We start from the raw sequence: 144179 nt of genomic DNA, 5'->3' as shown, positions 1-144179 counted from the left end.
AGGAGGCCTATGGAAAGGTGCCACAGTAGAAACCACAAGACACTTCAGAAGACTACATTGGTTTTACAATTTACTGCAACTTTTCACAACACTGTAAATGGGGACAATCAATCGCACTTTTTCAGCAGAGTGAAGACCAATCTTCTTGCTTCTTATAGTACATCTTTACACATGGGGCATGCGAGAAAAAAAATTCCATGCACGGCTGCTCCACTTCAACGCTGCTACATCGTCAGTTCCTGTAAAGAAAAAAGAATATGAACTAAACAACAAAGCTAATTACCTTGCTATGCCATAGCCAATGTACCCATTTGCTCTGCAACGAGCTTGGACCAACTTAGCTTTCAATTTAAAAATGCACAAGTAGCACTTCCACTTTATTCCAAAGCCTGCCATATTGGCAAGAGTTGGGGCTGTGCTTTGAGCTGCGATTAAGCACTGTTATAACATTCAGAGATGTATATTGCCTCTCAGATGACCTTGACCCCAAATGCACACTAGATTCAGCAAAGGCTGGTCCAGCACTTTGTAAGAAAGTTTTAGCAGAGCTGTACGGCCAATACGGTAGCGCGTTGCCATTGCTACTGTTACGGTGCTTGCCCAGCCACGTTTACTGCACTGTTGTAGGTAGCGCATTTGCAGCACAAGAGTGCTAAATCTCTCGAATGACTATATTCACAATAAAATTAATCTATTTAGCTACAAATAAATAACCCTTGCCAGACTCCATAACCTTTCCAAGGCAAACCTGAAATGCTAAGTGGGACTAATTTTGGATATGAGAAAAACATTACACTTCATTAAAATGAAGTATTAGACACATGCATTTGCATGTGGAGCTTAAAAGGAAGCTATATTTTTCCAGCAGAAAACTTGCAAGAAAACTACACTTTGTTGTAGATCATTTGATTACAATGAGATTCAACTATTGAACTTATTAATGACTACCATAAAAAAAAGTAAAGGCGATACTTTTGAGAAATAACTTCTATCCAGAATGCACTACCATAGAATATCCTGTCCTGTCACATGTCACCTTGTACAGTCCTACTGCTCTCATTCTGTGCAAAAAAAAAAAAGCTTGATATCAAAAGTAACCCACTCACCATGATTGCATTGACAATGTCATTGTTGTTGTTCTTGAGTGCCCTGACTGCTTTCACACGCGACACATTGGCTTGTGACATGACAAGTTCAATGTCCTTGCTTTCCACGCCTGCCTCATCCACCTGGGGAAAAAAAAAATGCAGATTATGTGTCAGCAATGATATATACTAATTGCAACAACCATGCACACATCTACTACCGTATTTATTCGAATCTAGGCCGATAGTTTTTTCAAAAAAACGAGATGTAGAACTTTATGTCGGCTTAGATTCGAGGATTTCGTTTCGAGGTTTCGTATTCGTAAAATACGAATAAATGTAGCACGCAGGTGGCGCCCCCACAAAACGCCAACGAAAGACAGCACTGTAGCCGTTGCTATCCGTAGCCGTTGCTATCCGTAGCCGATACTGATCAAAGCACACATGAGCACTGGCTGCCATTTTGGCCTTGTTCTGTTCTCGTGCGGTGGCATGAGCACATTCGCAGCAGTGAAGTTTTCGTGCGTAGTTTTTATCACCAACACCATGGCACCAAACAGGCGGTGCCATTATAGTGCCGCCTTCAAGCGGAAAGTTATAGTCGCTGCAGAGCAGTCGTCAAATCTTCAAGCCGGGCGGGACTTCGGCGTGGATGAGAAGAATGTTCGCCGTTGGAGGGGGCAGCGTAACGAAATTTTTGCTTGCGCGGCAACGAGAACGGCTTTCACGGGCCCCAAGAAAGGCCGCCATCCAGAAGTGGAGGTAGCTCTGGCCGAGTTTGTGGAGACGCAGAGGTCAGCGGCACTTCCAGTGACCACGGAAGTGCTGCAAGCCAAAGCAAGAGAGCTGGCGAGAGAGCGAGGCGTCCCCCGGGAACTGTTCAAAGCCAGCCGGGGCTGGTTGCAGAAGTTCACGAAGCGCTTTGGCTTCAGCCTCCGACGTCGCACGTCCATTTGTCAAAAGCTGCCGGGCGACTTCGAAGAGAAGCTGATCCCATTTCAGCGATTCGTAATAAGGAAGAGGATGGAGCACGGCTCCGCCGTAGGACAAATGGGAAACGCTGACCAGACGCCGGTATGCTTTGACATGCCAGTGGCGTGCACCGTGAACGAAAAAGGTGCCAAGGAAGTGAAAGTGCGCTCGGCCGGATACGAAAAGCAGCGCATGACTGTAATGCTGGCCTGCACGGCGGATGGCCACAAGCTGCCGGCGTATATAATTTTTAAGAGGAAGACTCTACCAGCTCGGGAAGTGTTTCCAAGAAATGTGATCGTCCGCGCCAACGAAAATGGATGGATGGCGAGCGATATGGTTGAGCAGTGAATCAGAATGGTTTGGCAGCGGCGTCCAGGGGCCCTCTTGGCCAAACGTTCCCTCCTCGTCCTGGACTCTTACCGTGGACACCTCACTGACGGCGTAAAAGCTGCGCTTTCCGAAGCCGGTACCGACGTCTCCATCATACCCGGCGGCATGCCAGGCCAGCTGCAGCCTCTTGATGTGTGCCTCAATAAGCCTTTCAAGGATCGGCTGCGCAAGTACTACGTGGACTGGCTTAGTGAAGAGCGGCGCGAGCTTACACCAACAGGCCGAATAAAGCGCGCCTCACTGGGAGTTGTAGCCACTTGGATAGCTGCAGCCTGGGATGACATCCCAGAAAGCTTGGTTGCATGCTCATTCCGCAAGTGCTGCATCTCTAATGCACTTGATGGCAGTAAAGATAGTGCACTGTTCGAGGAGGCCAGCGATAAAGAAGTCAGCGATGATGACGACGAATGAGCGGGGGCTGATCCCGGGCTGGCGTTGCATATGTCTCCTCGCCCAACGCCGCCTCTCCTCCTCCTCTTCTCTCAAAGCTCCTTTGGCAGCTTTTTTTTTTTCAACGGTCCAGCATGCAGGCACGATGCTTCCCGCTGTGTCTCACTCGAGTTCCTCTCTCTACACCAAGTCGCCTATGCGCAGACACATGGTGCAGTCGTTTCACGCCACGCACTTTCACGTGCGCGGCAACGTAAGAACAGTCGTGTCGCGTCATAAAAATAATTGTGATAATGAGGTATAAACAGTTGTTTTTTCGGCCGGCCTACAATCGAGGTAAGTTTTTTTTTTTTTCTGTGGCCTTCAACTTTCGGGTCTCGGCTTAGAATCGTGGCCGGCCTAGATTCCAGTAAATACGGTACTTGCTCTAACAATGAACTTAAGAGCAAAGTTACTATACAGTTAAAGCTCGAAGAACTTCAGTGTAACGAAACCCTCAATGTAACTAGGTATTTCTTTTTCATAGCTTCACGTCCATAGAACACCATGCATTTTTAGATTTAATTTAGCAAAGTAGATTTCGTTGCTGGCTAGAAACGAGCGGAGCGCTTGTTGAAGTGCGCATTGGAGTGTTTACGTAATATGGGTGCCACCAGGTTTTCACATACAGAGCACATAGGCAGATGCAAATACGATGACGATCACAGCGGTGAGTACACTTTCTACCAAGCCATCTGGGGTAGTACGGGCGAGGCTGCAATGAGCACCTGCATAGCCCTGGCAGCATGCCAGGTCAGCCCGCAGCTCTGGCTATCTTGCCAAAAATTCGGCGCACGCTGCCGGTTATCAAAAGCAGCACGCTGCATTTATAGCATTTGCAGATTTCCAAAGCTTGGTAAAAACTCGAAAGGTCAATCCCACCTCAGAACCTCAATTCGCACTCAGACGATGCATGTATGTGCAAAAAAACACACTTGCGCTTACGAAGGACAACATGCGGAGCAGGGTGGGCCCCGATTTCATATTCACTGGTTGGTGATTGGAGGACCCTCTTCTCGCTCTTGTCGACAAGGAGAAGGAAAGGAGAGCAAAGGGGAGTGCGGACAGCATGGCCCGCCACGGGGCCACTGCCACGAGGCCGCAGCAGTGGCAACGGCAAAACACGCCGTGTCGGCGATGTGCTCTGGGCACTTGCAATAGGATGACGACGACAGCAAAACCGAAACTCAAGGAGGGTGCGTTGTCCCCGTCACCCATGAAGCATTGTTGATGGCAAAGGACAGAACTGAAGGACCACTTTAGTAGTAAATGAAGGTTTTCCATGAGAGTTATCTGCAGTGCGTTTTTTGTGCTCAGCATGCAAGATGAATTTTGATGCAGCAAAATTTAAATATTACGAAGTAAACTGTGCAGTATACCACCTTCGTTAAATCGAGGCTCAACTGTACTCAAAGCAAAACACTGTCAATGAACACATAACAAATTTTTTGGCCACCAAAAACTCAAGCAAGCTACTGTAATTATGAGCCTTCTTGGCACCCTAAGCTATTACAGTGCTGCACAGGTAGCACACGATCAAAATCCTGGCTTGCTGCGCAACTTCCTGCAGCGAAGTATACAGGTATGAAATGTCATTAGGCTGCCCTAATAACGCTTCTTTCAGCTATGGCGAGAACAGATTCCAGATGGCTCAATTTATGAGTCAGCTCACAGGTGTGTCAGTAGTATAAGGTGTGCAGCACACACTTCAAAGCCAATAAAATCTTAAGCATTCAGTGTGATCACGGAAAATAATGAGTACATAAATATAATCTTGTAACACACCTCCTCCTCTTCCTCGGACTCCTCTTCAATGGGTTGAGACACTGCAGCCTGTGCCGGTTCACCCATCGCTGCACCTGCGTCTGGTGCCTTGAACTTCTCGGCAGCAGCCATCTGAGCCTGCTGACTGAGGTCCTCAATCTGCAAGGAAAAAAGGCAAATAAGTATATTAGACTGTACCTGTCAGTCACACGTGCCCAGTTATTCAAATAATAGACGAGAGAGTTCAGCGAAAAACCCGCCCTTCCATCAACATCTGCAAACCAGACACTAGCAGCACAGGAGACTGCTTCCAAATGTTACGTCCGTTAAGAGTTTGCAGTACTGAAGCCACATGCAACAACAGACCTATTTACGGCCACTGTCGTGGGTGAGTGCTGGTGTACCCTGTATGCAAGGATGAACACAGGAAAGAACTAGATGCAGGACAGCACGGAAGTGAACTGGTGGGATGGAAGGGAGGCACGTGTTTTGGAGTTGAGTGCTGTCATCCCCAGAGTGAGACATATTTGAAACTTCCTTATTCCACTCACCATGCTTCTCTGCTTTCTGTCCTCAGTTTTTTTTCAAGTGTAATGGTCAATGCGGACTAGTACGCCACAGAGCACCTTGCTATCCCAAAAATCTGAATGAATCACTGCCTTCAATGTGCTGGGTTACACATTCCTTGGCACAATACACTGCAGGTGAATAACATATTATGTGGCTTTAAAATAAAGGAGCCTTTAGCTCTACAGCAGACACAACTACATTCCTCTGTTTAGAAGAAAATGTCATACGTAAGCCTAATGAACGCCAACTCAGTGATGAACTGCTCTTCCTAGTTCCAGACGCACACTAAAATTGGGTAAATGTGGACGTTTAGGGCACAATGGCAGTATTTGCATGAAAATGGCCAATGGTAGGCAAATTCTAGACTGAAGCAACTAGGTGCTTAAAGGCATCTACAGACAAAAATGCCTATTATAGGCCCAACAAATGAGTACAAATGGCACAAATATTTTTCCTCCCACCTAATCCAAAACATTTGCCGGTATCTACACTGTGCACTCAAGGTTACCTAAGAGAGTTCAATTTTTGGCATTTCCTTTCCATGAACACATCACCAGCCATCTCTTATCTAGAGCTATTGAAGACAGCTTTATGATTTCCACTTTTTTTTCCTGTACAAAGCACAGAAACATGTTGCCATGGCAGCAATGCTACCAATTTCCAGGTTGCAGCAGTTTCACGCATGGTTCGAGGGCCTGCAAAGACCTTTGCACGATTAGCTTGTCACACCTCTGGGTGAGCCAGTGACTCAAACAACTTTGACAACAAAAATCGGTCTTGGTGGAGTCACCGCTCAGGTTGTCTTATTTGATACGTCTTGCCACTCGGTCGCCTGAATGGGAGTTGTGCATGCTGACAGCTGGCATTTCAACATCAGTTTTAATTAACTATTCAGCACAGGTGACAACAAACCTTGCATCAGCATTACTTGAAACAGCTCTTGTTCAAACAAATTGGTGGCAACAAGTATTCAACTTTGACTGCAAAATGGAATTGAAACCGAAACCTGACAAACTTGGCACCATGTAGGCCAGTCTAATTGCAGAGAGACAGTTATGGATGCATCGCCCCATAGCTTTGCCTTCAGTGTGAAGAAAAGCTGTCACAGTAAGCATATCAAGACATTGCTCACCTCAAGAGATGTTTATGCTGTCAATGAATTAAAAGGAATTCCTGGAGGTCTCTCAAAGGTGCGGCCAGGTATAACTTGTCTCATGTAGCACACGCTATGTACACCGTGACTGCTTTGCTCAAGAAGTTATGAAAGAGCTCTTTCAATACGTTAGCTGCCAATTAAAAAGAAGCACTACAATCTCAAACTAAAAAATTGAGAAATATATGGGCATCTATAAAGGTGGTTACTACGGCTGCCTCTGCTGCACCTAATAAATTACACTCTTTAACTTCAGTGTTCAAACAGGGTGTGCCCAAAAAGCTAGCACCACTGCACATACATTAAATGCCAAATTTATTGCAAGTGAAGTACAAAAAGAAATATTACTATTAAAAAATGGTTCCTGAAAAACAGCCTATAACTTCACACTAAAATGACGTACTAAGATGACGTACCAACATTTACATGGCTGACTGACAAGTTTCTACAAAGCTATTCCAAGCATGCACCCATTTTTTTTTCTTTCTTTTTGCATTAATAAGCATTACGATTCACAAGCTAGCAGCACCACTGCAAAACATACCTTGGCCTCGCCGAAGACAATGTAAGTGTCCGAAGCGGGGCTCTTGTACACATCTGGTTTCGTGATGACGAAGAGGATATTCTTGGACTTCCGAATCGTAACCCGGCAGACCCCCTGCACCTGCTTCAGGCCAAGCTTGGACATCAGCTTGCGCGCCTTCTTTTCACTCCGGCTCTGCTTGGCCTTGCTGACCAGCTCCTCCGTGATGCCTGCAGCCTGTGCAATCTGCCAGAGAGAACAACAGGCTACAAATGTAAGGCACAGCATCTGAATGAAGTAAACAAGGTGAAAGAGGAAAGCACACACACAAAGAACTCACATTTACCGTATAAATGCATGAAAGGGCCGCACCCCCTTTCCCGAAAGGAAACATTAAAAAATAGTGCAGCATAGACTGCTTATAATGCACACTACGGGAGTCTGGAAAATCCGCATTATAAGCAGTCCTGCACTGTAACCAAAACGTAGCTTTTCCATGAATTAGCGGTTTTCAGAATGGCCAGCTTACCTTTCAAAGTGCACCTGACAACGCATCCGACGTACAACACTGCAATCACAGGCAAAAAAAGAAGTTTATTCGACTTTTAGCGTCGTAGTGAATGAAAGAACGATGTTATTTTAGTCTGGCACTGCGGCTGAACTGCATTGGAAATGACTTCAGCTTCAAAAACAGTGAGGCGCTTCAGCGCTTGCTCGCTAAGGTTTCTCCAAGCGCAGTAGAGGCAGTTTGTTGAAACAGTCGAAACTTGCACGAAACTTCTGCTGCACTTTCACTCACTTCGTCGGGCTCATCCTTGGATAGAGGCTCATCGCGACAGCGCACCGCTGCCATATGTCCATCGGTGGTGGCTACTTCATACACAATGCCATCGATGTCGGCAAAACGCTGAATACAACTGTTCAATGGGTTGAAACGATCAAGCCCCAAAACGTTTGCAAGGCACGTGGCCTTGGCTTGCAATATCCAGCTACTCAAAGGCACGCTCTGGGCGCGGACCTCACGAAACCGTTCGAACAAAGCGGCGACATCTTTGTAATTTGACGCACGAATCTGCTTCCTTGCAAGCGACACGGAGTCTTCCTGCATCTGTTGTCACAACTTGCTGCTGTTCTTCCAAATGGTGGAAACAGTAGCATCGGCGACACTGTACTTTTTTGCCACCGTAGCCTTTTTCAAACCGCTCTCAACATCCCTGACAATGCTCTGCTTGGTTTAAAGAGCTTGCCGTTTCCTGGTTTTCAGAGGACCAGACACCATCGGAGCTGAAGACAGCTGAGGATGGTAGACTTGCTCACATTGTCAGCTGACATGCCCACGTTGTAAACTTTCCGCTACACGCAATGACACATCTCGCTCACGGGCTCGGGAGTGACAAGATGCTGCTGCACGTGCGCGTGGTACGTGCAGCGCTTGCACCGTCATGTTGCCGTGCCGCCGCGGCCGCTGCTCCAGCACACTCGTTTGGCCGTGTCATCAGGTGCTTTCAAGTTTTGTCCAATCAGAGTGCCCAATGGAGTCCCAACACCAGCTTGGAGTCCGATTACTCAGCGAGTGACAACTAAACGTAGAGTAAATGCAGCTCATTCCCTCATTGGTGTGTGTTTACTTTTAACTTTTTTTTTTTCACACATCGCGTATATGGGCTGCACCCCAAAAACTGGCCCTCAAATCTGGAAAAAAAGTGCGGCCCTAACACTTCACATCACTTCAGCATTAGTTAGCACACTGTAAAAAGATATCAATGCAGACTATCTGAAGTCAGTCTATATCAGTATTGAGTGACTAGCCTGTCCTAATGACTAAAAGGCATCACATTACATAGCCTAGTAAGTGCAGCTTGCAAGCATCGGCGCCACCTGTCCATCCTGTCTAGCTCATGAATTGTCAAGAGAAAGTGTGTTCAATGCTTATATCTGCTTATATTCTCACTGCCAATGTGAATACAGATAAGAAAAACGCCCAGTGCCATTTCATAACAGAGCTTCAAATGTGGCACTGTAAGCCATGCACATGGGCCTGCCTAGTCAAATAACGACGACTGTGCTGTCCCGAGTTCGTTTTCGAATTTCCGCCAGGCGCCGGCTTCATCTGCGAACACTGGACTCCTCTCTTCTTCCCTCTGTTTCTTCCTACTCCCCGTGCGCCTTCACTCTCGCCTGCGTTCTTTCTCCCTCTTAAGTGCTCCCTCTCCTGGAGTTTTCATGTCAGGGGACTCGTAACTCATTCGTTGTTTCAACCGCGCTGCACGACTGTGGCAGCAACGCGTTTTTACAAGTTTGTAAATGCAAGATAAAGTTTTAATTTTCCTTGTGTTTGCGACCTGTTAACTATCTGAGGAGTGGCCGCAGCCCAAACGCGTGCCACGGAATCAGAACAGTAAAAACGCGATGAACGTCGAGTCGGTGTCTCACGCGCTCTTCGAAAGCACCTAGGCTTTGGCGGCTCCGCTGGCTGGCTCCGCTCTTCAGAAGTTCCGTTTTCCCATCGCAGCCATGGACGGAATGGCGTCGCAAGACCGCAAGTCGCCCGCCGCTCAAGTGAGTCGGGAACAATCTCATCTCGCGTGCTCTGAGAAAATGGCAAGCTCTGTGCAGTCACGGCATTCGTCGCGCTCAGCCCGTTCGGAGCGTTCGACCGTCTCGACGACGCCAAGCATGCTCGCCGCCAGAACAAGAGCGGAGGCCGCCGCGGCGCGACTACAGGCTTCTCTTACAAAGAAAGAAGCCACGGTGAAACTGGAAAAGGCCAAAGTGGAAGAACAAAAAAGAAATGCAGCTGCGGAAATCGAACGCAAGAAAGTGGAGCTGGACACTGAGTTACATGTGATGCAGTTGGAAAGAGAAGCGGCCGCCGCGGAAGCACAAGAGGAGATCCTGGAGGCTGCCATAGATCAGCACGGCAGGGAGCATCACATCTGTCGGACTGTCTCCGAGGCATCCGAAGACCGCGCTCAACGTACATTTGACTACGTGCTTGACCAGGCTCACGTGCGACTCAGCCCGTGCCAGCAATCGCAGCAGCATGACGGCGGAGAGCATTGCGTCTTTCAGAACGTGGATGAAGCACCTGAAGAACACGCTCCATGTACACCAAGCGCTCGCATCCAAGGGATCGCGCAGAACATTGCTCGTCAGCAGAGAGATGAAGCGAACGCCCCCGAACTGTCCGCCATGGCAAAGTATCTGACTCGACGCGACCTTGTGAGTACCTCACTTACGAAGTTCGACGACTGCCCTGAAAACTACCGGTCGTGGAAAGCTGCGTTCAAGGGAATGACACGGACTCTCGAAGTCACGGCAAGCGAAGAACTTGACCTTCTTGTGAAATGGCTCGGGATCGAGTCGTCAAGCTATTCAAAGCGGCTGCGTTCCGTGCACGTCGACAACCCCGAGGCCGGGTTAAAGGTAGTTTGGGAAAGACTTGAGGAATGCTATGGTCGCCCGGAAATTGTAGAAGAGGCCATCTTCTTTAGAATTTCAAGTTTCCTGAGACTGTCCGAGAAAGACACCCAGAAACAGAGAGCTGGGAGACCTGCTTCTTGAAGTTGAGGCTGCAAAATGTGACCCTCACCTGACTGGGCTTTCTTATCTAGACACCACAAGAGGGGTAAACCCCATTGTAGAAAAGCTGCCCCAGCGCTTGCAAGACACATAGATCACGAAAGGCTCGAAATACAAACAAAATCATCAGGTCACCTTTCCCCCTTTCTCGTTCTTTGCCAGCTTTATCAGGGACCAAGCGAAAACGAGAAACGATCCTAGCTTCAAACTCAACTCCGCAAGTAGCCCCCCTTCAAGGCTCCCAAGAGCAGACAGATGGGCAACGAATGACAGCACGAGAAGAACGCCCATCTCAGTGCAACTGACGGACGTGGAGGCCAGCACTGACCATCTGGCCTCAAACGCACCAAAGAAGTGGCATGATACAGCCAAGTATTGTCCTCTGCACAGGAAACCTCACCCCCTCCGGAAGTGCCACGCCTTCAGAGAAAAACCGCTGGATGAACGAAAATCTCTGCTGAAAAATTATGGGATATGCTTCAGGTGCTGCGCTTCCACAGACCACTTTGCAAGAGACTGCAAAACAGTTCTCAAATGTGACGATTGTGGTAGCGATAGGCATGCCACAGCACTTCATGCCGGAAATGTCAGCCATCAGTCTCCTGTAGCTCATAACGGCTCTGAAGATGCAAGTCTAGACCAAGATTCCGCACTTGAAGTGTCATCTAAGTGTACAGAGGTCTGCGGTCAAAGCAGCGGTGGCAAATCCTGCTCTAAGGTCTGCTTGGTGAAAGTCAGTCATCCGACTAAGCCTCACAACACTGAAAAAATGTATGCCATCTTAGACGACCAGAGCAACAGGTCCCTTGCAAGAACAGTTCTTCAACATTTTCAGGCTCAATGGTAACAGTTCCCCATACACACTAAGGACATGTGCTGGAACTACAGAGGCGACAGGAAGAAGGGCATCCGGGTTTCTCATTGAAGACATTCATGGCTCCGAGAAGCTACCCTTGCGAACACTCATCGGGTGCAACAAGATGCCTAACAGGAAGGAGATTCCAACACCGGAAGTGGCATCGCATCACCCTCATCTCAGAGCTGTAGCTAAATTCATTCCTCGTTAGGACCCGGAGGCCAAGATTCTACTTCTCCTCGGGAGAGACATCCTCAGAGTACACAAGGTGCGACAACAGCGCAACGGACCGGCTGATGCTCATTTGCTCAGAGACTGAATCTGGGATGGGTCATCGTAGGGAATGTCTGCATAAGTCGAAGTCGCACACCGAACTATGTCAGCAACCTCAAAACAAACGTAATTGAGAATGGACGTCCCTCCCTTTTCGAGCCATGTCAGTCATTTTCTGGTCAAGGAGAAGCTCGCTGGCACGCAAGGGTCGACACACTGGTTCCAACCAGCTCAGCACGCTGCTAGGAAAGACAGCTATGATGATGGGATTGCTGAAACGCTGTTCCAGACAACGGAGGATGACAACAGACCTTCCCTTTCTGTTGAGGACAGGAAGTTCTTGAAGCTGATGGACAACAAGTTCTCAAGGGACGAATCCAACAGTTGGGTAGCGCCTCTTCCCTTTCGTTCTCTAAGACCTTGGCTTCCAAATAACAAATGCTTGGCCGAGTCACGCCTCACTGCTGTCCAACGGACCTTGAAGAGAAAGCCAGAACTCAGGTAACAATTCGCGAGCTTCATGGACAAGATGTTCAAGAACGGCCATGCCGAGGAAGCTCCACCGGTTCGAGAAGGAGAAGAATGTTGGTACCTCCCCATCTTCGGCGTTTGCCACCCACGAAAGCCCAGGGAAACACAAGTCGTGTTTGACTCCAGTGCACAGTTTAAGGGCGTGTCTCTAAACAGTGTGCTGCTTACCAGTCCAGACTTGATCAACAGCCTGCTTGGAGTGCTCATCCGATTCCGAAAGGAACCTGTGGCCATAACTGTGGACATTAAGCATATGTTCTACTGCTTCCTGGAACGAGACGACCACCGAAACTATCTAAGATTTCTGTGGTTCCGCAACAACGACATCTACAGTGACGTGGTGGAGTATCGAATGAAGGTACATGTGTTTGGAAACAGCCCTTCACCTGCAGTAGCAACGTACGGGCTGCGGAGAACAGCACGAGAAGGAGAGGAAGAATTTGGCAGCGACGTCAGGCAGTTCATCGAGAGGGATTTCTATGTTGACGATGGGTTGAAGTCTCTCCCCAAAGACAAGGACGCCATCAGCCTAATACGCCGCACGCAACAGATGTTGGCCGCATCAAACCTTAAGCTCCACAAGATAGCCTCTAACTCCCCTACAGTGTTGGAAGCATTTCCAGAAGAAGACCGTGCCAAGGATTTGAAGGATCTTGACTTGTGTAATGGCTCACAGCCGATCCAACGCAGTCTGGGAGTTTCTTGAAATCTGAAGAAGGATGTCTTCACATTTACGACTCCAATCCAAGAAAAGCCATTCACTAGGTGTGGTGTCTTGTCAGTGGTGAATAGCCTGTACGATCCACTTGGGTTTGTTGCTCCAGTGATCATTCAAGGGAAGTCCCTCCTCCGAGAGCTAGTCGCTGATACATGCGACTGGGACTGCCCACTTCCTGACGACAAGAGAGCCGCCTGGGAGACATGGAAAGACTCCTTGCAAGTACTCGAGCAGCTGGACATACCTTGCACCTATGCCCCTGCCTCACTCACTACTGCAGAGTGCAAGGAACTGCACATATTCTCTGACGCATCAACCAAAGCTGAGGCTGCAGCGGCTTACCTCAGAGTGACATATCCAGATGGTGCGTGTCATGTCGGGTTCGTCATAGGAAAGGCTAAGCTAGCACCGCATCCAGAACACACCATCCCAAGGCTTGAACTGTGCGGCGCTGTGTTGGCAGTGGAGCTAGTAGAGCTTATCAGTCGTGAAATAGATATGGAAGTTGATGCTGTAAACTTCTGTACTGACAGCAAAATCGTCCTAGGCTATATACATAACGAGACGTGAAGGTTTTTTGTGTATGTCAGCAACAGGGTGGAACGCATCAAGAGCTCTACACAACCAGAGCAATGGCACTATGTTCCTTCTGACATGAACCCTGCGGATCTCGGAACCAGGTCTGTGCCAGCAGCCCAAATGGCAGGATCGACCTGGCTGACAGGCCCCGACTTTCTGTATCGTCAAGATCACTGCTCGCAGGTATTGAAGGGCAAGTTCGACTTGGTCGATGCGGATTCCGACACGGAGGTGCGGCCCCAGGCAAATGTTCTCGCAACCAGTGTAGACGTGAAACAACTCGGCAGCAAGCGGTTCGAGCGCTTCTCAAGTTGGATTAGGCTGACTCGCGCAGTTGCAATGCTCATACGGCTAGTGGACAAAATTCAGGGCACTTTCGAAAACGTGTCAAACTCCCCGCATAACAGCTCATCTCACCAACTGCGACCTTCTGCAGAACACCTAGCCCGAGCAAAGGCAGTCATTATTCTATCTGTCCAGAAGGAAGCCTTTTCAGAGGAGTTGAAAAGCTTGCAACGAGGAAAGCGACTACCGAAGTCAAGCCCTCTGTGGAGACTGGATCCATGGGTTCATTCCGACAGCCTTTTGAGAATTGGTGGCCGACTAGGCAGAGCCAACCATTTCGACCAGCATGAGCAGAAGCCCATCATCATGCCAGGGCGACACCATGTCACCACCCTGATTGTGCGGCATTATAACGAACAGGTCAAACATCAAGGACGCCATTTCACTGAGGGAGCAGTCAGGGCAGCTGGGTTCTGGATCGTCGGAGCTAAGCGTAGCATCGCCTCATGCATACACAGCTGTGTTACGTGTTGCAAGCTCAGAGGAAGGCAGCTACAGCAGAAGATGGCAGACCTGCCCGCAGAAAGACTAAGCACCGAGCCATCTTTCACTTATGTCGGACTAGATGTATTTGGCCCGTGGCAAGTCGCGTCTCGTCGCACCAGAGGCGGTGAGGCCAACAGCAAACGGTGGGCCGTACTTTTCACTTGCATGAGTATCCGCGCTGTTCATATCGAAGTAATCGAGAGCATGGATACCTCAAGTTTTATTAATGCACTCCGGAGATTCTTTGCCATAAGGGGCCCGGCAAAGCAACTGAGGTCTGATTGCGGGACAAATTTTGTTGAAGCATGCTCCAAACTAAATGTGAGCACCAGTGGCCCAGACCACGAGAAGCTAGGTACATTCCTGTCAGACCATGGATGCACTTGGGCATTCAATTCCCCTCATGCTTCTCACATGGGAGGAGTGTGGGAAAGAATGATAGGAATCACACGGCGAATTTTGGACTCCATGCTTCTTGAGAGTACCTCTCGTCGCCTTATTCACGAAGTCATGGTAACCCTCTTGGCAGAAATCTCAGGGATCATAAATTCGCGTCCCCTCGTTCCTGTCTCAACGGACCCCAAGTGCTGGGAAGTGCTAACTCCTGCAACGCTTCTGACGCAGAAGGTCGGCGGCAACACAGTGGCACCAGTCTTAAATGACAAAGATATATATCGGCGACAGTGGCGGCAGGTTCAGTGGCTGGCCGACACCTTTTGGTGCCGCTGGCGACGCGAGTTCCTTACCACCCTGCAGAGTCGTCATAAGTGGCAGGGCCCAAATCGAAGTCTCAAGGCAGGTGACCTCGTCCTCCTGAGAGACAGCCAAGTTCATCGCAATGAGTGGCCTATGGAACTCATTGTGAATGCTATCACGAGTGCGGACGGCAAGGTGCGAAAGGTCGAGATCAAGACGGCAACACGGGGAGTGTGCAAGACGTTTCTCCGTCCTGTGACTGAGACAGTCCTGCTTATTCCTCGTGAGGACTAAAAACATGATATAGTGGTTATATGTATAACCAGACGGGGAGTGTGCTGTCCCGAGTTCGTTTTCGAATTTCCCGCCCAGGCGCCGGCTTCATCTGCGAACACTGGACTCCTCTCTTCTTCCGTCTGTTTCTTCCTTCTCCCCGTGCGCCTTCACACTCGCCTGCGTTCTTTCTCCCTCTTAAGTGCTCCCTCTCCCGGAGTTTTTATGCCAGGGGACTCGTAACTCATTCGTTGTTTCAACCGCGCTGCACGACTGTGGCAGCACCGCGTTTTTACAAGTTTGTAAATGCAAGATAAAGTTTTAATTTTCCTTGTGTTTGCGACCTGTTAACTATCTAAGGAGTGGCCGCAGCCCCAACGCGTGCCACGGAATCAGAACAATGACTAAGATTGGCACAGGGCAAACAAGCACCCAAATTATGCTGTTGCAAACCATCCATCCAACACCTTTCCAAGTCTAGCACACAAAAGAGTCTAAACATTGTAAAAAGGATGCAAGGTAATAAAATGACCCGTCACCAATCAAAATGCTAATACAGGTCGTCACCTAACTGCACCCTATCAAAAAAGGCTCATTTAAGCTGCTCAAATTTGTCCCATGGAACCGACACTGACAGCAAAGGAATGCCTACCACAATTAGCGCTACATGCACAATACCGCAGTGTTGGCTTCTAGTGAAAACAGAAATTTGTTCCCCCCACCTGGCTTTGTCCAGTGGTTTTTCCGAGATCATCTTCAAGTTCTGGCGCTGTGTCATCACTGCCGGAGTCTGTGTCACTGGCTGAAAATGCAAGTTGCTCATTGATTAAGGTGAAAAAAAAAATGCTGTAACAGTATAATCTAGCTAACAATGAACGTAAATACTGCAGAAGCAACCACATTATGACTAGCATAGTCATCGAAAGTACGACTCGAGTTGTGCAAAGATTACATAAGAGACCTGGTTGGGTAGTCTTTCGGTCTGGCGTACACAATTTCCACAATCCTGATAAGTGGGCAAGCTCACACAAACTAAGTGAAAACAAACTCGTTAGTGAGAACATACGCTTTAGTCAGACGCCGCAACGCCACAGGGTTAACGTATCCCTCATTCCTCTTCCTAATTCATGGAAGTCCGTGCTTAGAGGCACCATTAGGATCACATGAAATGGAACATCATAACCCTTTATGAGTCCATAACCAGAATATCTTAGCAACAAGAGGTAAAAAACTGTCGCAATACTCCGGGGAAAGGGCTATGATCGGTCACAATGACACACCCACTGCAGTAACTGTTGGAACGGTGTCAGCTGGACGCGGATGTGGCCTTCATTCAAAGTGCTTTCGGCCTTGACGCTGCTGAAACGTGTGCCCCCGTAGATGCGAGAGGAAGCAGCCCCAGTTGGGCTTACTGTGGGAACTGCGTTACTTGACACCACGTTGGGCTGAGGAAAACGTGCGAGGGCCGGGATTCGCTGGGCTAGAATAAAGCTGTCCGGTTGGCGTCTCAACGCTCTCGTTTTCCTCAACCTAACAGTAACGCAATAGATCGAATGCACTCACCATCTTCTACGGTCACTTTGTCCTCAACTTTGGGCTCCCGCTTCGAAGAATCCTGGGTGCTGATCTCAGGCATGGTTTTTCTTTAAAGCTGTGTGAAGAAATTCCGTAGAGTAAATATACGCTGCAAAAAAGCTCCAATATGTTTACGCGCGTAAAAAAAAAAAAACAGGCACAATGCATCAGCGACGTCACAGAAATTCTTGGCTGCGTTTAAACCGGTAGCGTGGTAGTCAAAAAGGGCCGGGAACGGTAATTCGCAACGCCGAAGCGATTCCTCTAGACATGTTTTAAAGCGCTCCTGTGAGGAAGCACAAAATAAAAGCGGTATTCCTGTGACGATATTGTTTGTTCTGTGACGACCAAGGGAAATGCGTTCCAAGTGGCCGGCGACGCCTAGGATGCGCGATGCATATACTGCGGCTAGTGAAGAAGCCATTAAAAACTATACCCTTCATGAAAGGGCAACATGGCCAAAACAGTCGAAAACTAATTACGTCACGTATAACAGTTCGCTCAATCACTGATGAAAACGGATAAAAATTACTCGCCTGCAACCGAATTCAATGAGAGCAGCACGCGCACAAAAATAACGCACTGGAAGGACCTCTGCCCTCTGCTGAGCGAAACAGACAGCTATCAGTCAGTTTATCACAAGTTTCCTTTCCTGGTCACAATTATTTACAAAAGCATGTATTAGATACTATATGTTGTACAAATTTGTGTTGCTTAGGAATTATTTATTCAAAAATTATAAACTAAATTTCACAAAATTGGCGCTTTCATCGCTAGCGATGCAGTCAGGAGTTAGGCGCTAGCAGTGTCGTCAGCGCTGCAAAATGAGCGCAAATTTTTAACTTCTGTTTCGACCATGTTTTGACAAAATGTGTGCGTAATTTTGTTATTTTGTTACTATTCTTTTGACTATCGGGGCATTACTACGTTGGGTAAATTTGTAGGCGTGCCGATCGGCACGTCTCAAAGCGTAGTTCCGCACGCCTCCGCGCGCACGGATGTGGGTCGTCTGCTCTCGTTTCGATTGCATTCGACTTTTCGCTCATTTTGGCTCACAACGTTACTTTTTGTGTTTACTACCGCGAGGCACGACGGCTGAAGCACGTACTGGCTACTTGGCAATGAAATGCTAAAGGTACGAGACAACAGCTACTTTATTTTCGTCTGTTTCCGTTAGCTATAGCGGAACGAAGTTCGCAACAGGCCAGTGCTTTATAGTAAACTTGAAAAGAATCTTATAGCCAGCTTACAATCAACGAGGAAGAGCCTTAAATTCTCGTTTCTTTTGTGCCGCGGTATCCGGGATAGTTTAGGAGAAGCGGGTTTTCCTCCACCAGGCTGACAGATAGGAAGGTACCGCACTCCGCCGTGTGCATGAATTCCCCTTCAGTAACAGCTCATCGAACGGGGCTACGCATTTGTTACTCAAGGTAATGCTTTTATCCTATAAAAACCATTTTCTGCGTAGCATGTTACGTAGCCCAAACGTTATTGGCTGAGTGCGCATACGCCATGTTTACAAACAATTAAATGGGGTTTACGGCAGGCAGATACAGCTGGGGGCGAAAAGTAGGCCTAGTTCCCATGGCGGCCTAAGGTAAAAAAAAAATTGTCCTAATACGGCCATTTTTACCTTGCCAGTGTAAAAGAAGTGTAGCTCCGCCCACCTACACGAATGCGCTTCTGTTACGCGTAGTGTAGCACGAGAACTACACTTTCTGCACCGCTTTCTTTTGAAGTGTAGGCTAGCAGACGAAAAAAGAAGGCGCGCATTTCAAACACCATTTTCTGACGGTAAATGCGGCAAGCGGCTGCAGCGCAGCCTTGCAAGACCGTGAAGTTCGTCTGTCTGGACGAAGGCAGCATCATACATTTACATACATGGTCATCGGCGTGTCTATGTACGTTAGTGCGAAGCTCACGCTTACAATATCGCCTTCCACGTCTGTGTATTACTACGGCGGCGTCTCAAAGCGGTCGGTCAGCCCGCTGACTGAATAGCGTGCTTTAACAGGACGAACACAGGAAACTAGGAGAAGACGAAAGTTCTACTGCAGCATATATCTTCTACTATGGGTTCTTTTCTGTGTATTCAATCCAGGCAAGCTGCTGCTTCTGTGTGTGTGAACCCTATTGCTACCACAATCTGCCGTTCTCGTGCATTGTCTTTTTACATGAAACGAAGGCTAGTGCCAAGGGAAATTCAACAGCTCTTTGGGGCTCTTCAGCCCTCCTGGGGCCATTTCAGGAGGATCTGCAAGGTTCTCAAGTCTGAAACGTGGAGACAAGTGCGATACCACTACGCTTGGCTTCGCATCCTGCTGTATGAAAGAAACGACAACTTTCTGGCCGACTCCCTCTTCAAAGGGTACAAGAGGTTCGCAGCTGAAGCCACCGAGTTCCTGTGGCAGACAACGATACTTGCGCTTCCACCTAAATAACTTCCCCAGTAAGTGCGTGAACACTGTCACAACACTCGGCGAAGTTGATCTGCCTAACGATGTCAAGTCCACCTTGGAAAAAGGTCCCAAGCACTGCTTTGAACCTCGAACAAACCGGTCAGCCCTAGTAGCCATGGTACGAAAAGTAGGACACCACGTCAAGGACAAGGATCGTGCCATTGGAGAAGGATTTGAATGCCTCCAAAGGGCATTAAGGTCGCTGTCAACCAGGTGGCCACCGCCCAAAAGGACTGCTGAGTTCATGAAAGCGTCCGACTACGCGGTACTGAAAAATTGCGCTTCTTTCGTCTTCTTCAAGTTAGCTGTGTTCGTCCTGTTAGCGCACGCTATTCAATTAAAATGTACCACCTAGCCCGCCAGAAAGTCCCGCTGACTGAGAGCCGAGGAACAGCCATCGAAAGTCGCACTCCATATGCCGCGGAACGCCGGTTTCAACGCGGCGCAGAACGCTGTTCCCATAGTCTCGACAGAAGCATAGATGCTTTGTGCTTCGCACGAGGAGCTCGTCGTCGACCGTCCATCCGACGTTGAGCTTTATGGGGTCACTCTGCGTCCAGCCGGCCGGGAAGGCGAGCTTCCGTGCCAGCTCCATGCAGGCGTTATTCAAGTACGCAACACGTTTTCCCAACCCGTGACGCAGAGTCGCAGCCACGGCAGGGCACGCTAGGAGATAGTTCATTGTCCTAACGCGAGGCAAAGCACACTGCGGAAGAATGGCCTATCCGATAAAATAGACGTTCGGTAGCTCACCAAGTCGGTTTCAGTCGTTGGGGGTCGGCGGGCAGCAGAGGGTCCCTCGGGGCAGTCAGGTGCAGGCTTCCCCGCCGCGAGCTCCTCTTGTTATACCCCTCGGGAATTGCACTCACGGGCTCAGCAATGCACCTCTTCCCTAAGTCGCCAGTGCGCTGTCGTGACGTCACGTCAAGGTTGGGGAATGAGCATTGTCGCAGGTGTGCCTTCTCTTTTCCAGCCGAAAGGTCTCGTTGCCAGACGACACTCTCGCATTGTTTGTGGAAGCGAAAAGAGTCAAGTTCCCCCTTCTGAGTAAACTCGGGAATGTCGCCAGTTCACTTCAAGATGGCCCCGAGAGATGCTACAGCATAGAAAATTCGTTGGAGGCACTTATAGATACCTCTTAACTGCGGGAAGGCGAAAGCCGTTTGCGACTCACTGCATTGCTTTGTATTTGCCGCGCTTGAATTCATTTCGCGACAGAGGAGGAGAGCAGCTGGCGCGAGCGTGGCGCCACGTCACTTACGTGGCGATGTAACGGGCGGACGGTCACCGCGAGTATGAGCCGTTAAAGGATGTCGCCTTAAAAGGGGATTGCAGTCAACCTTCTGTAGCACTGCAGTAGATGCTAGGCAGCAAAAAGCAAGTTTATGGTCTATAGGGGTTTAACGTCCCAAAGAACTCAGGCTATGAGAGACGCCGTAGTAAAGGGCTCCGGAAATTTCAACCACCTGGGGTTCTTTAACGTGCACTGACATCGCACAGTACACGGGCATCTAAAATTTCGCCTCCCTCGAAATTCGAATGCCCGGCCGGGATCGAACCCGCGTCTTTCGGGCCAGCAGCCGAGCGCCATAACCACCTCGCCACCGCGGCGGCGCTGCAAAAAGAAGGAAATTGGCCTTTGTTCCTGTGCCCTCAATAGTGAGCTACCTCATACTAAACTTTCTAAAATTTCGTGCTGAACAACACCGCATGGGTAGGGCATGTAATGGGAAGGCAAGATAGCGATTGTCGTCAAATGACAAGATAACATTAATGGCTCCTTTCAGCGGCCTGGGGTCCACATTGCATATCACTTCGCCGACACGGACGCTGTCGGACAAGGCACACAAGGCCTCCCTTAAATCAGGTCGAACGATCGTGCCTCAGTGGACCTGGAAGAGCCGCCTAGCTGGCTCCCCTATCTGAATGCATGTGTGCTCCTCCCATACTTTTGATGTTTTGGAAGGTGGGGTCGTGCAGGGGTATATATGGTGGCCAGGTGTTTTGTGGCGCAAGCATGCTTACATTTTTCTTTTCGGCACTATTTCTATGCAATAAAGAAAAAAAGTGCCTCTGTGGCCGAGGGGTTAGCGTGCCTGATTCAGGTTTCAAGCGGCATAGGTTCAATTCCAATCTCCCCCAATTGTCTTTTCTGTGCAATTAATTTACAATATTGCATGCCATAATGACGTGTGGTATGTTGCGACCTTATATTCAAAACTTATGTGATGTTTTGAATGCATTTCAAATACACCGTTCCATGTGTGACGTCACTACCATTTCGACCAATCCGCTTTTTCTCTCACGGCGCCGGGACTGCCGGGTTCTCCCCTGAACGGAAGCGCCTCCCAGGCTGTGGACGTGTGTCGCAGAGGCGGATCAGCCTCTCAGCTTTTGCGAAGCGTCGGCTGGTAGAGCGACCGCCCGACCGTGACTGCGCAGAGCGCGGCTGAAGAAGTACTTTCCCTGAGTCGCAACTTGGTTTACAGACGTATTCCAGAAAAAATATTCTCTTGAATTTACACTCCTGCGGAAAGTTTTGAGGTTTATATTTGAATAAAGTTTTGAGGTTTATATTTGAATGAGTTTTGTACGCTTCGTGATTTTCACTCATTGCTGTTGCTTTTGAAGATGTTTCCGGGTTGTGTTGTGTTTTTCTTTGCAAAGAAAACGAGCTCTGAAGCAGCCGTGCTTGGTGAGCTGTAATCTCACCCGCGTGATTATCTTGCTATGTTTTGTCCCTTTCTTTCATGGCACATTTACGGCAGGTATCGTGTCTTTTGCTACGACGAACGAAAGGAAGACCACATGGGTTACTGTGGTAATTGCGAATAGAAATTAGCTTGGGGCAAGATTCAAACCCTCTGTCTAACCTCTTGGGTGATTCATCCTTGCCCGGGTGACGTCCGAGATTGTTTCCGTATTTCCGACCTATCGCAGACCAATCATAATTTTCCTTTTTCTTGAGACAAACGCTCTGAAGAGGTCCGAACACCTGAAGCTTGCATCGGGTACACACTTCGTGCTCGTTCAGGAAAGATTGGCGTAAGTTCAGGCTTTACTTAGAGGGATCTCTGGAGTATAATCAGAATTGCTTTGGTTTTAGTCTGGTGAGACGAGTAGGTTTCAGACGTCACTTGCTTTTGTTGTGTGTGGCTTGGCGTTTGTTGTCCCGTTTGGATCGTCTTCCAGAGAAAATCCCAGAGCTGGACGACAGCCAATGAGGAGAGGCCTGGAAGCCTGCTGATTGAGGGCATCCTTGAGCGACATCCCTCCGGACAGCGGATGCAGCCCCTGCTCATCATCGGGATCTCCTTCTCCCAGCGGGCCAGTGTGTTACGTTTCACCTTCGTCGTGTGGGAAAACTGGCTACGATGCAGAGGACTCTCCCACGGGCTGCCGTTGAGAAAGTGGAGGGGACGCGGCATCTTCCATCGCAATGCTTCCAATCGCAAGATTGGAAGATTGGAAGATCGCAAGATCTTCCAATCGCAAGATCGTGCTCGCCTTTATGGTGTCTATATAAACCTTGGGTGCACCTTTCCATTCCTGGAATTGCGGAGAAAGCTGGTGTATCGCTGTCTGATCTCAAACAGATCAAGTTGAACTATCTGCATTCTAACAGTCACCGCATTCATGTCTACACAGGTGGCTCAGTCAACTCAACCAGTTCCGCGGGGTCTGTGGTGATCCAGGCGAGATCCATCTTGATGAAGGTGAAGACAACCTACCATACTTTCTCAAGAGGTGCAGAACTAGCTGTCCTTCAGGCTGCAGTTGAGTTCATCAGCCAAGAACCTCCATATGAATGGTCAGTTTCCACTTGTTCCAAAGCAGCCCTTCAAGGCCTGCAAGCTCCTCCACTCCTTTCAAAGGGCTGGGGAAGGCCAACGAGCGGGTACTCCTGCGCCTGCTCACTAACACGATGCTGTGCCCGGCAACTCTAAAGCATTTCAATCCTCAATTCGACGGGCGGTGCTCACACTGTGGGGAGGTGTCGGACACCTACCACATGGTGTGGGCCTGCCAGCAGAACCCATCCCTACCCCCTATCCCAAACCCCACCCGAGAGGACTGGGAGGCGACCCTGTCCGGCTGCTGCACCCTCCAGGCCTAAAGAGCCTTAACGCAGCGTGCCCGGGCTGCGGCAACCGCCAATGGGGTGCCTGACTAGGCATCCCCACCTAGTGGTTGTAAGGGCGTGACCCTTCAGGTCACGGACCCCAACACCTCTCTCTATAATTAATAAATGTTTTTACCACCACCACCACCACCTCTACGCCGCGGGTCGCATGATAACTGATTGCAGAGAATCGCGAGGTGTACCACTGCGCCATATCGAAAGGTCATGACATCATTATTCAATGGCTGCCAGGACATTGCGGTACCAAAGGAAAAAAACCACGTGGACGAGGCTGCCCGACCTGCTCACAGTGACGGACTTCAAGTCCCTATTCCTATATCAAGTGTTGACGCAGCGAGTGAGCTATGCGGGTTGGAGCTGGAGCTCACACTTTGTGCGTGGAACACTTGCCAGTTTTTCAACCGTCGCCTCAGGGCATTGGACCCTGTACTGCGCCTTCGTTTTCCCCATAATATACCACATCGCGATGCAGCACTGCTTTGCCATCTATGGCTCGTTGTTGAATTTACAAAGTAATACACGTTCCGGGTTGGGATGGTCGACAGCCCTGCTTGTTAAAGATGCGGCTGCGAAAGAAAGTGCTACTTCTCCTATATGAGTACCCTGCTTTGGCGACCGAAAGACGTACGCTGCGTCGTGCTCTGAACCACTCGAGCCTCGCCCTTTAACAGAAGTTATGTCCTGGGACCATGGCCACAGCATTCGACTGCCGTCAACGCCTACAAGGCACTGTTATGCTTCCTGAAAGCGACTGGCAGGAGGGACCAATTGTAACTGTGCTCCTCGCCCCTCTTCCCTTTCCCTTTTCAATTCCCTCATCCGTCCTCCCCGCCCCAGTGCAGGGTAGCCAAAAGGAAGACCCTTTTGGTTAACATCCCCGCCTTCCCTCTTATTCTTTCTTTCGTTCTTTCTCTCTCTCTCTGAGGTTCCCGGTTGCTCTTCCCTGCCAACTTCCCGCGGCCAATCATTTATTGAGCTGTCACATGCAACGGCGGGCAGTTTGCCCACAGTCCGGTGGGCAAGTTGTGATGACGTCACAAGGTCACGCGACCTAGGTTCACCCACCTCCTGCCACCTAGGGAGGGCATCTAGGTGACAGGGGCCACCTAGGGAAGGTTGCCTACAACCCGGTGGGCACACAGCAGAGAGACCATACAGACAACGGCTAAGGGACTGAGTGGAAGCTCTTTTGCAGCGCACAAAAAAAAGAAGACAGACGCCACGTCCTCCACTCCTCTCTTGCTATAGGCGACCATTTATTTACGATGGGATTCCAGGAGGCGTTGGCATCCTTTGCCGAAACAAATAACTTTTTCAATTAATATGTAGCCAAACATAAATGCGCAACATGAGTATAAATATAGAAGCTATCCCTGGCAGAGTGGAAGCATGCTAGGATTACATTTATTCCTAAGCTAGGGAAGACTTTCTGCATTGAGAATCTGCGTCCCATCTCGCTCACGTCCTGCGTGGGCAAATTGATAGAGTATGTGGTCCTCAACAGGATTCAGGGTTATGCGGAGGACGAAGAGTTGATGCCTACAATAATTATTGGCTCCAAGGCCAGTCTGTCAACGCAGAATGTCATGATACAGCTGAAAAATGGCCTGGCTGATCCTGGGTATAGCACGGGAACCAAGTCTACTTGGGCCTCGACTTAGCAAAGGTATTTGACAATGTGGCCCATGAGGCATTATTCAGGAACCTATCGGGCATAGAACCAGTGGATAGAACCTTCCGGTAGATCAGACCATTTCTGGATGGTAGGACTGCGGAGATTACAGTCGGAGAAGTGAAATCGGATCCCTTCCCGTTGGGGGCAGGGGGACACCGCAGGGGTTGATTTTATCGCCATTCCTATTAAGCCTCGCCTTGATCAAGATACCGCCGAGGCTGGAAAGGATATCGGGACTGAAACAGATTTTATGCGGACGACGTTACTCTATGGGTCACTATGGGTGGCGATGGACAACTGGAGGATACGCTACAGCAGGCAGCGGATATTGTGAAGAAGCTAGCAGGGGAGCAGGATTTTCGGGCTCTCAGCCCAAATCCGAGCTTTTTATGTTTAGGATAAACCAAGAAGGACGTTCATGCGAGGCACTATGTGCCGCCACTCCCGCTAGAAGTGAAGGGGTGGGGGGGGGGGGGGGGGGGGGGGGTGCCGGTCACTGGGGTCTGCATCTGCACTGACAGGTAGAATAGGGTGGTATTGGGAACGCTTAAGAATACGATCAACGCTGCAGTGAAGCTAATCGGGAGGATCACCAATCGTAAGAGTGGAAAGAAGGAAAAGGATTCGTGTCAGCTGGTACAGGTCATTGTACTTAGTCGAATAGTTTGTGCGACAGCTTATATGAAGATGGACGCGGCGGAGAAATGCAAGGTGGAGGCTGCACGATTGGGCAGGCGTGTAAGGCGGCCCTTAATTGGGCTGCCTAACGATGCATTTACTGAAGGGTCGCTGGGATTAGGGGTGCACAACACCCTGGAAGAACTACGGAAGGTGCACATGGTGATGCAGCTCGGTAGGCTTTCGCAAACGAAAGCAGGAAGGGACTTATTGGAGAGGATCGACATTTGGGCTGAGGCTCCAGCCGGGGACGTGAAAATTCATTTGTGGTGGGAAAATTACAAGGGCTTGTACATAAAGCCTTTGCCCAAGAATATGCATTCGGTATACATCATGAGGACCGCAGGAAGGCGAGAGCCAGAATTTTACATGCTACGTACGGGAAGTACAACGGGGCAGTCTACGTAGACGTCTCAGAGTACAAAGACAACGGGACGCATTTACAATTGCGGTGGTCGACGGGCGGGGACGCTCGGTCGCCTCTGGATCAGCCAAAACCTGTGCCTCCGAAACTGCAGAGGAGGCGGCGATAGCGCTAGCTATACCTAATACTAAAGCTAACCAGATTTTCAGCCATTCAAAAACAACCATCCGAAATTTGGCGAAGGGCAGAATATCTGTCACAGCTGCACGGTTGTTGAATCGGACCACACGAAGAGGAACTCGAGAAATGGAAATTTTCTAGGTACCCGCAGTGTTTGGAACCCTGGGAACGAGGCGGCCCACATGAATGCTCGAGCTTTCGTCAGCTGAGCGGTGAACCGGCCGTTCCTGCCAGGTCGACGAGAGATGGGATGGTGACCTTTCACGACATTGCAAGCCGTTATAAACTGGAGTGGAGGATTTATCCGCACGCGGACAAGCAGTTGTTCAAGGCGCAGGAATGTGTCTGGAGAAGATTGCAGACTAGATGTTTCCCAATCCATACGTGTTCAGTAAAATATACCCGCAGGAGATTAAGCCGGAGTGCAAATGGTTCTAGGTGCAATCTGTGATCACATCTTATGGGAGTGCAGCTTAGCGCCGCCGCCGGCGGATATTATGTGTTATCCTTCTCTTGAGCAGTGGGAGGCCGTGTTGGCTTCAAAGCCGGTCGTCCGGACCAAGGCCGTGGAGTGGGCCATCAGATCGGCGTCAGTTATATGAGTTGGTGGCCATCTAACAGGGAATCGTTTGCACGTGCTGTTGGACGAAATAAAGTTATTCCATCCATCCATATAATACATCTTAGAAAGTAGTGAAGCGGGAGCCATCCAGCCCTTCGGAACAAATGGCCGGCGTGTCGGGGCGCAGTATTACACGTCCGCAGCCGTGATGCGCTGTAAACGAGTTCATTTTGGCAACTTTTCTGAACCACATTCCACTCACTAAAAATTTTTCCCGCCAATAATTTAGCAAAAAACTGGACGTCTCAAAATCACTGTCTAATTATTGGCAAAATTCTATAAAATAAATGTCACTGTCATCAGAACTTCCTAGCTGTCAGCAACTAGAAACGGAAAATGCGGTGGCGACAATCGTAGGTAAGTTATAGCCGCTGTCCTCGCACTTCACGGTTGACTTCTTCAGCGGGGGCAAGAAAGGAAAGGAAGCATCGAGGTACACTCCTACTAACCGCCTACTGAGTTTCAGTTTATGGAAAGGGCCCTACACGGGAGGTTGGAGTCCTGACGTCGCCCGTATCACTTCGACCCCCCCCCACCCCCCCCCCCCTTCCTCCCGGCCCGAACGTCCATATGCATAGCTCCACTATAGCCGCGTTTACTTGAATGCGACAGAAGTTAGTCCCCTTTTTGAGGGAAAGTGCAAAAAAGTCTAGGAACAGAGTAGAGGACGAGTGAAGCCTTTCCTTCTCAAAACCTGCTCTTTCCCCCAAAAAGGGGACTGGAGTCGACTTCTGAACCCGCCGCGGTGGCTCAGTGGTTAGGCCGCTCGGCTACTGATCCGGAGTTCCCGGGTTCGAACCCGACCGCGGTGGCTGCGTTTTTATGGAGGCAAAACGCTAAGGCGCCCGTGTGCTGTGCGATGTCAGTGCACGTTAAAGATCCCCAGGTGGTCGAAATTATTCCGGAGCCCTCCACTACGGCACCTCTTTCACTCCCTCCTTTATCCCTTCCCTTACGACGCGGTTCAGGTGTCCAACGATATATGAGACAGATACTACGCCATTTCCTTTCCCCAGAAAACGAATTATTATTATTATTAGTCGACTTCTGTCGCATTCATGTAAGCGCGGCTTGTATGGCTGCACCCAAAACCTATGTAAAATTAACCATATGCTGGCCGAGCTGGTATGATCACCTCGACAGAGCTGAGAGAAAGTGGGGCGGTGCCCACTGCTGATGGTTACGATAACCCACCGTGCGCGCTGCCGAACTTAACACTTATTGGCGCCGACATCTCGAAGCTGTTGAATGCCCCGCCAGAAGCGTTGTTTCGACAAGTAGTTAAATTTTTATGGTTAGAAAGTTACGCTGCAGAGGGTAAACACATGGCAGTTTATTTTTATTCCTTTTCTGTTTACCTGTGCATTTATAAAGCTCCTCTCCTCTTAGCAACATCTCTGCAACCTCAAACGCCGTCATGCACAGCTCTGAACGTCAGATTCTGTGTTCACCGAGTGAACTATGCGATGCTGCAAGAAAAAAAAAAGGGTGGGGGGATGTTTGAGTCTTGGAGGCAATACGGCAGACCCTCGAGTTATTTTAGGAAAGGTTATCCCTCTGGAACAGCCATATTAGTGTGTGTTTTATTTAACCCTATAAGTTACTGCTGCGGTCTGTGTCACGAGAGAGGAGCCCGATGTAGACCGCTGAGCCGCATTCGTGCCGTGGTAAATTTATCGCCCGCGAAATATTCTTACACTACGACGTTACCAGAAATCGCGAAATATTGAGCTCGCGAAAAATAAAGAGTTCATAGTATACAGGTGTGCAGGCCATTACTAGTTCAAAAGCGTGAATAGCTGGGAGAGTTAACTCGCCCAGCAATTCACGCAATTCACGCATGTTTTAGCAAAAAGTTATTACTAGTTCATAAGTTCGACTTGTTCATGTGATCGAAAATAACACACGCAATGAAACCAGTTCATGGTGGCAGAGCTCGCGTACATGTGTGCTTATCATGCATATTTCATGCATTCCACAACTCTCAAACTGACAAACACTGGAGCAGAAATCAGCTTACGCGTATAATCATAGCGAATGGCCTAATAGTGTTTCGTAATTTTTGGCTCCTCCAGAAAGTCCACTAAAGCCTGTATTCCGTGTGATTGCAATGCAGTTGTTGGCCAAGATTCCCAATATTTCCTGACGTCATTGCTTAATAATATGTAAGATTGTGTTCACTATCTTAAAAATATGTATTTTTTTAAAGATCAGCCGTGCACTTCTATCATGCGAAGTTCATCATGGTATATCAGAGTATCCCGAGAAATTCTGGCGTTTGGTCTCTCCAACCTCGAGGATCAATAATGAGTTTGAAATCAATGGTGTTCTGGTCAGTGATGCACAAACAGTATCTAATGTATTCAATGAGCATTTTAAGTCCATATTTACTGATGACAATAATATCTTTCCAAAATTTTAAGCTTCACTGCCGCCTCTGGATGACCTTGTAATTAGTGAGCATGGAATTTTAAACTTGTTACTTAGCCTTGATATAAAAAAATCACGTGGACCAGAGAACATACCTAATGCCTTTTTGAAAAGACATGCACAATTGACATCTAAATATTTGTTTGTTTTATTTACAAGATCCTTAAATGAAGGTCAAATTCCGAGAGACTGGGGGACTGCTAGAGTGAAACCGCTTCATAAAAGTGGAGACAAGCGATTGATCAAGAACTACCGCCCTATTTCACTCACATCGACTGCTTGTAAACTACTTGAACACATAATTCACAATCACATATCAAACTTTCTCGACGCTAATAATTTTTTTACTAAGTGTCAGCATGGATTCAGGAGGGGTTACTCAACTTGTACGCAGCTAGTTGAAACTATACATGATTTTGCCTCGTCAATTAACAATGGAACGCAGATTGATGCCGCATTTATGGACTTCTCGAAAGCTTTTGATAAGGTTACTCACGAAAAGTTACTTTATAAATTAGACACAGTACTTCATAGCTAACAACTAGTAATATTGATTTCAGCCTCTCTCTCAAACAGAGAACAATTCGCTGTTTTTAATTATCAACCTTCTGGCAGGCTTACAGTTCACTCTGGCGTCCCTCAGGGCTCTGTTCTTAGGCCTCTGTTGTTTTTAATATATACTAAGGATATTGTCGCTAACATTCCTGTAAAAATTAGACTTAACGCTGATGATTGTGTTATTTACACAGAAGTAAGAAATGCCTCCAATCAGCTATTACTTAATAATGCGTTGCAAACAGTTTTCGCATGGTGTGAAGGATGGCAAATGTCCATTAACTTTGAAAAAACTGTACTAATGAGAATCACTCACAAAAAGAAAGTCTTACCCTTCGATTATTGTATTAACGGCATGACACTGACAGAAGTAACAGAATATAAATATCTAGGGCTCTGGGTCACTAACACTCTTAGCTGGAATAAACATATTGACTTCATAACGTGTAACGCTTTTCGTAAATTGTTTTTCTTGAGACGGGCATTGCGGTTGTCTACCCCATCTGTTCGCCTACTTGCTTACAAATGTATTGTTCTGCCTACCTTAGATTATGCTGCTATCATTTGGGACCCATTCACCCAAACTAATATGAATAAAATAGAGAAGGTTCAAAAGAGGGCGGCACGCTACATATATAACAATTACCGACGTACGTCAGTAACACATCTTTTAATCCAAGCTGGCCTTCCGACAATAACTGAGCGAAATCGTTGTGCACGACTTAAATTTATGTATCACTTAATCAAAAGACACTGCAGAACAGAACTCATCGATCTGCTTGTTTTTTCGTCCGGATATGCGACGCGACAACGACACCAGCTAACTTTAACTCCTTTTCGCGTTCGAAATAACTGCTTTAAATACTCATTCTTTCCACGAACTATTTCCGATTGGAATAACCTCACTAACAATGAAGTGCTACAGCCGTCACTGACATTGTTCTCGCAACATATCACCTAGTTTTATTGCATTTGCTATTTCACTGTTCTGTTGTATAATGTTTAATTGTTGTATTCGCAATGGTGCAGAAGAGCTTCAACTTGCACTGTTATTTCTGTTTACCTTTGCCTGTTTTGTTAAACTGCCTAGTTTGTATCCCCACCTTGCTAAAATCCCAACTACGTGATTGCAGTATCAATAAATAAATAAATAAATAAATAAATAAATAAATAAATAAATAAATAAATAAATAAATGAGGCAGAAGTGTGCGGTCTCGTGGTTGCTGCGCGCGGTAGAGCTGTCCCTATGGCTGGGAAATTTTTCTGGGAGCTTTCTGAGCGTTTTAGTACCAGCTTGGCGCTTACACGAATGAATGCAAAGCGTTTTTGACCGTTACACCGCGTCTTACCTGTAAAACACTTTCACTGGTCGGTGCCCCGGCCGCTGCGGTGGCTCAGTGGCTATGGTGCTCGACTGCTGACCCGAAAGGCGCGGGCTCGATCCCGGCCGCGAGGTCGAATTTCGAGAGAGGCGAAATGATAGAGGCCCGTGTACTGTGCGATGTCAGTGCACGTTAAAGAGCCCCAGGTGGTCGAAATATCCGCAGCCCTTCGCTACGGCGTCCCTCATAGCCATGAGTCGCTTCGGGACGGTAAACCCCCACAAACCAATCCAAACATTTACTGGTCGCATCTTCTGTTTGGTATTAGAGAGCAGACATGAAGTTCTTGATGATTCGATGTTTAGGTCACGACTTTTTCACGCAGCGAGGAATGCGCTTATCTGATCCGCCAAGTAGTACTGCGCTCAGCCTTCGTTTGTGAAGAGCTGATGATGAAAGATTATGATGATTTGATTGTTTTATGGCGCAAGGACAGTTTGGCTAAGGGCGTTATGGGTTTGGCCAGCCCGAGGTGAAGTCAAATATACAGTTTGCCAAGTATTTACCCCCCCCCCCCCTTCTTGAATCAGAGCACCTGTCGAGGTGACCGCTTGCTCCAGCTCCACGTGATCACTCGCTCCAGGTCGGCCAGGGAGCGGGCGGAGTCACGGTGCTGTGTGGGCCCCAGCAGTTCTTCATGGGGAGCAGAACCACGAAGAGGTCAGTCCTTCAATGCGCCTTGCAGAAGGTGGATTCAGCCGGAGTGAGTCACAGCTCAAAATGTTTTGCTTCAACCGCAATAACATGCTAATATTTAAACCAGTGAAACCTAATAGTAGCCACCAGACTAGTGGCTAAGCGCGTTCGACTGCGTGCCATTGCATGGGAGGCTGCGTGCTGCTATCTTGGTGGGTGCCCATAAAACGATTGCCAGGTTGTGACGACGTCACATCCGGACGCGGGGAGACACCTTCCGGATTCAAGCACGGGGGCCGATGGGATTGCGTAATTAGGCCCAGGTTGGTGGCCTTATATACAAAGGTGAGGGCTGGAACCCGGTCCAGTGGCCTGGTCAAATTGGCAGACTAATCTGGTTACATGTCTGCTCGTGTTGGCCAGTATGCGTATATGCCCTGTGCTTATACATGCCGGTCTCTGCTACAGTGTTAACACTGGCGTCGCTTCCAAAGAAACGGCTGAGACCGAGCCGCTGGGCTCACCCTGTGCATTCACAGACTTCCCACAGGTCTGTCACTGTCCAAGTGAAGAGCTTGGGTGCCTTCCTTCGGAATTAATGGCAGACACTCTCGGAAAGAGAGACTTTCGGGAGTCTCTGGTGAACCTCTGCCAGACTGATTGGACACACCTCTGCATAGAAATATACAGTAAAGCCGAGAGGGCGGGAACCACGCGTCCCATTTTGTGGCATCGAGGAATGCGATTGCGGAGTCCACTAAGGACCGTATTTTATGTTTTAACGCGATAGCGTTAACGGCCCCGTAGGTAACGTTAAAGGTAACGTTAAAGGCGTAGGGTGGCACGGGCGGTCACCCACGGAGAAGCAACCTAAGTCTCGTGACCTTTGGGGGTCATCACAACCTACCCAACGGATTGCGAGAAAACTAACCACACCGACAGGTGGCAGTTAAATTAATGGTTGATTGCGAGAGGTTGCTCGGTAAGAGCAACTTGGGTCGCAAAGTGGCAGCACCTGCCATCGCAGGGCAATGGCGCATCCATTAACCGCTACTCCATTGCGCAAGGAGTGGTATCAAGACTCCCAGGGTATATGTATATAAAGTTGAGAGTGGCCAATTCCGCATAAATGGGCATTAACTCATTAATGCTATCGCGGGCCTTCTTTACGGACTTCACAAACCTGGCGCCCAGCTGCGCTCCATCTTCGACTCCACCACCTCACCGCTTCAGGCCCACTCCGGCTTACCTCCGTCGAGTCCTCTTCCCCGTGACAGGAACACGTCAAGGCACGTGGGCAACTCCATCCACTTCGTCGAGCGCCTTTCGTACTCACAACTGGAATCGGACGAGTGTACGCCCTTTACCAGCGTTCCTGCGCCGTCTCTGCAGCGAAACAAGCCGTCCCCGAGGCGGACGCTAACCTCGGCGCTAGGACAAGCCTGAGCTCGGAAGAACTCTGCCGGCTCTTGCAGTTTTGCCTGAATAGCATAGCTTTCTTCTTTAAACTGGAATTCTACAAACAAGCCAGCGGCACTGCCATGTGCGCCACGATCTCAGTGACGTCGGCAAAATTGACGATGGAGGCCACTCAACGTAAAACACTGCAGTCATTTCAAGAGAAACAAAGTTTTCAGTCGCTATATTGACGACTGTTTGTGCATCCTAAAGATATCAGAGGCGGAAAACTTCCTTGCACATCTGAACTCCATCGAGCCCTCTATCCAGTTCACAATGGAACGAGAAAAGAACAACGCTTTGCCGCTCCTTGACGTCGTTATAAGAAGACAAGGGTGGTATGATCTCCGTTGCTTCGAAGTCTCGTTGCAATACGCATGCGTACGGCAGAAATAGGCTCCTTGGAAGCGAAAACAACGACGTCAAGTTATTGGGTGCAGCTGCAGACTGCAGAACAAACAGCTGATCGCGCTCGCAACCGTATCGGCGACGAGAACGCGAGCGTGTGCCTTAGTCTTATCACTCTAAACAAGCCTATATGGGAGTAAGAAATTATTAAGCTTCACTCCCTTTTATGGGCAGGGCTTATGCTGCCAAAGTTCCGGAGTACATTTCGGTCACTAAATACACGGAAAGCTTACTCTTGGCAACGGAGGTTCGCTCCCACCCCGAAGCATAGTAACTTGACGGATTTAGCATTTGGGAGGATGCTTTTAAATGCGGCACCAGAGGTCTTGATGTTAGTAAATAGAGGAGACTGAAACCTCAGTTAAAACCTCGGCAACTGCCAGAACTTCGCATTTTTTGAAGATGGAATTTGTTTCCGTGGACAACCGTAAGCATTCCGAATTTTAGTGATGGAAATCAGCCCCGAAGTTTGGGCGGCATACCCTCTCCTTGGAAGAGATTGCGCTAGAGGACAGCCTACTCTCTCTCTCTCTCTCTCTGATCGTTTCGTGTTTAGAGTGTACAGTCACTAGAATTGGTCTGCTCGTTCAGAACCGCAACGCGGTCTATTCGTGTGGCGGCGTTCATAATGTCCATACAAACGAGCGCCTAGAATGGCTCAGCTAGCTCCAGCAAACTTCCTTCATGCATCAGTATCGGATGCCATGACTAATAACTCTCGCTCCTCTCATCAGCTGAGATTCGAGGATAGTGCGCTGACCGTCATCGTCATCAGCAGAAGCGTAACTTTGCATATTACATGACGGTCACAGCTTACATACTGACTTCGTGCTGCGTGCCCCCCAGTGGAGACTACTGAGGTGTCTTTCGACAGCTACATAGTTTAACTCATAGAGTTGTAGCTCCGCCGCTAGCGCATCGGTGTTTCGCATTAATATTCGTTGTTTTTAAATGAATATTCGCGCAAGTAGCGAAAAGCCATGCGAGTACTCGATTCGTGTTCGATTCTTTCACTATTCGGTTTGTATTTGATTTGGTTTTTAAGTACACTATTCGGGTCCTATTCGGAAAAGAAAATAGAATATTAGCACACGATTCGGTTTGAAAAAAGTACTATTCGCGCAGCCTTGCTGTGTGGCAGTCTTTACACAACAGTTGCTACGCGTTCTGTACACCTGTGCACGCTTAAAGTCTAAAAAACTTCGCTTTCTTCGAGACATAATGGCCTCGCCTCAGGGCTAACAGCACGCGTTGTAGGTGCTCATGAACACACTATACCTCCACACCTCGAAGCGTGTTGGTATAAATATCTGGATAGCATACTAAAAGAAAACAGAGGAGACTCTAAGCCGGTGGTGCTGTAAATGCCTAACATTTAATGAGTCTCTGTAACAACACGTCAGTTCACAGGCTGGAACGCCTGGACAAAAACGAGGCAAGCGGGACGCTCTAGTTGCTCCGAGGGATGCAATTGGTACGTTGTCGTTGGTTCGATAACGTGAGTTTGGTTCATCCTTTCCGCGCAACACTCACTTTTTTGTATCCCGTTTCCGGGGACACTGTTCACACAGCGTTCATGTTCACAACATTCATGTTCTTCGACGTCGTCGTGCTGCCGTAGCGCTTGCTGACATTCTGAATCCTTCACGATCCCTGCAACATGGAAGCGCCGCTGAAGAGTGCTGCAGGAATGTTTATTAGTCGTACATTTCCTTTGTGATAACGCCAGTCCTATCGAGCAGTCTTTCGACGAGCCTTCCTCTCGTCTTCACCAGAAATCAGATGATTTTTCTCCCCACTATCTGTTCAAGTGTAAACGCACACGCGTTGCATATTTCTCCCCAGGTTGTTGGGCGCCATTAACGTACTACGTAGGTTGTTGGGAGAACTCATTCTTTAGCTTTATAAATCTTTGTACCAACTTCGTTGTGTTTTGCTTGCTTGGCCAGAGTTTTGCGAGTGAAGACGATGAACATAGCTTTCGCCATTTACAAAGGGTATAGTTCGCCTCCTATATACCCCGAAAGACATCAATGAATAAATTGTGCAAAAGGAGCCGGCAGCGTGGTGTTCGTATGTGCACAGATTAACTTCGCTTGAAAAGCGTTTATGAACGATGTGTTAATTGGTGTCATATACAACCTTTTCGTCAAGTCTACTCGCGGTCATTTTTGGAAGGCTTTTTAAAAGCGACTCTTTTTACAGGCTTCCTGCTGCCAAAAAAATCTCACGGGGAGCTCGTTTCTCTCAAAACTGTCTACGAAGAAGACAGGCGTCTGACCACCATATAAAAATGAAGGCGCACTTCCCGTTTAGCTATAAGGACGATATGTGTTTTCTTTGCCACTGCATTATCTATGTGAAGAAATTTAACGATTATGCAGTTTCGCCTCGTGTCTGCTAGGGAACCTGTTTTCTAGCGAAATTGGCCGGAGGTTTTCTGCTCGTCCGACTATTTGGTACGAACTATGAGGCTATTTCTGCCGCTTCTGATAAAAGCATAGTTATCCACATTGGACACAGCTTTGCGATTTAGCTACATGTTCGAAAAGTGCTGACTAAAATCATTTGTGCGACGTAGCGGTTTGCTAAGCTACACCAATGGTACGTGATCAAGCAATGAGTTGAGCCTTTGTGCGCCTTAAGCGCGGCTGAAAATCTTTTCAGTCTCATCAGCAACACAAGCACTCAGATTTACACTCTTCAGAAGAAGAATGACTAAAAAACTGCCTATTTAGCTTGTGCAACGGTGAAAACCGATGCTTTGGTCGCCCCATTAATGTCAATTTCCTCACGTAGTTCCTGAAGCGTCTGTCTCAAAATATGCCTGCTTGATGCAGGCCTGGACCGCTTTTTAAACGTTCCAGGCGCATTCAAGAAGCTTGACACTGTGCCACGAAAAGACAATTTCATCTTTCACTATAGATCGCTTTGTCGCAACGGCATTGCATCGTTAAGAGCTGAATGCAGTAAGCAGGCACACAGCTATTAAAGCAGGGTTTGCATCTTGTAGTCAAGTTATTTGACTTAGAGAACTATCCAGTTGTGCCTGTGGACGTATATGCGGTGTAGGCGCAGTGAGTCTCAGGCAGGGGTCGTAGCTCATTGCATGGCGAACGGAAAAAGTCTGCACTTGTTAATTTTCGCTGAGGGATCTTTCTACCTACGGCCTCCATTTGTTGTCTCTTTAGTCTACCCACCTTTTTAAGAGTGTTCGAACTGGTGCTAAGTCAAACAAAAGCGTCTGTAGCCGAAACACGTCGGCGGCGAGTGCACTTTCCCCTCGAGAAAGCGATGGCAGCACTACGCGTGTTCGTCGCCGTCGAAAACTGGGTCACCGGGCCTCGTGGTCGTGCTCTTCCTCGACTCGACAAGGAGGAGCGTCTGGAATGGAACGTGAGAGACTCCGCCGCACACTTCGCGCACGCACGGTCACACCACTTTCGTCTTTTGTTTTGTTTCTCGCTGAATCACTGCATGTTGGCGATGACCCAGTCGACGGACATGGACACTTGGTGGTAGATGCCGGGCTGGAACGACTGCGCGCATCCGAAACCCGCAGACGTGATTCCGACGAGAGTCCACCGACCGTTCAGGTTCAGCATCATGGGTCCTCCGGAGTCACCCTGGAAGGACACGATGGGAGTGTTTCCTGTCGGTTCTTTTGCCTTCTCTGTGTGTGTGTGCATGTATTAGGAGTGGATAGATCGCAGTGTGGTTAGCCCAACTAATGCTTCTGTAATACGTTCAATTGCAATTATTAAAGGACACTCAAACACAACAAAAGGAGAGAAATGAGAAGAGGTCATTACTGGGGGGGGGGGGGGGGGGGGGGGGGGGCAAATTAACAGAGGAAAAACTGTACCACTCACCACACACGAGTGGAAACTGAAAGCTTAGGCGACGGTTGAGAATGAGAACTCTCTGCACCGTGATTCTCAAACCATTCAGACGCAGTCCTGTCCCAAATGGCAGCTGAGAGCCGCCCAACGGCGAGGCCTAAATGGACACTTGACCACCTTGGTTTATCCGCACATGTAAGAAATCTCGGCGTATAATAGCAGTACTCGGGCCGTATTCTATAAGCTGTATATTTTTCGTTGTCCATTTCGCGTCCATTCGGTGGTCCATTCAGTGGTCACTCAGATGTATACCCGCGGCTTTCAAACGTCTGTTGCAAGCGACCCGGCCTTGGGTGATTGGCGACCGGACCTGATCAGTGGCAGCCCTTGGCTGCGATATGCAGCCAATGGTGAAGTCTGGTCACCAAACACGCAATGGCCGGGTCGCTTGCAACAGACGTTTGAAAGCAGCGGATATACATCTGAGTGACCACTGAATGGACCACCGAATGGACGCGAAATGGACAACGAAAAATAGACAGTTTATAGAATTCTGCCCCGGCCCCTGTACTCTTAAGACCTGTTGTTTCATTAAAGATGTTTCGTCTTTCATTCTTGTGCGCTGCTTTGTTGGCTTCTATCTGGCAATATCTCCGTCTCGCAAGCCAGGAGGGAAGCTGTCGGCGAGCAAACATTGAACAGCGGATAGTGGCTGCCTTATGTGCGTTGTTTTCTTTACACAAAACTCACTGACTGCACACGTCAGAGCCATACAAATCGGATACATTGAATAAGATAGACTATCCGCTCCTTGCCCGAAGCTATTCCAGCATCTTGTTTGAAAGGCGGCTCAGATATGGCAGAGCTGTGCGGGTAGAGCTGCCTCTCTCAGCGACAGATCTAGCTTGACCTTTCATAGTCACTCCTTCATTATACCCTGATATGTGCTGTCGTCACAGTGCCTGCGTTCGCCTCCCGCGCGGACCCTAGAATTCCTACCCTTGCGTAGTTTCCGGGCATCTTTGTGAGCCACTCTCTTGAATCAGGCACGTTCTCCATCCCTGTAAGTAGTATGCATTGTGCACAGTACTGTGCGAAATTTAAGGCGGTCGGGTCAGTCACCTTGTTTGAGCTCCGTTTATGGTTTAGTGATTAAGGAAGGAAAGAAAGAGAGAAAGAGAGAGAGAGAGAGAGAGAGAGAGAGAAAGAAATAAAAAGGAAGAAAGAGTGAAAGAAAGAAATGAATGAATAAAGAAAGAAAGAAAGAAAGGGAGAGGAGGAGAGAGTGAAAGAAATGAATGAAGAAAGAAAAACAATATGTTCAGATTAGTAACTTTAAATCATCACAACGTTCAGTTAGTACTGGTGTCCCTCAAGGCAGTATCCTTGGTCCTCTGCTGTTAAATCTATATATTAATGATATTGTTACTATTGACACTTTCGCCCGCCTAATAATTTATGCAGATGATACTACAATCCTCATACCTGGTGATACTTGCAATGATCTAAGCATTGCATGCTAATCGCCTTCTGGACAAACTAGCAGAATGGTCAGACATGAATTCCCTTCCAATAAACGTGACAAAATCTAAAGCTGTAGTTTTCCGTCCGAAGAATAAAACTTGTAGTACAGAAATAGCTTTGTTTTACCAATCACAATTAATTTAAACAGTAAAATAATTTAAATCATTGGGTGTTTATCTTCAAGAAAACATGCAATGGGATGACCATGTTAATAACGTCATGCTGAAGGCATCTAAGGTTGTAGGCTTTCTATCGCGTCACAGAAACATTTTACCGGAAAAAGTCAAACTTGCCTTATATAATTCTTTATTCTGCTCCTGCCTAAATTACCAACACATTCTAATTTACAAAGGATATTGATGCTTCAAAAAAAAATCCTTCGTATAGTTTATGACTTACCCAGAAGACACACAACCCAGAATCTGATAACTGCCCTCGGCATCATTACAATACTAAATCTTTATGCTTATAGATTGTTGAGCCTATATAAAGTTGAGCAAAAACGACGTATCGACACCATTTCCTCTCTGGCCCGTTTGCATCGGTCTGATTCGCCTTATCCGCACCGCCATAAACAACAGTGGGTTTTACCATTTACAAGAACCAACTATGGCCGTCAAATGGTTAATTATCAGTTACCGCTCGCACTAAACAAGCTAATTGAAGCTAACGTTAGCTTTCCCAATATTACTCTCTCCTCTCTGCGAAATATTCTAGTTCATCTCAGTTACCACTAATACATCAACCGTTTTGTATGATGGACATTCTACTCTTATTTTTTGTTTGATGCTTAGCCGCCTATTTTATTTCGTTCCTTATAATTCCTTGTATTTCTGTTTGAATGCGCACATTATGGTGTTTATTTTCCTGACTGTATACTATTGCATATTGAAGCTGACTTATGCTAAAAAAATTGTTTCTCGTCCCTGTCCCTACCGCCTGAACAGGAGGCGAGAGCCCTGTCAAGCGGAATTCCGCTTTTTTCTCCCCTCCTCCATCAAATTGTATTTGATCTGGTGGAAATAAACTTCTTCTTCTTCTTCTTCTTCTTCTTCTTCTTCTTCTTCTTCTTCTTCTTCTTCTTCTTCTCCTTCTTCTTCTTCTTCTTCTTCTTCTTCTTATTATTATTATTATTATTATTATTGTTGTTGTTGTTGTTGTTGTTGTTATCATTATTATTATTATTATTATTATTATTATGTTGTTGTTGTTGTTGTTGTTGTTGTTGTTGTTGTTGTTGTTGTTGTTGTTGTTGTTGTTGTTGTTGTTGTTGTTGTTGTTGTTGTTGTTGTTGTTGTTGAAGAAGAAGAAAGAAAGAAAGAAAGAAAGAAAGAAAGAAAGAAAGGAAGAAAGAAAGAAAGAAAGAAAGAAAGAAAGAAAGAAAGAAAGAAAGAAAGAAAGAAAGAAAGAAAGAAAGAAAGAAAGTACGATGAATCCCTTCCAAAGTTGCGAGGAGACAGAAATAGGAAGTCATCGTTTGGAAAAACAGCCGCGGTGCTTACCACACACGCGTCCCTGCGTCCTTCCTTGTAGCCGGCACACATCATCTCCTGGTGGATCTTGATGCGGATGCCGCGGATGTGGTGCCAGTGCTCGCACTCGCTGCGCGTTATGATGGGCACCTCCACTTTCTGCAGGACCCGCGTGCCGTAGCGGTTACCTGCGCACGCGCAATACAGGCCAGGGGTCATGCGCGGGATTGAGGACGGTTCTGCACTTGCTTCGGGTACAAACTCGCGCGCTTGGCGCGGGGTGCTACGATTGCACGGGGTTGTTTGAACAGCGCCACCTCGCGAAATAAAATGCAAGATGTGGCATCCTTCCCGAAGATAATTTCTAGCGCACTTTGATCCTATTTGTTTGGCTTTGTTTCGAGATTATTTCAACTACCGACCTTGCTAGAGGGCAGCACGGCAGGAATGGTCGGCGTGGTTGAAAAACGAGTCAGTGACGCGAGGTTCAAATTAGATACCTGTAGTAGACTGAGATGCCAGTCGTGGTACGACGTACTGAGGGAGCACGGCGCCACTGAGTCCGCGCGGAACACCGCGACGCACCTGTGCGCTCAGAGGAGGCACCCGTACGCAGTGCATCGTTCTGTGGCTGTTTACCCAGCCTGATATAACTACGGATATGCATAAATGCCTCCTGGTGATAAACTTTCGTGTAGCGAAAAATGCGTATGAGTTTGTATGGATTCAGGAATTAGGATCATATAATATTTGGTTTGGTTTTGTAGGAATTAACTTCCCAATGCGACTCAGGCTATGAGGGACACGGTAGCGGATAGTTTCAATGGAGGCGAAATCCTAGAATCCTGTATTGTGCGACGTCAGTGCACCTCAAAGAACACCAGCTGGTTGAAATTATCCACTGCGGTGTCCTTCATAGCCTGAGTTGGTCTGGGACGTTAATCATATAAAACCAAACCAAACGTTCCATAATCCGATTTCCTGCACCCATTCAAACCTTGACATACTATTCAGTAGGTAATTATTTAAGTTAATTCTTTTAAATGATAAACCTCCTTCCCTTTCCTTCTTTGTGTCTTGATCTTCGATTCTATGTTCTTTTCCTTTTGCCTGCCTATTTTTCTACGAGCCCTCGTCCCCCATTTCTATTTTACACTCAAATGGCCGTTTTCTCAGAGCGCATCGACCTAGGTGTGCGATGAGCCACGGGATAAGCAACATGAGTACAGCGCAAGACCGCGCTCTCACAGATTGTTCTCAAGGTCACACAGTGTGTGGGGGGATATGGGAGAGCACGACGTGGCCTACTGAGCGTGGAGTCCGTCTTTCCCCATCCGGTGACGGTGGCGCGCCACCCTTCGAAGGTCCACCCCCTCGGGGGCAGGCAGATGGGCAGGATGTTCTCCTGGTAGCGCACGTGTCGGTCCAGCCTCAGCAGCGCCACGTCGAAGCGGTCCGGCTGCGAGGCCGAGAAGGCGAAGCTCGGGTGGATCTTCTTCTCGAGCACGCTGTACGCCTGCGCCCGCGACAGCTGGTACCGCTGGTCCTGGATGTCGTACGCGCCCAGGATCACCGAGATGCGCCGCAGGGGCGTGCTGCGAACAGGACCACCACCACCACCTTTGGACACATATACTCCGCACAGGAGGCTCCTCTCCGCGGTTCTCGAAAAGGAAATACTGCGATGCGAAACCGTCACGCTTTCTTAAAAGAGCCCTCCTGGAAGCTCCCCGGGGACCCGCGCAAACCCTTGTCGCCAGCGAAGAAGACACGCGCAAAGATAAGCGTATACTGCTCAGCGGTGCAGCTCTTGAACACGGGCACATATACTTGCTTCGCGCACCGAGCCAGCAAACGTGCCATTTATGAGACATTTTAGTGATTTCGCGATATGTTAAGTATTGCAATCTTCATTAATTCCTACAACCACTGTAAGGCAAATGCCTCCCCATTTGCGATTCATATGGAACGATGTGGCTAATTAGTACACCGAGGTGGCCAGTCCCTGTTCAGGTGACTGAGTGCGTGCTGGTTAATTGTTCCTTCAACACAGCCCCACTAAGCATAGCTTGTACTCACTGATGCACGCAGTGCGCCGCCGTGACAACGTAGTAGTGGTTGACGAGGGCTCCACCGCACTGCTGACGGGAGATCTTGATATGGGCCTGCACGGGATATATGCACACGCATGCCCTCTGCAGTCACATTGTAGAATTACTTCCGCATAGGAAATGGATGAGTACTCGGGTTCTTCTAAACCCTAAAAAAAGCAAAAAGACTGGCCTCGTATATCCTTACCTGCCATGGGAACTCTCCGTACTGGGCGTCCTCACCGCCTATTATTCTCCTCTGTGGCTTGTTCGTTGACCTCCCGCAGACTGTTCGAACCAAGTGGAAAGGGGATAGTGAACGTTAATACTGCAGAGCAAAGAAACTTCCTCAAAGCACTGAACTGAGACCAAGCGCGGAAGAAGTACCTACAGTTCGCACACTTCGAGTTGTTAAAATGGAAAACCTATTCCGGGTCGAGTTCAGGGGTCGATATAAATGTTTGCGTGTGTAAGTGAATGCTTGCCAAGCTGCTGAGCGCAAACTGCAGCTTGCTTTCAGAAACCGAGGAACACTTGAGTACTTTGAACTGAATTTCAAGAATTTGCTGAGAAACTGTTGCTTCGCGCTTGCGATTTCGCTGATTTTGCCCATGCGGAAAGTTTTAAGAAAAGCGGTAAACTTCTGCTCAATTTACAAAATTATCTAAAAATTGTGCTCTTGCGTGCAGCATGTACTGCAGCTTCATCCGGCTTACGACGAGCGTCCTGGGAATCGCGAATGGCATCAGTGATTCCAGCTGATTTCAGAGAACGGTGGCACGGCATTGCATGGGAGAGAAACCCACTGTTGAAGCTCCGAACTGCAGTGCGCTGCTGACAACAATGTTCCCTTTCTATTTTGCTTTCTTTCAAGGGCCAAGGATTATTTAAAAGTTGTAAATGCAATCTGAACCGTTAATTGTTTTGCATTTTCAATTTTTTTTTTCGGAGTTAGTTACCGTTGGACAAGTTGTGAGGTAAGTGTTTATCTTCCGCTAAATATACATACGCGCCAAAGGTGTCCAGTCACGTTCACGATTTACCGCAGCTTCTGTACAGCAGTAATGCCGGACAGCAGGAGTACTCAAATTCGGGAATCGCACCCCTTCTACAATGAGAGCTGTTTGAAGGAGCTCTTAATTTGTAGTTCTTCATGAACAGTGTTTGGTGGGAGCAAAACAATAGAGCACACGCGTGCCGCCGAACGTCTTCATCTGCGCCGCACGTTCTCTTCTTCTTCTCCTTAGTAAGCACGTTCTCTCTCGCAAGTCTTCGACTTCCTCTTCTTTCTGGCGTTGCTGGCTGTCCAGAAACACTGCCGCTCACGGATTCCGGGCTGTGGCAACTTCTTCAGGGCATTTCACTTCTTTTTCGGATGCCTCGAATGTGCTCCCAAGCACTGTTCTATAATTCTTTTCACTTGGATGAATGCCAAAATGTCGTTCGAAGTAGTGGAATGCACTTACGTGAGCGGTGAGCAAGCGAACGACAATGCGAAATATGTGTGCTGACCGAGTGTTTCAGACATCCACCGCTGTGCACCAGTATTAACTTCGGCGACCACAACGCAATGGGGAACCTGCGCCGCCAAGGTGGCACTGCAATTGTTCCATTCGGTGACTCAAAACTGCTTTTGTCAGCCGCTTGGGCCGCTGCAAACGCGAGAACAGCATTCATTGCCTGCCTTCTCTCGGCGTAGCGCAGATAGCTGACGCACGGCACGTGCGCCTTCGACAGAGCGCGGAGGCTCACGCCAATAAGCGGGCGCGGAAAAGTACTAATAGTACTACCCAGAACTGCTTGCTCTTCTCGCTAGGCAGTGTGTTATGGCGCTGCAATCGGCACCGTTTGCAAGTTCCCCATAGTTCTGGGATGTGAGTAGCAGTAAAAAAAAAAACTGTGTGGCTGCAGCAACTGTGCAAACTTGCATTTGTTATCGTAAGCAACAAGTCAATTGTATAACATTGCTCTAAGCATGCATAAAGCCAAGCTTGACTGTTCAGCGCAGTAAAACAGGTCTGCAGGCTGATAATGCGCTAAGCCGCTAAAGCTTATCTCTATACCAATTTTCTCCGTACCCGTGCACATGCCAGTGCCACTAAAAAGTGCACACAACTGGTTGAAGCTATATTGGCTCCCGTAAAAACAATTGCGGCCTTAACATTTATTCAGGGAAGCGTCGCTTATTTGCTCTTCAGGCATAGATGCAGAAAGCTCATTTCCTGCCTATAGAGAGTCGACCAATTGACACAGGATTGTGAAGTTGTAAATTTCTGTGTTTAACGTCCCAGAGTGACAAGTGGGCTATAAGGGACGGTTTACTGGATTGCTCCGGATTAGTTTAGACTGTGGGAGCTTATATAGCGTGCGCTGACAGTATGCACAGCACACGGGCTTTTTCGTTTTTCGCCTCCATCGAAATATAGGCACCTGGCAGGTATCAAACCCGCGATTTCGGATCATCTGCCGCACACCGACGCCACTGAGCCACCGTCGCTGCAGGTGACACGAGGTTGTGTATTTGTGTCTGGCATGATGGTAATCAGTCCTGTACATGCATTTCTCGCAAATCCTTTCGGTACAAATTAAGCACAGGCATGGCCGTGCATTAAAAAAAGTGGTAGGGTTTTAAAGTAGTTAAACCGAGTAGACGTACAAAAGCATGCTTAGCCTGGTTGGCTCATTGTTTTGCTTTGCTGGGTCGTCGACACATCTGGCGGCGATATTAGTTCGATAGTAGTGTTAGTTGATGAAGACGACAATGTGCAATGCACAGCGCGAGAGTGTGTACATTAGTTCGATAGTGGTATTAGTTTAAAAAGACCACGATGTGCAATGCACAGCGCGAGTGCGTTTCAGTTTAACACGAGGCGTGATCGGCTGCGTCTATAGCCTAGTGCTCTCGTGCAGTGGGTCGCGGCAATATTTATTTTATTTATTTATGGCTCGGCCAAGGTCACCCTCAAGGTCAAGCTTCACACAAATTCTTTGATCCGGTCAGACCTCGTTAAGTAATGCTTTCACGCTAAAATGGAGCAAAGATATTAAGGTGCGCCTTAATAAGCGAAGCTGCGCACCGTTCTCTCTGCCCCTCTCACCCTCTTCGTCGTCCACGTGGTAGTACTTGCGCTGCGTGGCGGTGCGCGCGGCGGCCGGGCTGCGCGCGTGAGGCTGCAGCGCCTGCACCGCGTGGTGGTCGGCGGGCAGCGAGGAGCGCGTGCTGGGCCGCACGCAGCACGTGTAGAGCAGGCTGTTGCCGCAGCGTCCCGCCGCGCTGCCGCCCGACAGCAGGCAGAGCAGCACGAATGTGCACCGGTCGTCGCGGCCGTACGACGAGCACTGGCCCTGGCGGCTCGAGTAGCCGTCCGCTGGCTCCTCCGGGTCTGCACAGCGCGCACATCGAGCTGCGTCACTTGGGGTAGCAGCACCGCGACATGAGCACGTTAAAGGTGCATAGGGCACGGATCCAGTGCCGACACAGACTCGGCGCCTCTCCACCGTTCACAAAATTCTTAGACACAACCGTTTCCGCTGAAGGTCCGGATCCCCTGCCTTCCAATGAACAAAGCAGCTAGCTTTCCTGGAATACTTTTAATGCGGTATCATTACAGTGCCTTTTACGAAAAAAAAATGGCAGCTTGTGTCGAGAAATCCGCCGATTGGTCGAGAGAGGTCAAGTGACCTTGTGACGCCATCAAGAGCTACCCACCGTGACAGCTGGAAATCAGCCCATTGGATTGAGAGGACCCGCGGCCTTGTAACGTCATCACAGCCTACCCACCGGATTGTGTGTAAACTGCCCGCCGTGGCAGGTGGGGATTAAAGGGATGATTGGTCGAGAGTGGCCACGTGACACTGTGACGTCATCACAACGTCCTCTGGTGGCAGGTGCCAACCGGCCCACCGGATTCAAGAGTAAGATATAGATGAGCTTAGTGCATGGACCAAAATAGAAAGTCTCGAGAAAACACTGTGCATGCGGTGCATCAGCACTCAACCTGTCCAATCTCATCTGCTGATTGAGCTGTGTGATCGAAGTGGACCGGTTGGCTGCTCACAAGTGTCTCAGGAGCAACACCGAAACGCATAAAAATGACACGGAAACACCAAAGCAGCTGCAATTGGGGTGAGTACTGTGTTCCTAAAGTTTTCTGTTGCTTTCACGGTATAGCACATTGTAAGAAACAGTCAGGGACAGATACCATGGATGCATTTTTAATGTTGTGCTACGAAGGCACGCCAAACGGTGCTCCGTTGATTTGGTGCCCCGTATACGTATAGAGACGCATGCAAGCACTCACGTGCGGGTACGTATAGGTGTATCTGCGGGTCGGCCAGGTGCAGGCAGCAGCAGGCGGTCAGCAGGAGTGTCCACCAAGACTGCGGCCGCCACCGCCGCATGGCGCCCCCGCGCCCCCCAGGCAGCACGGCACCGCTGCCGTCTGCCCGTCTGCCAAGGAGAGAACGGCGCACGTTTCGGCGTCAGAAGTCGCCGACAGCAGCGAACTGTGCGATTGCAAAGCGAGCCGTGAAGTTTTTTCGAAAAGCGAAAAATATGTATATGCGAATTTCACGCGCGTGCACGAAGAGTTGCTGCGAATTCAGTAGTGCCTCTACGGACGAAAGGATTGAACTAAGGCCTACAGGGCTTTAGCCACTCGCGCTTGGTCTATCAAAGCCATGCGAACATTCTTTTATGGAATGTCATTTTCATGAAGCTCAAGTAACCGCGCGCAAATCGACGAGCACCAAAAAGAAGAGGCACGACAAGTACTACGATGTAGTTCTTTGCGGTCATCGGCGACCGTGTGCTGTTACTGCGGTACGAATTACCGACAAGTCCACACTGCTGCCTCAGCTGTGCGTATCAGCTGTCCCAAGAGCCGCGTGGGACTCACCTTCCCGCAAGCTCGGTCATTAGTTTGAGTTACTGCTCTCCCTTGCAAGCTCAAGCTGTCGTGATTTCACTGCAAGCTGCATTTTCGCAGACACTGAATTTCGCGAGATAACCAAGACATATTTCTCGATACGGGCGCAGCTTCTGCAAACATATGTCTTCGTCTCAGGCGTCGCTTCAGATATTCGCCTCTTGTCCCCTTTCATCTTATACCATCACGGAGCGGTTCCAGACTCCACGCACACTTTATCAATCACCACTCCCTGATTCTTTTCTCGCGGAATCTTTCTTTGTCTGAAGCATATGCAGAGGACTGACTCTTGGAGCCGCATGGGCAGAGCATTACGAACGTCTTAAGGCGAATATGATGACGGCCAGTTGTTTCGCTGGTTCTGCTCAATTTGTGCAAGGAAAGGGCAGAATGTAATCGGTGTGAGCTTGGACTCTGCGATCCAGTGCGATGAGTCCTATATGCATATATAGGACTCATATCCTATATGCGCGCACACACACACACACACACACACACACACACACACACACACACACACACACACACACACACACACACACACACACACACACACACACACACACACACACACACACACACACACACACACACACACACACACACACACGCGCGCGCGCGCGCGCGCGCGCGCATATATATATATATATATATATATATATATATATATATATATATATATATATATATATATATATATATATATATATATATATATATATATATATATATATATATATATATATATATATATATATATATATATATATATATATATATATATATATATATATATATATATATATATGGGATTAAAGCATATTGAGCATTTAGTGAGAAATCACTATATACTTCACGAGGTCTAACTGGCTCACCGAATTTGGTGTTAAGCTTTACCTCGAAGGTGACCTTGGCAAAATCTAGCATAGCAACAGCCCCATGCAGACATAAAATGAACATTGCCGCGACTGGGTTTCGAACTCGCGTTGGCGCGAACAGATCGGGTTCGCTGGCCACTGCACGAGGGCACTGTGCTCTCGCCGCAGCCGATCACTCCTAGAATTCAACTGCCACACACTCTGGCGCTGTGCATTGCACATGGTCGTCTTTCCTCAACTTCCATCTGCGGCGCGAACAGCTCAGATTAGCTTGACCTCGGTCAGAGCTTAATCTGAGTCGCCAGACGTGCCGACGACTTAGCAAAGCAAAACCATGAACCAACCAGGTTAAACACATGCTTTCGCAGATCTACTCAGTTTCGCTACGATAAAACTGTACCACCATTTTTGCAGATCCCTCTATGAACCTTTGTGTAAATATCGTCTGGTAGACAAAAATTCTTCCTGCCATTATTTTAAACATGCTACAGGGATGGAAACGGTACTCCCACAACATAAGCACCCGGAGGAAGCCTTTTGCGCATTAGGAGTGATGTGCTACAAAAGAAAAACATCAGGCTTACGAAATCCAATACCCTAATTTCATCTGTGAATTCAATTCAATTCAAACCAATTCAAGCTCATGATCTAAAATCGCGAAAGTTGTTCTCGATATACCCTCAATGCATAATTATGGTCTGCATGGTTTTGCGCGTGCTGAAATGGCGACTTGGCTTGACTTGGCCATTGGCTTGTCTCGCGGTGGCAGTGAAGGCGCCACTCTGATCATTTCCGGCTCTCTAATTAGGGTCGCGAGATCAGGACTCGCATCACAGGGGAGGAAAAGTTGTGCTGCAGGGCGACGGAACCCCCTCTACCGCGTACTGTCTCATGCAGCTGCGACAGTTGCATGAAAATCTGCTCATGAGAGCTTCTTGCACTCTTTTAAAGCAGACCAGGCAGTAGTGTTCGAGGCTTGCACTGATTAATTTTCTTCTTCCTTCGGTCGTACAGGGAAATAAAGCATACAGGAGAACCTCCTTATAACGAAGTTGGCGAACTCGGCTTTTACCTCGTTATAACCATAGCTTCGTTATAGCCCGTGTTGACTGAGCTTCCAATGGGAATTGTCATTCCATCGTTATATCCATTTTTTTTTTATAAACCGTATCGTTATAACGAGGTTCAACTGTATTACTGAAACTGATTAGAGCAGTCTAAGTGTTGAGCACATTTCGAGTGGCACCTCAGCTGCCATTCTGTCGAAAGTATACCGTTAAGCAGTGTCATTATAGTCCACAAAACAGCAGATATCAGCGCTGAGTGGGTACTATACATAGATGCTGAAGTTATCTTATTCGCAGAGTGCAATTCCATGCCACAGCGAAAGAGGAAATATCAATGGTGCGCAGGGAGACGGCGGTGAAGGGGGGGGGGGGGGGGGGGGATAGGAGTGAGGTTAACTTCGTATCACTTAGTTGCAATTTGAACCTTTTGACGTAAAATACTTTATTAGCTTTTTGTTTTGCTGGTGGAATTTTAAGCACAACTCTTTTGGGTCAGATGGTTTAATGGAGGTGCTGCAGAATAATGCATGACCTGTGTATGAATTTGGCTGACTTCGTTTCCTTCTCTGAGCCTTCCCTTTCGAACCATGTTCAGTGAAAAAAGGAAATGACAGGTCATTCGACGGCTATGCATAGGCGCCTTTTCATCATCTGGTGACACGATGTCACATAGTTCCGCCGTTTTTTGCTTTATAATCGTCCATTTTTTCTCTTGTTGCTGGAGGCCCCAGTGGAGCATCTTATATTGAACGATATATGCAGATACAACAGTATAGAACATCAGGGCTACGAAATTAATTCATCCTGTCAGCACACGTGTAATGCACTGTTCTGTTCTGCCAACGACAATCTGTCTCCGTCTTTCTCTACGCTTAGAAACTGAGAGTACCGCATAGGAGATGAGGACAATTCAATCTCCTCTCTTTCGATATTACAGAGCAGAACAAATTAAGGCAGCCTATCCATTACCACTCGAACGCCACAATTTCCGTCGCTTATCCTGTACACAAGCCAAGCAACAGCTTCGCTGCAGAGGCTGTTCAAAAGAGGCGTAGCCGGACGCTTGGGCGACGGTACGCGCTAGTGCTGACCCTAATAGGCAGGCGGACGCGGTTGAGCTCTTTGCGATCATCGAAAGTTATCCCCGCTGGGCCACACACGCCGTGCTGCGCGCTCTTTAGAGGGACACGTGCGGCTTCCGTCTACACCTCCGGGGTCTCGGCATAGTTGCATGCAGCGCAGTTGAAGTTACGCCCGTTTCATTTTCTGAGCTTTCTGAGGAATGCGTGTTTCGTTCGTGGGTTGAGCCGCGGCGGCGCTGGGTATAAATTATATTCGCCTCGAACGTCTGCACGTTTCTTGCACCTGCAGGGAGGTCGACCATGACAGCCTTCGTAGTTATCCCGCGCCATTAAAGGCCCGTAAATGCACTTGCCCGCGTGGTAGGTTCGGGGACCGGTTGCAACCGAGCTTGGTTACCGGCCGAATAATGGGATAGTGTATGTATTTCTCTGGTGTGCAGGAAGAAGACCAAGCGAAAGAGAAAAAAGAAGGGCAATCACTCGGTCGGCTCGCACTTAGGGCCCGCTTACGCGGGCGCGCTATTTTTATACGCTCGCCCAGAGACAGCACGAATGGGGCGCTGTTCTATCCATTCGGAAGTCCGCTTCCGCTTACACCTCGAAATGGGAGCTCGCGGGGATTGCCCAAGAATACGCGCGGTCAACAGGGGGTAACAAAAGGGCTTTCGCCAGCTTCGACGAAACGCCACGCGAGGCGCACGCGCTGATTGCTTCGCCGACACTCTCATTCTGGCCACTTTCCGTTATTGGAACATGAATGCTTTGTATTACGTGTCCGCAATCATAGAGGCGTGCCTGTGTCGCTAAGGGGTTATTTGCTACTACCACCGAAAAGAAATGCGCAAGGTACCCATTGCGTTGCTCCACTCAGCGCTACACAGCCCCGATTTCCGTGAGCTCACGTGGGCGGAAGGTCGTAGCGTTCTTTGTGGCGCTGGTGCGTTCTTTTCAGGAATGGGTTCAAAATTCCGAGCCCTGGATAACTGGATATAATGCTGCGCGTATGAATCACGCGTGTGAGACCCGGTTAGATTTATGCGGTCACTTTCTAACCGTGTTAAACTGTCCCGAACAGTAATGCACGACACTCACAGCAGGCCACATGTCGTGTGTGGAATACTGCATCCTCCTCGGTCCCGGAGTAGTGTTGTGTCTCCGATATTGCTCAGATGCTTAGCATATGACAACTAGGGTTCCAAAACATTACTGAAATATATTTTTCTGCGTGTCGAAGTTTTGCTTCGTGCTGGGAATGTGTGCTGGGAAATGAGGTATTTCCGAAGCTCGGATGAAGACTACAGTTCCCTCTTCGCTCCAATATATGCTTGTGTATTGGTCATACTAGCGTGAATAACAACCTAAATGTGGTTTGACGCCTATGGGAACGCATGCTAACCTGCTTGGTTTCCTTTTATCGCCAACATAAAACGTGTAGAGTCACTGGATAAGTTGTCCAGCACTACAAAAACGTCCCTCCCACCTTCCCGAGAACTGCCGAAGAGCAATGGCGCATCTTTGACGACGCTCACTAGATGGCAGCACAAGTTCTGAAAGTACCTCAGAAAGAGCTTCTTCACCACCTTCGACTGCCGCACCTGCGTTTCTTTGTTCAATATTTTGGACACATTTTCCACATGGGTCCCAGGAGGGTATACGTGAATATCGGCACGTTTTGCTTATAAATGAGGGTGTAAATATTTCCCGGTAGCGCTTTGCTGCGCTGAAAGTGCTGGACATACGTAACAATAATTCGTGAAGTTTTTACCAACGCACCACAGCAAGTCGCAGCTGGTGAATTACGCATAGATCCATGCAAAAGCAATATAAAATCAAAAAAGAAAACGGCATCAATTGCACCAATCGTGGAGAAGCCTCAGTAGACAGGGTGACGTGTTGACGTGCACTCGGTTTGTGGCACTTGCGTCCCGTGCAACTTTGCAATAAGCATGCGAGAATTTTCAACTGTGATGACGAGCTTCGATGGTTTTCGCTCAGCACGTTTATTGTCGTGATATTTAGCCAGACTTGGTGTGTGCGCTAGTTAATTGTTGTTATTAGTGAAGTAGTAGTGGTGCAGTATTTAGCAGTAGTACAGTTTCAAGTTTAGTTCTGCAAGCAATTGAGCGAAGCGAAAAGCACCTTGCATTTGCTTTGTGCACGACCCATGTTTCAGTCAAGAGGGTCAAGTTAGTGTAAGTGTACTAGAAACAGTGAAGTGCATTCATGCTACGTTGAAAAGGTTCACTAATGGTTTGTAGCCGCCTTTTGTCGTTCATCGCTTTGTTTTGTTCCTGCGTGTGTATAGCATTTATTTAATCATGGATACATAGGTGCCATAGTTTAGTTGGTGACGACGATTACCTCCACGTCTACACAAAGGTAAGGAAAAATATTCCAAGTCACTTCATGCGAAGCAGTCCAGAAAAAAATTCAATGCTAGCGGGAAGGTTTTATTTAAGTATAACCTTGCCCTAAAAGTCAACTGGCGGCTTTGTCACTGCCGGTGCACGTGTATCTGGCGCAAATGGCATGTTTCAAAGGGCACCTTTTTAGTGAGTGCATGGTTCACTAGTGAATGACGAAAGAATAAGCTTCTGCGTACTTAGTAAAACGAAGGGGACGCCAAATGAAGGCGCAGGCCGAATTTGCCCGAAGTTGCACAGGGGTTCAGCACCAGCACGACAGGTTCCATGCACCACGCGTAACTTATGCGACAGCAAGCAACAGTAGCTGTGAGCGCGGGGGAATAGATTTAAGCTTTGAAGGCGCGACATGAGCGTCGAGTTTCGCGCTTCATCTCATCAGAACTTACAGTGGTACGTCAATGTGATGTCATATGGCGTTTAAACTCCTTTCTTCATTTGAGTACAATGAAAGAAATACAAGCAACTGCTTAAACACGGGTTTAATGGGGTTAAACGCCGAAATTTTCGATCCGTGTTTTATATTATTCCGAAAGGTGCGTGAAGCACTGGTAACTATACAAATCACGGCGTGGAATTCCACTGTGCCTGGTAAATTATTTATTTTTGAATTTATTTTTCAATGTAGTTAAAGTTTCGGTTTCAGCACTCAAGGGTTGACTATGACATCACAAATAATGTTATGGTCACGTAAGACACAAAAACTTACAGTATAATAGTGGTTTGTTTACTCGGAGTCAATCCGGCTACTGAGGCAGGCTGTCGTAACAACTGGCGAAAGTTAAAACGGCGGAGATGCGATTATATTGCAGCTTTTGCATGTCTAAAGTGACCTCAACCTTGTGACGTCATCAGTCGGCTGCTGAAACCGAAACCTTATATATACTGGAGCAGAAATTTAATGCTACATGATTTACCAGAAGTTCACGAATTTCATGTGGTAGTCTGCGTTTACTAACTTCTTGTTCATCATTCCAAAGAACACACGACACAGATAAACACACAAACAGAAGATTCTCTCCTGGCGCAGTTGAGACCAAATTATTGCGTTAATTTACACGAAGCATCCAAGAGAGCAAGCGCATGCTTGAAATTTCCAACGCATAATTTTACGGAATTATGACACGTTGCAGGTGAACGCTATAACTATCAAGTTGCAATCCGTCAGTCATATTGATCGGTTCAGAATAAAAGGGCAGAATACGTACAAACCTGGAGTATCGCGTACTGGTGTTTAGTGGAATACAAGTATACTATAATCACCACCTACGAGGAATAGGATTTCTCGTATTTCATTTTCTTGACATAAAAACGCAAATGCAGCATTCAGTGTTTTACCGCAGAGAAAAAGAAAAAAAAGACGAAAGCAAGTTGAGCAAAGTCAATATCACTGTCTGTCCGAACACATGGTTGAGCTAAGGGGTACATTAGGGCAAAAAATATCATTGTCGTAAAGCTCCCACAGTATACACTTATGGCGTTTTAACTGAGGAAATAAATACGTTTACCTCGTTTAACCGCTGCTCACACAGTTCAAAGCCGCCCGTACCCCACCCACTCACTCATTCACCTCTCTCTCTCTCTCTCTCTCTCTCTCACACACACACACACACACACACACGCACACACACACACACACGCACACACACACACACACCATCACTGACTTCTCTCACGCATTCACTCACTCATTAGTTCTTTCACACACACACACACTATCACTTCTCTCAAACACACACATACACACACTTCTCTCACCAACACACTCACTGACTTCTCTCTCTCTCTCACACACACAGACACTCACTTCTCACACCACCCTCACTGACTTCTCTCACACACTCACTACTCTCACACTTATTCACTCCTCACACTCACACTCACTCACTCATTCACTTCTCTCTCTCTCTCACACACACACACTTACTTTTCTCACCAACACACTCACTCACTTCTCTCTCGCACATACAATCGCTCACTTCTCTCTCACACACACTCACTCACTCATTCACTTCTTTCACACACACACTCACTCATTTCTCTCTCTCACACACTCACTAACTTCTCTCACACACACTCGTTTCTCTCACGTTCCTCACTTCTCTCTCGCACACTCACTCACTCACTCATTCACTTCTCTCCAACACACACACACACTCACTCACTTCTTTATCACACATACTCACTCACTTCTCTCACACGCACTCTCAGTCACTTCTCGCTCACACCCACTCACTTCCCTCACACACTCGCTCATTTCTCTCACACACTCAATCACTCCTCTCACACGCACACACACTCACTCTCATTTCTCTCACACTCATTCACTCCACTCACACACTCACTCACTCATTCGCTCCTTTCTCTCTCTCTCTCTCTCTCTCACACACACACACACTCTCAGTCACTTCTCGCTCACACCCACTCACTTCCCTCACACACTCGCTCATTTCTCTCACACACTCAGTCACTCCTCTCAAACGCACACACACTCACTCACTTCTCTCTCACACACATGAATGCATGTATGCACTCTCAGTCACTTCTCGCTCACACCCACTCACTTCCCTCACACACTCGCTCATTTCTCTCACACACTCAGTCACTCCTCTCAAACGCACACACACTCACTCACTTCTCTCTCACACACATGAATGCATGTATGCACGCTCACTCACTCCTCTGACACACACACACACTCACTCTCATTTCTCTCACACTCATTCACTCCACTCACACACTTCTCTCACACACTCACTCACTCATTCGCTTCTTTCTCTCTCTCTCTCTCACACACACACTCAATCACTTCTCTCACACAACACACTCACTTCTCTCACACACACACACTCACGCACTTCTCTCTCACACTCGCTCACTCCTCTCACACACGCACTCACTCACTTCTCTTACACGCTCAATCGCTTCTCTCACAAATTCACTCACTGCTCACTCGCTCACTTCTCTCACACGCAGTGACTTTTCTCACACACACTCACTCATTTTTCTCTCTCTCTCTCTCTCACACACACACACTCTTCTGTCACACACACTCACTGCCTTCTGTCTCTCTCTCGCACACACACACACTCACTCCTCTCTCACACACTCACTCACTTTTCACACACACACTCACTCACTTCTCTCACACACTCAATCACTCCTCTCAGACACTCACTTCACACACGCACACACACTCCCTCTTCTCTCACACAGTCACTCACTCCTCTCACAGACTCACTCACTCCTCTCACACACACACTCACGCACTTCTCTCACACACTCAGTCACTCATTTACTTCTCTCTCACACACACTCAGTCACTTCACACACACACACACACACACACACACACACACACACACACACACACACACACACACACACACACACACACACACACACACACACACACACACACACACACACACACACACACACACACACACACACACACGCACACACACACACATTTTTCTCACTCGCACACACACACGCTCACTCGAAAAGCATTGACTTTGATTGCGCAATGTACACTCGATTGCGTCGCTATCAGACTTCAATCTACTGGTGTTTCGCATCGTGATGCAGTGGCTCGTGCAGGAGACAGAGCGACCAGTACACGCAACACCACCGTGAATTTAGCTCCTGAAGACAGGCAGGCAATGGTTAAAAATAGCGCTTTACAACTAAGGGCACAACATGAGTTGAAACGCTGCCCTTCGGCTCCAGCGGCAGTCGTCTCTCGAGAGGCACGAAAGAGAATATATAGTTTCTACGCTGACAGGTTGTCTGATGCCTGTCAGGGTCGTTCGGTGGCTGCGTATGTACTTTTCGAATGCGCACAAGGATTCTTTCAGGGAGCACTAGGGCATGTCTGCCTTTGTACTGTGCACATAAACATGAAAAAAAAGGTAAACACAGCCCTTATTGAAACGCTCTTTCGGCAAGAACCTCACGTCACGCATTTAGAGGCCGGCGCCACGTGTTAAGGTTTTCCAATTCTAAGAGCCATTTCTTCGTAGTGCGGGCTTCGGGTCACGTGACGAATAAACCGAGAGCTGCAAACATGCGCTCACGGTGACCTCAAATCGACGTTAACCGTGAATGCCGGCAAAGAAGACACGTCTCTGGAAAGCTGCTTTGCGATGTTGCGCAAAGGAAAGACCCTGGCGACCCGAAGGCAAAGAGGTTTCTCCGAGATTATCTCAGTGGCGAAATGACCGCGGCAAAACGCGGACACTCACCACTCGAACGTGCGAGATCGCAGGTGTTCGGATGCAGATTCGGGAAACGGGGGCTACTTTTAGCCTCTCCTAAGCGTTTGCAGTCATGCGTCTGTATTATACACATTCATGCGCTCGCAATAACACGTGTATCGGAGCCGAAAACAAACACCAAGCGAGGAGTCAATGCGTGCGAGGAAACGGCGCATCTAATTGCGGGAACAGGGTCAGCGGCTTCCAGCTCTTTATGTTGCTTTGAGTTTCGCCTACTCTGCGTTCCTGCTTTGGTCGCCAGAAGTATCCCGTTGCTGCATGAGGCACTCGCTTCGCTCCTGGGAGGTGCCGGTGTTCGCGAAACGTGCCTTTTATACAGACACCTTCCTGCGAGCCATAGAAATGCCTCCCCTAGGGGCTTGGCAGAAAAAAAATAATAAAGAGGAGATACTGGAAAAGAAAATGTCTCTGCGCATGCTCCCGTGCATCACATAGACGGAAGCGTTCTATGGGCGGCCGGACGTCGCTCGAAATAATTGAGTAGGAGGCTCTGCAACAGCCTGGCGCTGAATAATAGCCTCATCGAGAAGAGTGTCTGTGGAAAGAAGGAGTATTTAATATGGCTCCCCAGAACGCCACATACTCGCATCTTTATCTGGAATAGAATGTGGGGGAAAATGCAGGGGCGCAGCTGTGTAAATACCATGACTGCATCTTTGCCCTAAAGGCAGAGAAAAGGCATTTTTAAGAGTCCAGCTCTTAGGCAACCCTTCCTACGTTCCGCGTCGTACTCAGCCGCCTGACATGACAGGTGGCGTGTTGGCAGGCAGTAGCAGAGAGAAACTCCACCTGTATCGGCGAGAGCACAGGAGTGGACAGCCGGAAGGTGGCTGCCACGCGAAGATGCCGAAGGGTGGCTAGCACCATAGCACACCACCTGCCAACGGTGGCAGGTGACGTGCGAAGAGCTGCGCTTTATCGTAATAATCTGTCATTTCTTTTTCTTTTTTCTTGGAAATAATTTTTTTGCCCATTTATTTTCGAGAAATTTTGGGCTAAAGCTGAAATATTTTTTCATGCCACTTTGATTCAACATGCCAATTTTGATTGGCGATGACGGCGAGTGTGAATGAGGGTGCAACTCGGGACGGGAAGAGGCGAGCGGTGTGGTCTATATATCAGCAATCGAAGTGAACGCTGCATGCCCGTGCGCTGCAGGCGTGCCTATGTCACAGCCTCAACCCACCCACTTGGACCAGCAGCGCGGATCTGGGACGGATAATATTTTTTTCTTTTCTCTCTCTCTCTCTCTTTCGCATCACACCATTATAACTTGGCAGCCTGTTCCTGATGTCGACAACGAATTCCCTGCTAAGGAAATGCGGACTGAATCTCAATGACCTGAGCGCAACAGAACGCGGGATGGGCGCTTACGAGAGCCGAAACCTAAATGACCGTCAGACGACGATTGGAGTGAAGGAACGAGGAGACAAGAGCATAAAGGGCAAATATTAGAGGATACTTTCAGTTGAGGTTTATTAAAACTCCCACGGCGTGCTGTGCTAAATGGGTGAGCGAATAATACATTTTGAAAACCACATCTAATGTGAATAGTTTAGTTTTACTACTGAATCGAATTCGAACTGTGGAGCTGAAAGCCGAATCAAATACGAATCGAATGCGAATTGAATACGAATCGAATACAAATCAAATACGAGTCGAATAGTGAAAGAACTGAATCGAATACGAATTTGTAAGAAAATTTGCTTCTTGTGTGAATATTCCTATAAAACAAATCATGCGAAACAGCGAAGCGCTGGCACCGGCCGGCACTGCCATACGGCGCTATAACTTTTGGAGATGTTTAGATATATAGCTGTCGAAAGACGCAGCACTAATCTCCACTCGGTCGTACACAACACTGTCAGTATATAACTCTGTGTGAGACATGTCATCGTTAATTAAGGATGTGATTTGGGCAAACTGGTACTGATCTATGATTCAAGAGCGCGGAGAGACCCGAGAAGACACAGAGCACACAAAAAAATCTCATACGTATAGGAAAAATACCATCAGCTGCTGATGACGACAGCGAATAAAATAGGGCTCCTCGTCTGAGCAGATGAGAGGGCTGCTAACTACGTACGGGCTAGAGCCTCTGAGATCGAGCATTAAAGCTCGGTTTGTTAAACTTGCCTGAGCACTGCCGCGTCTCCCAGACTTGGAGGCCATGTATGAGCATTACGAACGCCACCACAGGAATGGACCTCATCGCGGAGTTGAACCCTTCATCTCGCGCAGACCGACGGCAGCACACAGTGTGGCGTCGGAGTGGACCCTGTTTTTGAAAAAGTCAACGAAGACAGCTACGGCGTGCCTTATTCGAAATTCGCGCCATTCATGACCTGGGGAGCACATTCGATTCGTTTCGAACAATTTTGAACGCGCACTATTCGACTGGTTCAGCGAAACCAGTTGAAACTAGAAGGTTGAAAGCTTGCACTCGTCTTTGTGGTTTGTCTCGTTCTTGTGTCCGTGGTCTACTGGCGCAATTGTCGTCTGGCTATCGACCTTTTACAGACCCCAAAACCAAGCTAATTAAACTGACCGCCTATGGTGGCTACAAGCGTGTTTTCGTTCTGTCATTTTCTGCATTTAGAGGTTCTTGTTTTAGCATTCCTTGTTTGATAAAAGCGCGCCAGCCGTTACGAAACAAGCATTTACTCGATAAAGGCAATCCTTTGTCTTCTCTTGTACGCAACTCTGCCAGCCTGAGAGATCCGCGCAGAAACACCCCAGCGGCATGAACTGTACTTTGTCTGGCAGTTATGAAGGCGTTTCAACGCGAGTTCACATTATAATAGCGACCAGAGGATGATCCATTCCGTACACTTATAGTTGAATTGTTGAAGGTACAAATGCATGCCTTCGTTTCAAATAATAGCTATCGTTGGCCGCGCGAACGAGAGACTAATAAGAGAAACCTTAGAACCGTTCCTCATGTCAACTGCTGAAGCTGATATATCGAGAGGATCAGGATCGTGCAGGGAAGGAAAGGTAGGGAAGTAATTTTATCTTTTTGATTTCGACAAGCAACCTGAGCGTGTAAAAATAGGGGTGGGGGGGTGGGGTGGGGACACTTAAGCTCCGCCTTAAGGGTATGACGCGATAGCGTCAATGGGTTACGTAATGCCCTTATTGTCACGGACTAGAAGACGACAAAGTGGGCAGTGGCGCGGCATTTTGTGAGGTGAACAACAACAACAACGGAGCGCTCGCGCTAGGCCGACCGCCATTAAATCATTCCATCGCCATCTGCCATGTAGTCCTGTCTCCGCCTGCTTGCCGTCACGTAACAATATATGCGAAATCGGTCTCTCTCTATTTTATATTCTTAGATCCCTGGGAGTCCTCCTCATACCATTCATAGCGCAGAGGTGCAGCGGTTAAGCGATGCGCCACTGCCTTACGATGGCAGGTGCTGCCACGGGTGAGTATTCTGTCACCCAAGTTTGTCTTCCCCAGCAAGCTCTGGTGACCAACCATTATTTAAACTGCCACCCGCCGCGGCAGGTTAAAACCAGAGTTTCCATCTTTACAGTGATTCTATAGCTACTGCTGCGCTCTTTCACCACGGGAGTGGGTGAAAAATGTGAGTGTTTTTTTGTTCATTTATAGGCACAGAAGTCCACAGCATGTTTCCTACGCAGTCGACCTTCATCAACCGCGGCTGCGCTCAAGAATAACAAACCCTGGCGCAAAGGCAAAGCGTCCGAGATTTCTCGCCACCGCATCTTCCTTCGCGAATCCGGCATGCAAGAACAGGCAGCGGCGTCCAATCCGAGGTGCCGCGTTTGCGGCACGCGGCATTATTCACTTAGAAACGGCCTCGCGGTCTATACAGCCGTCCACACGCAGCCGAGGATAGCTCATCGTGCGCGATGCGGCCGACCGCAAGCGCAATAAGGAAAGCTTCCCGCTCGCGCGGCTCGAATTGTGCCCCGAACAGATATAGTATGGGCATCTCCCTTCCCGGCTTCGTCCTCCGTCCGCTCGGCCGAAACTGAGGGAGCAGTGAAGCGCGTACGCTGGGCGGCGTTCGCGCGAGAAAAACAAAAAAGCGCGCGAAAAAAAACTCTAGCGTGCCGCGAAGGGGCGTTTGCGACCCGCACTGCACGGCGTTGAAGGCGCGGGCCTGAATCGTCGCGCGAATGCGTTCCACTGGGCTTCCTTTCGCGGACGCCCCACTGGGTGCACCCCACATATCGAAGAGGACGAGGGTGAGGCGGACCCACTGGGGCGTGAGACGCCTGAGCGCTGACCAGCCGTGGCAGCTCCGGGCGTCGGGGAAGTTTCACTCGTTCTGCGCTGCTTTCGCGGGTCGCTGGGCGAAAGGGCTCTGGTTAATGCCATGTGACGCGCTTGACTTCTTGTTTCAACGTGCGCGTGGGTGTGTCGGAACAGGTGCCTAGCTGGAAGAGTGCATGCGTGCGTGCGTGCGCTTACGGTAACGTGAGCCGCAAAGTAGGTAGATGCGATACTCATGAAGCACTGCGCTCCATGGGTATTGAAGAGGCCAGACCTGTATACGGCCTCCGCATATTTTCCAGCGATGATCCAACCAATAATACGGAGTACAGCTGAATATTAGTCGACTTCTGTGGAAACTCGAAGACAGAAAAAAAGAAAAATAGAACAGGGTAATGGTTAAAATAAATACAGGACGGTTGCCATTGTGTAACGCGAGATTCAGGGGCAGCTGTCGAGGTATTTTCATTTCGCGATATTTCGGGGTAGAGAGTTTGACAGCGGCATGTATATATGTATACTTTATAGAGTACTGTTACTAGTTTTTCACACCTACTCGTACTTTGACTGGCACTCCTCTCTGGTCCACCGTTCCAGGCGCGCATCGCTACCTTCACTGATCTGCTTCTTGGGCTGCGTGTTTCATAGCAGCAGCCGCGGACAGAGCGTGCCTCTGCTACAGTCCTACTCTGCCTTCTCCTGCCACTGTAACCACCGCACATGTGGTTTCCAGTGGGATGGTGCGCATTGATATGTGATCTCGCCATAACTTCACCCTTGCATTCCATCTGCTCCTATCAAAATCACGACAACCTTCCCTCTGAATGCCTTCCACGGTGACCACCCCCCAGTTACGCGTTACTAAGCCCTCGCCGTACCCTCTTTCTTCCACGGTGGCTCCCCTGGAAACTACCCTCCGACTACGTATTGCTCCGCTTTCCTCATACCCTCCTCCTTTCACGGTAACCGCCCTCTGAATGGTTCCCGTGGCAACCACTCTCCAGTTACGCATTACTACTGCGCGAAACTCAGGGCACAGGCACATTACAGGTGAGTCGCTGTAAAAAGATTGATGCAGAGGTAGGCCGACGAGTACGCCTCTCGCCTGCTACTCCGTGCTGGCGGAATGAAAGGAGGGGGAGAAAGGGAGAAGTGACAAGTCGCGTGGTTGAGTGCTTATTTATCGCAAGGAGTCGACATGCAGCCTGGTTCTTATAGATATATGCTTAGGTACAGAAGACCTCAAAGCAGTAAGGACGCGGCAATGACTTTATCGTCTGTGGAACTGTGCTTACTTCTACACTGATACGACGTGGAAGTAGCGAGACAAATGCTGCCTCACTACAATGAGGCACCAGTTATACCGAAATGCTTAGTTGTACCATAGTCCTTCAATGCTTTTACTGGCCACGAAGCTTCCCCCAGGTTTTCTATGGGGACGGGAGCTGCCACTATATATGTGCCCCCAACCTCCTAGGGTGTAGGGCACCGGAGCGGCGCAGGCGCTGGCACTCCATGGCGCATGTCGCAGCTGAACAACAACAACATAATAATAATAATAATAATAATAATAATAATAATAATAATAATAATAATAATAATAATAATAATAATAATAATAATAATAATAATAATAATAATAATAATAATATTAATAATAATAATAATAATAATACGTTTTTGGGGAAAGGAAATGGCTCAGTATCTGTCTCGTATATCGTTGGACACATGAACCGCGCCGTAAGGAAAGGGATAAAGGAGGGAGTGAAAGAAGAAAGGAAGAAAGAGGTGCCGCAGTGGAGGGCTCCGGGATAATTTCGACCACCTGGGGATCTTTACGTCCACTGACATCGCACAGCACACAGGCGCCTTAGCGTTTCTCCTCCATAAAAACGCAGCCGCCGCGGTCGGGTTCGAACCCGGGAACTCCGGATCAGTAGCCGAGCGCCCTAACCACTGAGCCACCGAGGCGGGTGCTGAACAACATGCCTATATACACCTTCGAGTGCTGATAGCGTCTCCCGAGTGAGACCAAGTGCAAGGAGCAGATATTTCAGTGTGACTTTGCTGGCAGAAGCCTAACTTGGAGAGGAAAGTTTGGTGACCACAAGTGGATGTTATGTCTACTATGCGATATAGCAACTCCATAGAAAGGTGCTCCCTCTGGCTTTCTTTAGCTGCATATTGTCAATACTTCCCCAGATAACTTTCATACATCCGAGATTAACTTGAAGCGGCAGCGGTCACGCTGGAATACTGGGTCCGACAGCTATATTGCCGCTCTTCACCTGCGCGTTCTTTGTGGAGTGCAAAGCATAAGCCTTCTGGAAAAATAGTGGATGAGGGAGGTTGCTATACCAAAAAGCCGCGGGGTGAAAATTTCGCTGCAGCCTTGGCGATTCAGCGAACTACGCACGCAACCGGTATGCGAACGTCTGCCATATGCGGCACAGGAGTGCAGTGGTAATGTCACGCTTTTCGTCTGTAAACGCATAAATTTTTGAGGGGACGTGTTTGGTGGAAGCTCATTGATTGGCGCACACACCGCCTCGAGTAACGCTAGTCTTTACGACGACACTTAACGATCTGTGGTGCCTTCATGCGCCATTTCGCGAGCGCTTCCAAAAACAAATTTCAAACTAGCCGTAGACACCTGAGGTTTTATTAAGCGGCTCGCTTTGTTCAGTTTGGTCATCTAGGTGGTCACCTGCACGACTGTAATTAACTGCTCACTCCGAATAATTTCTCTCAGGTTCATTTTCACAGCGTATTGTTAGATGCGGGGCTCCAAGTTCCATAGCAGGTCACCGGTGTTGGGGGGATTACGCTTCGATCCCACCGCTGCCACCAGTTGTTAGATGCGGGCCCCTGGTTCGCCTGTGCCGTCTCTCGCCAAGGTCGGTGTCCCCGGGTTCCGGAACGGGAGACTGCTGTAGTGGGGTTGACGAAGAGATGAGAGGGTCTTCGAGGTGAAGGAGAGACTGAAGGGTTTATTTACATTTATACAAAGATTGAAAGAGTGAATCGGGAGCTGGCGAACACACGCCAGATCGCTGCTTAAATAGGGTCCGCTGTCCCCAGGTCCCTAGTTGGGGAATCTAGTTCATTAAAAATGCGTCGAATCACTGTGATGTAGATCACGTGTCCAGTCTTCCGGGTCCACCCCCAGCCACACACTCTTGCCACTTCTGGCAGATTGGGGTCCGCGCTGTCCAGGCTTCAGTGATGAATAGCCCGAAGGGGGTCCCACTGAGAGCGTCGAAGGTCAGTCACCTGCACTTCACAGCGGTAGCGTGGGGGCGAATGGATCCCACCGCAGTTCGCAGAAGCTTTCACGTAGAGCGTGGGAAAGCACAGTCCAAGTCGAAGTTGTTTTCGACGCACGAAGATTCCAGAGACGTTGGCGTAGTTAAACCCGGCCGCATTTGTCACGGCTGATTTGCAGTTCCGCCGCTCGCCGGCTCCCCCGCCGTCCCCTCCGGGAGAAAAATGTCCCGGGTGGGTCCGGTGTTGAGAACAAAAGACGAGTTCACCAAAGCCTTTCTCAAACAGCAGGGGGGGGGGGGGGGGAAGGACCCTTGTAGACGCCACCACCTGCACTCGTAGCGCTGCAACCACATCGACGGCCCTTTGAAGCCTCGGTAGATTGATGATTCCCAGTGGCTTTAATATTCTTGGCATGTTGGCGTCTCCAAACGTAACAGTATATACCAGATGTTTCTGGGAACTATTTCAAAAGATTTCAAAGCTGGGTTTTAGGGGGTAAAAATATGGCTTTTGCGGCATAGTACCAGTGTTGGCAGGCGCGAGGAAACCGGTGAATCGTCTTAAGTAGTAAGCTGGTTTACGAATTTTAAAAAATAAGCTTTCGCTTTAATAAACTTTTTAACTAGTAGAGTTGTGCGCCTAGTTGCAATTAGAGATTTGTAGCCGGTCGTTAGTAATAGGAATATCAGTTTTTAGAATTTCGAAAACGCGATTACCCTGGGCGCTGTGTCTCGACAATATTGGGCTTTTTCGACTAGTTACTTGCACTGGAGGGGTTGCTTGGCCTGCATGCTTTCGAAAGCGCATGTATTTCCGCACGATGCAGCCAAATTTTGTCGATCCACAGAGGCGAGGATAATCGCGTTTTAGGAATGCTGAAAACTGATATGGCTATTACTGATGACCGGCTACAAATTTCTAATTGCAACTAGGCGCCTAAGTCTACTAGTTAAAGAGTTAATTATTAAAAAGAGTAGTTAACCAGCTTGCTACTTAAGACGATTCACTGGTTTTCTGGTGTCCGCCAACACTGGTAATACTATGCCGCAAAAGGCATATTTTGACTCCAAAAGGTTGGTTTGTGGGTTTGGTTTATGGGGGTTTAACGTCCTAAAGCGACTCAGGCTATGAGAGACGCCGTAGTGAAGGGCTCCGGGAATTTCGATAACCTGGGGTTCTTTAACGTGCACTGATATCGCACAGTACACGGGCCTCTAGAATTTCGCCTCCATCGAAATTCGACCGCCGCGGCCGGGATCGAACCCGAGTCTTTCGGTGCCAGCAGTCGAGCGCCATAACCACTCAGCCACCGCGGCGGCTTACTCCAAAAGGGATATTTCAGAAAAATTTTGAAAGTTCGCTGAAACGCCCGGTATATGCAAGGAACAAACCGAAATCGTATGCCTGTCAGATTCCAATACTCAGGTTTAATTTAAGAAACAGTCGGCCATATATGCAAGCTATAAAACAAAAATATTAGGACCCATGCTGCCTTTCTTTACCTTGGCATCATGTGAATATAGGGGTACAGCACCGCATCCTCTTTCCTTGATGATGGCACTCACGTCGTACACTTCACTGCATCACGTTTCTGAACATCCCCTCTCGTTCCATGCTTACGAATTTTCACGTCGGCGCAGAATGGATTCTTTTAAGCCTTTGACACGCTGTGTAAACTACTGTGTGAAAAGCGAACTCGTACCTTCTTCTCAGAGTGGGCTGCAGCTAGCAGTGACCTATTTTGCTTCGGGTGAATTTCACATGCTTCACGTCGCAAATAAGCTAGTCTTTTTTTTTTATCCCGTGCAGAGAATTCAGTAAATGATATTTCGCGAAACAGTGCACGGGGTAGCACGTCGTCCTCCTTTTTTATCATCATCATCAGCCTGACTACACCCACTGCAGGGAAAAGGCCTCTCCCATGTCTCTCCAATTAACCCTGTCCTTTGACAGCTGCATCCACCCTTTGCCTGCAAACTTCTTGACCTCATCCGCCCACCTTCTGACGCCTCCCTTTTTGTGCGAACATATTTTGCCATCAGTAGTAACGTCATTTTTTTCTCCTCATTTTAAGAGCAATGATAATAATAATAATAATTGGTTTTTTTGGGGGGAAAGGAAATGGCGCAGTATCTATCTGTCTCATATATCGTTGGACACCAGGGAAGGGATGAAGGAGGGAGTGAAAGAAGAAAGAGAAATAGGTGCCGTAGTGGAGGGCTCCGGCATAATTTCGACCACCTGGGGATCTTTAACGTGCACTGACATCGCACAGCACACGGGCGCCTTAGCGTTTTGCCTCCATATAAACGCAGCCGCCGCGGTCGGGTTCGAACCCAATGCGCACATTCGAAATATAAATTATTTCCGCATTCTTTCGGTTGTTTATTTGATAAGTCGCGGCTTTTAAATGTGGCTGTTTTCATCAGCTAAGACACTTTGTACGAAATTTCGCACATGGCTGCAAAAAAATCAACCGCTAGTTTTTTTGCGCTGGAAAACTAGCAAGTTGTCTTTCTTGATGCCTGAGTACAGTATTTAGGCGGAAAAATATTTCTTTTCGATGCAAACAAACAATGCCATGTCAAAGGGTTAAAGAGGCAATAAAATAACGCCTGGTGAGTTTATATATAACAAGAACCCACTTGCGCCATGCAGCCGCCGCGTTATCACCAGTTTTGTTGATTTAATTCTTTCTAACTGTTCACGAGGTATTGCGCGCTGCTCGTAAGCGTCACGCGTGCACTCATGGTCGGTCTTTTTTATGAAGTTCAGGCGTGCACCCTGTCACAAAATTTGTGTCCGTCAGTGCTTCCGCTTCATGAGCGGTAATGTGCGCAGCCCTGCTATTTACCTTCATCGCAACACCATTTGCAACAGCTGCCGGTGTCGGAGAAGTTCTTGCCCAAGATCGCCACAGTGTCTACGTACTCGTGGCCAGCTGGTGGCGTTTGGCGACGTTTTCCATGTTTTATCGGCCGAGGTCACCAATTAGAGTTCGGCAAACATGCCGGGAGGCCATCGATAACCCCAGTGCCGCACCATGCTTGACGTTCTGTATCTCGCGCGCTGCGTCGTGACAACACTTTGGACAAACTATTTATTGACACGAACTATTTGACTCACGTCGAAACGCTTTATCACAGACACGAACATGCATGGAATCGAAAGTAAAACATTCCGTTCCCAGCCGCGGAAATGCCCCCTTCCACATTTCACGCCGTTCGGTGTCGCTGCGGAAAAAAAAAGCACCTTTTCTTCCTTTCCTTTGCAGCCGGAATGGCAGCCAGGTAAACAGCAGGTGTTCGGCATCCTTCACGGCGCTCACATGCGACATAATAGCCGCAATGCGCAGAATTAGCCGCAAAAGCTAGATTCGAACACGCTCTTCGCCGTCTGCTCGGTGCCCTCTTACGACGCCTAGCGACATGGTGCGGTCGCCCCAGTCAGCCTTAGTATCACGGCGAAGCTTCATGAACAGTGAAAGTATTAAAGGACACTGGTTGTACTGATAGCGAAGCGTACTGGTACTGCGTGAACCGATGATAACTTTATAGGCTACAGAAGACCGTATTTAAGCGCTCAGGATAACGTACCGCGTACGCTCGACTAAAGGCCGCATCTCTTTTGTTTCCATGATTTTGGCAGGGCGCAGACACGAAAGCAGCATCTTCAGTTCAATTTTCCACGTATATTTTAGTGAAAATACGTTGCTCCTATACATACAGCCTGGCGCTATTCTTGGCAAGTAGTTGTTTTTAATTTTCTTGGCAGCTATCGCTGTCGCCGTTGCTCAGGCCCGACTCGTCACCACCATCTTCATAAATGAAATCATATTCGGTTCCATTTATTGCATTCGGTATTTCTGTAACCCTATAACTTTTAACAACAATGCACCGGGAAACCGGACGCCACGAATTCAAAATCCGCAAGCAAACGAGCTGAAGTAATGCTCGTCTTATTAGTCCTGTGGCGTCTCCTTGTGGTAGGCCATCGCCATACAGACAGGTTTCTGAATTCTGTTTTAGATGGCACAAAGTTTCAAAGTAGTGCATGCTGGATGATAACAAAAACGGTAGAAGTAATTAGCTGTTATCTGGCAGTTTCCTGCGGAGTGCATCGCGCAAGGAAATTGATTCAGAAGTGAAATGCAATTACTATTAATAGTTTTTTAAAGTATCGGCTCTCAATTTGGGGGAGCAGCCTACACAAGATCGCGGTCCCGTTCAGTATGTACTGTATGCTCTAACCAGATGCGAGATTAATATAAGGTAGAATGACAGAGAAACAGGACAAAGAGGTAAATGCTCGATTGAGTGCGTTGTGCGTTAAGGCAGTAAACTTGGATAAATAAGTTTGCGGGGATAGGATATGGCCGCAGCTGGCACAGGGCAGGTTTAATTGGAGAGATATGGGAGAGGCCTTTGTGTTTCAGTAGACGTAGTCAGGCTTATGACGATTATAATGATGATGATGCATGTACACCTGTCGTGAGCAGGTAGAGCGGCCTCACGTCCATGAGGCGAGAAGGAAAGCATTGGCTGACGAGCGGTCTGAGGAAACGGCTGCAACATTCGGCATGTCAAGTAACTTCTCTTACAGGGAACTGATAACAGTTGTGTACATAATACGAAGTCTGTTTAGCTTTATTGCTAAATAATGTGGTGACCTCTCAATGCTCTTCTTCCTTGGCGAAGCATGCGATACTTTCGACCCCTGAGTAAAGCAACGCATTGGGTGTGAAAACGACATAACAGCAATAGCACCCATATTCGAAACCCTCCTGACAAGGGATCCGATAAAGAATTCAAAGGCCAGTGTTTGTTGCACCTAGTCCAAATTCCACGACAAAGTTCCCCTCTGTTAATAATTTTAACACCTCTGACGAAGCCAAACTCAAAGCTTGAGAAAATGTGCAGCTTACAGCGCAGGCAGAAGCGGAGCGCATCATGAAGAATGAAAGCACGGAGCATGGGATGGGCCTGATGCATTCATGACGCCGTATGTTCCTCATCTATGCAAATACTATGGTGAGACTAAGAAAAAGAATTGGAAATCCTCATCTATGCTGAGCGCGCATTGCCATAGTCGTAGTCCATGCTTACTGTGAGGTTCGTGAATTTTGTTCTGCCTTCGACATGGGCTCTGCGCGCTCCGCCGATAACACCTGGCCTATGAAATGAACTTGTAAATCGAGACAAGAAGGAGGGAACGCGGGGTTAAGACAGCAACCTTTTGTGGGATAACACACCGACACCACCATCACATGATTCAGCGGCAGTTCCATCGCTGCGGTCAGCACGCAGAACGCATGATGCCCCCTCCTCCTCGCTGTGTCCAGCGCAGCAACCCGACAACATGAGAACTGTAGAAGCAAACTTCAATTGAAGTTTTTTTTTTTCTGTCGGTTCGATAATTTATTTTGTGCAGATTTTTAAAATCGCGATATCATTTCCTTCTGCAAGCACAGGTACGATCATTTGTGCGTTAAATACTGGCAAATCGACTGCTGGTGCTCTCAAAATGGTCACGTTATACTGTAAGTGACTTTCTAATGCACAGGAATGCCACATTTTATCACCGAAATGGTCACTCAACCATAGAAAATAATTACTTTCTACGGTTGAATGACTGTTTTTCTTTTTGCTGCACTTTGAAATAAACATCGAAAAAAGCTCTCCGGATTTTCAAAAAACAAGAACCGAAAAGTCCAACCCCTAGTTATAATCATGACGGCCGAACTACAGCGGACAAACTGCAGCTTTGGACAGTCCGTTTGAGTTTGCACTCTGACCAGACCCTTCGCGTGCTGTTGTCTGTCTTTGACGTAATAGGTATGGTCCAGACGTACAATGCTTGAAATTGAGTGGTCAGAGACTTCTCTTTATTTTTTTTTATTTTATCTGGAACGGAGGAAATACTTATTTTTTTCTGAGTAAGGCGCCGTGGTAACTACGAAACTATGGGAAAATTTCGTTGCAGCAATGGTTGACTTAAAACATATCCAACTGGTAACACTGTGCAAACACAGCTACTGCTTCCACTATTGTTTGTTTGGCCTGCAGAACACTAGATGTAAACATTTTACGCAGCATTTAGAGTGCATTGCACTCGTATATGAAGAGGCGTTCTCTGCAGTCGCTGGAGAAAGTGGACCTTACCTGTACCACATTCATAAAATGCGCAAGTTGTCACGAGGTAAGAAAGAGAAAAATACGACGTAGCTACCCGCTTGCGTCTACGCGTCTTGAGTAGATTATTTTTAACTTCTCCACGTAGTCGCAGTAAGGAAAGCCACGACGATCTCCTCTAGTTTCTCGCCGCCACGCTCGTTTAGACTCACCGTACCTTGGGTACACAGAACGAATACGACGCTGTCAGCGCGCGTCGGATAACCGCGGCTGAAAACGAAATGGGAAGAAAGTCAGAACGCGGACAATTTCTCGCATTTTATTTTCCCTCGCTTCCCTGCGCACAAAAGTGGACAAAGAAAAAAAAAACAAGAAAAAAATGCCCGTCTCGCTGTCCTACAAAGGCCGAGTCAGCCGAGGCCCGCGATTCGCGGGGCTTGTTTCGTCGCTGCCTGCATGTATGTATGTGTGTATATCTCGGCCGCTCTCGGTGATGGACAGACATCCGCGGAGTGGTTTTAAAATAGTTGCGGCGGACGGACAGCGCACATACGGGGATCGCATACCGTGCGGGCCACGAGCGAGGATGCCTCGATGTCGACCGCGCTGTTATCGTTTATATTTGCTATTTATTCTTTGGCCTCAAGGCTGGAAGCCTTGCGCGGTGCCTTGCATCGACGAAGAAAGTCAAGTGCCAAGGTCCCGCCCGCTGTCTGCTGGGCGAATGAGCGCCGCCTCGTCTGTGCAGGGAAGCGGGGAACTTCGCTTATGTAGATTTTTTTTTTTTTTGCGGGAACGTATACATATACGGGCGACGTTTATCCACCCTCTAGGCGTGGTTCGCGCGGGTGGCATGTTGTCCGGCAGACATCGGCGTGACCCTGTTTCTTGAACGGCCCCCTTCGCGCGCTGGACCCTCGAAAACCTGACTTGGAAAGTAGCGCAGTCTTTGGACAGCTCGGGCGTCGTCTGGGGCGGGCTTCCTCTCTCATGTACGATTTCTTGTTTGTTTCTCATGCGGGAGGGGACACCGTCACGGGGGATTCAGTGCCCCGTGGAGTGCATCATTTTCCGCATATGTACACATCGTACGAGGTGCATTCAAATTGCAAGCTTTCCTTTTTTTTTTTTCGATGGAGTTAGTTTTCATCATGTGGTCGGTCTCGAAAGATGGGGCCACTCATTATGCTTGGCGCTCGCAAAACATGAGCACCGTCCGGTTTTGAGTAATTCACACGACCCCTTTTAAGCCGTGTTTTATACAGCGAAAATGTCCACGTTTCTGCACGAAGAACTGCGTGTGCTAATCCGTTATCTCCAATAATGTGAAACGATATGAGTTTGCATTCATCGCTGTTGGAGTGAGACACGTAGTTAGTGCGTTACTAACGTGATAAACATACTCTCGTGGGCGCCGCATCTCAAAGAAGGCCGTACTTTTACTGGGAGCAAAACCGAAGGAGGATCGGGAACGTACCAGCGGGTCGCGTGCCATAATAACTGAAGTGAGAGAGATAAGCGGTTATGGGGGGACCGGCGACTGACCTCATGCACCAGAGACGAGTCTACATCGGCACCTGCGTGGAAACTGTTTATACCATCTTGCATAAAGTACACAAAGTGCGGAAAGTGTTCTCCAAATGAGCTCCGACCAGTCAGTTTTCTGCTCGAGGCTCCTTCGGTTTGGTCTCGCATTAAGTTCGGCCGGTAAACAGTCGCACCTACGAGCTCACATGTTTCACGTCCATTTCACTTGTTCAAAAATTTTCGTCGGGGCAATTTGTATAACGGTGCTGCTTGCATGGATTCTTTTTTTAGATGCAAGCGCCATGTGCTTTGGAACGGCTCTCTCGACGTTTTTCACAAGAGAAAGAACAAAAGGAAACGTGGCTGCGTCCTACGCCGACTTCCACTGTGGTTATTCACTTGTGACAAGGGATGATAACAGCTTAGGACCAATCATGAAGTCGCCGATACGCTGCTGTTCGAACACTGGGATGCGTATAATGCGAGAAGCGTGGGAAAATTATAGGTTTGTTGTCATCGTGGCGAAAAAGACAAAATTAACAGGGTTCCACTGTGCACGCATGCAGATTTGGCGCTGTTTCACTGTGCTAAGTCTGCAATTTTGTCGGATCGGAGGCTGGTGACACAAAAATGCGACTCATCAACGAAAGGAACTTTTTCTTTTTTTTTTAAGAAAGAGAGCATATCAACTAGAATATGATGCTGCTCTTCGGTCGGGAGATATAATGAAGGGTGGAGTGAATACTTGATATCTGGGGCTTTTTACGTGACTTTAAAATAAAATTAATTTTAAAACAGAAATAAAAGAGGAAGGGAAGCAGAGCGAATATTTTTAACACCAGACCCGGGATTTGATGCTATCGTTAATGTGCACCCACTTTCTTCTGATTCTGAACGAGTACAGGCCAGACAACGAGTTCATCTCCTCTAGGGGGCGTGGCATGCTCACTACTGCCAGCTGTTTTCATTATATCTTCTCGTAGTATTCTCAGCTGTAAACGCATTTTGGCGTTTGGATGGGCCAGCGATAAAGTATCGTTTGAGGTGCTTCATGAAATAAATAACTGACGCACTCGAAGTCCTTATCATGGCCCGACAAGACAGTACAGAGCCGTGTTGTGTGGAGAACTCCAGCTGCTCACTGGGAAGCAGACAAGGTGAGAGCTAGGTTGCACTTGTAGCATCCAAGTTTTAACGTTAACCTTTTCGCTACAGCCCAGTCAGGTAGACGAACACCGTCCAGGTGGCCGCGAAGCTTACCTGATACCCATCATATGTTGTCTAAATTCATTCTGAATATTTTTCCCCTTATCATACCGCAAGAGCGCGCTGCACCACACTTTCGGCTACCTTCGCCTATTGCAAACTTGTAAAGACGTAAGCAGGCTTATCCAGGGCCGTCAAGCTGCGGTCGGCGGACCTAAAATGCGAGGTGTTAAAGCAAGTATAGTGGTTTATTTCGCAAGTAATCCTTGCCCTCAATGGCTGGCGCATCGCTACACGAACGGCAAAAGCACAAGCACAGTGCCCGCAGCACAACAGGCGCGGTAAGATTTCGCGCTATTTGTCCCGCAGCCCACCGCTCCAGCGCTCTAGACAAGCACGCTAACCTCTATACACACAAGTAAGAACAGCGACGTCAGGCAGCCCATGAATGTAGATCAACAAACTGGAACTAACACTGTTCCCACTTCGAGTTATTGATCAATTCGCTCTCGCCCTACCATAAGCTTACCGTCCCGGTTAGCTCAGTTGGTAGAGCGACTGCTCCGGCGAAGCGGTGGACCCGGGCTCGAACCCCGGACCAGGATGAATTTTCCTTTAACTGCGAAGCTTCTGAGAAAGCTGTATAGCTTTGTTTCGTAGCCTTTTGGCTGCGCTTGGGTGGATGCTAATGAGTAATTCCTCCCTCATTACGAATGTAGTTCAACCAGTATTACACTCACTAGCGGGCGCACGCACCTGCAAAAATTTCTTTAGATAGTCTGTAGACTGTCCATAGGTATCTGTCTATAAAGTCTATAAACTATCTGTAGACAAATCCTAATAATAGTCTTTAGTCAATACAAATCCTATAGAGAGTTAATAGACAATCTATAGATTTATGGCCATACACTTTTATTAGACTTTGTCTACAGACAGTCTATAGACTGAATTTACACAAAAGAAATATCTATAGGAAGCCTATAGAGTCTATAAAACGTCTATAAGCTGTCTATAGAACATTTTTATAAGGAAACCAGACACGAGCTGAGAGATGTCTCGCAACAGATGCGCCTGTTATTTCCTTCCTGGTTTTACAAGCAACTTCACTCACATAGTTTACGCAGCAGTAACAGCCGATTACTCGTTCCGCTCACCCACGTACGCGCACGCATGCATTCACAAGTCGCAGGCTATACTCACGTTACGTATGCAACACCGTTGGCTGCGCGTGCACCGTGGTGTGTTCAGGGCGCGACCTGCATGCCGAGCAGCTACCGAGCTCTCACGAACGCAACTTCGAGGGGGCTCTGGGCATCTCATCGCTTATCGTAATCCGGCAGAGAAGAAGAAAGCGACGGACACGTTGTCATGAGTAAGCGAGAGCTGAACAAGCGAAAGCTTACGCTGGCCCAGCACTCCGCTGCTGCTTTATCGGGCTTAGGGGGCTACTTCTGTTCTTCTTTTAGTTATTTTCTTTAACCGAATCTCGGTTCTCTTTCCTTTCTTCCGCCGAGTTGAAGAGTCGTCCTACTTTTCCTTTCACTTTCCTTGGGGCCTCTGAAAAACCAGCTCTCGGCTGCCGGTGCTTCCTTCGGTTTTCTCTCTCTTTCTCTCTAATGTATTGCTTCTTTTTTAGTTCTTAAACGTCTCGCAGCCCCGGAGTTCGTTAAGCGGCCTATCGCTTCTCTTTTGTCCGCCGCGTCGCGCCGCTGACCCGTAAAATAGCTTTCGGAGTTTCCCGAGGGCACTCCGGTCGCGGGCCCCCTCCGATGTCTCCTCCCAGCAACAACGTCCTTTCTGGGACGAGCGCTGGTGTTACGTGCATTACGTTGTCCTCGAAGAGAGAGGGGGACGCCTCCTCCTTCGGGCGAACGATTGGGGCCCACGTGGAAACGTGCTTGCTGCTCGATAGCGTCGCATAGGGGAAGAGACGCGAGTGTCGACGAAGACCGCCATTTTCACAAAGACGTCTATAACACGGTACACCAGGAGACACAAAGAATAATGGAGAAAGAAAGGGGGAGGTCGAAACAGAGCCGGTGTTAATGTAATAACAATGGCTTTGCGCTCGATGAGAATGCGTCGTTATGAAGACGCCACGAGGAAGTGTGCTGGCATGTCTTTGGGCATGTAGATCACGCGTGGTCATTATTACGTGCGCGTGCCTCCTCCTCCATCAGTTTAGTGTGTGGTGCGGCGTTGCCGATAATGGACAGAGGAATGGAACGCGTTCGCTGTTGAGGAAGTCCCTCAGTTGAAGGTTCAACGAGCTGTTGCTGGACAAAAGGCTGAGCCGGAAGTTTCGCGCTAGAAAACAGTAAAGTAAGAAGAGATGAACAAGGATATACAATGTCTTCCGCATGGAAGAGGACTAAAGCTGTTACAGTGGTTAGTAGGTGTACAAAAAAGGCACGAGAATACTGCGTGCATGGAATGAGTAATGAGAAATGAGTAATGCCAATGAGTAATAACTCCCTTATTATACTATCCTTTGAAGGCAGTGGCTATATGATTCTATTTATCTTTGTCTAAAAATAAATAAGAATATGGCCTTCAGAGCAAAATGTGGACGCCAGGAGCTGCCCGCGAACGGTGTTCCAAATGTATATGGCCGAAAATTTCCTCGCCGCCTTTCTGTCTCTTTATCTCCAACTAGCTCCAAAATCTGGGAATTTCGCTCGAAAGGTTTAGAATTTCACGCTTATCGCCGTGTGACCGCACGTGCAATCAGGGCTCGAGTTAGCCGGACTTGGGGATGCCCAGTAGCTCAATTCCCTGACCACGCAGTCGTTCACGGCGGCGGTAAGTGGACTTCGCCGCGGTGTTTCTATAATTGCGAAGGCAGGGTCCCAGACCATTCGTCACAAGCGGCAGTTTTACTTTTTCCGATTGCGCGGCAGTATAGGCAGGGAGAGCCAAGACAGGAATACATTTTCCGAGTCCGCGGGTGGCGAAGGGCAATGAAACCTCCGAGCCAGATTTCTTTTTCTGGCTCGATTACGGGTCCGTTGCAGATAAGGCTGATACATTGCACACAAGTGCGCACACCCTTAGTTTTATCGGAGGAAAGAATCATTGCCGAGTGCTCTGCAGGCTCAGATGCGCTTAATTGGATCCGAGGCCCTTGCTTGGTGGGAGAGAACACGGTGTGCAGTTCTTTCCTGCGGGATATGTCATGACTGATGAAGAAGCTTGCTCTTTGCGCCTCTCTACTATACGGCATATATTTTCCCTGTGTAAATAAATACGTCTGATTCGGTGCGCTGAAGATTACGCCCCGCCGCGGTGGCTCAGTGGTTAGGGCGCTCGACTACTGATCCGGAGTTCCCGGCTTCGAACCCGACCGCGGCGGCTGCGTTTTTATGGAGGAAAAACGCTAAGGCGCCCGTGTGCTGTGCGATGTCAGTGCACGTTCAAGATCCCCAGGTGGTCGAAATTATTCCGGAGCCCTCCACTACGGCACCTCTTGTTCCTTTCTTCTTTCACTCCCTCCTTCATCCCTTCCCTTACGGCGCGGTTCAGGTGTCCAACGAAATATGAGACAGATACTGCGCCATTTCCTTTCCCCAAAAAAACCAATTATTATTATTATGAAGATTAATTACGTGGCCTACAAACATGTGAATAAGTGAGCAGCCTAACAGTAATCAATAAAAAGATAGCTATTTAATACCAGTTAAATAGCCTGCTATATATACTATAGTTAAATCATTTAACTGTAATCTGATGCGTACCGCCACGTACAATGTTATGCTGTACGTAGAAAGCGCTCTTCTAACTCAAAAAGCCTATTTTTAAAAACTGCTAACAGTCTTAGATGAAACACGCAGTACATGCACTATACACGCAGCCTAATTTTGAGTGCGAGGATAGAGAGGGTACCATTAAATCTCCCAACAATACATCACGGATGCTGTGCAAATAAATTTCTTCGCCATAGTCAGCCGCCGCGGTGGCTGAGTGGTTATGGCGCTCGGCTGCCGGCCCGAAAGACGCGGGTTCCATTCCGGCCGCGGCGGTCGAATTTCGATGGAGGCGAAATTCTAGAGGCCCGTGTACTGTGCGATGTCAGGGCATGTTAAAGAATCCCAGGTGGTCGAAATCTCCGGAGCCCTTCACTACGGCGTCCCTCATAGCCAGAGTCACTTTGGGACGTTAAACCCCCCATAAACCATAAGCCAAACCTTCGCCATACTCATCTTCGTAAACTTATAACTGCGGGTGCAATCGCCAGCAAAGGTTTATGAGATGCGGGTGAGTACAAAAACAAAAGTTATTTCGCAATACCAGTTTTTTAACGAAACGGCCGACCTTTACCATGTGGCATGGGCCTGCCGAAACAATGCGAGAATAGATACACTCAGGAACCCGACGCACGAGCAGTGGGAGTGCCCGCTCTCCAACCCTGACCCTACGCACCGACGGGGGTTGGTGGTGAGGGACCTGGCGGCATGCAGCGCAGTCCAGTGGCTTTTGCAATAGGGCAGCCCATCCTCCGTTACTGGGTATTTTCAATAAAAATTTTATTCATTCATTCTACGCTGCCACGCAATTTTACCGCCTGAAACGGCTACGGCTTTGAGGGGAGACATCAATACTCCATCCGCTGGCTCCAATACTAGTTGTGCCGCGAGGCAGCGTTACTATACATTTCCTCCCGAGCACACGCATCCCATAAGCATTTGCCGCCGACTGTACGCTTGGCGTCTACCTTGCGCTTATGACACGCAGTAGCAGATGCGGTGTTAGGAAAAAAAGTATGCAGCACCAGCAGTTAAAATTCTCTCAGGACGTCCCAGAAACTGACTTGCAGCCCCACGCTTTTGACGCCTCGCCTCAAGAGCTAATAACGCTGTTTCTTCGTGGCTGGCGCTTCAGTTGATGTTATCAGCTATGCCTTACAGTATACACTGCACAAATGATGCTAGAGGCGAGACCGTGTTCGCTTTAATCATACAGTCGCATCCCATTTTACCCCGTCAGAATTCCAAAACGCTTATAGCTTTCATTGTCTATTTGTCGAGTCATACGAGCATCAGATGGCCGCGACACTAAGAAACTTGTTACCAGAGCGGCGGCGACAGAAACTGCTGCTGTAGGTCGCCATCTCCATCTGAGATGGCGACCTACTCCTGCACAAGGCGGCCTTTCAGGTCAGCCGACAGTACAGCCTTGTCTCTGCCCGATAGAGTTCGATGCAATAGGTCACACAGTCCAGGAAGAGCAACGCACACTCTCTTGATCGCTGTGGAACGGTCGCTGTGACCTACACGGACGGAATGTGCGCGGATGGCTATTCGTTGGACGCTGAACGCCGATCGGTTGCACGGGGAACTGCCATATCAGGAGCCGAGAGAAGAAAAGCACAAATTTATTATGGATGTCTCCTTATGTTCCTTTTTTATTGCGATCGAAATGGATACCATGCGTGACGAGCTCTCTACCCTTAAGCGTGGGGCTGAAGATAATGCCCTACGCACATTACATGGTGTGCTTCTATATAGTAAAACAACACTGCCGACAAAGGTTTTATCTGTACAGTCGTGGCTGCGCTGTCAGCTGGACAGCAGATAAATACCTTCTCGAATTTCGCTTAGAGTGTCTTGCTGTGCGGCGTCTCACAAAGGGGGGCAAGCTTTTAAGCCGAAGTCCACAAACGAGAACAAATGTTTAGACTGCCGTCTCAACACATGAAGGGGACGCGTGCGTCCTCTTCAAATGCGTCTCAGTTACTCATCTGGCTTTTCTTATCATCGGTCGCTCCAGTAGAACAGATAACGAGCGATCTTCTAAAGTTGCAGGGTGGTCACCGAGGAGAAGGCACGGTAGTTGAGGGCAGGGAAGGGTGGGGTGAATGGGGATGAGACTCAGAAGTTTGATAAAGAATTTTTGTTTAAAATGAAGTTCGTTAAAACATTATCGACGCAAAACAGAGGCTACCATGCGGATAATTTTTTCCGGCTCTCGTGTACTGCACTCGGCTGACAAGTTTTATTATGATGATAATAACACAGCTTATCTACCCAGCCATGAGACTACAGTGCAAGTTAGAAAGAGGGAGAAAACGCGCTGATGCACACAAACTTGAATCAAGGCTCTTATAAGAACAGGCTGCTCTCATACCAGCATCACTATGAGAAGCAGCAGGAATTAAAAAGCATGCCTGACACAAGTCTCGGCCTTTCGGTGAGCTAAGTTATTGGTGGGTGTCCGACCATAGCAGTTTTTTTCCAGAAAATTAGACAACAGTGGGCAGTCGTATCCGTTGCGGTGCTCGATTCGGGCCCGAAGTTACTGCGCACGCTGGCTGGCTCTATAAGCCCGAAGTCTTTCCGGTCTGCTGTTGCAGTGCACGGTAGAAGCTCAGGAGAATAACTCTGAGAACTTACAAGACGTCTGTACCGCTAGCTCGCTTAGCTTTGTAAAGGCTACATATAGCCCGTAAGGCTACGCTTACGCATCGTGACTGAAGTTTCCGCTTTCATCGCTTTCTCCCTTTCTTTTTAGAGCCACGGAAAGAAAAATGATAGGTGTAACGTCAAGAGAGAGGAAGAGGGCACTGCCGAGTGGGTCAAAGATCAAACACGGGTTAAAGACATCCTAGTCGAAATCAAGAGGAAGAAATGGGCTTGGGCAGGGCATCTAATGCGAAGGCAAGATAACCGCTGGTGGAGTGGATTCCAAGGGAAGTAAGCTTAGTAGAGGGCGGCAGGAAGTATAAGGTGGGCGGACGAGATTAAGAAGTTTGCGGGGGTAGGGTGCCCGCAGCTAGCACAGGACAGGGTTAATTGGAGGGATATGGAAGAGGCCTTTGCTGTGCAGTGGACTTAGTCGGAATAGTGATGATGATGATGATGCACAAGCAATTTTCTGCGCTCTGAACTAACTATTAGATTTCATATAGCAAAGCGCCAAGCCTCGGTTTCAATAATAGTTTTTTTTTTCACTTTAATATCCTTATGCTTACTGCACGTATTTTCATAAATTTTTAATTTAGCTTCATTGTGAATTCGTTTAGCATGCACGCACGCCCACGGAATCGAAAGAAAAAACTTGTGTACAGTGTTCTGTATCACAGTATGAACTGTGAGCGGAACTGTTTATAACGTTTGAAAACGAAGATCTTCAGTAAATAATTTCTTTAAGTACTGATATTTCGCGCGAACTGTAGTTAACTAGGATAACCTACCTAACGGCGCAATTACATGAACTCAGGATCATTTGAAGAGCACCTAAAATAATTTACCTTTATTGCTTGCCTTTTTGTATGTGCGGTTTTGTACGCGTACCCACCCTGCCATGTTTTTGAGCATGACCGCAGTACGTGCAATAAAATCCCCGTGCGGGTGGAGAGAGGGCAGAAGCCTTCAGTGCTTATTTTGCTGTAAAGATGATCAAAACTAACTTTATTGCGATTTACGGCCCCTAGGGTTCTTGCTCTGAAGGCCAAGGTTTCATTAGTACAGCGCTGTGCGGAGTATAAACTTCAGTTTTGCCGTTGTGCGAGAGATGTAATATTCGCATAACGTATTCGCAGTTCCGTGATAAGCCTGCGAATAATACGTCTTATTTTTTTACTTATAGTGAAACACGAAATGTCATCGAGGAACATTCTACATTCAGCGTCACTTTTTTTTTCGCGCACGCATTTGTTGTGGGGACACAGTGCACATCTACGTGCGTCTGGCCAGGGCTTGTCCTTAGAAGGAAATTAGCAGAAAATAAAATAAGGAGAAAATAGCTCGACGGTTGCTACGAGTTCTGCGATGAAACGAGGAGACAGACGCAGAAAAATAAAAAAGCGACGCAACATAGATGCCACATAACAACAAGGAGCAGGAATTGTTGGCATTTTACGTTTCGGCGTTCATTCCAACTTCTAAACTTCACAATATAAGTACTGATTCACTCCTGCAAACTCACTTGCTTATGTAGCCGTAAATCACTGGAGCACGTACAAAAGGACACCATGGCGAGAATGCAATAACCTAACGCAGCCATGCGGGTGAAGAACCGTAATCACGTAGTTTTTTAATTAAGACAATTAGGGCATCGCATAACACGTTTTACGTGCTACTGCTAAGGTTTCAAGGCGCTCGTAACAAGCGATGCCGACCGAGTCAACCCGGTCCCCTCGCGCATACCCCGCTGATTGTACGTGTTTCTCATAGCGCCGCCCAGCCAGCCTGGCTACTTCTATTCGTGGTGTTCTTTTCTTTTCCTAGCCCCGATGGTAATGTGCCAGTGGCCGCTGGCGGCCTTGCAAGTACGGCCAGTTTCTCTCTGCCGGGTGAAGTGGCGCCCGAAGTGGGGGCCTTGTTTTCCTGCTCGAGCCCCGCTCTCGTCGGCCGGGTACACAGCGCTCCCGGCTATACGAGTGCGCGAAAGATTTCGGGCAAAGGCGCACCGATTCTTTTTCTTCCCAAAAGATTGCGTTCTCTAAGCAAAAGAAAAAAAAAACAAGAGCAAGAGACAGCACCGGCGAGGGCTCTTCGGCGGAAACCTACTGAGAGAAGAAGCAACGAAAAGTTAGAAAGACGGCAGAGCAAAAAAAAAATAAAATAAACGTGATGAGGGAACGAAAAACAACGAAAAGCTCGCTCCGTTCCGCCTGGGAAGGTGCGTTTCTTGTTTGGTATATTTTAGATCGAGAACGCGGAAGCCGCGCAACTACTCGGCCTCTGCCGGCTGCAGAGTTGCCGGCACGATTGAAAATAGCGACAGTAGAACAGTGGGTGAGTATGGCGGAGGGCCTCGCTTCCGCGACGACAGGAAAGGGACGCAGCGCGCGTTCGCGCGGATTATGTAGACGACCTCCGGTGCCGCGTGTGCTTCACCGGAGGAGGGATCCGCGCGATCATGCCTCCGGCTCCGGATGTGTGTAATGCACCGAGCGCGACTTCGCGTGCCTCTGTATGTGTGACGGTTGACACGCCATGGCCTCGGCACATGCAAGGCTCCAGCGGTAGCGAACACGCGCTGACTTCGCGAGTTTTCCAGCGAATCTGAGCTTCCGGCCGAAATACTCACTGACCGCGGCGGGGCCGTCGTTTGCATCACCTCGGCTTCACCGTGACGCAATGCCAAGCGCTGCGAATGCCTGCGAAGAAAGCTGGCTTGTACCGCAATTTTCCCTGGAGTGGATTTTCTTTCGTTCTTCTTGCTCACTGTCTACTGGACAGACGCAACTTACGTGGAGCTTTCTACGCTCCGTGGACAAGCGGATGGCTGTAGCGCAGGTCGCGCTTTAGCGGAGACCTTGACCAGAATGATGAAAGAATATAGTAATGAGTCGAAAAGGTGAATAACAATGGCGTGAAATACAGTGCGTATAGGGGACAAGGTTTCAAGTTACTTTGTCTTTTAAAAGTCGTAATTTGTTATGTTTCAGTTTTATGACCGGTATTCTGCGGAGGAACCCGTATTTGTAGATGAAACGATGAAACGGTTCTTCCACGGCGTTCCATTCTACGGTAGTTAACAAGCAGATTGCCAGGACAGTTCGCGCCGTATGTCAACTGCTTTGTCACTTGTGACGAAGCTAGCAGCAGTGAGTCAGAGCACAACAAATTCGCACATAGAGCGCAACGATATTTCATGCGACCTATTTCATGTCACTTGTAATGAGGCTCTTGAATATGTACGGACAGCGCATGTGGAATTATTGCACCAGCTTTGAAAGGATGACATCTGTGCTAAAGCTATTGCGGACCGCTTAAAACTGCCGATAACGAAACGCATTGCCGAAGACCTTTTGCAGGCGGAGGGCCACTTTAGATTTCTGGGTTGCAATTACAGCGGCCAGATTTCATGCTGGAATGCATGACCGCCCTGTAAGCGTATAAGAAATATTTTCGCCAAAGAGGCTGGCAGGGTCGTATTGGATTACAGGCCGAGTCAGGTGGCAGCGAGATGTATCTTTGCATAGGATATAATTTTTAGCTCTCTCTTCCTCTCTCCTCCCCCCCTCTCTCTCTCTCTCTCTCTCTCTCTCTCTCTCTCTCTCTCTCTCACACACACACACACACACACACACACACACACACACACACACACACACACACACACACACACACACACACACACACACACACACACACACACGCACGCACGCACGCACGCACACACACACACACACACACACACACACACACACACACACACACACACACACACACACACACACACACACACACACACACACACACACACACACACACACGCACGCACGCACGCACGCACGCACGCACGCGCGCGCGCGTTTGTCTGAGAACACGTATGACTGCTAGAGACGAGTACAGACGTGTTATGTTGGCTATAACTTCTTACGTTCACCAGTGGACAAATGCGCTCATTTCGGAATGTTTTAATGTTTGCAGAATTTGTTTCTAGTTGCCACATATATCCATTCATTGCAAGATTGTTCTAAGCAGAAGAATACTTCGCAATGAAAATACCTATTTGATCTACTAGCTAAAGTCGCACTGTCTCCATGATTTGAGACACAGACGCATTGAAAATCGCCCAAAACAACTAGCCGTCACGTCTCAGACGACTGTCGAGCCAAAAGGTATATATCTTAGGTAAAAGCCAGTGAGAAGCAAGAAGCAAAGAAGCGCACATTAGAAGCTATAAGCATTGCTACATCTGAGCATTGGCTATCTTCCTGGTTATTCGCAGGACCCTGCTTGTATATCTGCTCGTAATAATACCACCGCAGACGACCTAAAGATTGGGACGAAAGGTCACATGCAAGCCGTCACGCGCCCACAACTAAGCCACTTCTCCCGCGGCATCTTCCTCAAGCCCCCACGCGGTTTGCGTCACTACCTTTAATGGATACTCTGCACCGGCCAACTCCGCAGCGAGTTGGTCGTATATCAGCGCTAATAAACGTCTCACGCTATAGGCGCGACGTAACTCGCGCATTCCTTCCGTGCTGTCCGCAGTATGTACTTATCCGAATTCAGTTCCGCGTGTCGGGTGCTCTTCCGCCAACGGAGGCGGGGTCTTCTTCCCCGAACCAGCAGCAGCGGCGGGACATTTCTCGGTCTTCCGACATCGCGTGCCTCGACGCCCGTAAAACTCGAGCGGCCGTGGTGATTGCGGGGGTCATTCTGCACGGCGCTCGGTTGGTTGGGCACGGCTGCCGAACCACGAGGCCGGCGCATTATTATTTACGAGACGTCCTCTGCTTCAGTGTGCGAATCGCACGCTCGTCCATTTGTCATTTTCGGTGCCCCCCACCGCCCCGCCCGTGCAGGCCCGACAGCCGTGCACTTCCTCTGGGCCTTTCCCCGGTTGCGGGTGATTCGACGCGCGATTTTCGAATCTCTCCCCGGGCAGTGCGCGCAGCCTGTACAGATCTCGACTGAACGCTTTCGCGTGCGTGCATCTACTGAATGGCCGGAAACGAGTGCATGCCGTGTATCAGGGTGGACCGGAAGTCTTTATCTCTTATTTGTTTTGGCCCTGGGGTGTCCCCCCAACCAGTCGTGTTCTATTGACCGCGTTACGCAACTGTTGCCGGTGACCTAATGTGATTCAGCGCCGACCTGCGGTCCATATTTCATGCAGACGTCTGCGGGGAGACTGGTTCAGAATGGGCACGAACACCCGGTTCACGAAGGGGTGTGCACTGCGGTGACCCTAAGCCAGTGAAAAGCTGCGTTATTCAACTTTCGTTATGCCTAGTAATACGATCTGCTATCTCCTGTGCACTTAGCCACCTTAGCAGGAACACAAGCGTCCATCTTCTGTTTCCTCTGCGTTTGAAGCCCCTTCTGCGTGATAATGTTTTATCATGGCTGTGAAGCCATTTGAATATTGTTGAGGATTCCTGCACGTGATTAGTTACGATGGCAACTAAGTACATTACATTCTGCTTTCTCTTGATGAAATTTTAATTTCTTGCGTGGATTTAATTGCGGCTAATTGATGCATTCCTGATTCCCTGTACACTGTTGGCTCATTAAGGCGCTAAAATATTTCCATGGTTTGCCGAGACTGAAAAATCTGAATGAATCTAGAGGCCACACGAGCGTTAGTAGCAACAATAAACTGCTGGGCTCTCGCGTTGTCACAAGTGTAGAAAAAAAACGCATTGTAGCTCGTAGCATGGAATTAAGCATGGATCATGATCGACCAGCTTAGACTCGACTATCAAAGCGCATGTGCTTTATTCAAGAATTATTAAGTATTGAATGTTCCTGGGATTATATTGTATGCCGTGCAGGTTTCCTGCAGAACTACAAACTGTACGGTGTCCAACAGGACCAATATTTTACGTACAAACAACCTGCTTGTGAGCCCGTCCACAGACGACCCCCGCACCTATTCATTTGGCTACACTACAAATGACGATTCCCTTGAAGACACGTGGGTCGTTTGATACACTTCCATACTCCTAGCCGCCAGAAAATATAATGAATATAATGAAAACTTTGTAGGCAATGCAGTCTCAACCATGGGACAATCTTTTCGGTTTATCCGTCACATAGCAGGCTCACAATTTGTGGTATAATACGTTTCTGAGCTCGTCAAAACAAAATAACATTTCCCCTTCGATGCCATAGACATAGCTTCAAGAGAGAAATTTCCACCCAGGTCGTTTTCCAATTCTCCTTGGAATGAAATAACGGGCCGGTAATGAAAGCATTGCAGGGAGTTTCAAACGCAACGATTATTTACAGCGAGAGCTGTAAAGGGCACGTTTTTCCGTTCTGGGGCCTTGGCGTTGGCGTAACACTGCGCTGCGTTGACTGGCCAACTTGTAGTGACGTCATGCGGGGCGTCGCTGCATGCTGTGATTTCTTGCAGGGTATATATCCTGTATTGGGCACTGAAAAGTTTTAGAGCGCAGCTCTTATTAAGCGCCCGTCCGTGGGTTGAGCCGCGTCGCTGCCGTCGTTGTAACCGAGCCAAACCATAAGTAAATAAATAAATAAACATTGCCGCGACTGGGATTGAAACCCGCAGCGCCGTGAACAAATGAGCTTCGCTGGCCACTGCACGAGAGCACTATGCTATCGCCGCTTTTTTTTTCTTTATTGCATGAATATACACATCAATAAAATATCGCAGTTGCCATTCCCCTTGGCAGACAACCGTGTCTAATGGACTTTCATTACAACAAGTTGGTCCATCAGACTCAATACATCATCCGCATTGTCCTGCTGCTTCAGGACTTCTCTTAATTTATACATATGTTCGACAAAATAATCACATACCGATCGTGCATCCAAGTCACAATGTCTAAAAGCCATTCTACTCCTCCAAATGCTGTGAAGGCCCAATAACATAATCTGGTCATACTGCGCAACATCACTTTCAGCGGTCAGGTACCGAATTCCGCGCGGTGTCAATGGCAAGTCTTTTTTTAGGGTTCTCTGCAAAACATCCCAGTAGAACACCGCATCCCAACAATCCAGGAACACGTGTTCTACCGTCTCTGGCTTTCTACACAAGAGACAGTTTGAGCCCCAAGGAACAAAAAGGCCCTTTTCCTCTAGCCATGTTTTTACTGGAAGGGTTCCTGTATGCAATTTGAAAAAGAATGTTTTAACACCGGGGGCAACAGTCATATTCTTAACTCGCCTGAGAACGTCTTTTCCAGGGCCTTCACAGTATAGGGTGCTATCGCCGCAGCTGATCACGTCTCGTGTTAAACTGGGACACACTCTCGCGCTGTGCACTGCACAACGTCGTATTCTTCAACACTGCTGTCGGACTAATATACACATTCTCGCGTGCTGTTCGTTGCTCACCGTCTCCATCAACTAATACTTTTATCGAACTAATATCGTCGCCAGACGTGCCGACGACCCAGCAAAGCAAAACAATGAGCCTACAGAGCCTGAGACACCGACAGAGCTGCACTCAAATTTCGCATTAGGGAGAATCGTAATCGTCCTTCGAATATTTTTGCGAATGCAGACGACTGATTTCCAGACGCGTCTCCTTCATAGCGCATGCGTAGCACTTCAAGAGAAACCATTGAGGGGAATGTGAAGAAGGAGCGCCTACTGAGGTGCATGCACGTCATACGGCGATGAATACAGGAAATGCAAGCTTCCTCTTTTTTTTTTGTTTCCTACGACGAGGAACCTTCTTCGAAGCTGGCAACGTCGTCGTCGTTGTCAGTAACCGATGGCTTGGTGACGTCCTTCTGGTTACTGAAAATGATTTTCCCTGCAGCCAATTAGCGTTTGGTATATGGCGTCAAACCATCACGTAATCAATTCTGATCATTTATAGCGGTTCTCTGCCGATACTAACTCTCCTCCCTCTGCGCCTTAATGCAATTCCGTCATTATCTTTCATAATCTGGTGCTCATGAGACACGAATATCCAGAGCCATGTGTGTTTGAATGAGCAGCCGCGGAGATGGCCCCCAATTGGGTTTGCGTATTTACTCCGCGGCGCCATGAGTGCCAGAGAGAGTAGTATACTGTCGATGTCAAAACTTCGCACTCTGAAACAAGCAAAGAAAAAGTGTCGAAATTTTGTTTTCTTTGCTTCTTACTAAAATGTAGCTTCGCCTAAAAGTTCCGTGCGATCACACCATTTTCGAACGTCCCGTAGCCCGCACCTCCAATCCGGCCGCGCAAGAGGGGCTCGGAAAAATAATAACGATAAGCGGGACGCCTAATGCGTGTAGTTGGCCCCAGCGAGAGAGAGGTAGGTCCGTTCTACTCTACGTGTAGTGCGGCCCCCTTTCCCCTCGACTCTGTTGTGCGGCCGGTTTCCCTCTCTATAAGCCACTTGGTGCGAGCGCAGGCATGCGCTGGCTGTCGCTATCTGATGGGGGTGCGTGTCGGCGTTTCCCCCGCGACCCGCGTGAGCTTTGGCGAGCCGCGCACACAGAGCCGGGTATTGGGCGCGCTCGAGAAATCGGCCCACTTCGGCGCCCTACTAACGAAGAATCTGCAGCGGGAGAGGGGCACACGGGGGGTTCCCAGAGGGCGGGGGACTAGTCCGAGCCAGCAAGCGGGCCTGGTGAGGGCACTGCCGAAGGGCGCCCCAGTATGCACACTGCACGAGAGACCTACATCAGCACAAACTTTCGTGCAGTGAGGGGAAGCCGGAGAGAGTTGTTGCGGAGGAGGGAATCGGTGCCGGTATACACATGGCAAGTGTTAATGCGCGTTAGTTGTTAGGAGTAAACTCGAAGACCACTCTGCATCCTCCCGGTTTGCTCTCTCTGTCTCTTTTGTACTGTGTTCTGAGATTTATTCACTGTGGGCTAAAACAACACTGGAAAATCTGAGCAAAGCAATAATATAAATGTGTATTAGCAGCTCAAGTCTCTAAGATAAACGAACGGCTCAAAGAACGAGAGCTCGTTTCGCGTGGGGTTGTTCAGTTGCGCTGCAGCTGAACATGCTGTTCCACCAAAGCCACCAGCGATTCTGGCTTGCTTTCCGAACGATGTATGCAACTTGCGAGACGGGTTAACGGAGGTCGGTGCGCCTCTCTGGCATACGTGTGCGCGCATAGGAGAGATATATGACCCCAAGTGTGACCCGCACAGCTGACCCGAACTCTGCCACGCGTGCCCGGTCAGAAGCACCGGGTCGTTCATTTGTGGGCTCGTCAGTGTTTGGTATTATTCCGATTGAGGCAGGTCATACACGAGAAATCGTGATGTCTTGAGCACTAGCTCCGTCGTGCGCCCACAATCGATAGTCGATACGCTATGGGATACAAGCAAGCTTCGTGACACTTTCTTAATCAGCGAACGCCGTGTGAATTGCTGACTTGCACCAGAAACATACCAGGACGGGCGCACGATGACAAAGTGCCACGATGAGGCACGCAGCAAGATGGGGACACCAGATAGTCACACGGAGGCCGTTAGGCAGCACAGAAGAGACGAAAATGAGGAATTAAGCCTTCAAGTGCCTAAACAAAATGCATAAAACAGGCACGTAGCCAGGATTTTACAGCGATAGCTGTTAGGCGCCCGTCCATGGCTTTCTCGTCGTCGGCGTAACCGGTCAACCTGGGTCGCATAAGCCTACGCGTGGCTCTGCTTGGATCAGCCAGTGCAGGGGTGAATCACGTGACCACCACACCAGTGGTCACGTGACTAAACGCCTGAATTAAGCTAACTGTATATTGTCGGACCAAGTGGCTTCTGTGAATTGGTGAAAAGGAGTAGCCGGAGCCGCTATGCGACGCCAACCTCTCCTGTATTGTTCATGTCAGTAAAATAAATAACTAAACGCCTAAACAGCTATCGCTGAACCTCGCGTTGCATAGTCGTAACCGTCCTGTGAGCATTTTTTTTTTTCGGGAGAGGCCTATGGTAGTTTTGCCCCTGGGGGGAGGGGGATGAATTTTATTTACGGGAGGGGGAGGGAGGCCTAGGGTCCTCCCTTCGATACGTGCCTGGCATAAAGGACGACTAAACAGAAAACTCAGATATATCAAATGAATATCCAGAATGGGAACCGGCATACCATTATTGAACCGCTTCACATTTTCCTGTATTCCCCCGAACCGGTCCCATCCCATTGCCGTTCGCGATAAGAAACATTTGAAGACGCAAACAATTTTTTTTCGTTTAGCTGCCCCAGACGTTCTGTTCTCTTGCGCAGAAATATGGCTGAATGTGGCCACTGAGAAGGATAATTTACGGCACTAGAATCAGAGGCCTGTCTTCTCTTTTTATTTTATTTTTTGAGGCTCAGAGGCTGCTGAGGAGTGCCACAGTGCACCTCTATAAGTAACCACATTACTCAGTTAAAGTAGGCACTTCTTGATTGATTTCTGATCCATAACGTGGTCACGGAGCGCTGCTGAACAGCCATTCCTTCCAGGCAAGTTTAAACGCTTCGTTAAAAGCTCTCAGAATGAGCGTGACTGACATAGTCTGAATGTCTCCGGATTCCTCGAGCGCTTCTCGAGCTCCACCCGGACAAAGTAAAGCTTCGTGACCAACGAGGAAAAAGAGCGGCTCACCGAGCGAGCGATAATGTAAAGATATAGGGCGAGAAGCGAAAGTGAATGTGTTTGTCGTCTTCGTCAACACGGAACTCGGGCAGGCGCGTTGAAGGTCCGAGGACGCTTTCTCCCCCCCAGAAAAGAGCGCGGCGAATAAAAGGGAGCGGTCCGCATTGTGCGCGCAGCGCGGACTTAGCGGTCGGCTGACCGTATACGCAACATGGCTCACATCGTCACTGGATCCGTCGCATGGCAGCCAATTAATGACTGACCTGGATCTTTTCATGGCCTCTGAGGCACAGCGGCCTCACAGTGGGCCAGTGGCGCGACTCAGCGCTAGAAGGATGCGAGCATGGGCCAGTGCTCGCGGTATCATTAAAGAACGAACAACGTGTGGTTATTATATCTCTAGCTGCATACGTTGTCACTGGCCGGTAAATAGGGGCCCTTCATGCAGACTGAGGAGTATTACAAGACATATCCTCACTCGGCGCATGTACCGTCCAGAAGATAGCGGGTGCTACACTGTGTCTTGTATATAGCCTATGCAGGCTTTGGGACAGGCCGTGTCAAATCAAATCAAATCAAACCAAATTTATTTCGACATTGGTAAAATGTTGATGGCTTCCCTGAAAAAAAGTTTGAACACAACTTGACAGGGTCAGGGAGCCATTTCGTCAGCAGCGACTTTCTTTACATGCGCAGTACAGTTGTTGAAATACAAGTGAATATTGCAATAGGATACATGCGCTCAGTTCATCAGCAAAAATTAGTTAGAAAAGAGAAAACAATCTGCATAACAGTAAGACTGCGCTACAAACGATAGGAGTTAGTGCTATAAAGCGTTGTACGCGTGAGGTGCCGATGACAACGCAAACAACACATTCACTCCGTAAGTCCAATCACACTATTTTCGCGACAAAATCAAAACTAAGTACTAAGAAAATTGCCCAGCAACAAATATGTCGCGCAATGCTGTACGAGTTAGGTTAATGGAATAAAGGGCGATATGATTTAGACTGCCGTATCACAAAAAAAAAAAAGATACCGGCTTGGGTCCTCTGTCACGAAATTATATGACCTGTTGAGAAACGTTGTGACCTTGCGACGTCATCGGAACCTGCCCACCGTGGCAGGCGGCAACGTGCCGACCGGACTGTGAGCGAACTGGCCACTTTTGCCAAGTTAAATGCAGTCGAACCTGCCCACCGTGACGCTTCGCATGAGCCTTACGGGATCTCGGGAAGAGCAACCTAGGTCTCACAAACCCACTGGTCTCACTCTGTTTGAAACAGCCACCTGTCCCCTAACAGCTGCACCATTGCGCCAGTAGTGGTATGAGACTCCCCGCGATCCGTGAATGAAATTGAGAGGGTCATGACGTCATCAACACCACGTGACCAGCAGTGGACCAATCATAGGGCATCGCCAAATTTGAAAACCCGAGGCCCCCAAAGCTTGGAAGTGTGCCCAGCAACAAAAGTTCGAAAGGACCCCCAAAATTTTAAAAGTATAGCCCACCTCAGAAAATGGATTAAGATGGATTAGTGCCCATGGGATAATCAGTGGAAGGTACTCGGACATTCTAGAAGGTGATGACTCACGCATACCACATAATTATGGACAATAGAACCGGTTGCAACTGGAGTTTTGGCCGGAAAATTGCAAGAATAACATTAGACACTCATTATAGGCATCGTAGCAGACAACCTAAATGCTATTGCATTTTAACGCGATAGCGTTAAAGGCCCCGTTATGCAGAAAATCCAGCGTTGGCGCTGTCGGCGTCTGCGTTGTGAGCAATAAATATGGTGACTCAGGCAGCCAACCTCGGAGAAGCAACCTAGGTGGGCAAACTAGGTCACGTGGCGTGGGGTCTTCACAACCTACCCACCGGATTGTGAGCAAACTAACCACCCTGGCAGTTAACTTAATGGTTGATTGCGGGAGGTTGCTCGGGAAGAACAACTTGGGTCGCAAAGTGGCAGCACCTGCCATCGCAGGGCAGTGGCGCATCCCTTAACCGCTGCACCATTACGCAATAAGTGATAGGAATACTCACAGGGACATATGATTGCAAAGTTGAGAAGGACCAATTCCGCATATATGGGCATTAACTCATTAACTCTATCGTGTCATAGGCGGTCAAAGTCGCCGTTGACCGCCTCCCCACAGTGCGACAACGTGACTCACAGCTTTAACCCCCCTCCTCCCCCCTCCCCCACGCCTTTCGCATCACAGTTATTGTTGTTTTGACCTCCTTATACCCTCAATGCATACTTAAGAACGCTAGCCACTGCCCCCAATCACCCCTGATGAGAGAGCCGAGCCGGCTTCGAAACATTGGGTTTAAAATTAAAGTTTTTGGTTGGAGATGTGCAGAGTTTATTATAAGTCTTCAAACTCAACCAGACATGCAAATCTGTCAAAATGTTTAGTTTTCAACGTCCACGAGTGGAATGATTGTGAGATCGGAACGAGCAAGCGGAACACTCTCTTTCTTGCATGTACAACATGGAGCGAGTGTCGCTAACGGGCGGCTTTGAATTCTGAAACAAAGCCGGGATCCTGTGCATGTATTCCAGCCACACCAGGTTCACCGCACCCAGCCCACACGCGTTCTCTCCGGCCGCTACACATACACGCGCGTGTTCTACATGCGCCACTCCTTTGCCGGCTCCTCCGCCCACCCTGCAGAGGCAAGCACCGCCTACACACTTTTTTTTTCTCCACTCAGAGTTTGCATTTTGTTCAGGCCTCACCAACATCGCCGCCTTGTTCTCGGAGGCCAGGCCCCGCTAATGGTCCGCTCTCGTGATCGAGCCCGGAGAGCAGCGCAGCACAAAACGCGCGCGCTGAATGCGCAGTGTGCTTTTCCTCGTCTCTGTTGTTGCGCGTACATGCGCGCGAGAGCGCCGAGAAAAGAAGGCAGACGATGACAAGCTAACATCTAATCCGGACATGAGGCGCGCTGCCTCGAAGAGCATACAGTTTGTAGAGAGGGCGAGATGTGTTGAAGAGGGAATTGTGCTTTGAGAGATGGAAAGGAAAATTTACTTTTCACTTTGAGCCTATCAAGGTCAGCGCACGGTGGGTTCGCCGCCCCACTTAGGCGCTTTCATGGCCTCGAAAGAAATAAAGGCTAGAGGGACGAAAGTATAAAGGAGGGGTGTGATTATTCTGCGACTAGAGGCTTAGTGGAACATCGCCACCTGAAAAAAATTGCAGTTTTAGAGCAGCAGTCTCTTGCTTTCGTGTCGGGAAACACACCCTACGTCACATCCCCGATCAAATTCACTATATGACCGATGGCATGCTCTGAGGAGCGGCGCGAACTCACTTTGTTGTCTTAGACAATAAACGCATGACATGAATTCAGGAATTTCCTATCAAACCCATCTAGGCGAGGTACAGTGAAAAGCAGGCCTGAACGAATTACTACTCAAGTGAAAGTTCGCTGAATGGAAATGGGGCTTATTGTACTTAAAACTTTGTTCTTTAAATAATACTATTAAAACTCCACGTACGTAATGTGTAAGCTACCACTTTTGATGGCATGAAGCTAGTATTCTGCTGAACGCTGGCATGCAGTGTGCGAGTTCTTTTGTGGTTCTGACACCTTCCCTGGCACAAATCCTTGATGAGTGGCTAAAACATTTAGCTTCTCTAGACACATTAATTAGTCTCTCTTGCTGAACCGCTTGCGAACATATGACTGCGGCTGAGGCAAACCAGTGTATGCATGGCTACTATTCAGGCTGCAAGCCAAAAGAGTAGACGTACTAATGTAAAGAACATAAAAATACATTACTTAGTTTCGCAATGCAATGAAGTGCTGCTAAGTATAGCAAGCGACGCACTTTCCTGCTTGCAACGCCGGCAGTTGCTTTGACGCATTCTGACTTGAAAGAATTAGTACTTCAGTGCTTTCCTAAACGTTTCCTGACCTTAAAGTTGCAGCATGGCGAAATTAGTTTAACTCAATCTTATTTTAGTTGGATGCAACGATAATTCGGCGGGGATTTCCCAAAAGTTCGTCCATCTGAAAAGTTTGTTCAAGTCACGTTCGTTCAAGTGACGTTCACTTCCCAACAAAATAGGTTCGGCAGCTTTGCTCTGAATGGTTTAATTTGACGTTATTGAGTTGAATAGGCAACGTCACACTAGTCACGCTAGTAAACGGACTTACGTGATGTTTGTATTCCATAAGAAGATACGAGCAGCTTCGACACGCCTTAAAATGCTGCACGCTGGTGACGCAAAGGACTACGTTGAAGTTTTTTTCTTTAACTCTGTAACAGTTTCCTCCGCAGGCCTACAGTTTAACATAATGGTTCTAACTTAAGGTTTCACTTTTAATGTGACGTTTGTTTTTTTAGTTCGTGGAAGAGGCATACAAACAACCATGGGTTATCCTGGCCTCATTTACTTCTCGACAAAACATGCGTGTTCGCGAGTCGAGGTTCGTGTTACATGCGCAAAACAAACACTCGGACGCAGTGCAGTAACACGTACGCTATAGTTACCGCATTGAGTACCTATTGTTGTATCTTTCGCGCCGGTTATGATTTTCGGCGGCAGTTCAATAATATCCTACTTAGTTTCTCTTACGTTCTGAATGCCTTAAATGGCAGGTTCGTTAGGTCCGTTCGCAGTCTCGGGTAACAGAAATTATCAAATTCTACCGAGTGTGCCAGTCCGTGAAATTAAAATCGAAGAAAGGCGTACACCGCTCTAGTGAAGGCATTCGCATCTATGGTGCGTATAGCCTACACGGATGTCAGGTGCTGCTTTACGCCACGCCATATCCACTCTGACTGCCAGCAGTGCACCATTTCCCAGGCTGAACTGAAAATGATAAAGAGGATACTGTAACTTCGGACGAACTGAATATGCATGCAACATTCGCTGCTTATCTATGCACGTAGCATGGCGCATCCCTGCGGCGTCACATCCCCGGCTGGAATTCGTGCGCGCGGATCCCACCGGAAACTTCCCAAGGCGGCCCCCCGCAAGATTCCCACGGCCCCGAGAATGAAGTGACAAACGCCGAACCTCTTTTACGCGCTCGAAGAGACGCCGCAACTGCGTTCTCAGTTTCTGCGCGACCACGCAGCTAGGGACGTCCTTATGCTTGGCCATGTGTAAGGTAACCAATCGGGTATCACCGCGCCTTCCCTCTTACCCTATTGAAAATGTGTATAAGTTTGAGTAGGGCAGCAAATAGGATTATGGCACATTTTAATTATAGATTTAACGTCCCAAAGCGACTCAGGCTATGAGGGACGCCGTATTGGAGGGCTCCGGATAATTTCGATCGCTTGGAGTTCTTTAACATGCACCGAGATCTCTCAGTACAGGGGCCTCTAGCCTATCGCCTCCATCTAAACGTGACCACCGCGGGCGGGATCGTACCCGCGACTTCCGTGTACTGCGCGATGTCAGTGCACGTTAAAAAACCTCAGGTGGCCGAAATTATCCGTAGGTTTCTACTACGGCGTCCATCATAATGGCCTGCGTAACCTCTGAAGCCTATGGACACATCGCTCCTCTCTGAGGATTTAATCCTCGGCGCTTGGCCATATAGTTTTGGAACTGTAAAGGCAACGCGAGCGCTCTCACGCTTTTTGAGCGACACGGACCTTGTCTCGCGTTTGTGATGTCAGAAAGTGTGCCTTGTTTTTTTTTTAAGTAGTTTTTCATTTGCCTCCTCCCATCATCATCGTCCCCCATCGTGACCTTCTTTTATCTCCTCTTCCCGTCCCCCAGAGCAGAGTAGCAGGCCAGATATTTATTTTTCAGGCCAACCTCTCTGCCTTTCCTATCAATAAACCCTCTCTCTCTCTTGGGACGTTAAACCTAAACAAGCAAGCCAAATGTGCCATAATCCTATTTGCTGATCCATTCAAACCTATACACGTTTTTCAGAAAGGAATTCTCTCTATTTTTCTGATGCCGCTAGGGAGCAACGCACACAAGAAGCACCGAATGCACTGTTCGAGACGAGCTCATCGAACAGGCAGCTAGCTCACTGCCGTACACGTGATTCACCAACACAACAGTGGCGACGACCTCAGTGAAAGTCATAGTGTCATCGCAGCACGCCAGAAGGAAGCGACGCACGATTCGCCTGCCACGCACTCCTCTCCGAGTCCGTCTTCCGTGTAAATGCCCCTCCGCACCCTCCCCCACCTTTCAACTGCGTATCTGACGGCGAACAATCGGCGACTCGCTCCCGGGGAAGCGCGATTGCGAGCGCGCGTCAGCCGTCTGGCGTGCTGCATCCGCCTCGGAGCGGGAGGAGGCATCGTCCTCGGCGGAGCAGCGTCAGCTCGGCGTGACGTCGCCGCCGCGTCAACGCCGGGCTCTCTTTTCCTCCAGCCGCTTGTCGCGTCGCGGTTGCCGTCGAGTATAACGAGAGGGAAACACGCGAGCAACAGCTTGCGCGGGTTGAACGGGGGTCGTCGGCACCGCCGCGCCGCTTCTTAGGAAAGCCCCGTCTGAACCGCGTGGCCTGGCTGCAGACCTGCACGCGCGCGCCGGAGTGCGCGCACGCGGATCTGCGTCGTGAAGCAGGCAGTGGCGGCTGCGTGGCTCTGAAAGGAATGTAGAGAAACAAAAGCCGGCAAAATGGCGCACTCCATCGTCCATCCAGATGTTTAAGTCTGCACGGACAAAAGAGATCCACCCACCCACAAGGCAATTTTCCTCCGAAACAAACAAACAAACAAACAAACAAACAAACAAACAAACAAGCAAACACACACACACACACACACACACACACGGAGAGAGAGAGGGAAGCGAATGAGATCGGATCCGCCCCCTGAAGACGAGATTCGGGGTAACACGCGGTAAAATATCGCCCGGCTTCGGTGAAAACTGCAGCGAAGGGCGGAGAATTCGGACGTGGTGGCGCGCTTCACCTGTTTCCAGGAACGGACGCCGCTTTCGTACGAGGCCGTCGGCGTTCCCCCGATGCTTAGGGAGAGCGGAGAGCCCGCGCGTTTCGGAACGAGGAAGTGATTTTGTTCTGCGTAATCGCACCTGGGGCGGTGGGTACGGGTGAGCGCAGTGCGGGGACTCAAACGAGTGTTGTCTGCTGGCAAGCACTGTGTGACCCGAGTGTGCAGCGTTTACGGGCTTGTGCAACGTTGACGTCCGCAATGCCTGCTAAACTGTACTTTATACTTACCTCAGCTGCAAGGATTAAAAGGGCGTGCCTGTATGGGAGTTCAGTAACCTGAACACGAGAGAGACATAGCTGAACGGAACAGTTTACGGAAATAGCTCTTATTTCTTGTTTTGCATATATTTGCATGAATTTGCATAGATAGCCGGTATTTCATTTTCTGAAACTGACACCGCGGAAAATAAATGGAGCGCAAACAGAAGACAGAGCACAACAAGATTGCAAATTCCTAATCAACCCTTAGGAAGCCGAACGCGACAACGTTAAAAGTCACTGGCCTCTTTCGCAACTCAACAAGCATCATTACGTTACGCACGTATCAGTCTCAGAGCATCTTTCTTTTGGCCATTATATTCTACACCCACAGCCACGTTATGTACCCTGTCACATGAGTCGACGCGCCAAGCACAGAGACTTGGAAACTTTCCACACGTTCTGACTGCTGCGTAGCTGGTACCCGCCAACCCATCGACTGTCCGTGTGTGACGTCATACCTCGCTATCATTGGTCGACTGTGGTTGGACGTCACGGCCTCTGCTTACCAATCTTGAATTAGTGTGACAACGCGCACGGTTTTTCCTCCTAACGCCAGGTTTAACGCTGCCGCGTTAAAACTTGTGCCAACGTCTCCTTTTCTAATGCGTGTTGCGTTTCGCGCTGCTTGGTAACAGTCTGCTTCTCCAGACTGTTACCAGGATGCTTGAACTGTGTGGTCGACAGCAGATAGGTGCCGGAAATATCGCGTTTACTATATTGTACTATGCATACATACGCTCTCCTGAAGCAGTCTTTAGAAAGAACTTCGCAGTTTGTGCTTTCGGGCCATTTCAAGCAGCTTAGCGACTTAGAGGAACAAATAGGCTGAGTCTATAAGCACGTGGTGCGTGTCAAAGCTGAAGGGAAATGTTCAGGCATGGCAGTTAAAATTACGAAAATAATGACCGTGACCACGTAAGGGCGCTTAGTGGTAGTGAATAACTGCTCATGTGCCTCCATCCAATCAATGCTATTTTTGGCAGGGTGGGTAGCCCGTATTCGGTCAACTACAGAAAGCGATGAGCCGTAACGTCGCCCAGACAAGCAGGCCTAGTGAGGCAGGGGCTGTATAACTGTAATTGGCACCGCGTACGAGGTATGCGGGGACCCAGGGATAATTCTTGTCAGTTACAATCGGATCGTAAGTCGCCATGGTACAAGAGGCTCAGAAATTCAAATCTACCCCGGCTACTACCACGTTTTAGTGAGCTTGCACTTATAGTGACCATTACCCGAATTTAGCCGTTATGTGTTTGTCTGTTCACCTAAAGCCGGTTTTGTGGCAGGCTGCTCACCTAACCGCCGGGTGGTGGGCAACCTGCCCACCGTGTCAGGCCGCAGCTCATTTAATCATGAGAGGCTGCTTGCACAGAGCAACTTGGGTCGCAACCCAAGTCCCACCGATGACAACACCTATTATAGAAGGGCAGTTTCGCATCACTTAACCGCAGCACCACTGCGCCAGGAGCGGCGTGAAGACTCCCAGGGATCTATGAGTGCAGAGAATGACCAATTCCGCATATATGGATATTAACCCGTTATCGCTATCCGATCGAACAACTGCCATCCGTGAACACTAGATCTGAACACCGGAACCGAAGGGAAATCCGAACTGCTAGAGACATAATTTGCATTTGGACTTAAATACGCAAATCGACCGGGATTTTATTCGTCTGTGATTCTTGCGAGACCACCGTAAACACATGTAACATTTGTTAGGATTTGGTATAGTTTTTATTCTTTCACCTCGGCCTTTAAAACAAAAACGGAGGAAAAGAGGATACGACAGTAGCAGCCGACTCGCAACTAGTTTATTGAATAAAAGAAAGCACATACATTCTTACTTTTATACTGTGAAATCGCACGTGTGCCAAAATATATGTGTTTTGAAGTATAGGTGTGGTGTGCGCTATTCCTTTGTCGTACGGGAAAGCGTACTACTCCCAGACGTGCAGATGCATACGGGAGTATTATTATGGCGTGGGAAGGTTCGCCGACTTCACATCTCGCGACGTGCTGCTCTAAACGTCCGTGGGCACTTAAGTTTAATGTCGCGAGAGTCGTTTTCACCGCGCGCAGATAATTTAGCAGGGGAGGTAAGGCGAGGCATATCGTACGTACCACAAAACAAAATAACGTTTCCGTCAGCAACTATCTATCGTTTCACATGAGAAAGGGGCTGCCTTCACTGATTAGTAGCTTGATTCGGGCTAGTTAGTGTATTCAGTGCGAAAAAAAGTGGTACGGTTTTAACGTAGTTAATGCAAGTTGACGTGCGAAAGCATGTGTTTAGCCTGGTTGGCTCCTAGTTTTGGTCTGCTGGGTCGTCGACACGTCTGGCGACGATATTAGTTCACCAGTATTATGAATTGATGAAGACGACGATCTGTGATGCACAGCGCGGGAATGTGTACATTAGTTCGATAGTACTATTAGTTGATGAAGACAACGATGTGGAGTGCACAGCGCTAGAGTGTGTTGCAGTTTAACAAGAGGCGTGATCGGCTGCGGCGACAGCATAGTGCTCTCGTGCAGTGGGTCGCGGCAGTATTTATTTTATTTATTTATGGTTTGGCCAAGGTCCCCCTCAAGGTCAAGCTTCACACAAACTTAGTGAACCGGTTAGAGCTCGTGAAGTAGTGCTCTTACACTAAAAAAAAAAAAATTGGTGGTCTATTGGCGTAGTTAGGTCAAATGTGAATTAGGTGCGCTAGCACTTGAGTTTTCACTTCGGTTCCAGTGTTCGGATCCATTGTTCACGGATTGAAGTTGTTCAAATACCGATAGTGGGTTAATTAATGCTCACATATGTGGAATTGGTCATACTCTAGTTTACATCCCTGGGAGCCTTCATACCATTCCACTGCCCTGCCATGGCAGGTGCTGCCACCGGCGGGGCTTGTGCGACCCAGATTGCTCTTCCCGAGCAACCTCTCGCAACCGAACATTAATTTTACTGCCACCTATCGAGGTTTGCAGTTTGCTCACAATCCGGTAGGCAGGTTGAAGAGTTTTTTTTTTTTTCGAAATGAGCCAAATGCAGAAACCGAAACTAAGTGAAATTGCACTGCAATGGCTGCAAATCCTTTAATGTTTAATATTTACAACGTCTAGAAAACTTGCGCGAAAATCCAATTGAAAATAAAAAGTGAACCAGATCTTGCTGATGTGCGAATCAACGTGAACCAAATCCAATCATGAGAGCCTTCTTTGCCAGCTTCGAGCCTCGTACCTTGGACTGCTTCAAGCACGGTTTTACTGCTACAATCCCCAACGCTATTTTACGATCGACTGTGTAGGTTATGAAGAGATCAGCGGAAGATCTGAACTCAGAATACGATGATAACGAAGGGATCATTAGCCTCGTCACCGAGGAAGCAAGGATGCACCTCTCGTACATTCGTTAAAGTGTTTATTTCGGGTAGTTGGCACTGGCTTCCTCAATCCATTACTAGAGGAATGACAGACGCAGGAAGCACACGAATGAGACTAGCGGTTTTCTTGTTTTGTGTCCAGTCTGCGTCTACCATTTCGCTACTGATCAATTATTTAGAATGCTACAGTTAAGCAGAATATATTCTATAGTCAGATACAACTTAAGAACCCAGCGGCATTTCTCAGTCAAAGGACTCCCTCCCAGCCAATGGCGCCGGTCTATTCTCATGGCCCTGTTAGTGTGACAAAAAAAAAAAGAGTGGTAGATGAAAAGAGATAATCCCTTCCCTATATGGTCAGGGATAGACCTCCCTCTTCATTGTGGCGCCGCTCCCTGCATTGACAGGCTAGCAGGGTCATGAGAATCGCCCGACGCCGTTGACTGGAAGGGGGTCCTCTGACGGGAAAAGCCTCTGCGTTCTTGAGTTGCATCCGACTATAGTTCCCAAGCATTCTAGCTAGTTAACTTTTACGCTGCTGAAGTGTGAACACACGAAAAGAGAGCCCTCACGTCAGCGCTTGTCACACAAGCCTGCTATTCCCTTTCATTTGCTGCTGTTGCTGAAGAACAGCAGTTGCCAACAGTGCATGAATTACTACTGTAGAATAAAGCACTCAGAGCCAAACTAGCTAGACCTATATTATCACCTCAAAATCACACAAATCTAAATTTAACATTCGTATATCGACAAAATTATTTGTATAATATCTCATTAGGTTTGGTTTATGGTTTATAGAGGTTTAACGTCCCAAAGCGACTCACGCTATGAGGGACGCCGTAGTGAAGGTCTCCGAAAATTTCGACCACCTGGGGTTCTTTAACGTGCGCTGACACCGCACAGTACACGGGCCTCTAGAATTTCGCCTCCATCGAAATTCGACCGCCGCGGCCGGGATCGAACCCGCGTCTTTCGGGCCAGCAGCCGAGCTCCATAACCACTCAGCCACCGCGGCGGCATACTGCACACTTCATTTACCGTCATAATGACTGCATGCAGTGATATACTGTGTGTGTGTGCCTTTCCATGAACAGAAGACCGACGTGCGTTTAGCATACGCCTCGCCTATACCTTGGTGCCATTCGTTAACGCTCCTATAGCCACGAGAGCCGAAGTGTTTCTCACGTTCTGCTTGAGCGACCCAGTTTACCAGGAGAAATAGAGAGCTTATCACGTTGTGATAGGCGCAAAGGGAACCGCGTCCTATTCACTAGGTGTAATTACTACCGCCAAGTAATAGGAGTCGTGATGGTGAGAGTCGGGCCGAACAGCTGCATAAAAAGAAAGGTGTCTTCTCCCCTCTCCCCTCACACTCTCAGACAGGGTTTGTCAGATTGGGGGGAGGGGGGATGAAAGACAGCTTTGCAAGGTTTAGTTGAGGGTTTCATGAGCTGTGCATCACAGCAGCTCTTGTAGTAGACATTTTGCTGTGGGATTTACTTTTTGTTGCTATCAATTCGCAAGAACAGCAGTAGTCGAGGTATCTGACAGGCCAACATTCCCAAGCGCGCTTAAAAAAGAAAGGGAATTAACGGCTACAAGAACAGACGCCGTGAGGAATAAATTTCGTAATACTGATTTAAACTTCCCGAACATTACCCAAAATCTCACTGGTACAGTGAACAATTGAATGTCGTCGTCTCGTCACTGATAAAGTGTGAATAGAATGATTATCATGCCATCTAGATTCGGTCGGTGACATCACTTACTAGCCTCTCCCATTAACTCGTGGCCAGAGAGACTTTCCTCGACCTCCCGACTAGTCGGAGCACAGGGATATCGCCTCTGAATTTTGCTGAAACAAAACCTTGCAGACGTGCTGCTGACCGGGCCCGCATATGCAAAACGGCAGCGCTGGCGCGCGCTAGGCAAATTCCCGTCGCCACGCGCGTTGACCCGCCGGACAGGCCGGCTCCGGACCAGGAGGAGGAGCAGGCGGATCGGTATACTGACCCACACAAGCGCGGCGGGATACTGACCCACATGGCGCTCGCGCCGCCGCCGCCATGCATGCGTGCGAGACAATCCTCGCCACGAGCGTGCATAGCGCGTTGCGGCCGGCGCCAACGGCGGCAACTGCATTCCGATTCCGCCAAAACTCGTCCGGCAAGAGAACCGCGGCGCGCAAACAGAAACAGAAGAAGAAAGAAAGAAAGAAAGAAAGAAAGAAAGAAAGAAAGAAAGAAAGAAAGAAAGAAAGAAAGAAAGGAACACACTTCAGCGACGACTCCTTCTTCCCGCGAGGATTCAGCGGCACTGGCGGATAAAGTGGACCGCCGCGCGGCACACGCGCACGGAGCCTACTAAAAGCAACGTTCGGCTCCCGGTTCTGTTCTATCCGCTCCGAGAACGTTGCTGGGGGTTCGTTTTGCTTCCCGCTATCTGGCATTTTTTTTTGCTTGCGTTTGTCTCCCCGCAAGTCCGTACGCGTGTATTCGCGCTGATTCTGCGTATTCACCCTGCGCGTAGGATGCGGGAGGCGAGGAGCGGTTTGAGATATAAACGGCGCGCGTACTGTCAAGGGGACCGATGAGGTTCGATCCTGTTCTCGAAGGTAAAAAACAAATAGATGAAATGAATGCACCTGCCACCGATCGAGGCTAGCTGCACCGGTCCCGGGATGTGCCCTAACACGGAGATTGAAATAAGTGGACGTCCCGCAAGCGGGTAGAAGTGTGTGGTGTCGGTATTGATGTTGCTGCTGCTCCGTACCGGTCGAGCCTCTCGACGCGGCGGTATTTCGAGATGCGATACGTAGTGTGAATGCCCGAAATGAGCAGGGATTCGATCCTCGCCTGTCTAACGGAAAGTGGTATACGAGCGCGGGTCTCCGATGAGGAAGGCGTGTCTTCTATGTCGCTGAAGAATTGCGTTCCACAACGAAAGGAACGCAACTTGAGTGAATTGTAAAGAGGAACGCTGAGAGCGAATCTGACAAGTTTACAGGTCCTCTTAACGTAATGTCAATGAAAGAAAATGAAAGAGGAAAATAAATTACGTGCGTTACCGGGCTGAAGCTGCATTGCCCACGAGTGTATAGGTAAGCTTCATCTTGAAAACAAAACCCAGAGCGCACGGACGAAGGACAAAGGAGGAGGGTAGACACAGGGGTAGGTGAGATAGCCGGTTTAGATAATTCATGATGCGTCACTTTTGGAGGCAGCGGTCTGAGTGTGGCTATGTTGGCTTTATGTTTTTGTTTCGCAGGATGCGTATGTTCATGCCCTGTATGCCTTGCGTTCCTTTCGCACATGCGCCGATGTTCTTTGTATGTGCGTATGTTTATCCATCAATTCACATTAAAACTTAGTTGCGAGACAGCCCTTGGAGTGTCTACACTTCTCCTTTGTCCTTCGTTCGTGCGCGCTGGTTGTCTGTTTTCATGATGAACTACATCCAACTAGCCCAAATCGCCATTCTTCTGCATAGGTCAGGCAGGATAGACTTATTTAATGTGAACTTAATTTATTAGTTGCAACTTCCAATTTCCAACAATTCATGTGTATCGCTTCGTAGAATAAAGTACAAAAACAAATCACTGCAGTTACGCGAAACCTTTCCACTACACAGTTGTGTAAAGCGTTGCGACTCTCAAGAAACTGCAAAAAAAAAAAAGGCGTTATTCATGTGTATCGAAGGCGTTTTGAAGATTTTGAGCTTGTCGGTGCGCTCCGCTGCTGTCCAGTCGTGAACATTAGTTCGCGCAGTTGCATTTACTATCACCGTGCACGAGAAACAGAAATCTTCTCGTCTGTGAATTTTCGCCTTCGCTTCCAAGGTAGAAAGAAAAAAAAAACTGAGATTTATAAACTGACTAAATTCGTTGAAGTTTATAAATTTCCTGCTATACTCTATAACTATCCACACAAAGATTTTCGCATCACATCAATGGTCGAATATTGAATTAACCAAACTTAACCTTTAGTCAAGAAGACTACTAGTGCGAAGTAAAAATTAGTAGTCAACTTGCTCCGGTGACCGCTGAAAGCATTGTTACAGTTTTATTTTCACTACATTGGGAATCAGTGTTTTTTTTTTTGTTTTCCCCGTAACCCTCGGCTTAATTTACGACACTCTCCATTTCACTAAGTTTCAAGCACGTTGGAGTCATCAAGATTTCTGTATGGGCACCATGGACCCTGCTGCAGATAGTGGACAAGAACGCATGGCTCGTAATTTGCATGAGAACTGTACTGTATGCCTTTGTTTCTTTGCTGAGTAGCAGCTTCTGGCTTTTCATTTCATTGTTTTTTTTTATCTCACCCAAGATCAGTTTTCAGTTTCTTTCGTTTCTCAAGCAGAAAGTGTGGCAGCCCTAATTTTCGTATTGAATGAACTAAGCTTAACTCCTATATATTGGATTTTTTATAGAACAGTGAAATAGTGTGGCTGCTCAAGTCTTCTGTGTACTCTTTGCTCTATTATTCATGCGCTGGTTTGAAAAAGGAAAAAAATAACACCACTCAAAACCAAAAAGAACTCAGCTTCATCACGCTCTCTGCGTTATTTCTTACAGTCTATACTATATATATGCCATTCTCACAACGTTGTTTCTTGCATTGTTAGAGCACGAAACGCATCCTCAGCAACTTCTTCGGTGCGAGCTGTAAGTGATCCCCTGCAGTGCGAAAAAGTATGGTCATTAGCCATGGGTGCTCGATGTTTGCGCGATTTTTTCCCCCCTTAATATGCAGATTTCTGGAGGACAGCTACATATTTGGCACCCTCAAAATGCACTCCATCAAGTCATGCTCGCACATTAAGGGTGTTTGCAATTTTTTAACTCCTTTCACAAAGTAGTATGAAGTTTGAAGAAAAATCTCACAAAAAGTTGGCATTTTCATATTCAAATGCGAGTATTATAAAATATTACAAAGACTACAGAGATTCGCGGCATTATGCAAAATTGAACTCAAAGCTGCTTTCATGTTCTCAATAACACTTCCTCTGACCAATCATGCCAAGGCCTTTTAAAGCAGAGATGCTTGCGAAACAAATATACGAAAACACACCAATCACCGGATGACTACCAGACCTATCGCTAAGCACGAAGGCTTCATTCTTGAAACGGTTTTCCGCATTAATTTCGAATGGCTGGAATCGAATGACTCCGCTTGGTCTGTCGAAAAAGGTTCTAAATAAAAGCTGCACGCATTCGCGGTGCATTATAGCCAAGCTTTAACCGGAACCGAAACCGAACAAAAGCTGCATTGGAGACAGGGTGACTGAAGGTGTTGAGGCACCGCTTAAAAACGCATTAAAAGGCCGCACTCTAGACGCAAAGGCGCCTGTACACAAAGGTGGCTTTTCCGACGCAAGACACCCAGACAGCCTTGCTCGCGGCATCGTGCAGCCAGCAGGAATCGAAGGGCGGTCTGTGAAGAAAGACCGTTTAACCGCGAGCAGTCGCTGTGGGCCAAGGACGGTGCTTACCTCCGCGGTCCTTCAACTTGACACGTTCGCCTCAGCGCGCAATGGCCTTCGGAGCATTCTCCTTTGTATACACTTGCACAACGCGACGCCTACAGCTGCTCGCATCGGCTAGCCCCGATGTCAACGACTCCGTGAGCTGGTTCTCCTCCCGACAGAGACCTGCTCTCTTGAACTCGCCAGTTGCATGGAGCCGCGACGCCCGAGAACGCGCGGAATGTCACCGACGCGTAGACTGGGAAGCGAAGTGTTTTTAAATGCAGAATATCGAATAGTTCGCGAGCCTAAGGAAAAGCGTCTGGCGAAAATCATTAAGGTGGGAATAGGTTGGAAATGATTAGAATGATTTGTAATGATGGGATGGGGTCAATGAGAAGAAGTAAAAACCACATGCCTTTGCTTTTCCTTCTGGTTGTAGTTTTTGATTGTCGCAGTGTTTCAGGCGTCACTGGCATTAAAACATCGTCCTTTCATGTAACCGACGTCTTCGAAATGAGCACCCATGACAGACACGCAGAAACAGTCCTGCCTGTCACGCAAGCGCAGCTTGTATCAAGCGAATTTGTTGACAACAAGTAGTCAGTGATAGTGATGTCGAAGTGTTGAGCCGGGGATGTAACGGTTCTCTTTTGCTCGTTAAGATACGCCTCTGTACATCTGCTGCAGTGCTCGCTGCTCAGTGTCATATGTAATCCTCATATTACCCCATGATAGCATGTAGTGCCATGCAAAAACTGTTTATCTTGCGCACTGAGATTGTTGTTTGGTAAGAAAGTGATAATCTGGCGGCGACCTTTCCTGGTCTGCGTATTCTTAATTCCGTGCTTTAATTTTTGACCACTCCTGGAACGTTTCCTCACTTGAAGCTTTTTTATTCTTGTCCTTCTTTCTCTTATTCGCGTTTTCAAATACTGCTAACTTGGTGGTGAGTTCCGTTCATCAGTATAAATTATCGTTTCGCAGACATAAATAGTATCCTCCGTCATCATGCGCGATTATCAGCATTAAATGTACCCTGTTAGCAGCTATCAAGGTGTATCATATTACGATAACAACTCTGCGTCTCGCAGTAAGTTGGAAGAGCTTGAACTATCAAGCCGTGAAGTTCCCTGATGCTTCATGTCAGCGGGTTTTGATTTGCAACAGAATATGCAGGGGAGGGGGAAATAAAATGCCAGAGAAAATGAGTGCTGCATAAAACGAAACACTGATTAGAAATAACAATTTTACTCTTTAGCAGAACATTTCTATGGCGCTACCGAGCGGCATGATTAGAGCATAGATCAAATTAGCGCTGACTTCCTGTTTGCTATAAGTGAAATAAATACAGGACAGATGATCCACGTCTTCAGCGGCAAAAACGCTGCAACAAGCTCCGTGGGCGACGCTCGCGTATGCGGTATAGATTTGAGCAGTTCAGAAAACAGATAATGCTCTCCAAAATAGTAGCGAATAGAAAACAAAAACGTGGTTATTTAAAAGTTTAAACGACGCTTGCTTATATTAACTGCATAAGGATCTACAAGTTATCTTTGTAACGCACACTTAACGCACTTATAGAAACTTTCTATAAGTGCGTTAAGTGTGCGTTTCTTTATAGAATAAAAAAAAACTTCGGCTGCTAAACGGGCGTTGCGTGAGCGCTTAGTTCTCGCTTCTTGTCCAGCATAAGTTGCTAATTGTCATTGTCACCGTTGAGGAAAGCATTAGTGCTCCTTTTAACTATTCAGTGCTGGCCGCGTTAGGTTAGGTGCTTCGACCTCTAGTGAAGCAGCGAGCACTGTAAGAAACGGTGCTGTAAGGCTTGTCATCCAAGAACGAACGAAAACATTTGAAAGCGCAGAAAGTACGGCGTGTTTATGACTAGGCAATAATGAAGGGGTCATACAGAAGTGCGCAAAAGTATGCGGATGTTTAGAAAAGCAAAAGAAGAACATTTTTCAAAACTAAAGCTTAGGCCTTAGTGAAGCCAAAGCATCTTAGTGTCTATTGGAGACGCAGCGATCGAGGATTTTAGCGTGGTTTCCCCGAGTGCAAAGCAGCCGTCGCAAAAGCCCCGCTGGCATTTGCCACATGCCATAATTTCGACGTGCAAAAAACACCGTACCAGAAATCCCTTGCTAAGATCCCCCGCCTCACTTCTCCCGTTCGCAACATGTTCTACCGATAATCATTCAGCCCTTAATGAGATCAACACCTGAGGAACTCGTAATTAAAAGCTATTAACTATAGTTGAAAAAAAAAAAACAAGGCGCGTTCCTGTCAGCTCGCGTGCTGAACCCGTCTCTGGCAAAACACACTTTTAATAATAAACATATTTATCATCGTGTTTGCCCCAACCACAGAAACCCGAATGGAAATTTAAAGATATTAAAATTCCACCGAAAACGTTGAACAACAATTAAAAGCTCGAGGCCAATCTGAAAGTATTTAGTTTGTCAAATTTCTAGGGGAATCTCCCTAGGTGGAATAGATTTGTAATAAGGGAGTAATTACTCATAAGCGTCCACCCAAGCGCAGCCATACGGCTACAAAGCAACTCGTTTGTAGCCGTGTGGCAGCGCTTGGGTGGATGCCACTGAGTAATTACTCCCTTATTACTGAAAGTATTTAAAACGACAAAAAGAGGCAATACTAAATTAGCGGACAGACTGGTGTACAAAGTGTTTATGAGCGATAGAAGTCTATTTTGTATACAGGCAGCCGCGGCATGAAAATCCTCCCCCCACTTCCACAACTCGTTCAGCGTATGGTGCGGAGGGGCACGGGCGGGGGCTTTTGAACTTGGTGCTTTTGAATATTGGACAGAAGCAACGGACATCTGCTGCGGAAAATCTGACACGGTAGCTTCTAACATTGGGTGCTTCCGTGCACCGCCCCGATACGAGGCGCCTTCTTGTTCCTTTCACCTTCTTGTTCTATTCAAAAAAGGATTTTCATTTTACGTTGTTGTGATTCTGACCGATCATGCGCTGGCTCCAAGCGAATCAACTATGGGCCCTTGCAAGAAGCATAGGCGAACCGAAGCATCGCCGTTCCTTTGCGAGACACGCAAACGCGCGGCGCCTCATAATGCGCATAAAGAGTGGCACGCCATTCAGACTCACCGTGACAGTTATCCAGATCTCGCAAAATACTCCGGTCCCACACGCGGACACAACTCCGAGCCGGTCAGCGGCGAAAGGGCTCGGAAGAAAGGCGTCCTCCCCGGCGCCGGCATCAACAACGCGCAGCGCTTCGCAAGCAACCGTCGACGACGACGAGGGAACGACACCTCTGTTGCTTTCTCTCCGATCGGTCCACAACCAGCACTCGCGATGAAACGAAAAGCCACGGAAGAGCGGACAGGAATCCTCGCAGATGCAGCAGGAGGTGGGTGGCGGTGGACGACTTCCCTACCCGGCTTCACTCACTGTCGGAGGACGGCGATCGACGACGAGTCCGGAGGAGGGGGACCCGAGGGAGACGTCCTTGAAGCGTGGTCCTCGTGGGGTCGTCCTCTTCGCTCCGCGCTGCCGCCTCGGCGGGGGCGCCCGCTCTGGGTGCAAACGAGTCCCGCACGGCTGAGCGCCGCTGAGCGCTCGCTGGAATGGAGCCGACGACGACTCGCGAGACTACGGCAGCGGCGGCGGCGGCGGGAGCAGAGCAGCGGAGCGCCTGGAAACCAGGACAGAGCAACCTACAGCCCAAGGGGGCGAGAGCGAGAGCGAGTGCTGCTGCTGCTGCATCCAGCCATCCAGACGCCGCCTCTGGTCGGCCGCCCGCCCGCCCGACCACCGCCGCTGCTCAAGAAAGGTCCGCGCGCCGCCCCAGCCGGGGTCTGCGCATTTCTCTCTCGCTGATCCGTCGCCGATCAACTCTCGCCGACTTGCCGGCGGCGGCAGCGACCGGGCCACTGCGCGGCCGTAGCATCGGTTGGTCCCACGGCGCCCGATTGTCTTCCTGCTGCTGCCGTTGCCAGCGGCCGAGAACGCGCATGCATTCCTTCACTGGTCACCCTATTTTTTGTTCTTGCTGTTCCCCTTTTGTTTTTCTTGCTTAGTGACCCCGCGTTGCGTGAACGGAGGGCAGTTCGGGTTGGGTCGTACCAGGACCTTCTTCCTCCGAGTTGTTGACGACGGTCCCCGCGGCGACGTCTCCCAACGGCCGCCGCTGCGGAAGGAAGGCCGCACACGTTCGCACCCGCGGCGACGCGAAAATGGTCCCGGCCGCCACCCCTCCTGACCAGCCCTGCAGTGACGGCTCTCAAGTGCGACCTTTTACGACCGGAGATTAGTTATAAGCACCCAAGATGGGCCTCTTCGGTTCTGTCCGACCCATCTTGGCGGGTGAGATAATCGCTCTGCATTTGGCGCGAATGTCGTGTAACTTGATACGCTCTTTTCCATCAGCGCCGAATAAACCGAAGGCGTAATTTGGCCGCTCCCTTGCGAGAGGGCAACGCACCCGCAGGGAAAGTCGACCAGAGCGGTTTTACCTTTGGGTATTTTCAACGAGGCAGCATCGTGTGGTACAAAAGGCCAGGCACTGTCCGCATAAAGACGGGCATGCGTATGCACCGCCAACATTATCACGGCGTAAATATAAAAGCGTGCGGTACGGCCGTCATTCCCCTTCTCATCGCCTGTTTTCAAAACAATTCCACCGCAGAACAAAGAAAACCAAAAAATCAAAAGCAAAAAGAATACGTAGATTACCGGGTTCCTGTACTAGAGTGCCAAAATTTAGGAAAAACAAAACATGAAAACACAAATAAACAGGAGTAGCGCGCGCGGGCGTAACAAATACAGCGAAACGACAGTGAAGTTTCCAGCGTTGCACCTAATCCCGCGTCGCCGCCGAGTCGGCCGACACGGTACAGCGCCCGCGCGTGCGTCGGGATGCCTAGTGGCACGGCCGCTGCAGTGAGCGGCGGTGCCGTCGGCCACATAACCGAGCGCCCCAGCCTTGGCCCGGGCGAGCCCTGCTGCACGCTGCGAAACCTTCGCCACCTTCGTCCATCCGTGTTCCTCGATGTGCAGACCACGGAACGGCACGCATTCTGCGCCATCCGCGCTCTTGCGAAAAAGCGCGCTATGGCTCCTCTTCCACGACAGTTCCGTGCATCACGTGGGATGGCGAAGTCGCCCCACGTGCTAACCATTCTGCGGAAGGCGTCGGTCTAGGCAATCCGGAAGAGCTTTGTTCTTATACCAACCCGTCATGTATAGTCAGCCGTTGGCTCCTTCGTTTACCATCCGGTAACTGGCTCAATATTCAGCGTGAATGTTTTGCAATAAACAATATTCGTGATTCAAAGCAGCGCTACGTTATTCTGCGCTATGTCCAAAATAAGCGGAAGCACAAATATTAAGGTATATCAGTTGTCTTAGCATATGTCGAATGCGTTGTCATTAAGCACAACCCGCGACTCTCCGTGGAAGCTCATTTTGTGGCGGAAAAGGGTTGAAGTCTGTTCACTCCTCCCAGCATCTCGCATATACGGTATACACAGTGGCAGGCGTAGAAAGAGCCTGTAAACGGTGGCTCCGCGTGCTGCCTGCCCTTCTGTTGCCCTCTCGTGGGAGCCGCTGGCTGACAAATTTATCAGTCGTTCTGCGCCGCTGGCTGAGGGACTCGCGGAACAAAGCGCTGTGTATGGAAGCACAAACGCACAACGCACGCTCACACCAGCTAGGTTTGGACAACAAAGAACCACGACCAGCTGATCCCCATGGGAGGAAGATAGACATCTCTGCGACCTTCATGAGCGGGGCTGCGTGAAACCGACACCGTCTCCCTGCGCTGCGCCCCTTAGAAAAATACAAAAAGAAAATATACAAAAAAGAATGGGACTGAAAAAAGACAGGCAAAGAGGATTATAACAGTCGCGGGCTATCGTTCTGCGCAAAACCACAGGGTGCGACGCCGAAAAAATTGCCTCGCACCAGAAGCGAGGCTATAGTCGGTGAGCGAAAAGTATCACGCCTGAAAATGACCGGTTCGCGAGAATCGACGAAGGTGCTCCGAATTTTTCTCGTGCACTGCGCTACGAGCAAACGCGGGAAAACAGTGGCGCGTCCAGCGCTCGTGTGCCTCATTTTTTTCCTTTGCCTCATTGTTTTTTTGTTGTTTGTCGTAATTTCGTCCTCTCGGTCGTGCAATTTCTTTCTCCGGAGGGTCGCGCGCGGAATGCGTTCTCCATTGCTTCCCCCGTCCACATCCACCGAAACCGGAGGAGTAGTCATTTATTTCGGTCCATTTATTCTGGCCGTGCGGCTTTCGAGAGCGTAATGTCTTCCAGGCCAAGAACTCCAGAGGTTGCAGGAGGCCTCCTGTCGTCTCAGTCGGCCATCAACGACAGCCGCAGCGTCATCGCTACACTCTAAAGAAGAACCGTCGGAGCTGTCGTCGTAATAACCTAGCGTCCAGTGCTCAACAGACGCTAAGCTTAACATTTAAGGCGAAAGCCTTTAATGGCTCATGCTCGCGTCCGTCCGTCCGTTACGCTCTTCAACTCGAGAAGAAGAAAAATGTTTGTGCATGATGGGATTCGAATCACCATCCTTCCGTTCCGCAGCCGAGTGTGCTAACGACAACGCTACTTCCTGCTTTTTTTTCTTTATTGCATGGAAATAGTGCCGTGTGCATTGATGCTGTGCCGCTTTTGACCAGCGAACATTGCAGGAAGCGTTTGGAATTTGCACATCGGCACGAAGCATGGAGCGTTGAGGACGGGCAACAGGTCATATTTAGTGACGAATCGACATTCTCTACCTGCTGGAACCAGCGACTTCGTGTTCGGAGAGTCGATGGCTGCCGGTGAGATTTACTTTTCTTGCATATCATTTCACAAGGCCAGCGGTTTTGGGCCCACTCTTTAGTTTTATCAGAGAAGTCATCATCAACATCCATATTACGCCCACAGAAGGGTGAAGGCCTCTCCCGTGTTCGTCCAGTTAACTCTGTCCTGTGCCAGCTGCGGCCACCGTATCCCCGCAAACTTCTTAACCCCATCATTCAGGGACGTGAAGTTTATTGGCGCAAACATAGATTGAGTAGCCGCACAAGCATCACCAATCGCGGTCGCTTCAATCAACTTCTTTTGCGAGTCCCGTTTGCTCCCTGAACGACTCTGTTTTTCTTTTCTATTAAAGTTAGCTGTGATTTTCTTTTGCAGAGCTCACTGCATCGTCTTTGATTTAAGTATCAGCGCAGTAGTAGTGTGGTAACCACGTAGGAGAAAGACAGGCGTTACCATGGGAGGAGGCCAACAGGTCTATACAGGAGGAGTATGTGACCACAGTTAGTTATGAGGGGGGGGGGGGGGGGGGAGGCGGAGAGTATACGGCTAGAGCAGAGGGATATGGCACGCTTCGTGTGTGGCGGCTGCTGTGAAATCCACCGCCCGAGGAGAGGCTTTAAGACCGGCATACCGTAGCGGAGTTTCAGTCGAAGTGCGAGTAAGTGTGCAAAACTAAAATCGGTGGTCTCTAGCTAGAAAATATGCACGTCGCTCTGAAATTATTTACCTCAGTGTATCACGAGCTGAAAATACCTCAGCAGCTAGAGCTCAGTCTCTCATTATATTGTGGTAACTGCCCTGTGCGTAATTCTGGTTATTAAATTCGATGCATCAATTTTATTGCAGCTATGAAGGTGAAAACGTCCGCGAAAACGTCGGAGCAAGCGGGCGTGTCTCGGTCAACGTCTGGGGTGCAATAACCTACGCCGGTCTGGGTCCCCGCTTCCGCATCCCAGGGAGGCTCACGGCCGAAGTCTACAACGAGATCACCGACACTGTTCTCCTTCCTTTCGCCGTGAACGGACCTTTCCCTGGTGGATGTTTTTATTTCCAACACGACGGCTGCCCTGTTCACACTGCATCATCAGTGCAAGAAAATCTCACCAAGTCTGGAATTGCGCAGCTCCTCTGGCCACCAAAAAGCGCCGATCTGAACATAATCGAAAATGTTTGGGGTTTAATGAAGGCACGGCTGGCTCGCTCCAACTTGACGAACATTGACGCAGACACTCTGTGGGCAGCCGTTGAGAGGGAGTGGAATGTCCTCCGACAGGACCCAGAACTTGCAGAATCTCTGTTCGCTTCTATCCCGAAAAGGATAAAAGACGTAAAGAAAGAATGGGCGCCGCTTTGAAGTATTAGGACCGAGGTCAAAGCGCTAAGCCTGTGATAAGGCATAAGATGCATTAGTCTCTTCTGGAAGCCAATAAAGAACGATTGAAATGAATATCAGTCTAATCAACATTAAAGGGTAAGCATCGATGACACAGCCATTTTCAGTGGTAGTTCATGGCTTAGCCCTCTCCCTATACGATGCCACTGATATCGAAAGTGAAGTGATTCTGTACACAACCATCACTGAAATTCGCAGCACCATTTAGAGACCATAGTAGCCCGAACACATATCCAAACGGTTAGCGTTTATCGACATTCAAACGCCTTAGTGACTCTATCGTTCCTCGTCTGTCTCTTATTTGCGACCCGCAGCTCCGGCTTGGCTGCCGCACACATTCTAATTTCGACCGCGTTGTCTGATCTCGGCCTCAGGGACCAGCTTGCACATGTGAATCCTTTCATCGGTGATGATTTCGCTCTGCTTCGCCACGTGTGTTACTACAGAGCTTTGAAGGAAACAGTATAATTAAGACTATTTTTCTTATTTATGCACAAAATCTATCCATGTTTAGCACAGTTATGCAAATTCTTATGCTGCGTCCTTTCATCTTCCGGTCGCTCCTTGCGACAGTGATAATAAGATGGATACGGCTGTAGTCAGAAACTCAAGAAAATCGTGATGCGCTCGACGACGTGATGCGCTCGTGAGTTCGCGACGACCGCACATAAAACATCTTCATTTTTTAAAAATGTTTAGGGCATACCTGGCTACAATACTTCGTCATAGTGCAATTGGCGACGCGAAGCTATGAAAAATAATAGTGATACCACGCATTTTTGCCACCAAACCTGGCGCTTTTACTTGCCGCGTGCTTCACGTTTATCTGGTTTGGAGCCTTCGAAAAAAAGAAGAGAAAAAAAGTGATAGCCCAGGAGGGAGTGACAGCTGCTGAAGTGAACAGCAAAAAGAGTGAGGGAAGCTGGCCTGATACTCCCTCGCCTCGGCAGAGAATTCTGGGCCATGGCGCTGTTCATGTTCTTGGCCGACGCTCGCGCGATAACCTTCAAATCGCGCTAGGCTGTACTTTCGTGCGACCACGGAAGCCACGTAAGGTGCATCTCCACCGCGTCAAACACGGGAGCACCATCACTGGTAGCCCACAACACACCGCAGAACCGAAAAGCGTGCCCAAGGAGGACCGCGGCCGACCACCCCACAGAACCACGACTACCAGGAAAAGGGAGCAATCAGGAAGCAGATCTCGGTCCAAGAGCCGCCCAAGGGGTAATGCACCTCCGCAGGGACGGGTCGATATCGACTACGGGAACCGATGCGCCCATGCTCATGATAACACCCCGGCCAGGAGAGACGCCCACAGCTGCAAGGATCACGGATGTCAAGATACCCGGGGGGAATCAGTCGAAGGTGACCTGGGCAGAGCAGCTTTCCACTACCTCTACAACCTCCCCCCCCCCCCCCCCCCCCCCCTGCACCTCCGTGCTCCTCAATAACCCCAGCCACCCAAGACACAAGAGAAAGTAGCGCCCTATATAGTCACACATATACAAATATCGAATGGGTATAGAAATTGACACATGATAGAACAAGAACACACTCAGACACGAAATGTAGACATAAGTAAACGAGGAGGCGAGCACGCTCCGGGAAGAACTCAATCAACTCAGGGAGGGCCTGTAACACTTCAGGCAACAGCTCAAAAAAAAAAAAAAAGAAGTGCAACGAGAACGCGAGCAATTCAAAACGGGTTGCAGCATGAGCGACAACAACCGGGGATGAACTTAGGCACACCATCCAGTACATGTTTACGGAGTTAACTAATTGCGGAAACAGCTACGAGATTAGGTCAAGCAAGCTGCTCCCCGCCATATCACTCACAGCAGAGAGCAAGCAGGCTGACAGGAAACTAGGGAGAAAACCCGAGTGGATTCATACGCATGCCCCAGGAGCAACGTAAATCATGGCCAGACGAAATAGGCATCAGGCAAAAATCGCCCGAGTCTGGCAATTGGAATTGTCGAATTCACCGGCATAATGGAAAGCACCCTCACACAATACCTTCACGCTCAGAAGCACGCCCCGGATATGTTGGCTTTGCAGGAAACAAACGTCCATCCAAAATTAACGGGATATATGGAATTCGTGTATACATCAATCCCCAAAGCCATTCCATCGAGGTGTCAAAGGTGGTATCGAAATAGTTGACGGCGTTAGATCACACGTTCAGTAATGAACAAATACCAAATGTCCTGATTGAAATTCTTCCCGCGTTGAGAAAGGCGTCTAGTTTCCTCATTCTCAAAATGAGCCGAAAGCGTACTTATTCGATCGGCTATTTGAGCAGGCCTTACACACAGCTCAAAAGCGTCTGATAATGCTGGACGACTTTATTGCGGCGCACCCCACATGGGGAAACGAAACAGAAAACACCAAGAAACGACGTTTGGCTCTGGCCATTGCGAGACAGGTTCTGACCATCCTGACAGACCCTACGCAACCAATGCGGATAGGGAACGGCGCAAGTCGAGATAACTGCCCGGATCTCACACTTATCAAGAGCCAAGACCATCAGGAATGGAACAACCTTGATGAAACCCTAGACAGTGGCCATAATGTTCTTGAATCTACCATTTTGGCCAACAAAGTGAAAACCAGGGCATGTAAGGTTAGGTACTGAGATAATTCCAGAAAGCTGCTTGTACAATTATAGGTATCTGGGTTTGATTCAACGATAGGAAATATCCAAGAATGGAGTGAAGAGATCCAGTGAGACCATGATAAAGCTACTAAAGCCGTAGTTGCAGCACCCGAAAACCCAGGCGTGGATAGACATATCCTGCATTTATGACTAATGAGTGTTAGCAGCAGCAAACGATTAGAAGTTCGGGAATGTACTACAGTTGACTATACGAAGCTGACCGTTCAAACACTTTGGGAGGGCTAAATTACTTCTTAAATTTGACTTCACGTTGCGCTGTTACTTTATATGGAAGACCTTTTCCAATGTCTCGTAAGCGGTGTAGGAATTCACCGACTTGTAAATTCAGCTTCGAACGCTGTAACTTGTATTTAGCTGAACTAAAATATTTTCCTAATTTACGGAGTTACAGATGCATGGAATAAAGCTTTGAAACAAATGCAAATTTTCCGATTACCGCCGGGGTGTCACGAAACCAAAATGGAGCTCTTAAATCTTAAATATTTCTTTCCATCAGTCGCTGGATCCTGATCAGCTTTTTTCTCAACAGCAGACTCTATTCAGAAGTGCAGCGCTTGCCAAACTAAGAATCTCTGCGTTCCCAACTAAGTGCAACAGAGAAGCCGGCGGTGGGTCTGATCGTGGACCCTCGGTTAAAGATTCAATGTTTTTTTTTCTTTTTTTTACGAGCCGTCATACGCATAGGAGGCGAAAACGTAATTGCAAGGCCTGCACAGTGTTACGTTTAATAAGCAGTGTTTGCAGTACAAGTCCACGCGGACTTTATTATAGTTGCGCAGGCTTGCAGTAGTAGAAAAAGAAACTACAAGACGCCGAAGTTTTCTTTGTTTGTTTCATGGAGTGGTTCTTGGGCAGGTGCAGGCGAGCGTGGCCGTTTGGCTGTCAACGGTGTTCTCTTTGTTGCCGAACCCGTAACGAGTTCACAATCCGCGTGCCCTTTTCACGCCTTCACGGCAGCGATAGCGGCCTCCGAACCATTCGTCCCAGAATGGAACAGCGTTGCGTAAACCGAGTCGGTAAAAATAGCGCCCCTTCGCTGAAAGGCCCCCCTAAAGCTCAGCACTGTGCGCACACTTGTCTCTACATTCGGCAGAAACCGTTCTCTGCGCCTCACCGAATGGTCCTCTACAGCTCACCTCCCACGCTCCTGGCGGTGTACAAAAGAAGGGACGGCGAATGGCGTGTCCGTACTGGAAAAAGCAGCGCTTTTGTTGTCAGCTCGAAAGGCGAGTAGTTTCGTACTGTCGTGGGCCGTGTATTGAGGCGGTCCTATATTTTTCTCCCGCCGGCATGAGTCCACGTGGCTATCGTAAGTGTAGCAATACGCTCGGGTTTGGACGTTGAAGTGGTTGTTAGCGCAGCGCGCAATACGGACGCTTTTCCGGCGACTCAAGAAACTTCGATCATTTGGCGCATTTCCTGCCGCGTATTATTGTGAACGAAAGGTATTGGAGGCTGAATAAAGTGGAAAACCTGCAAAGAAAAGCCGGTAAAGTGCCAAATTTGGAGTGAACTTTTTGCGCCGTACGCAATGCCTGTGTGACAAAGATCGACAGGCCACTATGAATTGTTTTTTGCTGCCAGATTGTCATTATTCTGCAGACATTCCCAACAATTCTTGAAAAAAGTATTTTTGAGCGGGAAAGCGTTTATGAACTCAATTTTTTCACATAATGTAAGATTTCACTGTAACAATAAATATATCCGCAGATCACTCGCGGTGGCACGGTCTTGCATCTTTTGGTTCTATTAACGTTTTTGCTATCGTCAAAAGCGTCCCCCATTGGTTTTCTATGGCACTCTTAGTTGTTCGTTGCGATCGACGGAAACACTTTAAAAGAAAGATTTTGCTACATATGGGAAGAATGTTTTCATAAGAGTATATAGAAATTATGTGAAGACTATTTTCATAAGAGTATGTACAATTGTCCAATTTACAAAATCTTTGTACAAGAATGTTGGACATGGTTAAGCGCATCCAACAATCCTGGACAAAAGCATTTTTAAGCGGGAAACATTTGACGAGCGCAATTTTTTCATATAATGTAAGATTTCACTATAACAATCAAGATATCCGCAGATCATCCGACGGCTTTCTTCCATTCTTTTATCTATTAACGTTATTACTTCCGTCAAAAGCGTTCCCTATTTGTTTCTTATGGCAGTTTTAACTGTTTGATGCGATCGATGGAAACACGTTAAAAGAGATTTTGTTACATATGACAAGAATGGACCATTACCTTCAATATTTCCATAATAGTATTGTACAATTTTCCAATTTTCAAAATTTCTGTCCGAGGATACTGGACATGAAAACTTGGCAAAAAAAGGTGCGGTCAACCTTGTCATCGAGAGTAGATATGTAAGCATGGACTGCATAGCAGGAAAGACGTAGCGCATAGGATGCCTAACAGGAGCTGAAGAAGTGCTTCTGTTTGCGCTATAGTTGGAAACTTCATTTTTTTGCGAGAGGTGCGCTGCTTGAATGACACGGACACAGTTAGCGACATCACATAAGAATGTTTAAGCGCAGTCTACCATCTAAGTTTTTTTATTATTAAAATGGAAAAGGGAAACAAGAACACGTTACATAGCTTTGATAATAAAAAAATATTACAACTGAGAAAAGGTGAAAGTACACTGTGCTGACAGCAAAAAGAACCTAATAGTATGTGGCACAGCAGTAATGTATATCGGCCAAGCTTAATTTCTGCTGAATGTGCACAAGCACTTGCGTACGCAAAGAGCTACGGCGCTGCGTGCGTTCGCTGTCCGCTCCGAAGTATAGTTTTAGCTGACCGTGCCGTAGCGTCCCTCAGGCGCACGTGGCGCCATCTAGTGACAAGAAGTCAAACGACATCAACGCTCGGTTGAAGAAAATTTCATCCGTGATTACTGATAACTACTGTGAGTGCATTGGGAGCCTTTTTTTGTTCCAAGAAGAAAAACTATGCAAACCGAAGAAAATGCAAGATCTGGCTAAAAGTTAGAAAACTGCTTCGCCAGGTGTCGTTGCTACGAGGAAAACACACTGAATATAGTTAGGCCTAGGAGCTTGAAGATCGCCAAATTATCTGAAAAACAGGGGCTAGTTATCGCTTATACCGCTACGTGTGGGCAAGATTAGGCGAAATAAAAGCGAACCGCTACCATTTTAGCGAGCTATTGCGTCGAAGAATCCAGCGGCGACATGTATTTATTCCGAAGCGGGCGAGCAGGGCGCCGCCATCTTGTCAAAGTTAGCGTACGCAAGCCACGCAAGCGCCGCAACGCAAACTCCGCTGGCTACCGTACGCAAGGCTACCGTACGCAAGACGCAAGGCTTGCGCTTGCGTTCTGCGCATGCGCACTACCGTCCCCGCAAACTCCTCGCGTACGCTAACTCTTTGCGTACGCACAGCTAAAACTAGACAGTTTTAGCTGTGCGTACGCAAGTGCTTGCGTACCCAAAGAGCTACGGCGCTGCGTGCGTTCGCTGTCCGCTCCGAAGTATAGTTTTAGCTGACCGTGCCGTAGCGTCCCTCAGGCGCACGTGGCGCCATCTAGTGACAAGAAGTCAAACCACATCAACGCTCGGTTGAAGAAAATTTCATCCGTGATTACTGATAACTAGTTTGAGTGCATTGGGAGCCTTTTTTGTTCCAAGAAGAAAAACTATGCAAACCGAAGAAAATGCAAGATCTGGCTAAAAGTTAGAAAACTGCTTCGCCAGGTGTCGTTGCTACGAGGAAAACACACTGAATATAGTTAGGCCTAGGAGCTTGAAGATCGCCAAATTATCTGAAAAACAGGGGCTAGTTATCGCTTATACCACTACGTGTGGGCAAGATTAGGCGAAATAAAAGCGAACCGCTACCATTTGAGCGAGCTATTGCGTCGAAGAATCCAGCGGCGACATGTATTTATTCCGAAGCGGGCGAGCAGGGCGCCGCCATCTTGTCAAAGTTAGCGTACGCAAGCCACGCAAGCGCCGCAACGCAAACTCCGCTGGCTACCGTACGCAAGGCTTGCGCTTGCGTTCTGCGCATGCGCACTACCGTCCCCGCAAACTCCTCGCGTACTCTAACTCTTTGCGTACGCACAGCTAAAACTGTCTACTGTCTATTGGCGCTTTACGTACCTTACCCGCCGCGGTGGCTCAGTGGTTAGGGCGCTCAGCTACTGAGGCGCTCAGCTACTGATCAGGAGTTCCCGGGTTCGAACCCGACTGCGGCGGCTGCGTTTTTATCGAGGCGAAACGATAAGGCGCCCGTGTGCTGTGCGATGTGAGTGCACGTTAAAGATCCCCAGGCGGTCGAAATTAGTCCGGAGCCCTCCACTGCGGCACATCTTGCTTCATTTCTTCTTTCACAGATACTGCGCCATTTCCTATCCCCCAAAAACCAATTATTATTATTATTACTCCTTTATCTCTTCCCTTACAGCGCGGTTCAGGTGTCCGCCGATATGTGAGACAGATACTGCGCCATTTCATTTCACGAAAAACCGATTTTCATTTAATTTTTTTACGTACCTCTGAGCACAACCATCTGTTTTCGTGCTGGACGGCGCCTTCAACATTCTTCATTGCGTGACGTGCCGTATATAGCGCCCGTCGACTCCTCGGTCTTGGCGACGCGCTCGGCCACTGTATGGCTGCCTACCCACTTTCGTGTGTGGTTACACAAAGCTGCCCTTCACCGCTCTCGACTCATCCGAGTACATGGCACGGCCACGGCTGCAACACTATGCTACCGCTGAGCATTTGCAAGTGCAGAAATGATGGAGTGTGACTATGACGACGACCACTTGCGACAAAATGCGCTAGATGCTGTGGCGATGGCCGCACAGCCACAGCCTGTGGAAAACGCGCATGCTACACCGCAACGAAGGACCTCTCGTTTCCCTCACAACGGGTTTTAGTTAAATGAAGGTGTAAGGCCGCGCTTCATCAACGCGTACATTTTTTTTTATTCCCTTAGATTGCGGTCACTGCGGGCCTCCGGTCTACGTGGAGAGCTCTCAGTGAAGCTCCGAGCTCCCCCCTACCCGCGTGCCCCCCCCCCCCCCCCCCCTTCCTCCCTCCGCAAGCAGTGGCAAAGGCGCAGGAGGCACTGGCTGCTTGACAGCACCGCTGTGACGGCCGAAGACACCTGGCTTTGTTAAGCACACCATGCAGGAAAGCATGCGAGGCGCGTGGTGCCGCTTCCACGGCGGCAGACCCCCATACTGCGCGCCTGCGGAAATATGCGAACCACTTCGCATTCCGCGGTGCCCCCCCCCCCCCCCCCCCTATTTTTTTGGCATTCTAGATGGCACCGAAGCGTCGCGGGTCTCCGCCGCCTGACATTCCTGCGGCGAGCCAGTGGATTAGTGGTCCCACCAATTAGCTGAAAAAAAAAATAACTTTTCATCCTTCGAGAGGCGACGCGCGGGTGCTGCAGGGAAGGGGAAAGCATCAAGCGCTAAGACCGAGAACTCCCCCCGGGGAGAGGGTTTTCAGAATGTTGTCGGTATGTGCTTCTTTTTCTTTTTAGCCAAGCCCCGGGCTCGAAGTTGGGTCCAACCTTCAGGGGCTGTGGCTACCTCCATTGGTTATCGAAGCTTAGGGCGGGCCTCGAAATATGACCGCCCGAACTTCTTTGGTTGCAAAGGCTTTAAAATTGCATGTAAAATCATGGGAGAGCAGTCTTGTCTAGTTGAGCTAGAGGCTCCGTGCAGTCCTAGACTCTAACCTCGGATCGATGAGTAAGGTTTTGTCGAGTTTCTCTGTGTGCGATCTTTTCTTTTAAGTTACAGTTTGACTGTCTGCGTGATTCAACTTGTAACGCAGTTTGCCAATATACATCCTGTAAATATATTTTCTCTTTGTCTCCATCATCTGGCATCAATCATCGTCTGCTCCTTCAACACCGTCGAATTCACAATTGGAGATGTCCTGTGCCCCTCCGAAGAAACGCAAAGAACCATCTTGAATTTACTGGAGGTCCACGGCTGTAGGACATTTTTGAGGAATTTGTGACATTCCACTGCTGCAGCGTTATCCGAGCGCCCTATAATCACTGAGCCACCACGGCGGGTAGCTGAGCTAATCCACATTCATTTTTTTTCCAGCTCGATGCCATTCGGAGGGATAATTTCAGGTTGTTTGTGAAAGATTCGGCTTCAGTGTTTCTTTCATTGGCGGCGTCCCCTTCGCCGCCGAGGTTTCCGGATAATGTTCGCCTAAGTTTGACGCGGATGTGCTTAAAAAATTAACTCGGTTCGTCCCGTTTCCCCGTTTTGTAACAGAGACGCTAGCTCTACTATAAGTAGGTGGCAAAAAGTGGGAATTCTTCTTCCACGGCAACTCGTGGAGGATGAAGCGGTTTTACGAAACAGTGACTCCCAAGAAAAAAAAAGAAATATTTTTGCCGCTCTATTTGGCATAGTTGAATCCTTAAACGCCGCAGCGAGGATGTTTTTAAAACAATGAGCAGTTAAAGCAACAATCACGTCACCAGCTGTTGTTGAGAATAGTACAGTTCCAGCTCTCTGGCTATCCTTCTCTTCCTCAGCTCCACCCAAGCAGAGGCCGCCTGCAAGCGTGACGTCACCATCCTTCTAGGCAGCGGCTCTCAATGGGCGGATAAGAAGGGGCGCAATTAAGAACGGCAGGAAGGAAATGTTAAACAACAAAGAAGGAGACACAAATTTGCCTTTTTGTTCTCACGACGCCGGTAAAACAAAGGGGCCAGGAAGGACTGCACTTCCGCGTATGCGCCTACCGTCTGCAGGCGAAATGACAGACATCCTCCAGTCAGAGCATCCCCCCTCCCATAGTTTTATCCGGCTTGGCTCGCATACATTCATATCTGCGGAGCCCCCCCCAGAGCTTCCGCTGCTGACAGGACAGCGCACAGACACGGATATGACGACGCAGTAGAAGGGCTATGTGTGTGTATACTGTGTCGTTGCGCGAACCAATAGGCCAGTATATACGTGGGGCATCATTACGTCGGCGGGCCGGTTTTTCGGACGCGGAAATTTAAGTCAGGCACACGAACGGGGGTACGCAAGAAAGAACACGAAGGAGCAAAAGCAGGTCTACGGCGGTAAGAAAAATTTGTCGGCTGGTGACGACGGAAACGAGCCCGGCGCGCGCTCCGAGGGAGTCGTGACCATCGGGCACGCACTCACGGCAGCCTTGTCTGTCTGTCGGCGGCGGAGCTTCATGTGTGTCACGACGACGGTCAGGTAGCAGCAGCAGCGCTCGTAACGGAGAATTCGCGCGGTGTACTACATACGGCACGAGCCAAGAGCGAAGTCCCTCACTCGCATATGAGTACGTATACGCCAGCGGCGCCACTCAGTGTGATGGGGGGCAGCGGACCGGGGCACCGATTGCTCGTGCCACCGGTGCGGCCGCCACCTCGATTTCGCTACTTCCGGAAGTGCGCGCTCAAAGGGGGCCGCGGACTCCGACACATGGACGAAGTGGGGGCGCCTCTCACGCGACGACCGTCCCCGTCCATTGGCCGCCTGTGTACATTACACCGAGCGCGCTTGCGAAAAACGGGTCGGGGCTGGCAGCGAATTGCCCCACCTTGGTTGGTTCTGTTGGGTTGCGGTGTCGTTGCGCGCGGCATTTGGCTTTCTTTTTTCTTTCCTGTTATTATTGCGTTAATCCTTCGTGACCCGCCGTGCTTATGTAGGTTTCGACTCGCGTGTCCTGCACGCATACCCTTCTTAATCTGTTAGCGCAGCACGTTTGTCTACTGTTGCTTCTTTTTGCGACGAGCTGCCATCTAGGCTTTGTAATTGCTCTTTTAGAGAGAACGCTTCCATCTGATTGTATGCCATAGTATAGAAGCCTCACCTGAGCAAAGTGGCGACCGTTCAGTGTTGTCCAGAAAAATCCTGATTGGCTGGCGGACAGCTACTTCATCAATGACGTCACCAGAGCGGAGAAATCACACTGGCTGGAGAAAAGTTACGTCGCCATACCGGAGGTGACTTCACCAGACCGCTGAATGCCCATTGTCTGGGGGAAGTGACATCACCAGAGCCTGGGCAGTGACGTCACAAAACCAGGTTCGTCTTTGTGAAGCCTCCACTTGCCAAGCGTAGAAGGTGGCAGACAAGAGCTAGGCAAGAGCTGGGGAAGAATAAACCTTGGTCTCACAAGCACCGCAAGCCAATTCCGACATTGCCAACACATATCGGAATTAGCTAGGTCTCCCTGTGTTTTTCTGTCTTTCTTCCCTGCCTTGCTATTCTGGTTTTTTGCTGCGATAGATACATTACCGGATGTCTCCAAGGTATGTTGCCCCGGCATCACCGTATTAGTATAGCTTAGCCGAAATCTACCCTATTAATTTGCTTGTCAATGAGAAGGTTATGTAATCTCGAGTACGGCCTCAGAATGGAGCTGTAGAATATTTAACCAGGTTTAACAATGCCCATCAAGGGACTTCACGTTGTCCGACCCATGTGGGCGCTTTTTGGTGAGTGGAGCGAAAATCAAAGCGATTTTCTTCAGTTATGAGTCACATGCAAATGTAGAGGTGAGATCCTGGAGGTCTCACTGCGCGTGCTGTCAAGTTACGTTGTACTGAACATCATGAAAACTCCTCACGCAGTTCTTCAAAGTAGGCAGTCAAAACGAAACTGGTCATTTTGGGGCCGTAAAATGCAACGTGCCAAACCAACACTTCTGGATATGAGGCAACGTTACACCAGAAAGCTCCGGATTGACTTTGACTTCCTGCTCTGTTCCTCTAACCTGTGCATTTCCTGACTGCGTTAGAATGACAGTGCATATTTCGTTCGACTGTCTGCTTCAGCCGTCTATCGTAGATCCTCATGTATCCGATATCGTAACGCGGTAGCTTTGCTTTTCTTGTATTTCTGAGCCTGTCCTCTCCTTTCAAGTCATATGGACAGGTCATACACAACGCGTACAGGTCTGAAGACAGCTAGTATCATGGTTTACTCGAGTGCTTCCGGAAAGCAATCTTTTTTTTTTTCTGTCCCTCTCCAAGTTGGGGCCAGGAGAGCAGCAGCGTTCTGCATACAACACCGTTCTTCCGCGCGGGAAATGTGGACCAGCGAACTCGTTACGTCTGTCAGCGTGTCAACCTCTTTAATGGGGTCAACGCTTTTTTTTTTCTCTCTCTCTCGTCTCCTTCAAAGACTGCCTGTCCGAATCGAACGGATATTGACCGGATCCTACTGAGTTTCACTGTATGTAGGCTGCTTGACGTGTTAACGCGTGCCCCTGTCGACTCATGGTGCGGCAGGAGCGCACAGCCAAATGGTCGGGCAACTAAGAACTGAGCAGGCCAGAGAAAAGAAGCGAGACACCGGGAATCCGGAACCTGGGATTGACAGACACATGTAACCCAGATCCGCAATAAACCGGGTCTTAACACTCGAAAGATACCTGCGCTGTCTGGCAGAACTTTTGTACAGGATTCTAACAAATAAGTGGAGCTTAGTACTAGGTCGTGTCGATGGTTTCTGTTTGCGAGGACAAATACTCAGGTTGCAGTACCTTTCATTGGTTCTTCGCATACATTGCGTCGCGTGTGTTCGCATCGACAGGTACCTACCTGCCTGGTCATTAAAATACAAAAGTAAAATAACACCTAACCAACTCTAGACTTCTTCTGAGCCTGCTCCATTCGCACCCGGACTGAGCCAGGTCGCAGTTTATCGTGATACTACCCCTACCACCCAGTATCGTTACTTCCACATTTCCAGCCAAATCAGTCACTGGTTAATGAAGCATGGTCCTTATTCTCAAAATGAGTCAGTTATTAATGTAGCAGGGGTATTGCTCACAATATCAACCAGTTGTCGTTAGTACAGCAGAGGCTTTATTCGCAAAATCAAACAGTTGTTAGTATAGCAGGGCCCTTGTTCACAAAATCGACGAGCTGTTAGTACAACAGGGGCCGTATTCAAGAACCTGTTTTACGTCACAGTGCTACATCTTCCAGAGTGAAGCGCATCAGCGCTCGTCAGTCATGCATGATAACCAATGCATAGACCAAAAAAGTTGCTGTTTGGACGAAGGAAGTGTATAGCATGTCCCTTAAAAAATGGTCTACAGACAGTCTGTAGACTTCTTTAGACTCTATTGCCTTCCTATAGATAATTCTTTTGTCTATTCGTAGTCTATAGACTAAACTCTACTAAAAGTGAACGGCCATAAGTCTATAGATTGTCTATAGACTGTCTATAGGATTTGCACTGCCTGTAGACTGTTCTCTAGCGTCTGTCTCTAGAGAGTTATAGACTTTATAGGCAGAAGTCTATGGACAGTCTAGAGGCTGTCTAAATAAATTTTTGTAAAGCATGGCCTTGTACTCGCTACTTCATTGTTTCTTTCAAATAGCTTTCGTAAAATAGATACTTACCTACGGATATGAAAAGGATGCCTACATTCCTTGCATCCTGCTTCTGGGTTGGTAGTTTATGTTCACTAATACTGTAAGCCATTGGGTACGCTTTACATACTGGGTCAAAATGGGTCAACTACGACCACCTGAAATGGTTTGTTTGCCGCGCATCTAATTCTGAGGACACCGCTGGCTCTCTGGTGATGACGACGAATTTTTATGGCGCAAGGGCAGCTTTGGCCAAAGAGCGTCATGACACAGGGTAGTTTTTTCTTTCACAAGGTGGGGTCAGAGACTTATTTCACAAGCATTTCACCCTAAAGAAGCCGAGCACCAGGCAGGGGAAAGCTTGTGCCCATTGTATCACCGGTAGGTACCCGGTGTCACTGGGGATCGAACCCCGCACCTCCCGCATGCGAGGCGGATGCTCAAACCACTAGGCCACTGCTGCGGTGACAAGAAGTACTTTCTCCTGATGCACTGTGTTGCACTTCAGCAATTCTCGATAATCGATGCGCCATTTTAATTTACAAAATGGGCGCTTCTTCTAAACCAATTCAAAATTTTAGCTCACGCCTGTAGCTTAATTACAACTATTTTATAATGACTCTTATATTACCGAAGTACTTGCATCCAAGGTTTAATTTAGTCTCAAGAAATTTCGTCGTTTTGATGTACTGTTATCGCACATTGATAGCTTGAGCGCATTTTTACTTTGCGCGCTTTTCTCACACCTTTACTCACGCTCGTGAGCGATATCAGAAAACCTTGACTTGATTCCGCCTTTCCGCAACATGCTTAATCGGTCGAATGCCAAGTTTTCTAACAATTACTTGATTAACTGAAGCGGTTCGTTCTGCCCGGACCTAAACCAGCATTAATTAAAGGAGCATGAAGTAAAGCAGGCAATGAACGTGTCACGGTATCCTTGGTTTTCTTTATTGTTCTCATTTATTATTATTGCCATCGCTTAGAGGGCCTTCGAAGGAGCGTTTAGCACAAGCAGTACATGAGAATGAAAACAAAATAATACATGACCTTACGCTAGGGTTGTTTTGTAAATCAGAAAACAGCAGCAATTACGATATGTATACGTGCACTCAGGATCATAGTAACATATCATTATTTAAATAAGGGGAAAATTTATGGTTTATGGGGGATGTAACGTCCTAAAGCGACTCAGGCTATGAGGGACGCTGTAGTGAAGGGCTTCGGAAATTTCGACCACCTGGGGTTCTTTTACGTGCACTGACATCGCACAGCACACGGGCCTCTAGAATTTCGCCTCCATCGAAATTCGACCGCCGCGGCCGGGATTGAACCCGCGTCTTTCGGGCCGGCAGCCGAGCGCCATAAGCACTCAGCCACCGCGGCGGCAAGGAGAAAATTAATCGCTTGTCGGTAGCACTGGAATGAATACGCGCAGCAAAATTTATAGCAACAAACATGTATACTCTCTCTCTTAAAAAAAAAAAACTTGTAATGCCCCCGTAATAAGCGCTTAAGCGGTATTGGCTGTGAAGCTGCAGAAAAAAAATATCCGTTGGTTATTCACGCTACAAAAAAAAACACCTAAGTTATAACAATTAGTACGCACAAAAAAGCTTGAACGAAAATGCCATTGCAATGCCGGGATATCTTGTTATAGACAATTTCCAAATAATTGGATTTGATCGTATTATCCTGATTGCATGCAATTAGGCAACGAAAGTTTATCGTTTCCCGCTTTCTTGGAGGATTATATGTACAAGGATCACGCGGATGCTCAGAGTTTACCAGGGGAATAACATCAGCATTATCTTTAAATGGGGAATCAAGTACCTTCATCGTTTTGACGCTAAAGCAGTTAGCTGTGGTGTTGCTGATCCCAGTCTAGATTGGCGTTTTTCATAATTTGTCCATCTAGAGATTTGTAAGCTGGTCAGTTTGTATTTGAGTTTACAAAATATAAATTCCCTCTCAGTGCCTTGGCGGCTTTGAAGCAGAGATAAGCGCTTAAATACTATTAATTCTTATTCTCCTGAGCCCTTTGAAGTTTATCACTTGCAATACATGGACATTCGAAAAAAAGTTTCTCGTTAGAAACTAGAATGGCAGTTTTTAGCTGCGCTTAGGAGCCTTTTTCCAGTCAGTGCACTTTATTAAAAGCTTTTATAAACTTAATTTTTTTTTGGTGGCTGCATGTTTTGATATCGCTGTATGTTGTGCAAACGTGCAAACATCTGCATTTTTTTTTTTTGCTGGACTGCCTGGGTCACTGGGGAGATCACTGATAAAAATAAATAAAATAGGGGCCAAAAAACCGCCCTGAATTACCCCAGGAGCTAAGCGTGAGATCGTGCAGATTTGCTATACTCTATAACCCTGCATACTGCTCACAACAAGTGAAAATAAAGAAAAGCAATCTTGTGACGATTTCGTTCTTTTGCGTAGCTTCAGTCTCTTAATTTCAGACGAGAGGCTTCATATCAGTTTGGCAGCATCAGGCGAATCAAGTCCAGCTTTCTTGGAGATCATTTTTAATTGTCAGGTAGCTATGGAATAGTGTACGATACTGTTATGAACAAATTGATGCGAATGATCTAATCTTTCGATGCGTATCAAACTCCTGCTTGACCTGCGCTCTCGCCTAGTATTAGGAGTGCCCTAGAAAACCAATGGGTTCGTTTTGGACAATAAATACTCGAAAATCACAACTGTGTCCCGAGGAGGAATCTGCGCATATATTGAATATTATCGTGCAATCTTACGATACGCGAAAAATATGCATCAATAAACAACTCTCGTTAAAAAATTACCATTCTCCAAAATTTCTGGTTCTGTGTTGCAGAAAGGTTGCATACTAATTTGACAACTTGAGAAGTTGTAGGTATTTATTTCCGGAAATTATGTTGAGTAACAGACAACGAATTAATTTGTCCAGATAAGGCTGGAGGTGTTTAGATATAATAGGCTCGTAGTTTAGAACAAGTACTTACAAGTGAGATTGGGCGATAATTAGCGATGTATGCTTCCACTTTTGAATATAACTTCTGCATGATTCCAATGAAGAAACGAGCTGCCACTGGTACATGAATAAAAATTAAGGATATTACATACCTCATTCACTGTATATGTACTGAAATTAGCATGAAGTTTCATCAGCTGGGGTGCTTCTTTATATGCGGATGTTTACTAGAAGATTCTATATATTTTCTTTGTAATTATACGCCGTTATCAAAAGTCTAACCGCACGTGACAGCATACATTCGGCGAAGTACCGTCATCGCATGCACAGACAAGAAGTATGCTTGACGGCTATCAGCGGATCAGTGATTGTTCCATGCAATCGTGCATCAAGATTTAAGCGATGAGTTAACAAACCCCAAAAGATTGTCAGGCATCTCGTTAAAAAAATTATGAATATTGACAGCAGCAACTGTTTCTAACATCTCTCACGAGACACTTGGGATCTCTACTCATACGGTGAAGGATGGCCTCAAAACTGAGATTTACCTGACATACCTTACGCATGCATTTGAGCTGCCATTTCGCCTGCTGAGTTCCTCGAGTGATACAGGAATTAGGGTTGTTTTGTTTTCTTAGGAAGCTTAACGATAAATCGATCAATACATTCCACAAGAAAACTTAAGGAATACTCCAAAAACGCACCTGTACAACAAATTTTGCTTGATACGGTGTAATGAATTCATCAAATGGACTCTCCGTATTCCACGACCTCAGCACCGCCAGCGGCAGCAAATTATCGAGATAGTTTTTGAGACTAATTGTAGGGAGCGCTCGAGGACATATTCAGAGGCATAGTTACCATTTTTTTTTCTGGAAAAACCATTGCAACCACGCAGGAAGGTCGTCAAGTAAATGGAAAGGCAGATCAAAGAGTATATCGAGTTCGAAGGCAGATAAAGTTGTAGAAGAATTTGTTTCTAAGCTAGTTGGTGCATCATCCAAAAGAACTACTGCCGACAAATAGAAGCCACGTAAAGAAGAACGTACGTACGTGAGGCTGACTAACAACTGAATTTTATTCAAGCAAACAAGCGCATATATTGTGGAGATGAGAGATAGGATGGTAACATAGGCCCCATAGACTTTAGTGTTTTTATCTTTCAGTAATTGCACTATGTGACGTTTACAATTTGCATTATACACAAGGAAAATGAAAGAAACTGCTCACAGCTTGGAATTTTCGGTGTTACAGGTGAATTAGGTACGGTGAGTTCATGAAAGGTTGAAGTCTCTCAGATGCATTGTGTTTTTAACATGATGTTATTCTGAATCTATTAATATTTTATGACTTGCAAATATACTAGCAGAAGAATTAATTGGGAAGTCTCAAAAAGCCGTCAATGTAGACTGCATAATCATTCAATGGGGCCTTAATCCACAAGGTTTCAGTATCGCTCAACGTGTCAAAGATGGTGAACGGTATGTCAACACAAATGGGCAGGGCAACCCCCCCCCCCCCCCCCCCCCATCTCTCTGATGCACTCTTTGTCGTTTTTAACTTCCGTGTAAGCAGGAGACGTAACGTCAGCGTCCACATCATTTTGGGGCAGCCATGTTTTAGGGAAACATTTTATATTGGGACTAAAAAATACAAATTGTAAACAAGAAAAATGTCTCCTAGCTCCGACAAGGTTTTAGGGACAACTATAATGTCCGACAGCAGCGGTGGGTTAGTGGTTTGATCATCCGTCTCGCATGCGGAAAGTTCGGGGTTCGATCCACAGTGCCTCCGGGTACCCACCAGTAATACAAAAGGTGCAAGCTTTCCACTGGCCTGATGCCTGCCTGCTTCTTTACGGTGAAGTAATTGGGAAAGAGTTCGCTGACCCCAGGCCACAAAACAGTCATGCTCATCAACAATTATAATGTCCGACTTACATACCTGTCGGGTCTCATTACAGAACGCACTCAGTGGGAAGACAGTCTCAAAAGAGTTTCAAAGGCCCGCCCATTGGTCGGCCCTGACCGCATTCAGGGCGGACCAATCAGCGGGACTTTGAGACTATTCTGAAAATGTCTTCAGATTGAGAGCGTTCGGTAACTCGGCCCTACGAATATTCTTCACATATCATCAACCTTTTTTAGCATACTCCTTGCATTGACACGTGCTGTATAAAAGTCTTGGAAGATAATACCCTCACGCACTGTTACCCTCTGGACACACAGGGATGCTCGTGGATAGCTTCGTTCCAAGCATATAGAGAACATTTCTGGCTGCCACTTTGTTACAAGCCAATTTCGTTTTAGTCTGGTAAAGAAACCCAGAAGCTTTTTCAGGACTGTGGCAACTGTTTTAGACTAGGCATAATTCAAATTAATTTTAATTAGTTGGTAGTCACCGGTCATCAGTCGCGTCGAGGAGTCCCTGTTTATGCTTAAGACTGCTGTCCAAAACTATTGGACGGCGTTTTCGACAGTACATGGCAGAAAACTATAAGAGTCTGTTGGAGAGATATACTGATGCATTGTTATTGTGCGATCTTATGATTTGTAAAAAAAACTGCGTTCGTAAACAACTTCGCGCTGAAAAAAGATGTGCTTGTCCGGAAGGGGCTATCTAGGAACTAAAGCTTACTGACACACAAATAAATTTTCAGTGTATCTTGAGTTGCGTCGGGCAGCTCGAAACCTCTGACCTGCTACAAATAACGGCGGGATGAGCCCGCCCGATCAGTGCACCCCTAGATTATCGCAGAGGGAAAAAAAAGTGTTTTCATGCGTGCTTTGAAACTAAAACCAATATCAAATGAGTGCTTCGCTATCAGTCTCAAGGATACCAATAGATTACGGCCTGGTTAGGGGGGGGGGGGGGGATGGCAACATACAAGGTGGACCACAGCCCCTGGTTCTGCGCTTCGCACAGACAGCGTAACCATAAAGTGTGACAGGACCCAGATACTGTGAACGTTCGCCAGTTGCGCGAGGCACAGGATCACGCGCTCAAATGTTCCCGCTAAATGCGGTCTACTCTGTATACACATAGGTGTTCTTGAGTCGGTGCGATACGCACGCCGCGGGTAGCCAACTTCCTTCCCCGCGGGTGCTCGTCGCACCCAGGCACTGCCTCGTGCGGCGTACGACAAACGACCCTCAACCGTCGATGCGGGCGCGCCGTTTTCCGGGATGTCTTCGGCGGGGCTTCCGTTTTGCATGCCAACTGGGTCGCCCGCCGCTGCCCGTCTCCACTGCGGACCGTTATTTTTAACTCCTCCCAGAGCGCCGAACAACCCGCCCCGAACTACTGGATCGGCCGCTCCGTCTTGCATCGGTGGCGGGCGCAGACGCCGAGGGCGCGTCTTGACTGATCGGCGCGCGGACGTCAAGACGTCAAGGCCCCATCACCTTTGGCCGCGTGGCAATGAACCCTTTCTTGGGGCCCCTTCGGGCAGGTGCGGCTGACGAGCTGGGCGACTTCTTTCGCGTTTGTTATCCTCGGTCTTCGGTGAGCCGTTATTACTTGCCACGGTGCTTTGCTCTGCGCCCTGCATTCGTAGATGTGGAATGCAATGCTACGACGCTGTGAAGGCCACTCTGTTCTTGCTTTGAGGTCAGCCGAACGACAAGGTTTTTTTTTTTTGACTGTGCGCGTGCGCTCATGTGAATGTGGGAATTTTTCGGGACACCCTTTGAGTGTCCTAGCAATGAATGTTTGTTACGAAAGTTAGGCGGGCGGATGAGCTTAAGTCTGCGGGGATAGGTTGGCCGCAGCCGGCAAATGACAGGGTTAATTCGAGAGACATTGGAGAGGTATTTGCCCTGCAGCGGGCGTAGTCGGGCTGATGATGATCATGATGACTTGTATTTCAAACCGTATTTCAGCTGTTTGAAAACTTGCACAAGCCTCTACTCACTGCTCCGAAATGTCTGCCCTTTTACACAAAAACAAGGTCATCCCTTAAAAGTCACAGTAACGGCGTTATGGCTTCGGGAAACATCCTGACACTATATACTTTATTAAAATGAAATCAAGAGTTGGACGAAACCTCGTCTGGTCGGGATGAATCATAACACGTGACATTGCAGACATTACTCTGAACAAGTCTCCGATATGGGAGCTGAAACGTCTTTTGTGCATTTCTATGTTGAGGTCGGCGTCTGCAATGTCACGTTTTATATACTTTGCTGTACGTCATAAAAGCTACGAATGGTTGGAACCCGGACACTCTTCCAAAAATGAAGGGACTGGCCCATTTGTGCTGTTTCCCCTCGTATATACTGTGCATGCAGATACCCTTCTACTTCCCATCTCAGGGGGTATTCGCACGGCACAAAAATCGAATTCAGCCTTTTATTTAATATGCAAGCTGAAGGCGGACGCGTCCGCCTGCTCCCAAGCACTGAAACTATACTGCCCGACATTCAAGGAGTGCATCCGTGTGCAAGGGAAATCCATACTACGGGGAATTCTAAACAATTCGTGGCGCGTGCGTTTTCCTCACGGGGTTTTAAAGCCTCTCTTCATTTAAGCACTTAAAAAGCGCATTCTGGGATTCCCACGTGTCCAGACAAACGAGTTCACTGACCTCGTACAGTCGTATGGAACAAACCATAGGATGATCTGACACAAATATTCTTCGGCCACACATGAGCTATTCTGTAGAGCCGACGAAGAAACCATGCATCTGTTCCACGTGCTTTTTTTCTGTTTATTTTTTTTTGAAATATCAAGCTAGAGCTTCCCTCATAGGGGCGCTCGCATTGTGCTAATAGCTCCAGGCGAATGTAAAAAAAAAATTATGAGATCACTGCGGCACCTGCATTGGAGGAATGCTTAAGCATTGCCCCTCTTTGCCTAAATTAATCAAGTTCCATCATTGCCCATTTTTAGTTTTCAAACTTGGCGCCTGCTCCGTTTTCAAATTTGGCGCCAGGCTTCGCTCCGTCCACAATTCTGATTTTTCTAATTTGTCGCCACGTTTTAGTTCCGCCCACTTCCGGAGTTTTCAAATTTGGCACCACTTTTGCTCCAGCCCCGCCCACTTCTTGGACATTTTTGGCTCTAATTAATAAACTAATTTTCCCACATGCACCTAATGATTTCCCCTGCGAGACTTTTTGATGCTCTATCTAATACAACCTTTTTTTTCTTATAACTCAATTTGTTCGATTGTTATCGTGACGACAAGAATCCGCAAACATCAATGCAATGCTTAAAATAATAATAAAAAATAATATTAATTGGTTTTTGAGAAAGGAAATGGCGCACTATCTGTCTCATAAATCGTTGGACACCTGAACCGCGCCGTAAGGGAAGGGATAAATGAGGGAGTGAAAGAAGAAAGGAAGAAAAAGGTGCCGTAGTGGAGGGCTCCGGAATAATTTCGACCACCTGGGGATCTTTAACGTGCACAGCACACGGGCGCCTTAGCATTTTGCCTCCATAAAAACGCAGCCGTCGCGGTCGGGTTCGAACCCGGGAACTCCGAATCAGTAGCCGAGCGCCCTAACCACTGAGCCACCGCGGTGGGTCAGAACAATGCTTACGCATGACTAAAAAAAGGCGCTTTGACCACCTCAAGATTGTCCACCACTGAAAACACCACGCTGTAAATGACAACGAAATCCAAGTCGTAAATGCCGCGAAATGCAAGCGCACACCACGCAAAGACGGCCTACCAACTGGCATCTAAACGACACGCTCTACAAACCAACGTTCCGCCACCAAACCCCGATTGCGCATGCTCAATAGTGTGCACCAGAGCCGTACAAAGCGCGAGGCCCAAAACCCATTCTCGCCTGACTCGCATCCTTCGCAGCACCGCTCAACTTTACAGCCAGGCCCAACCTTATTACAGACATTGTCTTCCAGCGATCCAGCAACCGAGGGGGGAAAAAATCCCAGCCTGAGCGAGCCCCGCTCTCCCGTCGTTTTCTAAAAGCGGCCTTCTAATTGGCTTTGACCCCCGTCGGCAAGGCCGACCAGACGCGCCCGCCGACAGCGAACCGTGGCCGAGGTGGTGGCCGAAGGGATCTAGGTCAGCAGGTGCCGAGAGTGCGGCCATCTCATCTCGACAAGATGCGCCGATCGCCGAGCTCATTATAAGGAGCGCTGTCACGCTCCACTCTTCGCCGGTCATGCGCGCGCGTGTACGAAGGGGTAGCTGCGCATTTCCGTCAGGCGCGTCAATCAAATTGTCGTCTCGCGCGCGCGGCTCGCCATCAAGGCGGCCGGGTGTCAGTGACCGCTGACGATCGTCGACGCATGGGAGGTACCGGGCGGCTTCCTGTCAACCGCTTTTGTCTTTGTTTCTGTGCTTTGCGGTCGCAATAGAGGGCAATGAATGCGCTTTTGCGTGAGTGCGAGCGTGCGCACGCACGCAGCGCAAAGAGTGTGATTGATACCCGTGTCACGCGTTTATCATTCTCCTGCCTGACCGCTGATCATCTTGCCTAATGCGGAGAGTTCGCGCTTTCAGTGCATCTGAAGCTGCATTGATTTTTCCCTGTGTATAGGGCTTGTAGGCACGTCCCAATTTAACTGGCAAAGCATGAAAAAAAAATTAAACAAAGAGGGATGGGGAGGAGCGAGGAATGTAATTGCTTTAGAACGACGCTGCGTGTTCAGCCAGAGCAATGTGCTGTTTTATTCAGAAATGGCTAGCGTAGCTTATTACGTACCAACTCTGCGTGACAAGTATGGGAGCAAATAGTGGAGTGCCTGCGTAATATATGTGCAATCGCAGTCACACTTAGCGGGAACGGGGAAGCGTTGACTTAGCTTGCTATAAGCACAGCCAAACGGTCGCACAACAACTGCAGCGCATGCACGTCGTTTTCTTTGCTATAGAATGCATGCCCATCGCATCCGTAGCGTCATCGATGCTCTCAGGCGTCGTCTGCTGAGTGGATTACGTCTCGCAAGATAGTCAAGGAAAAAAAAAAATTCTGTTCTCACTTGCCGGTTACGTGAAAATGTCCTTTATGTTTCCTAAGGATTTCGTTGGGGTTGAAGTGGTCGCTGGCTGCAGGTCGGTCTATGGCCTTGCGATTACTGTCGGCAAGCCCAGACGACTGATCTCGTGTTCCTGGACTATCCAGGCTTATGACGATGAAGTATAATCAGATACATGCGATGCTGATTGCGCTGTATAATTTGTGGAGAAAACGTATTTCTCTCCACCATGCTGAGGTTGACGCACAAAAAGCTCATATGTATTCCAAAGAATATATGAACAGATTTTTTGGAACCGTAAAAGTAACTCGACTCAGTGTGACATTATCTCCAGAGATTACAGCCACTGATGTATCTAAAAGAATTCTGCCCTCATCGTGTCAGTCTGGCTAGGTCAAATTGGTGCGTTTGATTTGTTGCGCCATCACCGCTTTTGACAAGCCTGTTTTCTGTTACTGTGTATTACTCCAATGTTCGCAAAAAAAAAAAAGAGAGAACATCTCTTTGGCACCGTAGAGTGACACCTTCTAAGACACTATATCCTCGTCAGACCCGAGGAAGGGTTCGGATCGTCAGAATTAATTCAGACACATTTCTGAAATCTGGGTTTTCTCACAAATGCAAACAAATCATTTTGCAGCCGTATTGTTCTCCGTCTACGAATTTTCTCCGTGATCTCTACTACGGGCCCTTGTGTCTATACGGAAACATGCAACAACGACTGATGGCGTATGTTTAGTTAAATACAAGCATAGCAGTATGCGTATTTGAAGCAAAATTTCATGGTAAAGCTCGAGAAACTTGATAGCTATTCGGCCGCCGGGAGCAGAATTATGATCTAGGCAGATCTTTCAAGGCTGCTCAGAGCGCACCTTTTGTTGCACATTTCTTGAATAGTGACATTAGCGGAGCAAAGTTAGCATTCCCTGATCTCCAATGACACTTAGGCTGCAGAAGTGATGCGTTTTTTTCATAAACTGCGTAAAAGACCTATCAGCATTGTTATGTAGGCGGGGTGCGCCGGGGATATAGTAACTTATATAGATTACCTCCCGTTGCGTTAGGCTATTTTTCAGAGAACCGATTTAGATCTTTTTAACAGTTTCCTGCAGCATATGTCACGTCCGCAGTTTTCTCTAGGAGCATCACAATTTTCGCAGGTCCGGGGGGGACTACACTGCATAGCAACTAAAGTAAATTTACAAGGGTAAAGTTCTATACGCGCTCACGTATGACGTACAGACACATAATGAATGCGTAGTCAGGAGATTAGGAAGTACTGATGGCTGCCCGCCGCAGTGGCCTGAGTGATTATGATGTTCAGGCTGCTGGTCCCAAGGTTGCAGGATCGACCACGGTGGCCGCGTTTAAATTGAGGCGTAACTCGAAATACGTCCGAGTCCAGTGCGATATCAGCACACAGTAAAGAACTCCAGGTGCTCGAAAGTAATCCACAGACCTCCACTACGGCACTTCTTTCTATCATCTTTCTTTCATTCTCTCCTCCAAATCGCTTTCATAAAGGGGTGGTCAGGGTGTACGCCCCGAGTAAGACAGTTATTGTGCATTGTTTTTTTTTTCTAATAATAAATCATACGGTGATTTTTGCCAGGGGCAGCAGCACATTCTTCGTTTGAAATGCATGGGCTGTGTGTGGAATAGTGAGCACTTTCTAGCCAAGGTAACTGGTTTGCAAGACATAAAAAAATAGCATGTTATATCATACTGTGCTCATTTCAGAAGTGTACCCATTTCTTACAGCTCCGGCGCCGTCGTCTTGACCACTATAAATCTGTTAGGCTGGGTCTCCTAACTTTACTGAATTATCAGTTTAGTTAATTAATTTACAGTTAACTGCAGTTAATCCAGTTTAATTAAACGCAGTTATCATTAGGGTGGATGCATTCGAAATTATCATATTGAATTTTCGATACTCAGTGTACCACGCACCCTACCTAATGGATTTTAGGAGTGCGTTACGCAGTTGGGTCATATAAATGCAAAGCTTCTGTGCACGAAAATTGGTAATCTCCATGCAAGGTTGCTCCTTTTCAGAATCCATGCCGCGACTACATGCACAATACTATAATCCATTGTTCTCGGAGTCAATGAGGCCGCTACATAACGTTCGAGAACTTCGCGTTTGCACGGAAGTACGGCGTTTTCCTATGAACGAGACATAATTCGATCTACCCGCTTGTTGTGTCCTCAGTAGAACGCACTTTCGTCCGACTGTGCGTTCCAAATTGCGACCGACTCCCGCGCGCCGCCTGCTCTCTACTCCGGCCTACTTGGCCCTAACCTAGCCAAACAGGTTGAAGGACGATGACGACCTCGATATGTTCCCGCGGAGAGCGCGGACCTCAGTGTTAAAAGTGTGCCTTTTGACAGCGAGCGGTGCAACAACCAACACTTTTTCGTTTGTTGGTTTGGGTGGCACACGCCGCCCTGGTATCAACGTCGGACAGAACAAGCTGGCTCGAAAAAGGGGGAGGGGGAGAAGGCAGAATCTTGAGATTTCAATATGCGATAGTGTTTTGTAGTTTATGAGGTCACGGTGAATAAAAGTACAAACGAAAAGAACAAATGCGTGTGCTATCAGATGTACCGCGTTATTAATGCTCGAGAGTAAACCTGACAGTACTGTAACGACGCGAATGTTTCCTATGTGTCGGCTGCTGTGAATGAAGTACGTGGAGTGTGTATGCCAGCATCATGAATTGTCCAGGAGTTTTTCAACATTCCACAAGGCATTCTACAGCCGCAGTAAGATTTGTTGGCGTAACCGACACCGGCGCCGAAAACTCTGAAAACTTCCCGAAAATTCAAAAACGCAGGCACTTTCCTCTACCTCATAGGAAATTAGACACCCCAGATGCAGACGAACACATTTCCAAACCTCCATAGACTACATCTCATACACCCAACATTATACTCCGACACCTGTCCCTGGTGCCAGGCCCGCCCTACACTCTTCCACATTTCGTGGGGATGTGGGGCCACACCAAACATTCTACGGACGGAAAACACGTCTTTTGAGCTGTGGGAGGCGCTGCTGACCAGCGATCACCTGGAGGATCAATGGGCCCTCATACAACAGGTCCGAAGGGCAGCTCAAGCCAGTGGAGCCCCGGAATGAGGGCCCCACCCATAAGGTCGAACAACTACTTTTCGTTTAATAATTTTTTTCCTCCTCCTCCTCCTCCTCTCGCGCTAACCTGCTGTTATTCCCACCGAATGTTATTCGGGTGGACCTCGAAGTATAAAAGTTCTCATGGGGTGAGGTGAGTGCCTGGTGCAGCTGTCGCTTGCACTTCGTCGCTTTGGCAGGCAACAATATGGGGTGAGGGTTCCATTTTTTTTTCACTGCAATTAGAGTTACATTAGGCAGGGCGTAGCGGCTAGGGACGAAAGTGATGAAGGCACATTTGCATGGGATGCATAGTGAATCGGCGGAAAACAGCGGCAGTTCCTTGAATTTACATTGTTAACGTTCACGCTTCATCAGTTATTTCGCAATATCTGTTCCTGTTTCAGCCAGGGGTTATGCCCATTTCTTTTCCCCTCGGAGCTTGTAAAATTCTCTCTCTTCCATTTCAAGCATTTGTACCTCTATCCCGCGCCTTGTCACAGTGCCCAATAATTTGCACATAAATTTGAAAGTGCAGATAACTTTATTGCCATCTGCCACGTCCAGTGCTTACTCATGTGCAACATTCTCGGGCAAAAATTTTGATATTGGAAAATTATAAAGCACTGTTATGGCAGTATTGAAGGTAATGGTCCATTCTTGCGATGTGTAGCAAAATATTTCTTATAAAGTTTCTCCATCGCTTGCATCGATCAGTCAAGACTGCCATAGAAAACCAATGAGGATCGCTTTTGACGATAGCGAAAACGTTAATAACAAAAAAAAATACAAGTATGCCGACCAGAGATGTGCGGATATATTGATTGATATAGTGAAATCTAAACAACATATAAAAAATTGCGTTCATAAAATGTTTCCTGTTCAAAAATGCTTTTGTCAAGAATTGTTGGGTATGAAAGCGCAACTCGTCAGCACTATCCTCCATTCATTACAGCGCACTATAGAAGCCACCATTAAAGACGTTTTCCTTCTCCGCATTTCTGCTTTGTATACTTGCGTTTTTCCGCCAGGCAAATAATGCGTAGCGCTTACTTTTTCCTGCTCCTGAGTATAGAAATTAGCACGTCGTCATAATTCTTGGAGCGGAGAAGGGAGGGAGCGAGAGCACCTTTCAGGGGGAGGAGGAAGTACGGGGAGCGGGAAGAGGGAGGGACGGATTACAGTTGGCGGTTCTGGAGGCGTTGGCCTCGTTACACGTTTTCGGAACCTTTTGGGGGCGAGAGTGATTGCCGGTGGGCAGCCTCGGCGCCCTGCGTGATACCGTCCCCGGGAGGCAAGTGGCATAGCGACGAGCTCATGCATGCGAGAGATACCCAATGCTGGCTGCGCAAAGAGGCCGGAGAGCGTGTCCGCGCAGGGTGAACTGTGTACATCTTTGGAAGGCTAATTGGGAGCGCATTTATTATTTTTTTTAGAGTGTGAGAACAGTTATGTGGGAATCATTGAGCTCCGCTAGAGGAATACTACGCGGCCTTATAACCGTCCCCAGAGGGAGATTGTGCTTCGCACTCGTAGCCCGCTTTCCGAGGATGAAATTAGGCCTTATAAACAAGAAACTAAGAGACAAGGAAACAAACACACAAACAAGCAGACAGGCAAGAAAGCAAGTAAAGAAACAGGCAAGAATGCAGCAGGGAAGCAAATGAGCAATCAGGCAAAAGCAACACCTTTCTTTGTTTGCAAACAGCGTGACGTCGAGGGGCGTAGGCCGGAGTCATATTTTGCAAACTTTCGTTTTGCTTTGTTTTATTTTATTTCTGTCGTCAGTCGCTTTTATAGTGCAGTCAGCGAGTGACACTACTTGCCAGCTGTCGGCTGTGACGTTACAGTCGGTTGCTGCCCTGTGATATTCTATGCCGTAACTGAAGATTCCTTGAATTAGACAAAAAAAAATCATTATTTCAGGCCCCTTTACCTTGCTGAAGCTTGAAAACGACGGAAAAATATAAGAAGTCAGACAATTTATGTTCTTAAAATTCCCCGAAACTCTGCAAAAATTACCTGCTCGTGAAACTTCACTTCTCAGTTTCCCTGGAAAACGGAAAACTACCCGAATGGAAAGTCACTGTCGTTGCCAAAGGCAATGGGGCGAAAGAAAAGAATGGGAAATAGATTACAACAGAATGCGGCCCCTGGTTGGCCGCATTTCTAGCCTCCACCCGTGTCTCGCATCCGCCGTCATTCCCCTCTTTGTGAAAGCAACCTCCGCATCTCTCACTGCACGAAGTCATAAGACGAATTCCATCATCGTCGTCACCATAGTCATCATCATCATCGTCATCATAGCAGCCGAGTTCCATCCACTGATTTCCAATTAATCTCCAACCGAATGTCTCCTTCGTCAAGCCAATCACACGCGTGCGGGACGTAAGCCGAGAATGAGAGGTCTATTTACACACCAACATCGGTGCAATAAGATAAAGCAAAAAACTATTCGCCCACACAAATCTCTCATAAATTTTTATCTTAAAGAAAGTATCTCGAACAGTTGCTAATAAAACGCACGGTTCATAACGTATTCTCGTCCATTGCAATCCCGCTTTTTCAAACAAGCTGACTCCGCACAAGTGCGCCTGTGCTTGAGTTGGAGCAGAGTAGCATTTGAGCCTGCCCCATAAGTCACATGATTCCCTAATGTAGCTTCACGATAATACTCCCAATTCAGCCGTGCCGTCAGTCAGCCCATCACGCGGTGGCTCGTGAGCGCCCTGTTGCGCAGACGTCCGTTAGTGTGCCAAATAAATTTTTTATCCGAGGCAAGTTTTAGCTTGTCCTTTGAGTTTTTCGCATCATCCTTTATGGTTTTCTGATGTTTCTTTTTTCAATTCCGTACAGTGAGCACTATCGGCTATATCCAAGGCAAAAACTGAACTCAGGGGAACGAGTGCATTACCATAGCCTCCTTTCAGAACCTCCTTTTCCGTGCGCTTTATTTTTTTAGTGCATTCAGGGCAGTGAATTTAAAGGGAGGTGGATGAGATGGTAACGTATGCTTGAAACGTGCAGCCTGGAGTACGAAAAAATACGTTTTTATCCAAATGCACGGTTGGGGGAAAAACACAAAAAAGATGCATCGCTAGGCTCCTCAGTATGATTTCGCATATAAG

General features: G+C 48.2%; 2 protein-coding genes and 1 non-coding gene across 5 annotated transcripts; 1 reads left to right on the top strand and 2 right to left on the bottom strand.

Annotated features, from left to right (window-relative positions):
* Positions 1-53: 53 nt before the first annotated feature.
* Positions 54-17478, bottom strand: LOC144093748 (nascent polypeptide-associated complex subunit alpha-like). Of its 2 annotated transcripts, none has more exons than XM_077627443.1 (7): positions 17340-17478; positions 16792-16879; positions 15951-16030; positions 6911-7135; positions 4665-4802; positions 1107-1229; positions 54-239 (listed from the first exon to the last, which is right to left on the bottom strand). In XM_077627443.1, exons 2-7 carry the CDS (start codon positions 16862-16864, stop codon positions 225-227), a joined length of 654 nt encoding a protein of 217 aa, XP_077483569.1. In that variant the 5' UTR covers positions 16865-16879; positions 17340-17478; the 3' UTR covers positions 54-224. The 2 variants fall into 2 exon arrangements, with proteins under 2 accessions (XP_077483569.1, XP_077483570.1); XM_077627444.1 differs by lacking the exon at positions 17340-17478 and adding an exon at positions 17240-17263.
* Positions 17479-35150: 17672 nt separating this feature from the next.
* LOC144093745 (serine protease 30-like) lies at positions 35151-110450 on the bottom strand. 2 transcript variants are annotated; one of them, XM_077627427.1, is made up of 8 exons: positions 109907-110450; positions 47025-47173; positions 45822-46106; positions 42932-43011; positions 42713-42798; positions 41942-42228; positions 40664-40821; positions 35151-37421 (listed from the first exon to the last, which is right to left on the bottom strand). In XM_077627427.1, the coding sequence occupies exons 2-8, from the start codon at positions 47122-47124 to the stop codon at positions 37266-37268; spliced, it is 1152 nt and encodes a 383-aa protein (XP_077483553.1). In that variant the 5' UTR covers positions 47125-47173; positions 109907-110450; the 3' UTR covers positions 35151-37265. The 2 variants fall into 2 exon arrangements, with proteins under 2 accessions (XP_077483553.1, XP_077483552.1); XM_077627426.1 differs by lacking the exon at positions 109907-110450 and adding an exon at positions 74961-75061.
* On the top strand, positions 74292-74365 carry TRNAA-GGC (transfer RNA alanine (anticodon GGC)). Its single transcript has one exon. It is a non-coding gene; the product is annotated as a tRNA-Ala (tRNA).
* Positions 110451-144179: the final 33729 nt, after the last annotated feature.

The sequence above is a fragment of the Amblyomma americanum genome, chromosome 6, assembly GCF_052857255.1.
Source record: "Amblyomma americanum isolate KBUSLIRL-KWMA chromosome 6, ASM5285725v1, whole genome shotgun sequence".
NCBI classification, from domain to species: Eukaryota; Metazoa; Arthropoda; class Arachnida; order Ixodida; family Ixodidae; genus Amblyomma; species Amblyomma americanum.
This window is presented reverse-complemented; position numbering and strand designations above follow the sequence as displayed.

What these genes read in the sequence shown, in the direction of transcription:
- LOC144093748 (XM_077627443.1), bottom strand. Translation starts at nt 16,864, where the DNA reads ATGCCTGAGATCAGCACCCAGGATTCTTCGAAGCGGGAGCCCAAAGTT. An exon ending in CAAAGTGACCGTAGAAGATG is followed by an intron (nt 16,031 to 16,791) that starts GTGAGTGCATTC and finishes TTGCATTTTCAG; the next exon opens with CCAGTGACACAGACTCCGGC. An exon ending in AGTCCGAGGAAGAGGAGGAG is followed by an intron (nt 1,230 to 4,664) that starts GTGTGTTACAAG and finishes TTTTTTCCCCAG; the next exon opens with GTGGATGAGGCAGGCGTGGA.
- LOC144093745 (XM_077627427.1), bottom strand. Translation starts at nt 47,124, where the DNA reads ATGCGGCGGTGGCGGCCGCAGTCTTGGTGGACACTCCTGCTGACCGCC. An exon ending in CCACGTGGACGACGAAGAGG is followed by an intron (nt 43,012 to 45,821) that starts GTGAGAGGGGCA and finishes TGGTTCGAACAG; the next exon opens with TCTGCGGGAGGTCAACGAAC. An exon ending in GACGCAGGGACGCGTGTGTG is followed by an intron (nt 37,422 to 40,663) that starts GTAAGCACCGCG and finishes GTGTCCTTCCAG; the next exon opens with GGTGACTCCGGAGGACCCAT.